Below are 112,570 nucleotides of genomic sequence, written 5' to 3' on the forward strand. Positions count from 1 at the left end.
TGTTTATCATTATAAAATTTGGTCAATGAAAAACACTTTTCAGTTAAAGAAAAATTTGGCTTTATTTACATGAAAGTGTTTTCCTGAAAAATTTGGGCGGAAAACACTTTTTAAAAGTTGTGAAAAATTTAGAAATGTCATATTATTTGCTGATTATATCAAATTTGGTCCTCAAACTTTTGATTGCTATATATATTTTGTTTTGAATATTTATTTTTCAATTTCATCTCTTAAAGTTTAATTTTTATATTAACTTTGGTCCTCATTTTTATAATTGTTATTTGCTTTTTTCTTATCATTTTTTTATTGAAATTTTTTATCTATCAAATTTGGTCCTCGTTCTTTTGATTGTTACTTATTTTATTTGAAATAATTTATGAAATGTTAATTATTATTATTTTAATTTCTTCATCTTTCATTTTTTTTATTTTTTAGATTTGATCTCTATTATTTTGATTATTATTTATTTTATTTGAGATAATTTATGAAATTATATTTTTTTTCAATTTCATTCTCATTCAACTTTTTAATTTGTAAGATTTATTTCTCATTATTTTAATAAACTTGAGAAAAATAAAATATTAATAAGTTATTTTTCAGCTCATTTTCCATGACATAACCCAACACCGGAAAGTGTTTTCCAACTTATTTTTCATTACACTACCAAACATCAGAAAAATAATTCACTTTCCAAAAGAAAACTACTTTACAGCAAACAAACGGAAAAGAAAGTGCTAACTATAGCTTGGTGAAAAGAACCATTGGCAAGAGTGGTCATAAAAGAGACTTTAGGTATTTTAGAGTGGGATAAAGATTGTTTTTTTAAATATTTTTTATTTATAGATATATTAAAATGTTTATTATTTATTTTTTAAATTTATTTTTAGTATTTATGCATTAAAATTTTTTTAAAAAAAATCAAAAAAATCAAAATTGACTGTAATTACAAACACACTGTGCATGTGAACACACCGTGTACGAGAGCCATTGTATCTATTTAAATTGTTTTGTGTCAAGTAGTGTTCTAATGTGAGTGTTGTGTTGTGTTGTATTATTTTATAAAAATAAATATATTAAATTGTTTAGTGATGAAATTATATGCCATGTTATGTTTTTTTTTATTACCTAGGTATCTTCGCACTCTTTTTAAAAAGTGAGACTAGTCTCGTTCGGGGTTCGTGGCTGCCCCTCCCAACAAGTGCGATTTTTGGAGATCGAACTTGTATTCTCACCCTTATAGGAATATAGTGATGTTTTAACCGTTAGACCAACATTTCGTTGGTATATGCCATGACATATCTAAAATAATTTAATTCCTTGATAATATATTATGATATTGTTCAAAATATATATTTTTTAATGACATAGCTTGGAGATTTTCATTGAATAAATAAATAAATTATTTGAAAATATATAGATACTTTCAAGTTCATTGTATTTTTGTGATTTAAAAAATCAAAACATCATAATTAATATAATATGGAAACTATATATTAAGGTCAAACATGCGGTGTTGATATTTTTGTGATTTAAAGCTCTTTAATGTTGTTTTTGTCTTTTAAACAAAACAAATAACTTTGTATTTCAAAAAACATCACTTCTCATGTTCTCTATAGTTAAAACTAGTATACTTTTAAACATGCTTTTATAAGTATCAATTTTTATTTCCAAAAGTTAAACAATTTGTTTTGCTTGAAAACATCACTACATGTCGTGGAAGATTTAAGATTCTTTATGTTGTTTCATTGTTTATGTTCATATAAACATCAAGCGTCACTCCCTCTCTTCTTCTTCTTTGTATTTTTTGTCATTTTATTTTTTTAATTCTGTCCTTCATTTTTGTTTTGTTTTGTTTTTAATTTTTTTTATGATCTAATTCCACAAGATAAAATTTTAAATTACAGTGTAAAGACAAGGTTAAAATAGAGAGAATCACAACATAGAAAATGAACAAAATTCATGGTCAAACTCAAGTTTTTGTGGTTTTGTTTATTTTATCACCCCATTGTTTATTTTGTTCATTTTATCGTCTTTGTGTATGAGAGATAATAGAGAAATTCATTGAGGAAAAACGAGGAAAACAATGTTATTTTTTAGCCATGTCATAGGCAAAAAAAAAATATCTATGTTGATGAGTTTTTTTTTCCCAAGAAAAGTTTAATGGAGATGTTTTCTCTCTCTAAACATAATAGAGAAATAAGATCAAGTTTTATTTGGTTTATTTTGACTCGATTTATTTTTTGTTTTTTAGAGTGATTTCTTGGGTGTCTTGGGATTGTTAAGTGTTTTATTGTGTTTACAAAATGTTTTTAGGTAAAAATAAACTATAAATTAGGTTTTTAGAGTAAAAAAATATTGACCCTAATCTCCCATTAACTACAAGAAATGGCATGTCGCTTGCCACGATGGCTAAACCATTGCCCGCATTAAAATAATATAAAAGCAGATGACATGTTGTTGATTCTTAGAGAAAGAAAAAAAAAACTGGAAATGAGTCTAAGCTTTTAAGCCCAAACACATATGAACTTTTTTCTAAAGGCCAGGGAGGACGGTGAAGTGGGCCCATTAGCACTCAAATTCTTTTTTTATTATATTATTTTTCTAAAAAACTCCACATAATAACCTTCATATTGTTATGGTTATTTTTTTCACTTTGCATTTATTTTTTATTTAAATTTCAATTGATACTCTCTTTTTAATCTTTAAACTTCTTGTGTTTATCCTGTTTTAGATAGTAGTTATTTTTAAATATTTCAAAGTGATTATTCTAATTTTCCTTTTTATTTTTTTATACTTGATATAAATATGATTTACTTGCATAATGTATTTATAAAAACGAGAATTTTTTTTTTTTGGAAAGAAAAAAACAACATAAAAGATAAAAAAATGCATAAATTAAAATGAGGATTTTAGGTTAAATATTTGTTTTTGCTTTTAGAATAAAGAGTGGCATTCCATTTAAGTATTTTATTATCATTAATAACTATTTTATAGTTTAGAGATTCATATATTTTTTAATTTATTTTATATAGTGTAAACAACATATTTGTGTTTCCTAGTTATAGAAAATCATGATACAATAAAACACATGTAATATTGACATATTATTATGCTACATTAAAAATTAACTTGAAATTTTACCCTATAATATAAACTAACATGTTTTAAAAAACAATACATATGCGCTTTTAAATTAAAAAAATCATGACATTTTAAAACACATAGATAATATTAACATATTTTTTTTATTATAATCAAAATTAATTTGAAATTATAGTCATTATGCAGAGGAGGTGATAAAACAAGTAATCATAAAAAAAACAATGAGATTTTACATGAGTGTTTGTTTTTGCATAATAATTTATTTTTTAAAATATTTTTCTAAAAAAATATTAAATTAATATTGATATATTAATATATTTTAAAATGCACAATTAATGCTAGTGCATCAACTTTCACTTTTATCACAACAAAATACATGGAATTCTATTTATTTATTTTTTTGTATCAAGCAACAGCCATTAATTAAAAAATATTTGTGTCGAGGCTAATTTGACAAGCTAGGAAGTAGGAACCCGTATCCACATTTTACCTCCATTTTTTTTTCAATGAATTATATATATATATATTAGTTACATGACCCGCGCGATGCCGCGGGTCTTTTTTTTACATAAAAAATATATAAAAAAACTAAGATTTAAAAGTGTTAGGTTTTTCTGCAAAGTTATGCCTAAGAGTCTCGGGTTTAGCTGCAACGCCTGATCTAAAAGTAATATTTATAATATTAATAATAACATTAAACTTGCATGAGCCAAGTTTAAGTGAGCCTGACTGCAACACCGGACCCAAGAATATTGGATGTAGGTCTGACTATAAGGTCATGTCATAAAAATGTGATAATTAAATAAAATAATTAAAAAGAAAAAAACCAACAGGAAGAAAAAAACTAATGAAGAAAAAGAAAAAAATCTGAATTAATTGGGTTAACCCTTCAAATCAAGTAAACCCGTAAAACCTGAGATTTGCGTCAAGAAAGTTTGAGAACTAGATAGAAAAAAAAATTGATGGGTTTACTCAGAATTAACTGGGTTAACCCATCAAACCAAGTTAACTCGTCAAGCCCAAGATACGTGTCATGAAAGTCTGATAATTAAATAGAAAGAAATTTAACATTAACAAACTAAATTAAACGAAAAAAATTAATTAAAAATAAAAAATATCGGTTAACTCGTCAAATCAGGTTAACCCATCAAACCCGGGATCCGTATCATGAAAATTTGATAACTAAATAAAAAAAATTTAACATTAACAAATTAAATCAAACAAAAAAATTCATTAAAAAAACAAAAAAAATTAAAAACGAAAAAAAAATTCTATAATATAATATAATAATTATAATAATATAATATATTAATAAGTGAAACCCGTGGGGAAGCTACAGTAATTTCCCCACGCCTTTTAAAGTATTACTTAATATAATATGAAACTACTTTTCTTATGCGTGTTATTCATACAAAAACGAAAACCAGAAGTCTTATTTTGCATGACGCCCGTTCTCCAAATCAACAGGAGGATTATGCCGATCGCATGGTAGCTTTATATTGCCTAATGAACCCGCTGGAACAAGCTTAAGATTCTCACAGTTGCACATCTCGATCATGTACCCATCTGGATCACAGAAAAAAAGCTGGTCAATCTTTGTTCCCTTTTTATCTTCGTCTATTGTCCTCTTCGTGTACTTCACGTTGAACTGCTTCAACCTCTGCTCCAGTGCTTCCATGTCTTCACACTGCAACATAAATGGTTTATTGACCGTAACACACACACACACACACACACAAAATAAATAAATAATAATTCATCTGCAAGTTCATCCAACATTCATTTGCTTCGGCACTCATTGATCAGCCTTGTGTTAAAACTAGCTAGCTCCCAGTTGTTTTCAGGGCCTGATGCCTCACCGGAATTAAATAGGAAAGAAAAAAGGCATCAGCAGTACTAAATGAGATCTTGAGGATTTTTAAGGAATTTTGTTCAGCAAATATCGACGAGCGTCTATCCATCTAAATATAGGAATTATTTACATCTTTCTTCCATTCCAAATATATATGTTTGCAGTAGCGGTGAGGGGGGAATTGCCCCTTTAATCTTTGTTTTTTTCTTTAATTTTTTTTTATATTAGAATATTAATAATATCTAGCAGATTTAATTTTTTTTTTTTGTTGGTTATCAATTAACCCAAGTTAGCTATTGTTAACTTTAGCGGTAAAAAAAACCCGAAAAACTGATTACACCGAGAAAATAAAAAAAAATCAAAAAAACCAAACCGTGAAAAAAAACTAATTAACTTAAGTTAATTTTTTCATTTTGAAAATATTCTTAAATTAATTTTGTTTGATATAAGTTAGTATATATATTTCAAATTAATTTCTCTATATAATGCATATCTATATAATATATAATATTAAATTTTTATTAATAATTTATTTTTTTATTTAAAAAATCCTGACTCCGCCATTATATATTTGCATTTAAAACTCACCATATAATGTCCATCCTTTTATTCCATTTAATGTTCACATCTCCTCTCGTATACCTATATATACCTTTAAAAAGTAACAAAATTTTAAGTCTTGATTCTCATTAAAAAAAAAAAGAATCAATTATATCCATCTATCTATCCTTGTATATTGAATGTATTCTCCTCCCTTTAAGAATTTTATACTCTCATTTATTTTTTATATATTTATATCTTCTTCCGTATACCTTTCTGCAAAAAAAATGAAATTTTCATGTTCCTAGATTTTTTTTTCTGATTTTTAAAAATTTGTCTACTTTCTTGATTTTTAAAATTTCGCTGACTTTCTTAGAATTAAATTTGTATTTTTTATATATTAAAAACAATTTTTTAAAGTAGTTCAAGGCATATTTTTATCTAAAATTGACAAAAGTACATATAGAAAAAATCTTGAATATACAAGAATATATGCGTGAAAGAATACATATGGTTATCTGATAGCCAGAGAATCGAATCAATTACCTGAAAAGAGATATGGTTATCCCTGGGATCCAAGACACGATCTGTTTTAGGCAAACTGTCTTCATCCTTGGCCTGGATCAAGTGAACCCCAACGCCATAATTGAACAGCCATGCTCCATCAAATTCAAAAGCTGGTGGCCTCTCAATCAAGACCAGCCCAAGAACCTTGGAGTAGAAATCAATGGACTCTTTCACGTCTCTACAGAGCCTCGAGACGTGATTCAACGCCATTTGAGGAACTCGGTCCTCCTCTTTCCCCTCATTGTTCCTCTCCTCCTTGTTATTATTAGTCTCTTCTTTCTTTTCCATTAATTAACAGTTTAACACCGGCCGGCCCTCTTCGTTTCTGTACTTTTCTGAGGTGCTAGCACTGCTAGTGTTGTGCATGGCGTTTGAAGGTGGGGGTTTCTTAAGGTTCCCACAAACTAGGGCAGTGGACACGTATGGGATACCGATGACGCGTGGTTGTTGAAGTGTGTGATTTTTTAACGCTGTAGCCTTGGATGGTGGACACATTTGTGCCGTGTGAAGCGGTGGCGGCTAATTCTTATATCTCTTTTGGCAATCTTAAATGCCGCAAAGTTGGCACAAAATTAGAAGGCTTAGCTCTGCGAGCCTGCCGCTACTGATTTCGCATCTCGTAGTTGCTTCTTGGATTTTCACGAGATTAGTCGCAATAAATAGAAAAATATTCATGAACACATGCTTTCGTTTGGTGTGAGAATTTTGGGTTTCAGAAAGAAATCATGGTGCATTTTGCTTTTATGTGGTCTTTGTCTTGGTCCATCCATTAATTGTTAATTCCACAATCATCTCAGATCTTAAGAACTTGGGTAAAACCCCAGCAATGAAAGAGCTGATTTTTTATAAAATTTTTCTGATTAAATTCATTTTGGCTTTTCCCCCCGATTTTAATCCCTCAATATTTTCTTGATTTTAAATTAATTTTCATCATAATTTTAAAACATGGTCTGACCTGACAGATTGACTCGGGACCCGGCCGAAACCAGGGGTCGGGTTTGAAAAAAAATAAGAGAAGACAAGAACTTGGGTGTCCCCATAAAAAAATTGAGTTAACCCAGTGACACAGTTGATCCGGTCAAAAACCTTGAAGCAACCCGTTGACTATTTAATTTTTTTTAACAAAACCAATGTCATTTTATAAAAAAATATTAGGGGTCAACCCGAGATGACCGGGTGACTCGGTCAAAACTCATGACTCGGGCTAGGTTTCAAAACTATGGTTTTCATAATTTGTTTTAATTTTTATTTTATAAGGTTATCATATATATTTTTGTTATCATATCATTACGTAAAAAATTGTTAAATTTGATGGAGTTCATGATTCGGACCATAAGGTTGACGGATTAAGCAGTGAAACTCGGGTCGATCTAATATGTCGTCATCTCAATTTAAAAATAATATGTCATCCTAATTTATTTTTAAAAGTTAAACCACACTTTTTAACGGTCATTCGGATTGCCTTTAGACATTTCAAATCGACTTGGGCACGTCAGGGCTACTCTCAAACGAGTTAATATTAAACTCATGCTAGACAAGAAGTCGGCTATAAAAGTTTCAACGTTAACTTGCTGGGTCAACCCCCCTTTCTTTCCTTTTCCTTTTTTTTTTCAAATTTCATCTTCCATTTATTTCATTTCAATTGAATCCTTTTTTGTTTATGTTTTTTTTTTAAAAATTTTATCATTTAACACTTGGTTGATTTTGAATTGATCTTTACAATTTATTCTTGTTAGCTTTCTCTAAAGTTGTCACAATCTCAAATAAACATCTCCGTATTTAATTGATGTTTAGTTTTAAGACTGTTTATTTTTAATATCATTACTAAGTAAAAAATAGTTTTAAAAAGTTGTTAAACCTAACGAAGCCCATAATTAGGGTCACAAATTTGATGAGTTAAGCCACGGGTTCAAGTCGATTTAATATATTACCGTCTTAAATTTTTTTAAAAAAGATGTTATCTTGAGTTTTTTTTTTTACATCAAACCACACATTTCACCTATTATCCGGGTTGCTTGTGAAATTACTAAGTTGACTAGGTCATGTAAAAGCAATTTTCATACGAATTAGTTTTTAAATCAGGTTAAAAAAAAGTCAAGTTAAGAAGTTTTAAGGTTGATTTATAAGTCAAAGTTTAATAAAATCAAATAGTTCATTATGATTTAGATTTTTTTTTTCAAGTTCAAAAAAATTACATTTTGACCACAACTTAGCATATACCGGTAAAATAGGATAAAAAAAACTTGTTGACTATAACAAGAAAAGTTAAAGAAAGATTAACAAAAAACTAGAGGAGGTGAGGGTTTTACTATACCCTTAATCGCGTAACATTATCCACTTGAATAAATATTTTTTTTAATTTTTTTTCTAATTTATATTTTTTTTTCAATATCAAATTCATTCTTCAACATTAAATTTTTTGTGGATTATGCTATTTTTTTTTCAATTTACTTTTTATGAGTTTAACTCAGATTTGTGACCCAAACCATATGGGTTAAATGAGTTAACTTGGTTGATTCAAGTTTTTCCTCCTTTTTTTATTTGACTTTTGTTTCTCCTAGATTTTTTTTTAACAATGGGTTAACAGGAAATTAGACTTCGTTGTGTTATTTTGGTCTACTTTTTATGAGGTTATCTCCATTTCATGACTCAGCTCACAAGTCTAATGGGTTAATTCTAGTGACTCAAGTTGTTTTTTTTTTGTCCTTTTTAATCAGTTTTTTTTTTTAATTTCACATTTCAATATATGGTTGACTGAGAATTGAGTTTTATAATTTAATTTGATTTGTTTTTTATTTGATTATTTTGATTTCATGATCCGATTCACGAGTTTGGTAAGTTAGCCCGAGTTGACTTGAGTTATTTTTTAGGTCTTTTTTTAATTGATTTTTTTTTTCAGTTTCATCTTTAATGTCGAGTTTATTGAAAATTGAGTTTCTTAATTTGTTTTGATTTTCTTTCTACGAGGTTATTGTGATCTTATGACTTGGTATGTATATTGAAATGTTAACTCAAGTTGACTCAAATTTATCCAATATGTTGTCATCTTGATGTTTATTAAAAAAAATCTTATCTTAAATATTTATTTTGAGTCAAATAATGTTTTTATCAGTTACTCAATTTGTCTTTGAACCTACCAAAATAATCGAGTAACGTCAGATCAATTCCTATATCAATTTTTTTTCTACTAAAAAAACATTAAAAATGTCAAGATAGTAGACCAATTATCTAGTTATATTATAAAGAAAACTAAATGGCGTGAAGATTTTACTGCAGCTCTAGACACAAATTACTGTAGATTACAACAGTGAAATTATATGGATATGTTGTGTAATTAAGAGGACAATGAGAGGCGTTTTAATATTTTCATGTTGTATTTTTTATTTTTAATCGAAAAGTTGTTGGTGTGTGTTTCATATGCCTTAGCGAGTGGACGGCATCCGCGCCGTTAAGGAGGCGTGTGGATGCTTCTTGGTGGTCAAATTAGGTCATCCGTCGTATAAATAGATGCACAATTGTGCCCTCTTCCATATGGTGCGATGCATGTAAATATATCATGATTGGATTGCCGTCGGTGATCAATTGTTTGTGTTTTTTCTCTCTTTTCTCCCTTGTAACAACTAAAGTGCACACTTATCCTCTTATTATTTGTTGTTTGCTTGGGTCTGATATAGTTGCCAGATCCAAGAGTCTTGGATCAAGCAGTCATGCCAGACCCAAACACCTTGGACTTAACATGACTAATCCAAAACATTTAAAATATTTTTGATAGTTTTTTTATATTTTTAAAAAAATAATATTAACTTGCTGGAATGCAAATCGGGAGCCAATATACTAGTTTTATATCAATAGAGAAAATTCTTGAAAATCGGTTAAAGGGGCCAACCCTGGGAGGTCATAAGTCATAAGACTCATAACCTTAACGTACTTTTATTTCGTAGTTTGAAAGTCCCTCGCAACCAAGAGGGTAAAAAAAGAAGTAGCGTTAGCCCACACGTCTCACAACCGAACCCCCCCAAAAGCCCAAACCACCAACTAGCCGCCGCCACCACCAACACCACCGCCAACTCAACACCAACACAACCATAATAATTGTTTGCTTCTCCTGGTCCAAACAGAAATAGCAAAGCGAAGAAGATGTACAGGGACGTGTCTAGCTGCAACACTTACAACTATGGAGACGCCTTGTACTGGGACGCGCGATACGTCCAGGAAGCTGAGAGCTTCGATTGGTACCAGCATTACTCTTCTCTTCGCCCCTTTGTTCGTCGTTATATCCCTACTTCCTCTCGTGTCCTCATGGTTGGCTGTGGCAATGCCCGTAATTATCCCCTCTCAAATCTCACTCCCTCCCTCTCCCTCATTATTATTATTATTATTATTATTATTACTACTATTATCATCATCATCATTACTACTACTACTACTAATTCCCACAGTCTTCGAATTGATTCCCGTTTTTGTTCTTTGTACTGAAATTATCGGACTTGGGCTCTGATTTCTTGTTTTGAATCAGCTCAATGTTTGTTTTTGAATTAGAACTTTTGGTGGGCTGAACTGGAATGCTATTCTGGTAGGTGATGGAAATGTGAGAAATAAAAGAAGTATTCGTTAAAGTTTGTATGTGCTGTTAAGCCAGTCCAACTAGTAAGGTCTGATATTGGATTTAATTAATCAGACTTTATTTTCAAATTTTGAGTGAAATTGTTGTAAATCATTGCAATGTAAATATGAGTCCCAAACAGCGAATTTTGGTGCAAAATTGTTTTTTACAGATTGTTTGGTAAACTGGATGTAACCCTAATCTTGATGATGACGTTCACCTGTAATGTTTCTGCCAACTGTAAAATTGGACAAACTTTATTGCATGGACATCTCTTATCAAATGAGCTCCTGAACTCTGCAGAGAAAACGGGGTGTTACTGTTCTTGTGCATCTAGAGACGCTCACGTGCATGTGTGTGTTTCTGTATGCATATTTATGTATTCGATTATTCATCTGATGCCATTGGTTTTGCATTGTAGGTATGTCAGAGGACATGGTTGAGGATGGATACGAAAACATAACGAACATTGATATTTCGTCAGTGGCCATTGACATTATGAGAAGAAAATACGAGCATGTCCATCAGCTCAATTGTATCCTTTTAAAAGAACTGCTTTAACTTCCGTTGTGTAATTAAACATTGCCATTTCTTAACTAGATACCTCTACTTCTGTGTGAGCTTCCTTTATGATTTATGTATGATAGACATGGAAATGGATGCTAGAGATATGAGCTTCTTCCCAGACAAATCTTTTGATGCTGTTGTGGACAAGGGTATATTCCTCTCTCTTCCTTTAGATCTTCTTTTTAATGTTGATGGGTTTTTTATTAACTTAGTGGTTTGTATGTTGACTTTGTTCTTGCTGTTCAAATTCATCCTCCTTTACTCATGGCCTACCAATCCTCAATCCAGGGACTCTCGATTCGTTGATGGTATGATGTGCATCCACATTCTCTTATAAATTCTTTTCTTAGTCCTGAGGCTTTTAGGACCATTCTTTCCTTATGTTGATTTTTTGTACAACTATCTGTGTAGTGTGGCAGTGATGCTCCTATTAGCAGTGTCAGAATGCTGGGGGAAGTAAGCAGGTTGTACTATGCATAAACTTTATAAGTTTTATTGCTCATTTTGTTTGGTGTTAACAATATATACTTTATTCTCCTTAGAAATATGATGCTGTTTTATGTTTACGTGTGTACTTGCACGTGATAATTGCAATAATCTCCACTAACTTTTGTTTTCCTTTTGTTCTTGTAGGCTTCTTAAATGTGTTGTGTGTTTTTGTGTGTATGTGCACTTTATAATTGCAATAATCTCCACTAACTTCTTTTCCCCTTATTTTCTTGTAGGCTTCTTAAACCTGGAGGAATTTATATGTTGGTAACCATATACCTTAATAGAAAGCTATATTCTTCTCATTTTTCACCTTATGCTTTTGGAAATTCTAAAAAATGATGTTTTTTTTTTTAAAAAAAAATTCTCATATACAGATAACCTATGGTGATCCCAAAGTAAGGATGCCTCATTTGACCCGGTCCATTTACAATTGGAAAATCATATTGTACATAATACGTAAGTGTTCTTGGCTTTTCACCTTGAGCTTTACAGAATATTTTCTCTGTCCTCATAGTTTTTGTATGTTGAATTCATTAACTTTGGGTCAGAAATTGTTATATTCAACTTGCTAATTCAGGCTTGATTTAAAGTTCACAGTTGTTATGATCCATGTACATGTTTCTACAATTTCTCTTTCCAAACTCAACACACATCATTTATTCATTATGCAATTCAAACTCTCCTTGTATGATTGTTATAATTAAAAGTATTGGTTAAAAACTATCCTTTTAAAGTGCTTAAGTGAAATACATAGCAGGTAAAACGATTCCGAGCATTAAGAAGTCGTTGCAGAAATAAACAATAAATAAGACAAAAATCGTTAAAGAAGTATAGAAAAAGGGATATAGGACAAGTCATATTCTAAGTAAGAGTCTTTGTTTTCAGTCTTCATTGTCATAACTACCAGTTAGATTGATTATTAGCTTTAAGGTTTGATACCTCATAGCTTTTGACTATATCAACTCAGCTGTTCACAGCAGTGGAGCTAGGCATTTTATATATCTAGCTGTCCTTGTGATTGGTTTGGAGTCATAAATTGCTATTTCAGTAGCTTATGTGAACAATATGGCTAAAGTCTGGGTACTCATTGTATTGATGTATACCGTATCTTGAGGAACTTCGAAAGGGGATCAGGCACTGCCGCCTTCTCATGCACACAGGATTCTGTTACATATAGAATGTGCCTGTTCTGTGAAATAAAGCATCAGTTTTTCTTGTCTCTGGGGAATAGATTGTTCCATGCTGCATGCAATACTTCAAATTGTTCTTAAATAGTATTAGATAATGGTTCTTAAAGAAATTTAAAGTTGACTTTCAATGGATATGATAAACTTTGTAATTGGGGAATTACAGATTGACTCCTCTATTTACTTTCCTGAAGGAACAATGGAAGTTTCATGCAAGGCATATGCAAGTGGTAGCATTCTTTCTGATGTTACCAATGATATTAGCTGCGTATGGAGCACTAAAACTGAGAGCAAGTCAGCTCAAGGCTCAATTGCAGCCAGCTATGCCTTGCGATCTCCTCCAAACTGATAATATAAATTTTTGGTTGGTCTAACCATTTGTGGTTTCTTAACCTGTATTATTCCTGTGATGCTAACAGGAAAATCAACCAGTATGCAAGTGTAGGTGCCTGTTCATTGCGTTCCATGGTGTAATGAACAAAGTAAATAGGAATTGTCTTTTGAAATGGAAGAAGCATTTTCCTTCTTGTTTGGGCTTTTTTCTATTTTAGAACTTAAAATGTTTAATCTTTTTGAAGCAATGCATCATAGTGTAAAATCCATACTGCAATGACACTTGTGATCCCCATTCAAGTGCCATATGTGCACAAGGAATGTGTTAGCATTTTCTATTTATGATCATGTTTTATCTATGATTGATGCATATCTCTTTTAGTCCTGTCATTTTTAGTATAGGATGCATTTGACTTCTGAATCCTGATTTTTCATTGAGTTTATGATACTATTGTGAGCTTCTCAATAGCAAGTTATCAACTTCAATATAAGGAGCTAGAATTTGTTCTTACCCTTTTCCCATACCTTTTCAGCCAGACCAGGTTTTGAAAAACCAGGCGGTAGCTCATCAAGCTCGCATTTGGAACCTGTTCCCATTTCTGACACGGGCGTACTTCCAGCAGATTTTGTTTTGGAAGATCCGGATTCTCACTTTATATATGTGTGTAAAAAGATGGATGAAACGACAGAAGTGAGTGATATATCCTCCTACCCATTGATTGCTGATGCTTTATAAGACTAATACATTGAAGCAGTAATGTTCTCGATGTATGATTGTTGTTGCTTGTGCCATAAGGACTAGTTATTGTTGCCCTTTCAGTTTTGTTACTAGATAGAGATTCTGTTGTTGCTTCCCTTGACGTTTAAAATTAGCCTCTGGTTGTGCTGGTTGTGCAAATGAATAATAGGATCGAACGATATCTGAACCCTTTGGAGAAAAGCCTGTGAAATAGGCGTTCCTGTATCATTTATAGGAGTGGATTCTGATTTCTAGTTCTTTTTTTTTTTACATGAATTTCACTGTAAAACTTGTTTCATTGGAGGAGCTGCATCCACTGTTTCCCCGATCATTCTATTCAGGTGTCTTCTTTGGATGAACCCGCTGCCAGCACCAACCATGTTTCTCTTACCATTCCCATAGGAAACCAAAATACTAGTGGCATCATGCAAAGCTTACCTCGTATTATTCTGTTTACCTTGACTGACTCCTGTTGGTGTCATCTGACCTGCTCTGAAGAGTAACCAAAATGCTGGCATTGTTGGGTAAGAACTTCTAATATAGGCTTGTAGATACGTTTACAGTTTAAGAATCCTGAGTTTATTGTTGAAGAGGATAGAAAGAAATTGCTTTCAAGTACTAGGCACCAAACTTTTGATGTAGATACGATCGTTCTTTTGCTGGGTCATTTCTAATTTCTTGATGGAAGAAATGGTCAGATAGTCATTTTTTCTCCATGAAGAAATCCAAACCACCAATGTTTTAGAGATTTCACAGACATGACGTGTTATGTTATCCCTAGCTTGAGAGGAGCTAAATCCTATCTGTTAGTATAGAGTAATTCCAATTGATGAAGGGGGAGATAGAGATCAATGACAACCCTACCCGTATATAGAGGGGGGAAAACCCTCCAAAGAATGTGTTATGAAAGTACCGCAAGCTCAAAATGTTTCTCCGTGCTAGCTTTCTTTTTAGTCCATCGTACTTTTTTTTCTTCTCGTTCTCTAAGTTTTTCCTAGTTTTTATAATTTTAATTTAAAATTTCATTTTATTTATTTTTAGTCAATGAATTTAAACGAGAAAAACGAGACTTGCTGATAAGTGATAAATGAGTAAGAAACTCATCAATTCATCACATTCTAATGATAAAAAAAACTGATTTTAATATTAAATAAGTTTTAATCGGTATTAAAATGTTTTTAGATATTAATCTTGTCTTACAAAAATGGTTTGGTTTGAGACCGATAAAGTTTTTTGAATTCAAGTTAATTTTTTATTTTTTAAAATGATTAGGTGCTAATTTAAAATCACAAACGAGTTTATTAAGGTTTTTATAATGTTTTTTTAGGTGTTTTTAGGCTAAAAAAAAATTAAAAATGAGCTTTTTAATCGACTTTCAATTGGTTGAAAATGAACGAAAAATGTTGTTGATGTTCGTTGTTTTTTTTTTTTAAAAAAGAGAAGAACAACCTTGTAGGCCTTGTGTCACATGCCCGTGTTGTTTAGCTCTATGTTGTTGGCCTTATGTCAGGCTCTATATTTTAATTATTATTTAATTTTTTTATGGTTTTGAAATAATATTATAGGTTTTTATAATAAAATTAATGTTTTTTTAATTATTATGTATTTGATATTAAAAAAATAACAAGAATATTAAATTAAATTAATATTTATTTATTTTTTATTTTTAAATAAATCTTTTGTATTATTTTATCACATTCATTATTTTTTCTATCTTCAATCATATATAAAATACTAAGACTTTATTTTAGTGTTTATTAATTTTACGCTTAATATCATGATAAGTTTGTATTTAGAAAACAGTAATACATGTTTTTCTTTAAGACAGTCATATATAAATTAATAAGAAAATCAAGTTTAGATCGGAGAAATACAATTTTTTCTTCTCATTTTAAATGACTGAAATTTTATTTTAGTATAGTATAAATTATTATTTTGGTTAAAAAATATATTAACATCTAATTAAATAAAAATAAATAAACATCTTGACACGGCATAATAAGATCATATAAACCATTTAGATGGTGACCCAGTAGTAAGAGTTTGGGACCAAGAGGTTTGCTCCTTTTGTGATCTCAGGTTCGAGCTCTGTGGTTGCTCATATGATGGCCACTGGAGGCTTACATGGTCGTTAACTTCAGGGCCCGTGGGATTAGTCGAGGTGCGCGCAATCTAGCCCGGACACCCACGTTAAACTAAAAAAAAATTATATTAATTTACTTATAACTATAGATTTATTTTATTAAAAATATGCAATGAATTTTGGTTTTACACTTCAAGTATTTCTGAAAAATAAAATTAACATGACCTGCATATTGTTTTTTACAAAACTCTTGATCCGACTGTAGAAACGGCTTCGTCTCCGAGATAGAGTCATGGGAAGAACTGATACAGCAGTTACACCTTTTGCTCTAAAGTAGCCAAGAACACTAAATCTGGAAATTAATTTAAATCCAACGAGGACCAGAAACCACATTTACAGCAAACATCAGTTACAATATTGATAGAACTCCCAAGTCGTCTTCTCCACTACAGCCAAAATGGCAGCCCGAAACACCGTGCCTTCACGAGTAGCCTTCACTATCTTTGGCAGTGCCTTTACTAAATCCAGCAAGAATAAATAAATCGCTGCATTAAGTGCAGTACAGCCACAAGAAGCATTAAACCCTGCAAACAGCGAAAGCAATTTACTATCCTCCCCTTAAATTTGGTAAACAATGAATATAAAAAGAAAGAGTACATAAATTGGCATAAAAGGGTTCTCTTCTGTTTATCTCTTTTTTCTTTTTTCTTTTTTTTGGCAAAGAGATGCAAAAAGGCTACACGACGATGCTATTTATGGTCTATTATCTGTAATAAATGGCGGTAATGAACTAGAGCACTAAATATAGAATAGCCTTGAACAGTGCAAACTCTATAGATTTGGAAGATGCGCTACTAGCTAGAAACAATATTTTATTGCTAAATAAAAGGATATTTTAGAATTCTAAAATTGTTTAGTAAAAGTTTTGGAAAAGTAATATATATTAAAAAATTAATATAGTTTGAATACAACTATTATTAAAAATAATAGTTAAACACAATCGCTATTCTTAATAGTGGTTGTTCCAAAAACCATGCTCTCCCAATTCAATTAACATGTATAAAAAATTAATTTAAATTTTAATAAATATTCAATGATTGAAAAATAATATTCAAAATTCAATGACTAATAAAAAATAAGACATTGGGGATACATCAAGGCTCCGTTTTCTACACACATGTACCGTTATAAAGATCTTGACCAGAAAATTCTAATCACACCTTAAAACACTACTAAACATGGTTGTAATTTGTTAAGAGTTTTATTCAAGGTTAATATTGACCTTCTTTGATGTTCTTTTAAAGTGTAGTTAGAATTGTTTCGTCGAGATAATTTTAACGATATCAGGTATGTCAAAAATAAAGTCTTAGTGTGTTTCCGGTAATCTATTCTTTCTTCCCCTCATGTTTCTCTCTACTCCCACGTCACCTTATCTTTTTTTTACTTATTGGCCATTAGATCTTCAATCCTATCTTTTGGCCATTGAATCTTCATAAAATATTTGATTGACTTTTGTTGGGGTTAATTAATTTGTAAAAGAAAAACACTTCGAAACATCCAGTAAAGAACCGCTATTTCAAGTAACGGTTGTGTTGAAAAATATATTCTGAGATGTGACTGTCATTTCAAATAACACCCGTGTATAATAATGATATTCTGAAACGCGATTTTATTTAATTTGTGCTATTTTTTAAATAACTTTTTAACCTGTTGTTTTTTTTTAACTTTTAGCAAACTATGCTATTTTTCAAAAATAAAAGCTTAAAATACACCATATAAAAAAAATTAGATCTCTATACAATGAATAAAATACATACAAAAGAAAAACAATTAGCAATACTAGTGCTAAAATTACTAAATTAGATCTCTATACAAGGAATTGCCCGAAGGACAAAACATGTGGGTCCTATAAAGTTGACGAGAGACCATTATAATAATAATAAATTATTTTTTTTTAATTTATTATTATAATATCAATCACTATCTAAATCGAAGAATTATATACCCAACCCATTTGCAAAAACAATAGCGTGAACAGTAAGATGCGTTAGTAACTAGAAACAAGATTTTAATAGCTAAATAAAAGCTTAAAATAGACCATAAAAAAAACTAGACCTCTATACAAGGAATAAAATACATACAAAAGAAAACAATTAGCAATACTACTGCTAAAATTACTAAATACAGCAAAAAAAAATAAAAAATAAAAATTGAAACCTCCCTAACGAGGAGGCTATACAAAGGAATTGCCCAGAGGACAAAACTTGTAGGTCCCACAAAGTCTATCAGCACCTAACCACTTCCAAATGTGGCAAAGGAATCATGCAGCAACACTCTCTCTAAATAGGAGGAGTACAGAGCCATGCAAACTCGCCGCTTGTAGTCCCCCCCCCCCCCCCCCCCCTCCCTCTCTCTCAGGCCATTTGTGTCAATAAAAACGCGCTATCTCTCTCTCTCTTGACCCTCTTTCTCTTCTCTTTTCTATATTTAGCAACCCAAAATAAAGCCCCTTTCTTTTTATCTAGAGAAATTAAGAAAGCAAAGTCCTTTGCTTTTCTTTTAAAACCTGACCATCGACATAGGTTCTTGATTTCAAAGACTCAGGTTTTTTGGTTTCTTTGGGGTTTTTGATCAATTGGGTCTTTGTGTTTTCAAGAGAAAATTATAATGGGGAGAGGAAAGATTGAAATTAAGAAGATTGAGAATACAAATAGCAGGCAAGTCACGTTTTCAAAAAGAAGAGCCGGGTTGCTTAAAAAGGCTCAAGAGCTTGCCATTCTCTGTGATGCTGAGGTTGCTGTAATTGTTTTCTCAAATACTGGCAAGCTTTTTGAGTTTTCCAGTTCTGGGTATGCATGTATAATCTCTGTTTTCTTCCCCCCAAAATATTGCTCATTGAGTAAAAATAAGTTCTTTTTGGTAAATTTTTGGTATTTATGAGTATTTTTAGGTGATTGCATGTGTTACCTGGTGATAGCATAACTTCGTTGATTTATGTTGTGATTTTGGAGTCCATTTTAGCTATTTTACTTTTTTTTGCAGGTTTTTTAATAAAAAAATAGGATATATATATATATATATATATATATATATATATATATATATATATATATATATATTTATTTTTTCGTATTGATGAGCTTTAAGTTTAGTTTTTATTTTGTGAACTTCATAAATTAACATGATTGCTTTTTAAATTACCGTCGCAATTTCTTTTAATTAAGTGGTTAAATAGTGGAATCATGTTTTTTTTTGAGGGGGGTTGTTAGGCATTTTTTTGCATGCGACTTTGGATCATATCTGCTGTCTGCTGGAATGGTTTTCTCTGAGGTTTTCTGAGAAAGATTTTTGCAGGGTTTTAGCTTGCATTGATTCACGTGCATTTGTTGTCGTAGGTTGATAGAGATACCTTTTCCTATAATTTTTTTTTCAGATTTAATTAAGTCGATTTACAAAATGGGGATTTTTTGCAATGTATGCAAAAGGATTTGAAGTTTTGGGTTTTTTCTTCACTTTAATGGATCCGTTTTTGGGTGCTCTGTTTTCTAAAGATGTTTTGATGAGCAGCACATTATTGTGCCCGTGAATTTATTATTTAGTACATCAGTAGATCCTAAAAAATTTCTCCCCGTGGTGTAATCCTGGAAAATAAAGTAACGAAGCAAGTTAAACTCTCGCCTGTATTATTTAACTTTGTGGAGTTGTGGCTTCTGCATGGAAATTCTTGATCTCTATGATTTTTGCTCTCGTACTTTCAGGAAATGAAGGACATTTAATCTATTGAATACTGACAGGTTTCAACCTTATATTCTGCTTCTTTAGTCATGGATGTTTCGAATGTTTCCTTCTACTTTCCTTTTCAACCTCTTCTCAAAATGTTTTATCACTCTGTTTTATTGTGTTTCATTTGTTTATTTGTCTAGGGAAAAATCTATGTTCCTTGAGTTCTTTCAAGTGTTTGTCAGTTTGCTTTTATCTAAAGCATTCTCAGCTAAAACAACGACAATACCTAAAACATGTAGGTGACGGAAAGTACTAAATTTCTCTTATTGGTCTTTTTTGGCAGCATGAAGAGAACACTTTCGAGATATAACAAGTTCTTAGATTCCCCAGAGCAGCCTAAAATAGAATACAAGGCTGAGGTAGTCTTCGATTCATGTTTTCACTAGTACCTTATGTTCTTCTGTGTTTGTGCATGCTGGTGGCATGCCTACTTAAAAAAAGGTGGTGTTATTTTTGTTTCCTCTTATTTTTCGTTCTTCTGATACCTTGTCTCTTCCTTTTCTATGCTAGTATGGGCTTATCAAATTCAATTTTTAGAGAATTTATTTTGGAGAAGAGAATTAGATGTGAATACAAGCAATTCCTTTCGTAGGCATTAAAATTTTTCTTGGTTAGTTTTGATAACAAGCTCCATGTTATGCAATGCCTTAAAGATTGAAAGATTCTTAGGCATCCCTACCAAATTTATGATGTTTGATGACTTTTTTCCTGAATAAGCTTTGTTGTGAAATTGTATGCAAACTATCTATGCCCGCCAGGTTAAAACGAACAGTATAAGAGAAACAAATACTAACTTGTTCCCTCTGTTTTGACTTCTACATTTTGGGATCCCCACAATGTTTGATAAATAGCCTCAGGCGGGATTGTTGATTCGGATATGAAGTAAAATTATCCATCGGCAGGATCATTGTCCCCCCCAACCCCCCACGCAAATAAAAGATGTACTATGGAAATTTAAGGAGAAATGCTTTCCAATAGTAGAGTTAAAACAAAACACTAAGACAAAAATAACTCAAATTGGAAACGCTGGAGAAAATTGATGAGACTTTGCACTTGCTTTCTCCCTTTTCACTCCTTAGCACTCGCAGAATATCATTCAATGTGCTTGTTTTGTGGTTTGCGCACGTATAGACTCTGCTTTTTGGATGAGATTCTTTATCAGGTGGAGCAGTTTGTTTTGATTAATTTTTTCTACTGTACATTCTTCTTCAGAAACCAGATTTGAAAGAGGTCGATGTTCTAAAAGAAGAAATTGCAAAGCTACAAGTGAAACAGTTGTATGTCTGCACTAAATTATTTGATTGTGTCAAATGTAGCTTTTGGAATTATGCAAGATCTTATTGTCTGTCTCTGATTCTGAACTTATAGGCGACTTTCGGGAATGGACCTGACTGGATTGAGCTTGAAAGAATTGCAACAACTAGAAAATCAGTTAAATGAAGGGTTGTTATTCGTGAAAGAGAAAAAGGTTCTGCTGTGTTTTTCTTCTTTTACTTATCCAAGTTTCGTTATGAAAGCAAAATTGGGAGATTTTTGGTTGTTGTGGTAAATTACCACATGTTTTACCTTTGCAGGAGCACTTACTGATGGAACAATTAGAGCAATCAAGAGTACAGGTAATTGGAGCTCTTGATGAAGCATGTTTTCCTTTGACCTAAATCCTTTTTTTCTTAGACAATGTACATTATGGTACTCTCCTGTCCTTCTGAATATTGCAATCATTTTCAGAAGGGAAAAAAAATACTTGCTGAAAATTAATTTTTGTTATATATTGTCATAGATTTTTTGGACTAAGGTTATGATCCATCCTGTTATGAAAACTGATACTCTTTTTCAGAGTACTTCATTTAGTTTTTGGTTTCCAGGAACAGCGGGCCATGCTGGAGAATGAAACTTTGCGCAGACAGGCAAGGATTGTTTTATTAGTTTCTTTCTTTTCTTTGAAAAGTCTGATATATATAATGGAATGTACTGTTTATTCTTTACATTTTGAAGATTGAGGAGCTTCGAGGTTTCTTTCCATCAACTGATCATCCAGTCCCAACTTATCTTGAATACTATGCTACAGAAAGGAAGAATCCTCCCATAGACAATGGCGCCACAAGCCCTCCAGTAGCCCACTATATTTGCTCCATTGAGAAAGTCGATTCAGACACAACTTTGCATTTAGGGTATGCTGTTTTTCTTGCATCATTCACCCTCTATCCTCTATCTGACTGGCTGCATGCGGCTGCCTATTGTTTCCTTTTCGTTTAGGTGATTTTGTATATAGATTTTTTTTTTTTGGTAGTGAACCCGCAGTTGCATTATCTGGTACTTCTGTGTTGCATTATCAAAACACCTGATCATTCAGTTCTTATGAATTGGCATACTGGTTTCTGTTGCTAGTCTTTTTTCCTTTGCTTCCTTGCACATTCAAACCCAAACCAACCAAACTCTAGCTGAGGTTTAAAGTCTTCATACAATGTTTTGATAATTCATTTGATAGATATGGACTTAACTTTCTTTTCATACCTTCTGGTAGCAGTGGATTCAATCTCTCTTTTATTTACACGGATTCAGTCTCATTCTCTCTTTCACAAATGATTTGAAAGGGTAGCCTGATCAAACTAATATTGTTGCGTATAGCTACTATGTTACTGGTTCTCATTCTCATATACGCTCTACGTTTCCCAGGCTGCCAACTGACACCAATCGCAAGAGGAAAGCACTAGAAGGAGAAAGCCATTCCAATGATTCAGATAGTCGACCGAGCCTGCTGTAAATTTATCCTTCTTGCCGTTCTCCTGTAATGTTAATATAGCCAACAAAACTGAAAAGAATATGCCGCAGTTGACTAAAGTTTCTCTTGAGACATCAGTTTGGTCAATCAAAAGAAAATCATGAAAATAGTGGGTTGCGGATATTGCTTTTACAGGAGAAAGACTGAACTTTCCAGTGAGGCAGAAAGAAAGAACTGTAGTTGGTTTGCCTAAATTTGAAATGGCATGTAGTGCTTAGTTTCTTGCAATGACTAAAATGATGAACTTAGCTTTTCCATATAGTAGATGAGACGAAGGTTTACACTTCCTCATCCAATCATTTGAACTTGTGAGATTAAAAAATGCATTGATATGTTATTGTTACCAAGCATTGCAGTGATGACTTGAGCCTGGGCGAGCCACCTGGGTGGGAACGCCTCTAACCTGCTACGCTACACCCCTCTCTTCGTTATTTTCCAGCCTGTTAATAGATGTAGAAACCTGCATCGCATCTGCTCTTACTGGAAAAATATCGACTGTGTGGATGAGATCATGGAGACAATTTTCACAAGTATTTAATAATTCAAAGTTCATAACAACGTAAAAAGGCGTTCTGCCACTTACAAATAATTCTATAGCTACAATCAGAAAATAATACAATCAAATAATACAACCTATATACAGAGGATCAACATAACTATTGTTTCGTATGTCGAATGCCATCAAGCAATTCATTTCTTCCAGCCAATATTTTGGAGAAGAGAGAGTTTACTTCCTTGTCCAAACCATCCAGCAGCTGCTCGAATGCTTTCAATCTTCTCTGCATCTCCTCAGCTCGATAACTTTCCTTTTCATTAGCTGTGGCCGCTGCAATACAATCCGCTGCTTCTTTCAGCTCTTTAACCTCCTTTAACACAACCCCTCTATCCATTACTGCTTCAGAAATACTCATGTCCAGTTTGATCACTGAAGAGTTAGAGAAGATCCCAGTAGTCGATTTTCTCATCTCCAAGTATGCCTTAGCATCACCGGACAGACCAGCCAACAGAACATAACATACCCAGAATCCTACACTCTTTAATTCAATCAAAGCTTGATCAATGATCCATTCCTCACCAGAGCAAGGTCTATCTTTCTCATCGTCAATGTTGTCTTGGCCTTTGAAATTCTTGATTGAACTGTTGAACTTGATTGCCTTGATATGCTCAATTGCCGAAGAAGGTGAACTCTTCACGAGGCTCAAAGAATGAGCCAAAGAAAGCCGACCTCTTTCTAAATGAGACAGAGAAGAGCTAATAGAGTTAAGAAGATCCAGCAAGCTCAAGCTATACTTGAGATATTCTTCAACAGACTGGGACTTCCATTTGCTCATATGGTAGTCTATATCCACAACCAGCTTTGCAAAAGCTTTATTGATGGAGGGTATAAGCTGAAAACATTGTAGAACCCATGAGAAGGACAGGGTTTCTGACCCGGGCTTCAAATCCAAGCACAATTGGTGTACGCAATTTGAAACATCGGATCTAAAAGCCTGTAAAGAAGCAGATAAGGCTTCTGGTTGCTGGTGCTGATGATGATTCTCCATCTTGGAGTATAGCTTGCTAATCCTTTCCGCCAAGAGTACCATTTGAAACTCAATATACAAAATAGGGGGCTTTTCTTTCTGGTAGGAACACTAAGGTATCTTTGAAAGTTTGGTTTTGGTCAATGTGTCTATAATGAATGCAATATTAAATGGCCTATAAGTAGTAGTTCGACAAGTTGATATCTGACCTGGCTTAAGCCGAAACAGCAGCACAAAAGGTGGGCAAAACCAGCAATTCATGCGACCCTTGGAATGTTAATAATAAACATGGAAAAAAGGTGGCGGTCAAATGTACTTATCTTATCGTATTGCATCTGCTTCTTCAGCTGCACTCAAACACGTTATGTTATGCAATTCTTGGAATAGTAAAGTCCCAACCACCAGTCAACAACTTCGGAGGCCCACTTGTGCCTGCCTTCAGTGACAAGCAAGACGAAGAAGGAAAACGAAGGAAAGAGGAGCTTCACCTCCCGCCGAATAACATCTGCCACAAATAGTTAATCAATATAAAAAGGTCGTGGATTGCTTGCAAAAAGTGTGCTTGAAGACACGCTGACTGGAATCAGATCAGATCATCCTAGCTTTATAATAGGGGCATGTTCTTATTTACTTATTTACACTCGGCCTTGTTAATGTGTTTATCAACGAGAATCCAAGTTCCATACAATATCAAATAATCCCCCCCCCCCCCCCCAAGTTCAAGTGATCGATATAATAAAACTAATGTTTACTGTTGGATATTAGAAGGATGATGAACTTCTCCCACCAAATTTATCAAATATTTCTCATCAAAGTGATGATGAAATGATCAATAGAAATATTGTCTGTTCCTATCACCCCAAAAAAAAGTAGGCTGCATTAAAGTACTATACATTTTCGTGTGGGTTTCTTCTTCGGATTGTTGAGCTGATAAGCTTAATTTTGACAGATGAAGCGATTCTATTGGCAAAGATACCTTTAATCTTGCAACTTGATGAAAGCTACACTCGCGTTGAATAGTGATAACGATGAGTTTTTATTTAAATATATATTGAAATAATATTATTTTATTTTAAAAAAATTATTTTTAATATTAATCTATCAAAATGATTTAAAAATATATAAAAAAGTAAATAAAAATTAATATTTTTTTAAAAATATTTTTAAAACCCAAATCATAATCTTCAACGACAATCAAGCACGTTCCTATTTCGAGTATACACACACATACTTGCATCAAAAGTTTTTGTAACACGGAGTAGACTAGAAACTCATCTAATATTCTAAAGCAAACCAAGTTTACAAGTAATTAGGACTTTAATTTCGCTACAGAATATTGTACTGTCTCACCAAAGATAGGAACCAGGATCCGATTCCTCCCTCCAACTGAAATGGAAGAACAATGAGTGATGAAGCTCAAGATAATTACACATCAATCTGGACTACTCATTTGATTTTCATTTAAATATTTGAGTTTTGTTCCCTTTTTTTTAACACAAGCTAGCAATAATTTTTTAAGCCTTGATATTTTTATAATTAATCACGTTATCTCTTTATTAATCATGTTTTTTTTCTATTAAAAAACAAATAATGTTTCCTTTTTGTGCAAGGGTGTTAATTACCATCTCCTTTTCTTCTCTTCAAGAACAGCCCATATCTCTCCCAGGGCCTGACCTGTTTCGAGAACTCAAAATATCCATCAGAGAAAGTCCAGCTCTGACTGGGCTATGGCGGCCAGACTCGACCACTCTGTTCCAAAAGCATACCAGCCCAGGCTATCACCTCAAATGGGAAGTGGGCTTGGGCTGATATGATATGGAAGGCCTCACAAACTCGAAAGACTGATGGGCCTCTAGGCGGTCTGTCCCCGAGTCTCTCGCCGCGATTTCCCGAGTGGTAATATTCCTCGAGCCAGACAGAGGAAAGAAGGTCGAACATTCCATTTTTCTCTTTCTTGGAAGTGCATGAACAGACGGAGAGTGGTGCTCGGAATCAAATTGGTAACCATTAAAGAATGAAAAGTGCTAAAAAACAAGAGTTGATGCCTTTGGAAAACTTCCAAAAAGATGACAGGCAACACTGACAATTATTGGGGGGGAAGGCTTCTTTGCAGAACTTGGTTGGATAATGTGGCTTCTTTGAGGACCAAAGGCGATATAGAAAGGCTATTTCAGGTTATTAGCACAAAAAGAATTAAATTTTTGTCACGGCTGCAAGGCATTTTAGAGTAATATTACAATTCATACTTGTCACAATTTCAAAACAGTTTATATAAAGAAATTATGGTTGAAAAAATATGATATTTAGTAAATATATATATATATATATATATATATTTTATGTTGGGGGAGAAGAATGGAGATTGGGGTTTAATTTTGTTGGATATCACGATAGCGACATCCATGAAAATCCATGTTTTTTGAATCACGACCGGCTAAGATTGGGCTATTTTGTTAGTGTTTTTTTAAATGGTAATTATTCATTAATATTTTATTTACTGCAAAATTAAAACAAAATGACAAATTAACACAACAATAAAAAGTGTTAAAGTGTTGGTGAAATAACATACTTTTGAACATCATGATTCTGAACCGCGATATCAATTAAATTCTGGATAAATTGGTCAATTAATACTGAAAAACAGAGGATAATCATTATGTAAACAATAACCTTTTGAGATTTTAATCGGAGTTTAATTTTTAGTTTATAAGTCGGACAAATGTGTATATTTAGACTTATAAAACATATTTGAAACAAAATTTTCATAAAAATATGTTTTTTTTATGGAATAGTCGATCGGTTCATACAACTGGATCAACTAGTTGATTGATTAAGTTAGAGAATTGACAGTGAGACTACATGTTAAGTTGACGCGCTTCAAAAGTACAACAACTATCTTGTTATATTTAGAAATAACAACTTTTAGTAAATACGCGTTTCAAAAGCACGACAAGACAAAAAGTGTGCTATTTCACTTAAATTTTTTTAAATAATATTATTCTATTAAAACTTTTAGTTTACCAATCTGATTTTTCTTTAAAAAATCCATTTATTTTATATGGTTTTCTATGAATTCTTTTAATCTCATCCCATGCCCCACTTTTGATTATTGGTTTGCAAAGGGCAAAAAAACATCTCAATTCTGAATCTAACAGTTAAATTACTGCAGCAAAATTTGGTGTGTTCTCGAACCAAAACCACATTCGAAACGCAACCGACGAGAATGGCCGCCCCGACGTCTTGTCATCGTCCTTTTAGCCAGCACCCCTCACTTCGGAGTTCTGACTACACAATCTGTTCTATTCTCTCTATGCCTTTGGTTAACTTTTCATGGTGGTCCTGTGCCTCATGGCTCCTAGCTAGTTGGGTTCGGGAGGGGACCCTTCTCGGACATCATCTGTCTTCCTGCTGCTTCTTTTGGAGGCTTCTACATCACTTTTCCAGGCAGTTGCAGCAAAACAGGGAATATTACGTTGACTTCAGTGGACCCCACATCATGCTCATATTTTTTTTCCAACAGATAAAATGATGGGCCTTTGCCTAATAATTGCACTGTTATCCATTGATGTAAAGGTAAAACCACTCCCTGCTACTTTCGGCTTCCCTCGCCTCCGGACCGTCAAGGGTAGTTCGATAATATATTATTCGCATATTGTAAGGATTTTTTTAAAAATAGCATATATTGGTAAAAAGTTATGAGATTAAAAGTATATGAAAGATATTACCGTTTAAAGACAACTGTATTTTAAAATAATATTTTTATATATAATTATTATTTTAAATAACGGTCATGTCTTAAAATATGTTTTCCTATGCAATCCTTAATTAATTGAAATAGTAATTGTTTAGTGAATGTTTCAAAATATTTTTTTATAAATTAATTAATTTCAATAAAATATTAATTATTTTTTTATATAAAGATTCAGTGATAAAAAATAAAATTCAAGATTTAATAAAAAAATGATGTGAAAAGAAAAAATAAAAAAATCACCGGAACAAACTAGTACTCTTCTTTCCATGCCCATTATTTTAGTAAATGGAGGTGAATATTTTATAGGGCGGGTATAATTGCTTTATTCTGTCTTGCAATGCACATGAACAGTTGTTTCAATTAAAAAAAGAAAAGTATAAGTCAACTATAACCAAGGGTCTCTTGTAAAATGATTTTAATTTCATATTTTTCTATTTTTATACAATTTTATTATTTATTATTTAATCATGTTTAGGATACAGGTAAAAAAAATTTTTAGGTATGGATATAAATTCTATGAATGTTTTTATTTATTTATTTAATATTAGTAGCAATTATAAAAAGTAAAAATATAATATAAATCATATCATTAAACATCTCTTAATATTTTATTTTGGTCACCTGTATTTAGTAATATAGTTAAGAACTCTTGAAAAAACCCCGAAGAATTAACAAAATTAGATATTGATTTTTTTTGTTGTTGTTAGTATTAGTAGCGACTTGAAGAAGAGATTACAAAAAAAAAAATGAATATTTTGTCTCAAAGAGTCAAAGATAATATAAGATGACAACCAATAAAAATATATTATAAGAAAAATTAATCCAATTTAATAATCTAATAAATTCTGATGTAATCTTATTATTATTATTTTAGATTTTAATTGGTGGCCTTGGGTGATTTAATAAACTTATTTTATATTATTTAAGGTTTTACGCGATGCATAAATGAATATAAAATAAAAAATAGGATTAAACACTTTTTTATAAATTATCTATTATTTTTCAGTTTTTTTTTTTTTAGTTTAACGTGGGTGTCCGGACCAGCTTGCGCGCACCTCGACTAATCCCATGGGCCCTGAAGTGAACGACCATGTAAGCCTCCAGTGGCCATCATATGAGCAACCATAGGGCTTGAACCTGAGACCACAGAGGAAGCAAACCTCTTGATCCCAAGCTCTTACCACTGGGCCACCACCTAAATGGTTTTTTTCAGTCTCTTTCTTAATTAAAGACTGGATGGATATAACTACTAATAATTAGTTTTTTTTTCTAGAAAAGGAAAAGTTAATTAAACTACGTACACTAACAATTAGCTTCATGTGAAAAAGAAATAAAAAAAGGTATTAAAATTCTTATTTTAGTTATAAAACTAATAAAATTGAATTCATTGGCAAAGAAAAACAAAGTTCGACTCGTTATAATTATGAAAAAAATTGATCATCAAATGTTACTGTAATCAGTTCTTCTCTGTTCTTCATTTTTTGTTGCAGTTAAAAGAGGCTCGGCGAGGAACTTTCGCAGGAAGGAGGTGGTGATGCTATTTGAGCTACAATCCGACTGATCTCACTGGCTGTTCCTTCTAATGATGAAAAAAAAAAAAAACGTTTCAAATTATAACAACATGACAAAGATAATAATAATATATATTGGTCCCTTGAACCGACGAGAAAGTAGCTACCAACCATAGCTATAATTAAATCTGGCATAATAAATTCATTCAAAAAGTTCATGATTATCCGAGTTATATTTTATTCTAAATCAAAAATAGATATCGGCCCAGTAAATTAATCTAGTCCAAACTTTTATCAAGTCAATATTAAAGAATTTGTTACAAAAAAATAGAATGATACAATGTCCTTTTAATAAAAAATATATTTTATTCAGATTAACTTAATCATCCAATACCAAAATATTTAATGATGCAGACAAAAGCTATCTATAAAATATAGAAGACTTGATTAGCAAAAAGGTTGCATATATAAATCTTTAATTCATAATTTTATTTTTTGAAAAACAAGTTCAACAGTAGTCTCCCTCCTTATAGGTTTACAAGACCTTTAGATCCTGTTTGTTTTTATATTTTAAAAATATTTTTGAAATAATTTGAATTTTTTCTATTTTTTTCTTTACTTCAAATTAATATTTTTTAGTGTTTTTAAATTATTTTGATGTGCTGATTTTAAAAATAATTTTTAAAAATAAAAAATATATTATTTTGATATATTTTTAAGTAAAAACACTTTGAAAAGCAATAGCAACCGCTACCACACTCTCAAACAGACTTTATCCAAAAGTACGAAGAAAATTAATACAAAATCTGAACAAGGACAATAAATCTAAAAAAAACTAGTAAAAATAACAAAAGTGTTCCAAACAATAATTTTTAGATCTATCTATTCAATAAGCAACGAAATACCTTATTACAAGAAAACTCCTTGTAAAATTATCAAAAAATCTGCCAAGTAATTCATATAATCTATATACGGGGGGAAAATCCCCATCCAGTTATGTCACATGCTCACTTGAACACTCAAAAGCTTCAATTCTACAATCATGGCTGCATCATTTAGCCCGTCTATGGAAATTGAAAAGGACTTCTTCTTTTTGTGCCAGTTGCCAAATAACACGAGATAGTATGAAGAACTTCATCGAATCTCGAAGAAGAGTTTTGTCAAGAATTAGTATAAAGACAACGAAAAGTCTTGTTCTTACATGCACAGTGATTGCTACAGGCTAGCAACCAAAGCATTTATTTTCCTCGGCAGTTTGACGGTACTGGTTTACATTAATATATAGTTACTAAGAAACTGATAATTATTACAGCTGATTCCTACAAGAAATGAAATGAGAGAAAAATCCACACTCGGATCCACCAACACTGTTTTCTAAACCTACCTCAGAATATTATTTTTACTTCTGATACATTTAAATATCAATTTCTCTCTTCTCCGTTTGTCTTGTTCCCCGTGATTATCGACAATGTTGTAAATAAAAGTATTCATAAGTTGAAAAACAACATTACAGGTGGAAATTAGCAAAGAAGAAATTCTTTCTTCAGCCTGTATATATTTTAACTAATTTTATAAATTTTAAAATTAATAATTATATAAACTTTTAATAATTATAAAATTTATAGACTGATATAAAAAATAAATTCTAGTTGTGATACTGTATCCAATCACTTATATCACATATTGGCAAGGAACACAAATGATAAATCACAGATACGCATGTTCACTAACTGGCCAAACAAGTGTAACTCACATGGCACGACATGATTGGTGTGACAAGGGGAAAAAAAGAAAAATATATCATAAATTAATCTCCCAGGCACCATGACTGGACCACTTCCCTTTAATTATTGTTAAAAAAAATGGTATAAATCTCATTTGCATTAAATTTGGGAAATTAATCGGGGGGGCAACTATTACATAATTGTATAGACTTCATATTCTGATCTGGGGGCATTTTTGACTTTGTGGCGAGCTCTTTGCAAGTATAAAACTCCCCCATCACTCTACAGCTACAGAGCAGGTGGATTAAGGCAATCTTCTTAATTTTTTTTAGTGCATGTTTTGGAAGTAACGAAAAGAAATACCATGGAAAGTAACCCATGCTTGCTTCTCGTTGTCCTTCTCGTTGTTTCTTGTTCTGTAGTTCAAAGCGAAGCGGCTGGCAAGAGGCAAAGCGAAGCACTTGGCCATCTCTACAAGGCCAAGTACTCGAAGGGAAATCTTAGCGTTGACAATAGTCTTTTTCAAGCAATTCAACATGTAGATACATCCAGGTTTCATGCTCAAGAGGGATTAAAAGAGAAGGATAGAATAGAGAGCTTGCCGGGGCAGCCAAAAGTAGAGTTCTCGCAGTATGGAGGCTATGTTACCGTTGATAAATCTACTGGACGAGCACTCTATTATTACTTTGCCGAGGCTCAACATTCTAATAAAGAGTCTTTGCCTCTTCTTCTCTGGCTCAATGGAGGTACACCCTCTTCTCTCATCCTTCGGCGTTTTCTTTCATGCTCTCTGTTTTTTTTTTTTGTTTTTTTTACTTCCGATATTTCAACATTATCACTTTGCCAAAACTAATGGAAAATGCTCCCTTCATGTTAAAGAGGATTAGATGGTATATTAAAATTAATTGATTGCTGAGTTCCTTTAATTAGCACCCTCATTTTCTGTTTGGATCTTGGATATATAGGATCTTCTACTTTTTGTGTGTTCTTTCTTAATTTTTCTTGTTCGTTCACTGTTAATTATCAGAGAAGCAGAATATATGGAAATATCCCATAAAGTTCTCAAGTCTCCGCTCTCAAATCTTTTCATCATTGTTTGCTACCTTTTCCTCCTTTTCTCTCTCACATGCCATGTGATTTTGCTTCTTGCTAATATCGCCACAGTCTTGCATGACAGTATAAATACAAAACCGCCGGGATAAATTAAATAATCCTGATCAGAAAGCTAGTTTATTTATTTGGTTGTCCAATACCTTGTTTTCTTAATTAGGTGTAACTAATAATCAGAAAGAGATTCTCTTTTAGCGCAGTGAGCCCTCACCGCAATGGGCCCTGGAACTTAGAAAAAAAAGAAGAAGAAAACATGAAATCAACAACCCCACATGGTCAGCTGGCACATGATGGCTTCTCAATCCCATAATTCACTCCCATGAGGATTTCTCGCCGTTCATTATGTAACCCTCTTAATGCTATAGACTAATGATTTACAAGTAATCATTCTCTCACACTAAATGCTCAGGATCGATATAATATGTTTGTCAAGTTGAAAATCCACCGAGCACCCACTCAAGAAGAACACTACTAATATGAAAAAGGGGATTGGATTTAGTGGCTGATGGCACATATCCCTCCTTGATCACATCATTTATAACTTGACTAACGTGTAATTTGTCCAAAAATATCATATAAAAAGACTAATTATTTGCACTCTCTACTCTACAGAAGACCTCAATGTGCTTAGTGACGGTATATATATTTGCTTGAATTTTTTTAATATAGAATGCTTCCCTCTTTCTCTTCTCGTCACTAGAGCAAATAACGCTTAAGTTCACTCGCATTAGCCACAAAATAATCATCTCGGCAATCTTGATGAAGAATTACTTCAATATTTATAAACCCTGTACCGTGAATCTTGCCACCTCATCTGCGAGGCCATTTGCCAGCTTTATAGCAAAAAACCAAAATTGACGCTTTGCATATTTATAATCTCTAACTAATTGCGTTTTGCGTGTTAATAATCGTTTATTAGGTAGGATATTGGATTTAATAATTCCCACCCCTATTTTTTAGTATGTATGAAAATTAAACCAAATGGGATTAAAACTTTAAAATGGAGAGAGTATCATATTTTTACATTTTTTAAAACAAAAAACAAAAACGTATATAAATATTCCTAGACAAATAAAAAGTATTTTGCATTTGATCAGTTCCCTAAAGCTTTGAACTCCATTGCCTCATCTCCCGTGGCCGCTGGAGAAAACCCAAAGAGAGAAGATGCTGACCCTTTCTGATGGGCACAAAACTAATACATGCTTTCTTGCTCTGTATGTGTGTTCATATACATGATGTATGCTTGTAAGTTAAAGAGAGAGAGTTTGATATCAAAAGGCTTATTTGCCTAACAGCATAGGTTTATTATTATTATGGTGGTGGTGGTGGTGTGTTCTAACACAAGATTGATTTCTTTATTGTAGGCCCTGGTTGTTCATCTTTGTCATATGGTGCAATGCAAGAACTTGGACCATTTCGAGTATATAGTGATGGCCAAGCACTTTATAAAAATAGACACTCATGGAATTATGGTATAAATCTTTAACTTTTATAAATGGTTGTTAATTTATTATTAACATCTAATGTTATGTGTACAAAGTGATAAAAAAATGGTTTTCTTTTTCAGCTGCAAATGTTTTGTTTCTTGAATCTCCTGCGGGAGTAGGGTTTTCATACTCAAACACGACATCAGATTACAAGAAAAGTGGAGATAAAATGACTGCTGAAGATAATTATGTGTTCTTAGTGAATTGGCTAGAGAGGTTTCCTGAATACAAAGATAGAGATTTCTACATATCAGGTGAAAGCTATGCCGGGCATTATGTGCCTCAGCTTGCACACACTATTCTTTACCATAACAACAAGGCTAAGAAGACCATTGTCAATCTCAAAGGAATTCTAGTACGTATATTCTCTCTCAATCCACCTGTAATCATATTTAAGGAATTAAATTTTAAATTTAGACTAAATCACCATTCAAAACCATCCTTTTTCCTCTGGCTAGATTTCCTCAGGAGGTCAGGTTTGGAAAATATTTGCCAACTTGCAAACAGCTTGCATTTCCTTTAAATAATTACAATACTTGACTTGCACATGAAAGCATCATTGCATTACTATAAATTCATTTAATATCAACGAAATTACTAATAGAATAATTTTATTGGTAATTTACGGTTATTATAATTACTGATAGAATCTTTTTTGTCTGTAATTCAGATGGTATATATTGATAGAATACTTCAATCAATATATACCATAAAATTAAAGATGAAATATTCGAAATATAAAAAAAGAAGAAAGAATATTTCAATTGGATTTACGCAAAACTTGGTAGATGTGGACCGGTCGGGGTGTCCTTCGGTCCCAAAGGGGGAAAAGCAGCCCACATTCCATTATTTGTGGTAGAAGTAGATTGTTCGCTAGAATCATTTATCATTATAATGTAAGAGATTGAAAAAAAGAGAGGAAAATCTCAAGTACTGACTTGAAAAAACAACTAACATGAGTCTTACTAGTGCAAATTATTGGCTTACATAACAGTAATGTTGCATTCTCTTGTGGAAATTGCAGATTGGGAATGCAGTGATCAATGACGAAACTGATAGTATAGGGATGTATAGCTATTTCGGAAACCATGCTCTAATCTCAGATGAGATGGTTCAGAAAATACTAAAATCTTGCGATTTCTCACCCAATGCGACATCCCAGTCTGATGAGTGCAATCAAGCAGCTGAAGCAGCAGGCAAGGATACTAGTTATATCAATATATACAACATCTATGGTCCATTGTGCCTTCGTGAGGGTACCACAGCAAAGCCTAAGAAACCTTCTGTAAGTAATTAAAACATTTGTTTTATAAAACTCATAAACTATACAAAATATCCCTCCAATTAAATATTTGCCTGACTATAAATCTTGTGCCGCAGCTGGTGGATTTTGATCCATGTTCTGATTATTATGTGTATGCTTATCTTAATCGACCTGATGTCCAAGAAGCCATGCACGCCAATGTCACCAAACTCACTCATGATTGGGAACCTTGTAGTGATATCATACCAAGTTGGTCAGATAGCCCTTCAACAATTATTCCGCTACTGCAAGAATTCATGGCAAACGGCCTTCGAGTGTGGCTATTTAGGTAAAGTAATAATGAGCTTAATTGGATATATATAATCATCATGATTATTCTCAATATTCTCTCATTATATCACATATGTTAGTGGGTTCTTAATTAATTTTTAGTATAATATTGTCTTGCACTTTGTTGAGTGGGGTCCTAATTAACTTGATAATAGCTAGCAAGCCTCATATGCTTCAGTGACACTTCGTACGTAAATGTTGTTAATTTACAAAAGGTAAATAAGATTAATTATCATAATTGTAGCCAATGCCACTTCCAACATCTCTAATTATGTTTGCTTCTTCTTCTTCTTCTTCTTCTTCTATGATCATAAAGAGATATGAAGTGATCGTATGATCTATTCTAATGATAAATCTTCATTAATTGCATGTAATTTCAGTGGTGATACAGACGGAAGGGTGCCATTTACTTCAACTCAATATTCTATAAATAAGATGAAACTTCAAGTTAAAACCGAATGGCATCCTTGGTACGTCAAAGGGGAGGTAAGTTTTTTTTTTCACCACTCAAATGTTTTCTTTATTTCTTCTCCCAATTTAGCATAGGAAAACAGAAATCCAAACCAGTCCTAAAAATAGGAATTTATATTATTAATGTTTGTAATTATAATCCCGAGATAAATGATACATCTTGTGATATTAATTAGTCGCAACTCACAAGAAAAAAAAATTCATAAAAAAATAAAACGTTCATCTTGTGCGAACAACAATAGAAATTTCATGCCACAAAAAAAGAAAAAGAAGGAATTCTATCCCCATTTATATTTCTAATCTCGAGCCAAATGGTCTATATATATATATCATCATGTGATAATCTTGCGTATCAAGATATATAATTAATTAATCAGCATTCAATAGTTCTACGAAATTGTAGAAAAAATATGAAATAATTTTGCTTTTTTTTTTTGTAGGTGGGAGGATACACACAAGTGTATAAAGGAGATTTAACATTCGCCACCGTGAGAGGGGCAGGGCATCAAGTGCCAAGCTATCAGCCATTGAGAGCACTTTCATTAGTCAAGCACTTCCTTGATGGCACGCCTCTTCCAGATACTACGAGATATTAAATCCATTTCTTTGTAATTTCATTCAAACAATCATTTCTTATATATATATATATATATATATATATATATATATATATATAAGAAATACTATTCCATAAGGCTAATTAGAAAAAAGGGAAGTTTATTTCTTTCTGTATCTATTAATTTTATTTTGAAAATACTTTCTTTCAATTTAAATAAAAATATAGTAAATTTTAAAGTCTTACTAAAACAAATTAACAAGTATCTCTAGCATTTTTGCTCTATGGATAATCTCCAAATAGGTCTCTAATAAAAATAATGTTACACAGCATGAATATGGAAGTGTATGTTTTTGAGGTTTGCTTTTGAAAATATTTTTTACAAAAAATATTAAATTAACTTATTAAAAATATTAAATTAACTTATTTTAGTAATGTGCATGATTCTTCGCAATGAAAAATGTCTAAAATATCTTACATCACAATATTAATCCTTACTATATACAAAAACTGAACTCTTAAAAAATATCTGATTGACTATTATATATTCTTAATATATGTGTATGTATGTATGTATCGTATTTCTATTATTAATATGTAATTAAATTCAACCCATCCCTAATTAAGAAAAACAAAACCAACATTGAAAGAAATTATTGAAACCTAAAAAATTGATTGAACTTGTTTTTATTTATATTTAAATTATTAACCATATAAAATCTCAAATAACATAGAATAAGTTTCTTAAATTACTCCTAATTTAGGAAGTACATTATTAACACTTTATTTTGCCAATGAAAACTCTAAAAATACTTGAAAAGAAGCTTTAAAAATATTCAATATATAATATTAGACGACCCCCCCTGTTTGCCTCAGCATACAACACGTCATCTGGTTTTTTTTTTTTAGATTCATAATTTGTTTTTTATAAAGTTATTATGGTTTCATGATCTAGATAATATATTTAACTGATTAATCCAGATCAATTTAATTTATCAGTGTTTTAATAATTAAAAAAGATCTCGTCTCATAATATACATGAGATTTTTTATTTATATTTTTTTGTGCTAGAAAACTTGTTTATAAGGTCTAGATTTTTTATTATATAAAAAAAACTAATTATATTCGCAACATAATACATACCAATGATCTCGTGAATACTATATATATTTGGTGTTGCCAGATTTCTTTTGAACTACGTAATTAGTCTTGGATTTGAGAAATTAAAAGGAAATGTTTTCTGCCACTGTATATTTAGAAAGTAATTATGATTTGTATTCGATGAATTAGGGGTGATCATTTTCGATTCGGTTCAGTTTTCATATGAAAAAATTAACCAAACCGAAATTATTATTTTTTAAAATTTAAAACCGAAACCAAACCGAAACCGATTCAAACCGACCGGTTTCGGTTTGGTTTTGTTGTTAAAAAGTCGGTAAAATCAAGAATCAAATCCCGTTTTTGGTGATTTCATGGTTCAAAATGACCGTGGATGAGGGATAAGCTGGTGCTGAACAAAAACCCCAAGACTCAGAGATTCAAATCCATATTTCGATGCAGAAGACAATCCATTATTGTCCAGAGATGTAGTGAGACAACTCCTCGTGGGAAGAGGAGCGGGAAGCACACTACAAATGAAACTCCTAGGAGTTTGAGTCAGAAATTTAGGCCAAAATCCTTTGATGAATTGGTGGGATAAAATGTAGTGGTAAGATCTCTTTTGGGTGCCGTTTCTAAATGAAGGATAACCTAAATTGCCTCTCACATGAGTACAAACCATATGGTGTCTGCCGAGAATGTGTTGCGTTCTTTTCTGGGAAGAGTTGGGATGTAAAAGAATGTGGCAGCTGCAAGTGTTGGAGTATTGTTTTAGGGTTTAGGTTAGTGACTATTTATACTATCTTTTTATAGTCTTTTTTTTTTAGAGTTATGTGGTTGAATCGGTTCGGTTCATTCCGGTTCAATCAGTTCTAGGCATTTAAAACTGAACCGAACTAGAAATTCTTTTGGGTTTTCTAATTAGTTAAGTTATTTTTTTTCTTGGTTCGGTTTTTTCGGTTAATTTTTTTTTCGATTTAATCGGTTTTTCGAGTTTTTTGCTCACCCCTATGATAGATAACTACGAAAAGATCTTGTTATTTGGTTTTGACAGTCACGTTTATAAATAGAGAATCTGGTTTACCTTTTAATTTGATATATATATATATATGTATATATATATATATATATATATATATATATATATATATAGATTTTCAAATTCCTGGTTGATTTTTTCTTTCTGGTAATTAAATAGGGGTCAAGGACATCTTAGACATTTGCCTTCAGACCTGAGTAAATTAAAGGATTTTATTGATTTTCTTCTCTCTTTTTTTATCGTTAGGGACCTTTTGGAGGCTACCACTATTTATAAGGAGATATTATTATTTTTCCCAGAAAAATAGAAAATGGAACCGCAAATGGCTGCGGGACCGGAAACAATACTTGATTGATTCGGTCTTATCAAGACAGGCACAAGCACCTGGAAACTCGCATCCTTTTAGTTCCAGGAACAATGGTCAAACACCTGAATTTCGAAGCTGAGACAAGCTAACGTTATCAGAAAAAAAGTACGAGGATGTCTTTCCCGCTAACATTCTATTAACCTGGTCAAAGGGATCTCAGAAATTAACTGTGGAATCGGACTCTGCTATTGTTATCGATCTTATCACAAAGAATAAATAAATATTAACAGAAATTACAGCCTCATCATGAAAGCTAGGGACCTGTTAGCAAGGGAGTGGGAGGTTTATAGGAAAGCGAATTTTATAGCGGACTGTGTAGCAAAATTTATGGGAAATTTTGTATTTTTGATGACCCACCTGCGGATATTCTTACCACTATAATCAAAATAATAATAATAAAAAAGTAAATTCTTAAAATACCTGTGAATTTTGTTTTTTTGGGTGATTTTTGGAGAAACTAGTATTTTAGAATTTTGTTTTTTATTAGTTTTTTTCATTGGAAACTAGGATTTTTTTTATGTGAGTGATCCTGATTTCCTATATTAGTCATAGCTGCATTATTTGATAAGCATAATAAATTCATATTCCATGATCGATCTTCTTAACCTTTTCTTCTCTTTTGATTATTTGGATCTCTTTCTAGAATAAGATTTGATTATATATCCATATCAAGCACCATTAACATCAAAACTAGAATTTATTTATAGGATGCCACTAATCACCCTAAAATCTCTTGCACTCCATACATTGTTGCTATTTATTAGAATGATAATGGCTAATATTTATAGAAAACAAATTATATAAATTAAGGGATGGATATTTGTTTCCAGAAAGAAATTAAGGTTTCATAAATAGGATCAGGAATTTAATGAAACGGTCAGTGAATATCATCTCTCAGCCGTGGGTTCTCCTTGTAGTCTCATGCTAGGTTATTCCAGTTACAATATCATATAAAAATTTAAAAAATTTGTCCAAAAACCAAGCCCCCTAAACCTTTTCTTGCTTTCCATTTTCTTTTTTCTCGGTTTTTTATGTTTTGAGGAGAGGGAGAAAGAAAAACACGATGGGAAAGATACCTTGTTTGCTTCTTGTTTTCATTGTAACTCTTTCACGTTCTGTAGCTCAAAGTCATGGCATCAAGAACCAAGGCGAAGCACTTGACAATCTCTACAAAGCCAAGTTTAGTAGAGATTCCAGAATTGATACAGGTCCTTTCGAGGTACTTGATACGAGCCAATTTGAGGTGATGAATATGCTTTTAGATGAATCAGAAGTTCATCCTCGTCAAAAGGGATCAAAGGAGAAAGATAGAATCAAAATGTTGCCCGGACAACCCCGTGTCAACTTTTCACAATACGGTGGTTATGTTACTGTTAATGAATCTGCAGGTTCAGCACTGTATTATTATTTTGTTGAAGCTGATCAACATTCAAAGGAGTCGGCATTGCCTCTTCTTCTTTGGCTAAATGGAGGTAATTTGTTGCTCTTTACCCTATTTGCAATTGTCATTGCCATCATCTTCAAAAGACTTCGAGTTCTTTATTTGTTGCTTCATTTGGAAACAGATTGAGTGCCTACGAAATATTGATGCTGTATGTATAAATAAGTTTTTCATACAAAATTCGCATATAATTTTTCATCCACGCCTTACTATCTATCAATTATAAGTTTAACATAAAAATTCTATTTGCAAATCATTAAAAAAAATTTCAACTTGACCGTTCATGTTATTTCTTAATTAGCACCTTAATTTTGTTATTCCTTTCTTTTCTTTTTCTTTTTCATATTTGAGACCAGACAAAATATGACATGTCATGACTCTTATATGCGTGAAAGTATATTTAGTAATATATATATAGCATGGTTCATGTAAAACATGATTTATGTTAGCTTAATGATTGTGTTGTGGTGATTATTTTTTAAATTAATTTTTATTTAATTTAAATATGGTATTTATTTTTTTCTATTAGGTAATGTTTGTTTTGTTGTCAAATTATGTTTTTTTTTTTAAAAAAAATATTATTTTTATATTTTTAAATCGTGTTGATATGCTAATGTTAAAAATAAATTTAAAAAAATAAAAAAATTATTTTAATGTATTTTTAAATGAGAAAACACTTTAAAAAATAACATTTATTATAATATCATACACTATCTTTAAAAAAAAAATACGACATTCATGAGCTTGCTTCATTTAAAAAAATAAATGAAAACTTAGGTAGAGTTGATTTTTGACGAGGCAGCTTAATATGAACGCAGGCCCAGGTTGTTCATCACTGGGATATGGGGCAATGGAAGAGCTTGGACCATTTCGTGTACACAGCAATGGGAAAACTCTTTACAGAAACAAGTATTCATGGAATAAGGGTATGTTTTATCTTTTTTTCTTTCAATTGAATGATTTTCGAAACGAGGTTAGTCTTCCTCGGGAATTTTTCATAAACTAACTTAAGCCTCTCCTTTTAAGTTGCAAATGTTTTGTTCTTGGAGTCCCCTGCTGGAGTAGGGTTTTCATACTCTAATGCAACATCGGACTACACTTACACTAGTGGAGATAGAGAAACAGCTGCACAAAATTATATGTTCCTTGTAAATTGGTTGGAAAGATTTCCCGAATACAAAGACAGAGATTTTTACATAGCCGGAGAGAGCTACGCGGGACACTACGTGCCTCAACTTGCAGATACTATTCTTCATTATAATAAGAAGGCTAAGAGGAGTGTCGTCAACCTCAAAGGAATCATGGTGTGTGTCTCCCCTCCTCTAATTTCTTCTTTTTTAACACATAAACCTATTTCTTCCCTTCCCTTTCACGTATCAGCTTATTTTCTTCTTAACTGAGAAATTATTTGATACCTGTCAAGACCTGATTTATGTCTTTGACCTTCGTTTAACAACTTGATTTTAATTTTAAAGCAGAGTAGTTTTTTGATATTAAACAGCTTGCACATAATTCATAGAACTCTCATCCATCGCAGAAGCTTAAGTTATTAGATAAATAAATCTTTCGACACCTGAAAATATTTTTTTTTCCAGCATTGCAGTCAATTTGTTAGTAATATTTTATTCCATCTCTTTGGTGCAGATTGGAAATTCTGTGATCAATGATCATACCGATATGCAAGGGATGTACGACTTCTTTGGAACACATGCTATAACTTCAAATGAGAACTTCCGTAAAATTCAACACTACTGTAATTTCTCAAGTGCCGGTAGTTTATATAAAGAGTGCCAAGAAGCCATGGGCAAAGCAGATACAGATGTTAGTGTCATTGACATTTACAACATCTATGGCCCCTCATGCTTCAACAGTAATCTCACGTCCAAGCCAAAGAAGACATCAGTAAGTGAATGAACGTTCTTAAAAATATATATATACTTCGTTCAAGTTTTCACTTATTTTTGGGTCAATTATTTCACAATTCTTCAACTCTAATTTTCATGAAAAAATACCTTAAAAAAGTAGGATTTGAATGTAAAGTGACTAAAATAAACTTACTCATAATTTAAAATATTTTGGAGTTTTAAGTAATTCTGGATATGTGACTTGACTTGAATGATTTTTGGTGCAGCCGATGAACTTCGATCCCTGCAGCGATTCTTATGTATTGGCTTATCTTAATAGACCGGATGTCCAAGAAGCCATGCATGCCAATGTGACCAAACTTGCTTACGATTGGCAACCATGCGGCGGTTTTAACTGGGTTGATAGTGCCTCTACTGTTCTTCCCTTGCTAAAGGAGTTCATGGCAAATGGACTTCGAGTATGGGTATTCAGGTTAGTTTCACAACCACCATAATCGTATAGTTGTTGGTGAAATGCCCTTGCACTTGCTGATGGGGACCAAACTTTGCAAAAGTCTCCCAACTTTTCACTAAGATCAAATGGATTTTTTTTTTTTTTTAGATCAGTTTATTACAACTGGACACGTTTTTTTTTAGTTCAGACCATTTTGACTGAATATATGCTTACTGATCTTTTGTTTCAATGGTGTACAGCGGTGATACAGACGGAAGGGTACCAGTTACTTCTTCCCAGTATTCAATAAACGAGATGAACCTTCCTATTAAAACTCAATGGCATCCTTGGTTCTCCGATCAAGAGGTAATTTACCCACTTCAGCATTCACTAAATCATAATATCTGAAGTAAGCAAGTATCATAACAATGGAAGATGCTTATTAAGAATGTAATGATCTCAATATTGAACTGCATTTTTTCATACTATTCCAGGTTGGTGGGTATGTACAAGTATACAAAGGGGACTTGACATTCGCAACTGTACGAGGGGCTGGGCATATGGTACCAAGCATCCAGCCTGTGAGAGCACTTTCATTGATCAGTCACTTCCTTTCTGGCACACCTCTCCCATAGCCAAAGTCAAAACATAGTGCCTAATTTCTTTTGTTACGTATGCTTGCAATTCTTTGTTTCACTTCTGGAAACGATAGTCTGATATATAGCTTGTTTTCGCTTTCCTTTTGTTCGTTAACAAGCCAGAATTCGCTGTGATAATCAGTTACCTAAACAACTTGACAGAATGAAATGAAAATTATTGTCCCTTACAGTTAAAGTTATCCACGATTCACAGCAAGTCAGAAACAGAACATCGTTGTTTCAATAATTCAAAATATTATTGATTACAGAAAGAATACATTTTATAGTGTATATGAAAGAGACACTGTAACAAGCAACCCCATAAATCTTTACATGTCAAAGCCATCAATTATCTCCACACAAGGGATGTGGGATATCAATGGCCAGTACACTCTATTCTCCTTGGAGCAGCGCTGTGTCAGTAACAGACAATCCCTGATGCTGAATCTTCCTAGTGCACGACGTAGGCATTTCCTAGGCAAGGACTAATTAAATTTAGGACAATCAACAATTTCTAGCTCTTCTAGAGATGCAAGACTTTGGAGCTGCATGGATAGAGATTCCAAATTTGGAAGTCTTCCAATCCAGACGGAAGTAAGAGTTGTATGAAGCAGACACTCCTCATCTGGAAAGGTTACAGTGTCAACATCCACCAGCTATGCTAAAATCTCTAAGAAAGGCTAGACTTTGCAAGTTCCACTTTGACAGGTGCCCATCTAGATTGTCGCAATCCCAGATCTCAAGTGATATCAGGTTTGGAGGTAGATCGCCATTTGGAAAGGATTCAAGAGCTATGCAGCTACAAATTGTCAGTTCCAGCAGAGATGTGAGTTTTCGCATCTCATTGGACAGAGACTTGAGCTTTTTGCAGTTGTATACATTCATCATTCTAAGTTTAGGGAGGAAGGGACCAACTCCTGGAAAGCACTTGATATCAGAACAATGGCTTAAATTTAATTCAGTAAGATGCTTGAAGCTGCTAGGACACTCAGGAAAGCTTGTCAGAAATGTATTGAAGGGACATATCATCATGCAGTATGCTTTCTGAAAGTGCTTCAATTGGAAAAAATCCCAAACTCTTAGCGTCTTGATTTGACTTGGTAATTTCCAAGCTGGAAAATTAAGATGTGATAGATGGACAAACAATAATCTCCAAGTTCTCAAAATGATACAAGGTGCCAGGGAGAGATTTTCATTGTGCATAGTCCCCTCAAGTAGAGACCATAATTATGTACAGTATCGAATCTTCAACCCTTTTAACGTCAGATGTAATATCCCTCCTGGAAAGCATTCGAGCAAATTAAGGACACTCTTCTATCTCCAAGAGGAAACTTGTTCATACCATCAGGGAGAGATTTAAGAGCTTTACAACCCCAAAGTACTAGATGTCTGAGTGACGATAAAAGTCCAGCCTAAGCGATGGACACAAACTTCGAGCATGATTACGTACTTACTCAATTACCCGAATCATTAAAATTTATTAGTTTTAACCATTTAGATGGTGGTATAATGTGGTGGTATAGTGGTAAGAACTTGAAATTAAGAGGTTTGTTTTTTTCTGTGGTTTTAGGTTCGAGTCCTTGGTTGCTCATATGATGGCCACTGGAGGCTTATATGATCGGTAACTTCAGGGCCCGTGTAATTAGTCGTGGTGCGCGCAAGCTGGCCCGAACACCCACGTTAATCTAAAAAAAATATATATATATTTAATCTTGTTTTCGGGGACTTATTGTAATTTTATAATGCTTTTTTATTATTGTTGTTTAGTTCTAGAAATATTTTTGTTATTTTTTAATTAATGATGATTAATCTATTACACTTGTAATTTAAATTTTTTAGTTTTAATTTCAGGGGTTTGGTTGTGATTTCGTAATATTTTTTTGTTTGTATTGTTTAGCACTAGAGGTATTTTTGCTTTCGTACAAATAAAAAAAAAAAGAGAAGAAAATCTTGATGCGTGCCTTGCACGTGTTAACCGTCTTCGAGCAGCGCGTGCGACTAGCTTCGATGATTTGAATCATGATTTCGCTCATCATTAGATTCATCTTGACATCCCTTTTTTTTTTCTAGGTGGCACATGTATTGTAGTTGGGTCTGATTTGGTGCCAATTTGCCTTTTTTTTCTTTTTTTTTCTCTCAGATTGCTTGTTGGCCATGCAAAAAATTATACCAGCTCTTCAATTTTTTTTTTTGTTTTGATTCAGACATTCTTCTTTTAATTACTATTGTTTTATTTACAATAATTATTTCTAATTCAATTTTATTTTTTATTTCAACCCTTGTGTTTTGATCTTGTTAATTTTTTTTATCAAATTTGGTACTCATTCTTTTAATTGTTATTTTTTTGTTTTGAATCATTTTCTTGATTGATTTGTTTTTCAATTTCATCCCCAAGCATTTATTTTCATTTAATTTTCATGTCAAATTTGGTCCTAATTCTTTTAATTAATTACTATTTTTTTAATCATTTTCTTAATTGGTTTGTTTTTTCAATTTTTTTTCTAAACATTTAATTTTATTTACTTTTATGTTGAATTTAGTCATAATTCTTTTAATTGCTATTTGTTTTGTTTTACATTGTTTTTTGGATTGATTTTTTTTTCAATTTCATCTTTCAATATTTATTTGATTATGAATCTTGATTTTTGGTTTTTCCGGGTTTGTCTCTAATGAGGTCACTCCGGTCTCATGACCCGGGTTAAAAATTTAAAAGATAAGACCGAGTCAACTTTAGTGTTTTTTTCAAATATTTTTTTCGCAGTATTTTTTTCGGTTTTCTATTTATGGGGTCATCTCAATTTGATGTCCTTGATCATGTTTTTGATTTGTTGACATGGGTTGGCTACTAGGTTCGCTTGAGACTTTTTTTAAATCTTTTTTTATATCTTTCCATCATATCAGCAGGTGTACATTCCTTACATTTTGTTGACGTGTTCAACTTTGCATAATATTTTTTTATGTTGTGGGTTTATTCATTTAGTTTTATTTGTATTTATCGTTTATGTCATAGGTTTCTTAGGTTTGATTTATCTTTTATTTATTTAAATAACTAAGTTTAGTAAATACAATCAGATAAAAAGTCTTATTTTTATAATTTGTTTCTTGGTTACTGTTAATGACATTTTTTTTTACATAAATGGTTATCAATATATTTAATTAGATGATTGGATACCTAGTATTTAGTTAGAAAATTGAAAAAATAGTCTGAGGAGTCCACTTGCCCAGGCCTTATTTTTTTAATTTTTTTAAAAGGTATCTCCTTAATGCTTTGAAAACAAATAACAGACAACCAGTTACTTGCAAAACTAAGATTCCAGCGACTAGAAAATCATGCTGGTCTATTTCAGATCAAGAGAAACTTATTTTCAACCATATTTTGATCTGAAAAAACTAAAAAACACCCTAAACACCTTTAAAAACATATTCATAGCCTTTAACAATTCAGAAATTAGCTCAAAAACCCATAATCAACCTGAAATAAAAATTATTTTCGAGTTCAAATCTACCATTTCAAACAAGTTTAAAGGGAAAAAAACACTTTGTATAAACTTTCTCCATCAAAAGAAACTTATTGACACAAAAACCACTTATTTTTTGTGGCCGGAATCCGTCTCAACCAAGACTTTTTTTCTCTGCCACTGGAATCCCAATACTTTATCTCTCATCTATCAAATTAGGGACCAAAAACCCATAATCAACATGAAATAAAAATTATTTTCGAGTTCAAATCTACCATTTCAAACAAGTTTAAAGGGAAAAAAACACTTTGTATAAACTTTCTCCATCAAAAGAAACTTATTAACACAAAAACCACTTATTTTTTGTGGCCGGAATCCGTCTCAACCAAGACTTTTTTTCTCTGCCACTGGAATCCCGATACTTTTTCTCTCATCTATCAAATTAGGGACCAAAAAACAAAATAAATGAGATTTGAGACTAAAATTGAATTTTATAAATTGTTAAGAATTTAAAGTTAATTTATAATTTGAAAAATTAGAGGATCAAAGTTTACATGTATTCCCAAGTTTAGAAAAACACCTCTTTTTAGTGCTTTTTCATTGTAGTTCTCTTTCTTTAAACTTTGCTCTTTCTTAATAAATATGCTTTAATTGACTCTGGGGAGTGCATGATAATAAGAAAGGGGGACTAAAAAAAGACAAGTCACCGGGAAATCCACGATAATTTGTTCCTTGTTTAACATTGAAATGGAGAACATTACATTTTCCCATGATTTTTAGAGTATTTCTTAATTCTTAATTAATGACCAGGCTTCGTTGCAACAGTTAAAATAACCATAAAACAAGAAGCAGCAAGAACAAAGGAACACCAAAATGCACTAGGCAAGTCTCGTGACAATAGACTGCAAAACTTGCTTCTGCAAGTGTTTCTTCGTCCAGCAAAACTCATTGCTCCAGTCACTAACCATCCTATTGCTGCCACAAAACTGAAGAATCTGTTGCCAAATTCTTCCAGTAACCACATAAGTAAAGAACATGGACCAGTTGTTCATTGCTCCAGTCACTAATTAACCATCCTTCATCCAGTTGTTCTAAAAGAATTTGGCTTATAAAAAAAATACCAGTCCATGTTCTCAGTACTATGCGTGCATGATCACCAACAGGAGGAAACTGATCTTATTGGAAACATATACATGGAACTAATTTCTGAGACATATATACTCTAAACAATAACCCTAAATTTAGGTAGTGCAGATATGCTCTATGAACAGCCAAGACTATGCCTGTGTTCACAGAAATGATATATCCATCTATATAGGTAGACTAATATATCTTATCACAAACCTGAACCTATATAGCTACAACCCCTACCACAAATCAAACCTGAATAATACCACCAGGGAGACTACATTTCTTTCTGCTTATAGAAGTAGTCAAAATACTTGTGAGGCCCTATTTATGTGCCCAGTGTGATGAATGGATGAACGACAAATAGAAAACTTTGCAAGACTTTCTATGTATAGAAAACCTACCTAACACATCATCATCAATGTTTGGGATAAAACTTCATCTTGCCACTCAAAATTTAGCAAGACCTCCGAGGAGGCTGGTTAGAACTTAAAACCCACAATTGTTGATGTACAGGGAGAACTTGATACCTGAAAGAATCATGCATGACTTGATAAAAAACATCGATTGGTGATAGTAAAAAACCCTAGGCCTATATCCACAACATAACTAACTCATCCTTGTCAAATTTTCAGTCCTTTTGAGAGGTGGAACAATTGCAGAAGTGATCTCCTCAAAATGGGAAAGAAGATGATCCGATCCCAAAAGCACGCATGGTTTCTTTCTGCCCTAGGATACATGAAGTGAGTTGTCCAAAGAGGTAAAGACTGCTCAAATCATGAGGTGGGTTGCTTTTCACCTCACCATCAATTAGGTGCAAACTAATAGAAATAACAATATATTAGCAGTAAAGCAGTAACAATAAATTAGAAGCTAGGATATTCCACCATTAATTTATTTCTGAGCGCAGATTATCATACAAGTAAAAGGCTACTAGGAGTAGAAATGAACAAACTGTGCCTGTAAAACAAAATAGGAAAGTGCAAGCACGGAAATTAACAAAATCTATTTCTGGTATGTGCATACTGGCTCCTTAAATTTGCATAAGGTCCTCCTTCAATTGTTAATGATGCCTGTGCTGGTTAATCAAGAGCCCCAGATTTGTTTAAAGAAATACTGCTTAATTATGCTATTACAAATAATCACCTACCTTTTACCGATCTTAATTACCATTGTTTACCACTCGTCCTCGTATACCTCACAATTTCATTTATATCTTCTCCCATTCGGTATAGTGAGTAGAAAGCAGCCTGCCCCCAAAATGTTTTGCAGCCCGTGGTAAGCCTTTACATTTTCTGGCTATTTTTTCCATAATTGCTTGAAGCTTTGGGTCTGTGTCAAAATTTGATTTTGCCTTCGCATGGTCTACAAGCATTGACAGACAATCGACATCTGATAACACCTCTAGTTGGTGAGTGGAGATCATGGCAGCCATGATTGGTGGGACGCTGTTGTTTCGCGTGGTCACAACTATTTTAACTTCAGAGCCGGCAAAGGGTTGGCATAGAAGATCCCATCGTTCAGAGTCCAGATCGCAAACATGATCTAGCACAATTAAACAGCTCTTTCCAGAAAGTTTCTCTCTTAGCTTCACCTGAAGCAAATCCAAATTATTACTCTCTCTTAGCTTCACCTGAAGCAAATCCAAATTATCACTAAAATTGCAAGCGTCAGTAACGCTCAGCAGGATTGTTCTTGTTATGCTCACAACATCAAAGTCTTTTGAATTATCAAAAACCCAAGCTCTCAAATCGAAAGCGGTGACCACTGTGTCATCATTGTACACAAGCTGAGCTAGAGTGGTCTTGCCAACCCCTTCCTTGCCACCTATAGCTACCACAAAAACCCTACCATTGATAGCTGCTTCTCCCTTCAGTAACCATCCAAGAACGACCTCTATGTCCTTCTCTCTGCCATAAACATTAGATCCATCAAGTATAGAAGTTGTAGGGGTTATTTTCCCTCCTGATCTATGATACCTGATCTCTCCACAAGTACTGTTTCTCAAATCTCTTGATCTTGTACTAATTTCCTCATTCTTGGTATCCATATCAGAACTTGGCGGTTTCAACAAACAGCAACAGATCGATTTCCCTTGACGGTGTGTGGTCATGTTTTGTTTTGAAGCTTTGATCAACTGAGAGTTGTTTCTCTTGAACATCTTAATTTTTTGTGTCTAAAGGCAACTTTTCTGGGACTAGAAAATGAAGGGAAGCTGAGAGGATTTTTGGTTTGTTAAAAGCAAGAAGATATGAACTTGATAGGGTTGGAAAAGTCCGCTGAAAGAGGATTAACTAATCAAATGGGTCCTGCTGGTATGTGACGGGCAACAAGCAGTGTGGTCGTGTTCCCTGTCTACGTATATATGCTGTGGGTCATATACATTTGCGAGAGAGAGAGAGAGGGCACGTAGCTTCGATCTTGCTACGAAACCCTTGTGTTATATCACTCAAAACGCGTTTTGGTCGCTCATAAAAATGTAAATGAAATGATGAAGAATCAATAATGCCAAGAAATCTTTGCTGAATTTGTAGAAAAATTACCGTAATTCAGTTCCAACTTTAATTTGAAAAGTCTTGACCACTGATTAATGCGGTAGGGTAACTATAATTGCGGTCTGGGTTAAGTGGGTTTAAGTGGCGCGTGTGATCCAATTAGGGTTTCTGATTTGGTACTTGTAGCATGCCATCAAAACCTATCTTTCTCATGTGGCAGGTGTTTCAAAGTCTCTTCTCCACCGACACCATTTTTTTCATTATTAATAATACTAAACATTATATATATATATATATATATATATATATATATATATATATATATATATATATATATATAAAATAAAGAAACAGTTACCTAGTAGAAACAAGCTAGAGAAAGAAATTAACGATCGATATCGATGTTAAATATATATGAAATAGCAGGATCTTTAGCAATTGTTATTCTTACGAGCTTTAATAATTGGTAAATATATTTGAGCATATTACCAATCACTAGATATACTGAAAGATTATTTATATGTGGGTAGTTTTAATTTAGTGTGGTTGAAATTTATTTATATGTTTTAAAAAATGCAAGAGACTAATTTAATTATAGTTTTATTAAGTTCTATGAAATATTAAAATCTAAGTATAAAAAATTATGATTCAGTAAATATATTAACCTGCCTCTTAGAAATAAATTACAAAAAGTGTTAAATAGTGGTAGAATCCGATATCGTACTTGTGGGATCATCTCCATTTATGTTTTTTTTTTTTTCAAGTAAACCTTGGGATCTGATTAAGATGTAATAAATGTGATTTTTTAAAGTAGTTTTTTTAATAGAAATTGATTAAAATAATATTTTTTTAGTTTTTAAAATTTATTTTTGACATAAACATGATATATTAAAATGATACAAAAATATTAAAAAATTAATTTAAAGTATAAAAAATTTAAAATTTGATAAAAAAATCAGTTCAATCACAGCCCAAATAGAGCCTAAATCCAGACTAGCCGCCATATATTTATGAAAAATGACAAACTTAAATAAGATTTTGTGATATAAAACCTCTTTTCTATAGGGATTTTACCACCCCACACACTAGAGTTTGTCATGTTAAAATCAGATTTTGTGCGTGCGCGCGCAATATAATTGGTAAGAATTAATATGGTTGTATAAAGAGTGAAATATATGTGTATACATGGAATCAGCTAATTAAAAAGGCACATTAATGATTGTCTTTATATTCGACACTTATTATAATTAATGATATAAACAAATCTTCAATCAGCTATTGCAGCTAAATAATATATAACAACGAGTGATTCGCCAAAGTGGAAGCGGTCTTTACCTCGGAAAGGGTGAGAACACACACAAATTCAATCATATTAATATTTTCGTTAACATCCATGTCTAACAAACAAACAAACTATATATATATATATATATATATTCCTAATTTACATTACATTATGATCGATGGGGGCCTTGAGAATTGTCGTTAGTTCAAAGTCCACACGAGGCCAACTGGCTGCACAAAGATAAGAGAGATTGCAACGAAGCAGCACATAAAAAATGGTGATCGAAACATGATTTCTGACTCCGTCAAAGAACACACACGATTGGCAGCCAGCGAAATGGGGATTTATGGATTTGTTAAAGTTGAACGGTAGGCAAAGCTGCTTTAAGTCAATGTCAAGCCTGTCGATTGGCATGGACCTCGAGAAGTGAGACCTCGTACATCAACTTCAAACCATTGAGTGGTGTCGAGCTAGAACGTAAGGAACGGTTCAGCCACCCTGTATTTCTCTCGGGCTAATTGGTAAAATGACCCAGAATTATTGGTCAAGTTCTTCTTGATCCATAACTTTTTAATTTTCTTATTTTGATTCCTTAAACTATCATATTCATGCCAAATCAATGTGCGGGTTTCGTCGGGCTTTCTCACAAAAAAATAACAAACAGGGGCACGAGAAAGCATATTATTTGCGAAGAAATTTTTTTTTTTTCAAATCATTTTATTTACCAACTAGCCTTATTCTTGGTTGATGACTTTTAAGTTGGCCTCGGCCTTTTTTTTGACAAAGTGAAACTAGTAGCAGATAAAAGTTGACATTACTGTTTGGAGCGGTAGAAAATGGGCTCAAATCTTTCAATATGGGTGACCAGGAAGCTCACCCTCTAGTCTATGATAACTTCTCTTTTTTGTGAGTTCTGGGCTCTCTACTCCCCTCAATAGCATGACGACAATCTCCTCTTATAGATTAGCTGTGCTTCTATGAGCTTGCTTTCGATGTACTGTTCAAATATGTTTGACAAAGCAAGGGTAAAAGTTTTTTCACATTCACGAACTCCAAAGGTTTAGAATTCAATGCTAAAACATGAAAGGGAAAAAAAAGAGCAGAAAAACATGAGAGAGAGTGCCAGGAACAGAAATGCCTCCACTTCTTCTACAATTAAAGGAATGATCGAAGGTGAATCATGCATGCAGGTATCCCTGCGCAGTAAGCCAAGTGCTCAAGGACCATGTCATTTAATATAAATAACGCAGAAAAATTTTAGCATCAAACAATCAATTGAATATCATTGCTATGACAACAAAAGTTGCGAATGAAAACATCAAGAGTGAGAGTAAAACAGTAGCACCAGTTATGGCCCCATACCATGAGCATTGGCATGAACAGCTAAATGTTCCTCGAGTGAAAGTCAAATCACCAAGACAAAAGGTTCTCATCTGTCTTATCATGAAAAATAAAAAGGAATGATAAGGAATTGCCTTGAGCCTTTATGCCTTGAGCCTGCACTCTTAATAAAGATTTTCCGGGTATTCGCCATTTAAGCCATTGTCCACAGCTTTGGCTTAGTTCCAATATTGTCCTAGCTGTAAAAAAAGTTCACCTTCTACCTTCCTTCTTAGGGTAATTAGGAACGTGAAGCCCTCTCCTTCAATTCCTGATGCAGAATATTGAAGAGAGCCTTTTTATTCCAGAAAGTCGACTGGGACACTAACTCGAAATTGCATAAGAGAGGAATGTGTAGAAAGAGGTTCAGAAGTACCAGGAGACAGGTATTAGCTTATTGTAGATAAGGTAGGTACAGGTGATCAAATTATCATAGATAAAGCTAGTCCACTCCTATTATGGAAAAAGTATATGGTACAGTTATACATGTCCGAGAGAAAACAATACACTTGCATGCAAATGTTGAAGAGAAAACAATATACTGACTAGCTTCTTGATGAATATTTGTTGGGAGATAAATTAACAATCTGTATGGAGATACAGAATAAATGTTATTTTAAACTGTTTGTTTAGCTTGATTCACTTGATGAATAGCTTGGATTTGTAGTTAGTTCTTCAAACACTACGGAGTGCAAGAAGCTTATAAAAAATGAAGTCTAGTGTTTGAGCGTATAAGAGGTTGATTTTGAAGTAAGAGAATGAAGAATGGTACCTGATTCTCTAGTTTACTTTCAATTAGATTTTCGCACCATGAAATTGCCAAGGACTTCAGATTGATGGGCAACATCCCTCTTGGAATGGACTTGAGAAATGGACACCAACTAATTGGCAACTCTTCAAGAAGGCACTGACTGCTCTTACAGCCATTCATCACTGTCATCATCCCATCAGGAATTGACTCGAGTTGTGGGAACGCTGGGTTTTATCCTGCTTTGATTATCTTTGATGGTTTTATTCAAACAATCTATTATCGCGACCGTAACCGAGGAAAAAAAACTGTTATCAGGACAATGCCATGACAATCCTGGTCAGACACATCAAATTAAACAATGAAATGTGTTAATCAACATGCTGATTGAAAAAGATTCATTTGTCAAAGATTAAGAATGTCCAAGTTCATCACATGATCTAAACACGAGATCACAAATAAAGTACTATTTGTCAAATAAGAGCCACCAACCATGGGGTATCCAGTTAAAAAAGACAGGAGCGAGAGAGTGGCAGTTAAGGTTTGATGTCCTTTGGCAGTCCAAGCAACCACAACAATATCGCAAATAGAACCAACGCATACTCCTGTGAGGAAGCAAATTGAGCTGGGTTATGTCTGAGTCAACAATGGGTTCCATCCCTTGTCTTTCAAAGAGTTGTCTGGCGTCATGTGATGCCTGCCCAAATCCTTTTCCATGTGCAGCTATCTGCAATGATGGTTGCAATGATCAATCAGTCTAAGTTGACCATATGCCATTGATTATTCGAGTCTAAAGACAATGTGAAACGGACTTACATAACCAGTGAAGATGATTAATTGACATTTAATACAAAAGGCAGGTAACTCAGCTACCGGGAAATATTACCATGAGTGTTTATAAATGAGCAATAACTTGGCAAAACTGATTTGCTATGCAATGCCAGATTATAAGTGTGTTTTACTTCAAGTGGAGCCCCTTAAATTGAACAGTTGGTGCTGCTTCTACGTTTAGTATTTCTTACATGAAACACAGCAAAAGGTAAGTAAATTTCTGGGGGTCAGTTTTAAAGAGATTACCAGTACAAAGGCCCAATCATTGCCATGTCTGAAAGTAGACTCCATAATTCCAAGACAGCAATGAGCACAAGCAAACATGAACTCATCCTCTCCCTCAAGCAAAATCAAACCCCGAGTGATGATTATCAATTCTTCAATAGCAGGCACAAATAGAACCTAAACAAGCACTTCCAAGATTCCAGTTAAAGCTCTTAAACAAAATTCAGTACTAGATTGCATTACTCAAAGATAATCCAGAGCAATTACCTCACTGACTGTCAAATTAATGACATGCCTCATAACTTCTGCAGTCCAAGCCAATCTTAACACCGATGCAATAATGTTCAAAGGAGGAAAGTAGAAATCAAAGCTCCAATCACAACTAAAATCCACAAAGACATCCACAATAATCCAACTCTGAGCATATGATAAGTGGGTTGGGTCAAATCACAGAACTACAAAGCAGGTTCAAGCGATTTAGTCATAGTTTTGCAGCAACATCCAATCTTTTTGGTAACCCACGAGGCATATAAGCCATTGCCACTTGAAAAAGCGGTAAGACAAACTTCAGCACCATCAGTGCTGGGCCTTGGGAAGCAAATTAAGAGATAATATGAAAGGAGCATGAATCTGGGTCATTATCATTATCTAACTGCCTTTTTCCAGTGCTATACAAATGACAGTAATGCATAGTAGCAATGCTATTTCAACTTATGGTTGGTAAAACTTTAACATCCTCCTCTCTTTTTCTCTATCACTGTCAGAAGCTTCGATGATTCCTTGAATTCCATTGAATATAAGAAAAAATACTGGCCCAACAGCAACAATCATGATCAGGACAAACAGAAACAGAGATATTTTTTGTTGGTGTACCTTCTAGATTCAATGATGTTACTGACAACTGGTCTCAAAATGGGGAACCCAAAAATTTTTCAGATTGATAACTTGGAAATCAGAAAGAGTAACGTTGGAGGAAGCAATACAAGAAAGACAGCAAGCACATGAACACAAAATTATGCCAAATAGAGATCACGAAAACACTAATTCAATATTTTATTGCTAGATATTTTCTCTTCAAGTAGTTTACCTCTCTAGGAGGGTTACAACTCTTTTAATCAACCCAAAAACTAACCTAAACAAACTAGCTAACCTGAAAATAAAAGAAAAGTAATAAAAGTCATAAACAAACTAGGAAAATTGTCCTAAATAAAGCTGGAAAAATAATAATAAAATGCTAAACTAAATAGTAAAAAGAATCATAAACCAACTAGGAAAATATAACAAATCCCAAACAGTAACTTATGGGCATTATCGAAAGACCTTCCCATTATCAGATTACTGTGAAATTTGAACCATATAGGATACAGAGTTTCTAGAATCTTCAATACCTGGTCAAATCGGATCGAGAATTATGCTCAATAATATAAAGCTACGCATAAGGAAAAAAATCTCATGCATCAAAAAGCTTACAGGTTTGAGAGGGAGGGCGAGAATATTACTACTTTCTTTTTAAATTTACATGGCTGACTTGAAAAACAATCAAGAATTTATGACACCTTTCTACAACCTGTGAATACACAAATAAAGTTCAAATTAATGGCTTTTCTAAAACAGTTTGAACAGAGACCAAAACTTGGACAATGTCTTGCCAAAATTTTAAAAACTTCTTCATTATCAACTAAGTTTAATCACTGCTAAATTCAAAAGGCAAAGACCTTAAAATCAACTAGAAATCAAAAGAAAAGGAGAGAGAAAAGAAGGGGAGCTGAAGCTATCATGTACGCAAGTAATTTTTTAAAACAATGAACTTACTTGTGGGGTTGGTGTAAAGGAGGCTGAGGAGGAGAAGAAATAGCCATTCTGGAAGAACCATTGATGACAATCCTCAAGGGGCTTGTTAAGTTCAACCTTCGCATCGTTGACATGTGAGAATCTCCCGACTGGCTATTGTTATTATTGACAACAATATTAATGTGAATATCTACCATCATTGTTGATACTGGATTTAAGCAAAAACTACATGTAACTACAGCCAATCAGAATAGTGGATTATTCTAGTTAAGAAATGAAAAGTTAAAGAACCAGTAGGTAGTAAATTACACCAGTTAGAAAGCACATTCTGTAGATCACCAGTCAAATGCATCTATGACCACCTTGAAGTCTTCAATGTTCACAGGGAGGTGGTATATTTCATCACAACAACGCATTCTAAAAAATATATCACAAATAAAACCACAACAAAAGCTCAGAACAAAATGAATACTCATGAGGAAGAAAACCTGTATCTTTTATTCTAAAAAGTCGTTCCAATCTATGCATGAAACCATATCTACAGTAGAACAAACTATGAATCACTAAACAAATTATGAAATCATTATTCAACGTCTATCTTATCAAAGTTATATAAGACCAAAGAAAAAGAGCCCCAAAAAACCAAAAAAAAAAAGTTACTTCCCCTACACTAAATCAATAAACAAAAGAAAAAACTTCTTATTCCCAAACAGTCATCAGCGAACTAATCACCCATCGACCGCAACTCATTCAATTGTGCTCTAATCTGATCCTGCACCAACTCCAGCCGCTTGGAATAAACCTCCAACTCCAATATATGTTGCTTCCTCCACTTCTCATCCATCATCATCGCATCCCCTGCTCCAAAACTCAATGGCATCGCATTCATCGCCAGCCTGCCAACTCCCCTCCCAACACCACCCATTCCTGCTCCCGCCATATTACTCGACAACTCCTTAAATAAAGGCGACAAGCAACTCCTCATCGTCTCCTCAATCACACTCGACACATTCCCATTCCCATCCCCACCCCCCACCCCCGGTAACATTAGTCTCATTCCCTACAAACCCATCATTCAACACACGATTCTCCTCCATCTTCACACCAACAGATCGCGATCTTGACCTCTTTCTTGATCTAGGAGTAGACTTATGATCCTCAATTTTAACAACAACATCACCATCCATCATCACAGTATGGTTATTATAGTTAGGGTTTCCACCATCATCATCATCCAAATTATTCCCATCTTCATTACTAAAACCCGCAATTTTTCCTGTAGAACTCCAGATCTTCCTCGAAATCTCAAAAGTAGCCTGATCATGCGAGGATTTGAAGCAAAAGTCTTTTCCAGAGTTAATCTTGCTCAGAACATTACGATACTTCTTCTTTAAACGACGTAGTTTCTCAACAAGCTGATTCTTGTTAAAATCGAGTTGGAGTTTCGATTTGATTTGATCATAGAATAAAGCGGTGTCGTTATGGTGATGATTAGCAGTACCTTTCGTGGTGTATTCTAAAAACCCTTGAAGGAGTTCAATTTCATCTTCGTCAGTCCACAATCGTTGAAATAACCGCCTGGTATCATCAAATTGCGGTTTTTTGGAGTCTTGGGAGAGGACTGTCGTTTCAGGGGAAACGCGTTGCCGTTTTGATGCATCAAGTGTAGAATCAGTGGCCACCATGGTGGTGGTGATGGTGGTGGTTGTGACGGCGGGGATGGAGGCGGTGGTGACAGCGGAGATGGAGGCGGTGGTGACAGCGGCAGAGGTGGAGGTATCATCGTCTTCGAGTAATTCTTCGGATAAGACGTCATCATTTTCGGGCAAGGTGTCATCGTTTTCGATTTCCAGATCGTCTTCAAGATCGTCGTTTTGAGATTGAGAAGATTGATCATCGTCATCTTCGTCGTCAACTTCTAGGTCCTGGTCAAAAACGGTGTCATCTTGCTCTGCTGCCATTAGAGCGCGAGAGAGAAAAGGGGGTCTTAGGGTTGAATTTTTGCGCGTTGTACGTTTGTAGATAGGAGGGGAGGGGGAGGGCAGTATACCAGTCTGTAAAAAGTGTTCTTTTCACCCGGGTAAACCTCAATTTTGATACTATTGATTCATCTAATTTTCGATTTGACCCCGTTAGTTTAACTTTTCCCAAATTAATCTTTATAATTTATAAAAAGTTATAATATAACCCCCAGTCATTAAATAATCTCTTGTTAATTTGCTTTTTTTAGTCTATTATTATTATTTAAGCATTGTGAAGATATATTATAGCATATTCGGGGTTTGAGAGGAAAAATAGAAGAAAAGTAAGAAAAAAAAAACTTAAAAAAGTAAGGCTTTGTTAGTTAATAATAAGGTGAGACTAAGTGTTTTTTTTCTTAAAACTTTTTTCTGAATACTTGCAAATATTTAGCATGTATCTAATTAATTTTTTAATTGATATAATTCATTTATATTTAAATACTTGATTTTATTTCTTTTTAATAAGATTGGACGATAAAAAGAATCTAATAAATGCACTGAGATGGTTTCTAAAGAGCTCTCGTTAGTTTTTCTCTTGGTAATAAAGGGTAAATTGAGACTGCGATCTGTATAAAAGTAATATTGTGAAATTATAAACTATGAGGGTAGAAATGTAACATTGATGGATCTGAAATGGTCAAGAATATTGTTTACCCTTTTCGTGGAGAGTATCAAAATTGGGTCTGGACTCTAGAGTGCGCTCACTGGACAGGAAGTGCAATTTCAAAAAACGTTGTTCTGGCCCAGCCCTACACAAACCAGAAAGGTAAATTTGTTTAAAAAAAAATCGAAGCTTTTCTTCTACTAGTATTTTTAGACTAGATCGGTGTATCGTATTCCGCGGCTGGCTGGTTTGATTTTTTTGTAATTTAAAAAGATAATATTGAAGCCTTGTTAGCATGTTTTAAAGCAAAATAAATTTATTAGGACTAATAAAATAATTTAATTTAATTATATGATAAAAAACAATAAAAATAAATGTACTAAAAGGTGATAGTGATAACATGTAGAAAAATAACACCTGCTAGAAAAAAATCATATAGTTGAATTATAAGATAACTCAATTTTAAATGATGAAATTAAATAAAATTAACAAAAAAAATTTCACGTCAATCAGAATTAGTATGGCAAATTCATAACCTGAGTCGTGAAGCCAAAACTTTATCGTAAAAGGCAAATAAAAAAAAATTAACCTCTAATAAATTTAATGTTAAAGACTAAAATCAAAAAATAAAATCAGTGTAAAAAAATTAAATAAAAAAACGATGTCAATCCAAAGTAACATTTCATATATGTGATCTAAGTCATGAGGCAAAAATCACCATGTTGGAAAAAAAAAATACAAAGCTCACTTCTCAATAATTCAATATTAAATGATAAATTTTTTAAAAAATCAATTTTTAAAATGATTCAACGTAAAAAAAAAACTATTAAAATAATAAAGATTATGTTTGACATAAAAATAAAATAAAATACAATAACATAAAAGCCCCAATTAAATTTGAGTAAGGATGGCAAATCTACGGTCTAATTCACAAGGTCTAATTATCATTGTAGAAAGAAATAAAAAAAATATATAAAGAAGTTTTGTCTTCAACAAACATAGTGTTGAAGGATAAAGTATATAAAAAATATATGTAAAACAAAAAACATATTGAATGAAATTTGAACTAGCACTCCATAATCGTGACATAAGTTATGAAACCAAGATCATCACACCAAAAAAAATCATGAAATCAATTATCATCCAATAAATGTTGAAGGGTAAAATTAAAAAGATAAAAATAATTAAAAAAAAACAAAGCAAAGAAAATAACAAAGACCTGACATGATATTAAAATAAAATAAAATGATGATCAATGAAATTGAAAGCAAAATTAATTAAAAAAACAATATAAAAAAAGAAACAATCAATGTAAAATTTTGAAATATATAATTTTTAGAGCAGGTGAATTTGTTTTTTATGCTATCATTTTTTTTTTTCAAATCTAAGAACACACTAAAAGAAAGAATTTTCTTGCAAATACTACAGTTTAGATGTAATTACAGTGACACAGTTCATATCCAAATTCAATCTTTATACATTATATATAGTAATCTCAGTATTAGTAGTCTGTTTAAGACCTTATTAGAAAATAATTTAATTCAATGTACAAATATTAGTCAGATAGCATGACACAATGATATTTAAAGCAGAAAAATATCTCTTCAATAACGCATCTTAAGGACATAATCATACGTCTCAATATATCTCAATTCTCAAAACTTTTTCAAATAATATCCTTTCTTGACTATTTAAAATACTTTTGTTTTATAATTTAATTTAATTATATTATTTAATTTGAATTAAATTAATTAATTAATTAAATTTACATTGAATTCAATTTATTTTTCTGCATTACTCTCCTCATCTTTTCTTTAACATTAGTCTTTTAATTTTATATTATTTTTTAAAACTTAAATATTTTTTAAAATCTAATTATTGAAACTGAAAATGTTTATGATATTTTATTAAAACCTCTACAAATCTAATATAAGAGATTTACAAACACGCTGACGGAGTTTCTGCCATTAAAACTACAGGTCGTTTGAAATAGGATCTCCTCGTGTTTTCTTCTGAAAGACTGTCGTTAGAATTAGTTAGTGGTGACTTGTATATCTCTCTCCACCTCTCCTGGTGCTAAGCTAGAGTTGCTACCGCCAGAAGAGGATGGGCCCGCCACCAGGAAGCAAACGGTCTCCGCCGAAGAAGAGGAGCTCGACAACTCCGACATCAATAAGGTCGCTGGAACATGACGCACTCTGTATCATATTCTCCTACCTCGGTCTCTTCGATGTCGTTCGCTCCTCTGCCGTTTGCAAATTCTGGTATTATTTACAACTTACATGCGCCTCTCACTCTCTATTTCATATAATTGCAAATACGAAACTCTCTGCTTCTCAACCGAAGTCATTCCGTGTGTTTGTGTGTGTAATTGAAGGAATGAGATCATAAAAAGATCGAAGTTACTGCAATTACTCTATTTGAAGCAACAAAGAAGAAGTAGCAGAAGTGATTTTTCAGAGGAATCATTGAATGTGTATTTGGAAGAGTTAGCAATAGAGCACCAAAGGCAATCTTTAGTACAAGGTTCTCTTCACATTGATCAATGGAAAGGGCATTCTCTTGGGTACACTACATATCCCTTTTTTATTTTCTTCTTTAATCATGTCTTTTTACTGGGATGAAAACATGAAATATTTTATTAGATCTTGAAAGCTGTAAAGAAAAATTCTTTTTATGAATGGATATTTGAGTGATTGTGTGTGTGGTGTTTTCTAACTTTGGTTTTTATCAGGGTTGACCAGTGCCGTATGAAGAGGGGCTTGGTTCTTACCGGTGTTGGTGATAAGGTCTGGTCTCTCTCTGCCAACATATAGGATGATGTTCGACTAGATGACACATCTATTTGGGCTTTATCTTTTCTTTTGATTTTATTTCCATGTAGGGCTAGCTGTAATGATCTTGAAAGTAATGATAACAATATGGTGAAGTACCTTAATCTTCAAAGAGCAGCATGCAAAGTTCAATATTTCATTTTTCATGTCTTAAATGATTGACTGGATGTACATTTCTAAAAATTTTATTTTGTTGTCATCATTCATGTGGTGCCCATTCCTTGTTTCCCTGAATAGGGGATGCTGCTGCACTAGTCAATTTTGCTAACATTTTGCATAGCAATGATACCAGGTTATGCGTCTCTGGTCACTAGAAAGCTACAAATGCATAGAAGAATATTCTATTCCAGATGGAGTCCCTCTGGTTGACTTTGATTTTGATGAGAGCAAGGTAACTTGTAGAAGCATGTCATTCCTTCAAGTATCTTATGTTTATGGAACCTGATTTGCCCAACCTGTTTTTATTCAAGTGCATGACACTGAATAAAAAGGCAGTCGTTCCTTATATTGACATAGTTCACCGGATAGTAGTGATGGATACCATCTGTTAATACACCTTTGTTTTGCATATTTATAAATGATACTGATTACAAAAAAAAAATCATGATTCAACATTCACAACTGGATAAACATCTTCTGAACATCTTCAATTATATTTTAGATTGTTGGTTTGGTTGGTACACGAATATGCATATGGAGGCGCAATGGGCAGAGAAGTATATTCCCCTCACGTGAAGGCCAATTCATGAAGGGTTCATGCATGCGGTATGTAGGCCAACTAATACCGATTTCTCTGTTTCATTTCAAATTCTCTTTTAGTTACTGGGTATGACTTAACAAGTTTACCTTAGGTGAGAAGTGCACTGTTCGTATAACAGCTATCCTCTTTTATAGAAAGCGAGAGTGCATTGGATGTTGTCTTTTCTGTTCTTTGTTGACATCCTTGTTGCTCATAGTAATTCCAATCCCAATCATAGACAAGTGTAATAGCACAATATTGTACTAATTTGATCACAAATTTCCATTTAATTAATGAATAAATCATTTATTATTTCTCCTTAAATGTTCTTTTATTTCATCTTTGCGATTCCATTTAGGTGATGGCAAGCTGGTTTGCTTGAATGTTTTAGAATGAAAGCTTTCTTTCTTTTTTATTTGTGTGGGTGGAAAAAGTAATTTGGTCCCTTCTCTCCTTAAAGTTACTTTGATCCAGAGGCTGTGGTTGGATGTGAAGACGGGACAGCTCGTGTGTTTGACATGTACAGTAAGAAATGTTCTCGAATCGTTAGGTATGTGCAGGGAATTAATTTTTTTTCCTGTTTTCTTCTTTCGTTTCCATTACCCCTTGAAATTCCAGTGGGTAGGCTTAGGTCATTCTTGAGCAGTTAGCCATGACCGTGCCCATTTTTCTGTGGTTTGTATTTTTAGAACAATGATCTCTTGCATTTTCTTATATTTTAATCTCCTCTTTGCAGGATGCACACTGAACCTGTGACTTGTTTATCTTTAAGTGAAGATCAATTAATTATTAGTGGTTCCTCTCTTGGAAGAATCGCAATATCTGGTCTTTCATCTGACCAGAGGGTGGCTACTCTGAGACCCACTGATTCCACAGGTTTGTAATGTATGGGCTCCGTTGTTCTGAGTAAATTTGGATTCTGGTCATGCATTTTATATTCTTAACAATTTTTCTTTTATTGTAATGTTGCACTAATGGTAGCATACAGTTTTAGAGTGTTAGTGCATTTTGTGTTTTCTGCCAGGGTGAGAAACAGTAGATTGGCCTCTGGCCATCCCATTGACATTGTGTTATTCTGATTCAACTTCTTCTGACAGGCATAAAGAGTTTGTGTTTCAACCCTGTTTCTCATCAAGTGTTTGCTGGAACTACTGCTGGATATGCTTCTTGTTGGGATCTTAGGTAAACAAATCACACTCATTCCCTGGTGTTGCCCTAATATGTTCTGATGGTATTTTATATTAGCAACGTTAACTTGTACTACTATGCCCAAAAAAGCACAAATGTTGTGTGAGAAGACAATTGATCAATGATGCTAGCAAAAGATGGGGAACACCAAGCATTTGTATCCTTGATACCCCTCCTACTTGCTCAGCCCTTGCAAAGGGACATAGTGGCCAGAGTTAAGATAGTTTTCTAACTATTTAGCATCTCAGCTTAATAAACCATACTGAACTTCTGGTGGCTGTGTGACGGATCAATACTCTTCTCTCTGTATGTATATATGAACGTATATGTATTCTAACCCTCCTTATCTGTTGCATGGTATGTTGGTTTTGGCATGTTGTTTAATTTATTCGCTAAATTGAGTTGGCTTTAATTAAAAGCCACCATATGGATGCGTTGGAATTCTCTACCAGTATATGTGAGAATTTATTAGAAGTAATGTAACATGACCTTATTCTTTCTCCTTGTTTCCAGTCCTCTTGTCATCATGTCCTAAGGGCCCTGCGGTTTTTGTTTAGTTTTATGTGTCCTTCCATCACTTACAACTGATGAGCCTTTTCTTTTTCCTTTTTTTTTTTGGTTATCTTATAGGACTATGAGACAACTTTGGAAAACACGGGTGAGTCCAAATGTTGTATATTCTTTGCAACACATGCGTAGCGACACTTCAACACTGGTAGTTGGTGGAATTGATGGCGTGCTGCGTGTTTTAGATCAGAACACTGGAGAAGTCCTTTCAAGCTATGTCATGGACCATGGCACCTCGACAAGTTCTGGGTATACTCATGGAGTAATAGAAAGGAAGATAGGAAAGAGGCTTCCTTATGACTACAACATTGACAGAATCCCTAAAACTGTTCGACCTCCTATCACATGCTTGGCTGTTGGGATGCAGAAGGTCATCACGACACACAACATCAAGAACATCAGAATGTGGAAATTCAACAATTTGAGGGAACTAAACTAGCAGTATTGTCAGACAAATGATAATGACAAAGAATGATTCTACAGTGCCTTCACATGAATGTTAAACAAACAGTGACAAAAGAAGAAGAAGAAGGGTGTTGATGCTGTGAATGGAAATGGTCAAGGCAATCCGGGGTCTCTGATCCATCATTATTCTCTCGTTTTGTCCAGCAGCTTCATATCAAAGGAACGAAATGCTTGCTTATGTGGAGGTTGACTGTCCTGGAAAGTTGAGTGATGCAAATGAATTACTTTGCCAACTCTTGAGCAATTTTCTTGTATGTCCAAGTAATTTCTTGCCGGTAAATCCCAAAGTGATGGGGATGCCTCCCGGCCAACAGTTTCAAAACTTCAATGTTTTCGAGGATGATTTGTGTTGTAATTATTTTTATCTGTAAATGAAAGTAATTCAGCGCATGCCTTTGACTAGTTAGAGTGTTTGTAACATCATTTAATAAAAATTTGAATTTTTTTCTTGTTAAAAATTATTGTTTTTAGTATTTTTAAACTATTTTGATATATTGATGTTAAATATAAATAAATAAAATTAAAAAATATTTTTTTAATATATATATTTAAAAAAAAAAAACAATAATGATGATGGTATGTAACTCCAAGGAAAAGCCTGCACTTTCTTATTTATTTATTTATTTACTGAGATTTTATTTCAAATAGCAGGTAAATCATATGTTTTTCCACTCCTCTAGTAAAGTTAACCATCTAGGTGATGGTCCAATGATAAGAGTTTGGGATCAAGAGGTTTGCTCTCTCTGTGGTCTCAGGTTCGAACCCTGTAGTTACTCATACAATGGTCACTGGAGGCTTACATGGTCGTTAACTTCAAGGCCCGTGGGATTAGTCAAAGTACGCGCAAGTTGGCTCGGACACCCACATTAAACTAAAAAAATAAAAATAAAAGTCAATCCCAATTTAATATGATCCCAAACTAAAAATTCCAAATCTAATTTATTAATCAATTGACCTTTTAAGCTTCCCTTGCACTAGTTTTTTTTTTCATTTCCTACAGACAAGGCAAAAACCTAAACCCTAACGACGTCTGAATCTCCTCCAGCATGGTGTGCATAAGGAAGGCGACCATAGACGACTTGTTGGCGATGCAAGCATGCAACTTGCTATGCTTGCCCGAAAATTACCAGATGAAATATTACTTTTACCACATCCTCTCTTGGCCGCATCTCCTCTATGTCGCTGAAGATTACAACGGCCGAATTGTCGGTTACGTTTTGGCCAAAATGGAAGAAGAATCGAACGAGTGTCATGGTCATATCACTTCTCTCGCTGTCCTTCGTACTCACCGTAAGCTTGGCCTCGCTACCAAGCTCATGAACGCCGCCCAAACCGCCATGGAACAGGTCTAAGGATTCAGCCTTTTCTTTCTTGAATTTCGACATCTTTTTGTTTTTTGCACTTGCAATTTCAGGGATTTGAGTGATTAGGTTGTATTTCCTTTTGAATTGCCGAATGAAAAGCATCAATTTTGAGAATAAGGGTTTTTTTGGTTCTTGGAATGTGTGGTGATTTTTTTGTCTGTTTTATGTAGATTCTTGAAGTATTGTGGAATCTAATTGAATGGGTGGATACATTGATAGATATTTTTTATATATATGTTTTATCTGGTTATTAAAATGGCTGTAATTTTTTGGAATCTAATGGAACTATATCGATTTTAAGAGGACATTTTATTATATTTGATTTTTATTTTAGATATAAGGCAATCTTTAGTGATTAGATTTATATGAATCTAGTCATAAATTTGCGTTTTACATTTTGGCCACGTTTCTTATTGATTGAGTTTGTGGAACAGGTATTTGGAGCAGAGTATGTGTCTCTGCATGTGAGGAAGAGTAATCGCGCAGCTTTCAATCTGTATACAGAAACATTAGGCTATAAGATTCATGATGTGGAAGCAAAGTATTATGCAGATGGGGAGGATGCATATGATATGAGGAAGCAGCTGAAGGGAAAGCAGAGTCATCATCATGGTCACCACCACCACCACCACCACCATCACCATGGTGGTGGGTGTTGTTCAGGTGGTGCCAGGCCCATGGAAGCTCGACCAGAATTGAAATCAGAGGCAAAAGCTGGCACCAAGGCAGAATCAAAAACGGGTTGACGGTGAATGGTTGACTAGTTGGAGAAGTGAGTGTTATACTTTTTAGTTATGTTAGAATACTGTTTGTTTGTATCGAGTATTGTAGTTTATTTGTTTAGCTGTGATAATAATGCACTAGAAGACTGGGAGTTGCATTGCTATTTCTATTTACTGCTTCTTTGATATATACCGGGATGACCATGGCCGAGTAATGGTATTTGCACCTTCTTCTCTAGATTTTTTTGTGCCAATTTTGAAATTCTACTGACGCTACCATTCACTATCAATTGTACAACTGCTATAAGTATACAGTATTTACACTTCCCATCCCATTTGTTTGATATCGCAAAAATTGCAAACTGACTGATAGTTTGGTTTCTGTTTATTACAATTCATTTCGTCCAAGTTACTCGAGATGAAATTATAGTTGGACACTTGTGATGCTTTTTAGATTTTGTCAAGACCTCTATGTCTCTCTCACTAGTATGCTTGTGCATTCACCCACTGTGTACGACTATGATATGATGGTAACCTGAGCTTAATGATATTTTGAAGCATGGTAAAGTTGCTTCTCTTTCTGCAGATACTCAGACGAATAAGACTAGTGTTTTTCTGTGTACCATGCCTCTAGATTTGTTTCTCTTTAAGGGTTTTTTTTTTGCTTCAAAGGTATCGTAGATGCCGATTCCGTAGAGGATTGATTGCTGCAGAAAGCTTGCATTTGGATATGGCTTCTGTTATTTGAGGAGCTGCAATAAGGTAGCTGTGCTAGGTGGAAGCTCCACCTCAACTCAAGGCCGCCAAATGCCAGAGAAAACAAAGTTAAATGGTTTTTTTCTTTTTTCTTTTTTCTTTTTCTAAGGTAAATGAAGTTAAATGTCATTGTGTAGCAAGAAATGGATTCAACTAAAGACAAAGGCTCCTGTGACTCGTGAGGGTATGGATGCTCTTCTAGAGTTTGAAACGCGTCTCAATGTGGTAGCGTTGAGTGATAGGGTTGCTGTGACACTAAAGTAATGTGGTTATTAGTAGAAGTTAATGTGCAGCTTCTGCTGTTCAAAGGTGGCTACTGTACCAGTGTAGTTGAGCTAGGTTGAAACTTGAGATTAAACTCCAAATACAAGAACACGAAGTGAAAGATGCCCTACTATTTCTGATAGCAAGAACTGGACTCGAAAGTTATGGTTGGTGTGATCCTCAGGCCTCTTAACTCGCGCATAATCATAAGGCTTAGAGGGCTTGGAACGTCTCTGCGCAGAGTTACCAACGAGGGCTTATCAGCAGAATTTTCCCTCTCATTTATTATTACAGGGAGTTGTTGCCTACTTTAGCAGCGAAAGCGAGCATGGGTGGTTGATTTTCAAAATCTACTCTGGAAAAATTCATGTTCAAGTTGATGGTGAAAACTCTGAAAGCTTGCTACCGTCTTTCATGGCGTGACAAAAACTTCCTCCTCTTTAAGGACACCGGGACAAGAAAAGGATGAGCATTATATGCATCGCACCTGTAGGTTGTTAATGAAACTTGGGAGAGTGCGAATTGGCAATTCAATTACAGTAGTCCTCAGAATTCCTTTGACTACCACCTGCAAAGGGCAGAAACCGTGGACATCTTTCGTCACAAAGTGGCTAGTTATGCACGCCAAAATAAAGAATTCTCATGCGGAATAATGAACTCAAAAAATTAAAAAAAAAAGTTTAAAGAGAAAAAAGTTCAGAATTAAAAGCAAGGAGAAAAAAGAGAAAAAAAAAAGAATGGGGGTTGAAAAAATATAAAAGTCTGCAATTTTTATTCTATTCATAAAAAACTATCTAACATTTAGAAAAGATATAAATATTAAAATTCTAACTAGAACAAATGATTGGATTTATAATATATTAAATAAAATATCTAATAATAATTAAATTAAACCTAACAAATAAAGTCTGATTAATGAACCTTATCTAATGATGTAGGTTACTAGGTTACTCTCTGTATAAAAAATATCTCGGATCCGGTGTCTCTATCAAATTCTCAAAGCTCATAAAATAATGATTCATAAAATAATGAATAAGAGAGGGCAAGAATGGCTCGCTGAGTTGACCAGGCTCTCTTCTGGAAACTCTTCCAGGTTAAGTTGCTAGGATCAGGCAACAAATTGAAAATAAAATCTTATCCATAGCATTATTATTTTCATAAATAACGTGATCAACTGACCGAATAAAGAGTCCCAGAAAGAAACTCTACCTAATCCACTCACAATGCTAATATATTTTAAAGAAAAAAACTGTCCAATTTCTTTTTATCTAATTATATGAAGGAAAAGAAATGTTTTTGCAGGGCCGGTGGAAGTCAAGGGATGGTGCTGGAGGCTTGTTGACAAAAATAGAAGGAAAAAAAAGAAGCATTATCAAGGCCACGCGAGAGAAAGGGAAGCCAGAATCCTAGTCTCTAATCTACTCTACAACTCTCTTGTCATTGTATGAACAGGAATGGTCAATAATTGAGAACAGTGGCCTGCCCCTCCTCCTGTTTGATGGCTGTCATTTTCTGTACTGGGTTTCTTGATAATGGATTGCATCAGCCGTCGCTTATGAGCATCGTGTAAAGCTACAAAGACTAGAGATGTATTTCTATACGAAGTTTATAGAATACACGTTACGCTTGCTCATGGAAGAGAGAGAGAGAGAGAGAGAGAGAGAGAGGAGTCGTCGCGTCTACTGAGAAGTCATCAATGGGGTTTCCTGGTTTTGAAAAGAAAAGCGACAGCAGATTTATCCATTTCAGATTTGCTAAAACAAGCAAAGGCTTGTTAACCAAGAAATTCCTTGGCTGTCTCTTTTTTTCTCTCTTATCTTATAACTTGCAAACAGTGTGGCTTCAACACCGATTAATGTTTTTGGACTTCAAAGTTGATTACTTAATTGTCAAATCTTGAACTATTGTTGTAGAATATTTGATCTGTAAAATATTAAAAAACTAATTATCCATGTGTTGAATTATTTTTATCTGATTTGTTGGGTTTGATATTTTTTTTTTACAGGAAATTGAGAGGCCATGTTTTTTTTTAAAAAAATAAATAAATAGGTCTAGAGACACAAAAACATGCGATTTTATTATGCTAAGAAAAAAACGACTAAATAAATAGGTCTAGATCTTATTTATTTAATAAAATAAATAAGCTGTTTTTATTTCTTAAGTGCAGAATAAAACGACTAAAATAACATTAAAAGCAAAAATTAAAACTGATGTTAATAGGAGTTTTTATATTTTCGCAATGGTTTTTTTATTATTATTATAATATCAGCCAAGAAAAAAATAAAAAGATAGGTGTGTGTACAGTACCAAGAGGCACTCGCGCACTTTAAGCGGCATGTGCAAGGCCTCCCGGCATCTAGAAAATGCTATTTTGTCGTGTTGTTGGTAGCATCACCGTGTCTTCTTCGTGTGGAGTGGTTCGTGTTGGTGTTAGAGGTCCAGTTGATCGTCGGTGAACCTTCTTTTCTTTTCTTTTTTTCTCTCCTCCCCCGAAAATCATAGCTTTAGCCTCTTTTTGTTATTGACTTTTTTGTAGACGTTTTATTTATTTTTAATTTCATCCTTTAATCATGATTTATTAAATATTATATTTTCAATTTAGTCCTTTTGCTTTTGAATTCTATTTTTTTTTCCTTGTTCATTTTGTAAAAGTCTCATTAGTTTTTAATTTCATCATTTAATCTAAATTGATGATATTGTGTTTTTCAATTTGATCCTCGTTATTTTGATTTTTAATTTTTTTTTCTGATCATCTTGTAAAATTTATTATTCCTTTTAATTTCATCATTTAATAATTTTTATATTTATTTTTATGCCAATTTTAATCATCCTTATTTTAATATTTTTTTTTATGATCATCTTGTAAAAGTTATTTTTTGATTTATATGTACAGATTAATTTAAACACTCATATTAATAATAATAAAAAAACTCAAACCCGTAACAATGTAGCCATTAGTAACACCATCAAGATCAAGAAAGAAGATCAAGAAAGCAGGCTTTTTTCTTTTTTTTTTCTTTTTTCCTGGCATGGGTTTTCTTTTCCCACACCGTTCTCGAGATTTTTATTTTTATTTGTACAATGGTTTCAAGCTATTGCATTTCTCTCTCTTATCAATTCAAGAGTTGCACTCTTAAAATAGGAAAAAAGAAGAACAGGACATATTCAATGGATTGTTTGGTCTGAAAACCAGGCTCTCCTTCACAACATGTAAGAAACATCGTCATCAAAATAGTATCCCAAGTTGTTCTGCACTGTCTCCGCCATCACTACCACCTCATAATTAAGATTTTATTTTCATAGAATTGAAACCCTAAATGCTTCTCTTTCAGGTGAAACCCTAAAGATGAAGGAGGAGCCCATCTCTGGTTCACGACTACTAGCACCATTTCCTACTTCGTTAACAAAACTTAACAAAGCATATCACCTCCTGTGGCTTGGCATGGCTTGGTTTGTAAACAGATTTACTTTCTAAGCTGGGTTCCGATTGAAATTGCATGATCAAATTTCTTTCTTCAGTAAATAAACTCAATTAAAACAAATATTTATACTATTATTATATTATAGAATACAATAGAAGAGGTGAGTGTTTTACTGTATACTCGTCTCCGGCTCGCGCTGAGATAAAGGAATTGTGGATTATACTGTGCTTTCACAAGTCTTTACTAGTGTTCATGAGGCATGAAAAGTTAACATGATTTTTTTAAAAAAAAATTATTATTTTTTTTATTTTTTTATCGGGTTATTACGATTTCATGATTTGAATTTTAGATTTAATAAGATATCTTGGGTTGACTCGATCTTTATTACTGAGATTACAAGTTATGATCCTAACCTGGTTTAACCAGGATCAATTTTTTTATGTTATTTTTTTATCCCATTTCATTTTTCCATCTTGACTGGCCTGTGAATTGAGATATATAGTTTGTTTAATTTAATTAATTTTTTCAAGTTATTCTAATTACCTTTCTTTTTAAATTTGATTAATCTACTATCGTTTTCTATTTTTTTTTCTATTTAGTTGAAATAGAGTAAGCTTATTTAACTCAATCGGATCCATAATCCGAGTCATATATATTTTTTAAAACATTCTTGTAATAGCTAAACATTATTTTTTGCACAAAAATAATAGTCTAGCCTTGCGGTAATATGCGGACACCAAGTGTAGTCTACTATGTAGTTCATTATAATAAATTGAGAAGGTCTAAAGAGTGTTTGTAAATTGTAATAATAGTGGATGTTTTTTTTTAAAGTGTTTTTTGTTTGAAAACATATTAAAATATTTATTTTGTTTTTTTAAATTTGTTTTTGATATTAGTATAATAAAACAACTTAAAAATATAAAAAATTAAAAAAATTCATGTGGAAGACAAGTTTTTGTAATATTTTAAACAACTTAAAACAACTGAAATAATGTTTCAAAAACCTATCAAGTTGGCCAGCTCTTCGTACCTCTTTTTTCTCCTTTTGACAAGTTTTTGTAATATTTTAAGGAAGACAAACCAAACACGTTGCCCGTTGGAAGCATTATTTTAGTTAAGCCAACACCATATTTTAATCCTGACACGGTGGTGTGTGTGGAGGAGCGCTTTTAAAAGTCTTCGATTTTTAATAGATTTAAATTATTTTTTTATATTTTAATCTGTTTTGATGCTTCACTGTTAAAATTAAATTTTTAAAAATTAAAAAAATATTATTTTAATATATTTTTAAATAAAAACCAGTGTGAAAAACAATTTCTATGACAGTTGTATCACTTTCAAAAGAAGTTGTCAATCATTCCTCAAGGAGGTTTCTTACAAGTTACAAGTTTATATTGAAAGATTAATAAATATTTAATACCACATCTAAATTAAGCAGTAATGGGTTGTTTTAGCATATAGAGAGAGAGAGAGAAGTAATTAGTGATTAAATAATGGTGAAGCTTTTATCAATTATTACTTCCATGGAATATCCTAAAAGTATATGCAAAGGACAAGACCAAGAAGACAATTTTCATTGGTAGCCTTGTTGATTTGGAATCCCAGTGGGCTCTCCACAATTCAGGAACACCCAATAAAAGAGTATTTGAGCTTTCATATTCACCAGCACCAGCACCAGCACCAGCAACTCAGCCATTCAAGTCGACAGATCACCTCAAGTTTAACTGGCTCGAGCCAAGTCCTTGGACCCCCAACCCCTAAAAGTGACCAAGGGAATGGTACATTTCTGAAAGTATGCGATCAGGCTGCGACCACAAAATTCCTTAACTTCTTGGGGAAGATATCATGCCTCAGCTGCTGAAAATCTACGGGGCACTCGAGGCGTGGCCGCGGCAACACCGCGATCGGCCATCATCCTTTGATGATCCTGGATGGTTTTATCAAACAATATGTTGCTAGGATTTTCTGCGTAGCAAACATAGTAACAGCTCACACAGGCATGCGGCACTGCCATGGCAATCCTGGTCTGACATATCAAATTAAACAATGAATTATGTTAATCAACTTCTTGGTTGAAAAAAGATTCTTCAGTATAGATTATAGAATGTCCAAGTTGATCACATGATCTGAGCACAAGGTCGAGTAAATAAAGTATAGAATTTGTCAAATAAGAGCTACCAACCATGAGGTATCCAATGAAAAAGGACAGGAGCGAGAGAGTAGCAGTGAAGGTTTGATGCACTCTGGCAGTCCAAGCAGCCACAACAATAACGCAAATGGATCCACTGCATACACCTGTGAGGAAGCAAATCGAGCTGGTTATGTCCGAGTCGACAATGGATTCCATTCCTTGTCTTACAAATAGTTGCCAGGTGTCTTGTGACGCCTGCACAAATCCTTTTCCATATGTGGCTACCTGGGACAAAGGTTTAGAGGATCAATCGATCTGAGATGGCCATACTAAGAATGGAGTTTTATAGATGATGTGAATCGGACCACAATAAACAGTGGAGATGATAACTCAGGCAAAAGACAGGTAACTCGGCTATCAGAAAAAGGCAACAAAAAAATGTTCGTGAACTAAGCAATAACTTTTCAAAACTGATTTGCCTGCAATGCCAGATTATATACATGTGCTTCAACTCGAGCAGAGCGCCCATTTTAGGATTTCTTACAAGAAACCAAGCAAACGGTAAGTAAATTTGTTGGGGTGAAGTTTTAAAAGAGATATTACCTGTACAAAGGCCCAGCTGTTGCCATATCTGAAGATAGACTGCATAACATTAAGACAGCAATGAGCACAAGAAAACATGAATTCATCCTCTCCCTCTAGCAAATTCAAACCCCGAACAACAACTCTCAGTGCTTCAATAGTAGGCACAAAAAGAGACCCCAAACAAGCACTTCCAAGGTTCTGAGTAAAAGCTCTTTGGAAACAATTCTGAGGGATAGATTGCATTCCTCGAAGATAATATAGAGCGATCACCCTACTAACAGTCAAATTAACGATGTTCCTCATAACTTCTGCAGTCCAAGCCAAGCTTAAAACCAATACAGTAATTACCAAAGGAGTAAAGTAGAAATTCATGGCTCCAATTACAGCTAAAATCCACAAAGACATCCACAAGAATCCAACTCCAAGCATCCAATAAGTGGGTTGGTTCAAATCACCGAATTTTGGAACCGGTTCAAGCGATTTAATCAAAATCTCGGTGCAAAATCCAATTCTCTGGGTAACCCAACAAGCATATAAGCCATTGCCAATTGCGAAAGCAATAAGACAAACTCCAACACCATCGGTAGAAGCCCTTTGGAAGCAAATTAAAAGAATTCCGGCTGATAACGACAAGATAAAAGAGCTCCACAATATGAAGGGAACCATGATCCTGGGCCATTGTCTAACCGCCTTTTGCCATACAAACGCAAGAGTAATGCTTAATAGAGATGCTGTTTCAACTTGTGGGAGGTAAAACTTCAATATCCTCCTCTCTTTCCTTTTAAAACTCTCTGAAGCTTCTATTAGTCCTTGAATTCCCTTGAATATAAGGAAAGATACTAGCCCAACAGCGGCAACCATGTGAAAGACAAACAGAAACAGAGATATTTTGTTGGTGTATCTTCTTGAATTCAATGTTGTTTGTGATGGCTGGTCACAAAGCGGGAAACCCAGAAATATTTCAGATCAGTAACTTCAAAAATCAGCAAAAGTTCTATTTTTTGCTAGAGAGAGGGGGGGGGAACAGGGAGGGAGCATATAACTACTTTCTTGTTAAATTTATATAACTGATTTGAAAAACAATAAAGAATTTATGAAGCCCTTTCTATATCCTATAAACATACTAATAAAGTTCAAATTAATTGCTTTAAAAAAAAAACAGTTTGAATAACACAGACCAAAACTTAGAAAAATATCTGGTAAAAAATGTTCAAGATTTCTTCATAATCACCCGAATTTAGTAATCACTGCTAAATTCAGAAAGCAAAAACCTTCAAAAAACTAAAAATCAAAACTTTAAAACAAAAAAGAAAGAAAGAAAAAGGAGCTGAAGCTATCTTGTACAAGAGTAGTAACTGTGAAAAGCAAGAAATTAACTTACTTGAGGGATTGGTGCAGAACGAGGCAGAGAAGTCTGAGAAGGAGAAGGAAAAATGTTCAAGATTTCTTCATAATCAACCGAGTTTAGTAATCACTGCTAAATTCAGAAAGCAAAAACCTTCAAAAAACTAAAAATCAAAACTTTAAAACAAAAAAAGAAAGAAAGAAAAAGGAGCTGAAGCTATCTTGTACATGAGTAGTAACTGTAAAGAGCAAGAAATTAACTTACTTGTCGGATTGGTGCAGAACGAGGCAGAGAAGTCTGAGAAGGAGAAGGAGTGGGCATTCTGGAAGAACCACCGATGACAATCCTCAAAGGGTTTGTTGGGTTCAACCTTTGCATCATTGCCACATGAGAACCTCCAAACTGGTTATTTACATCAAAGTTACTGCTGTCTATCACCTTTTCTTGGACACCCAACACTTCTCCTTTGTCCACATCTCCCCCCTCTTCTTTCCTCTCATTTCCCTCCTCCTCCTCCTCTCTCCTCTCACTCTCTCTCTCTACCACCTAAGAAGAATAAAAATCCTGAAACCGTGAGCAACTCAAACAAGACACCAACCAAGTAAAAATTTAAAAATAAAAAATAAAAAATAAAACGTGAAGTTATAGAAAGTAATTGCGGTATCCTGTCTTACAGGTTCTGCAGCGCCCATAATGGTGGTGGTAGTGACGTCAGCTTCCCGGTGGCGGCTGCTATGGTGTGGTGATGTATGTATGTATAAAATATGTTGATGGATATATTGTTGGGATCATGGCTGTCTTTTTGGGTAGGTGATATATGGTGGCGATGCTGCTATGTCTTTTTTATTTTCCTTTTTTTTCCCCTGTAATTTTGAGGACATACTTTTATTATATTACCGCATAATCTCAGAATATTGACGACCGAGCACACGTAAATCAACTGACACGAGGCTGCTGTAGTTTGATAAGAGAGCTTTGTCATCTTTATAGCTCTGCTCAGCTCGAATCTATATTATTCGAAGCTACTTCTGTATAATTACCGGGTACCAGAGGGTCAAACAGTCTCGGAATATTGCAGAAACAACACGTGCCTTTTATATAGTGTAATACACGCACCAATGAGAGGGGAACTGCTTAATAGTTAGGTACTTAGGTGTGTCATGAATCGATAGGGCACGTGTACTGAGGTTTTTACTGAGTATATACATCGTAGGTTATGGATGCGGGGTTTGATAATGTGATCAACGGCTTAGATTTCTTTGTGATGGCTGTGTTGATGATGAGAGCGAAGAACCGTGGATGTTGACTTCCGAGAAGGAGAAGGAGAGGCATCATCCAAGCAGATACTGTTATGTACCTTGTCGTGTTGTGTAATAATAATACACTAATAAGTTAGCTTCCTCTCTCTCTCTCTCTCTCTCTCTCTCTCTAAATTAATTGTGCTGTTTGGTACTATTATTTTTTTGGCTGACGTGAGCTTCACTTGTAGCTAATAAAGTAAAAAAAAAAAAAAAACTTAAGGAAGGGTACAATATTTAGATATCGTTTGGATATTATTTCGGATAAAGTGGACGATGGAAACATTAAAGATAAGGTAGAAAAGAAAATATAGATAAAATTATATTTGATTGTGATGAATAAGATAGAGTGATTGTTGATATATATTATGTTTGGTTACGATTGATAAGATATAATTAATAATGTTTAAAAATATAAAAAGTTTATTTCATTCTTAATATATATTGTTATCAAATTTTTATATTTTAAAAATAATTAGATATTATTTTTACTTTAATTTATATTAAGTATTGAAATTAACAATACTATAATAACTCTAGTTGCAAAATTAGGATTGGTCTGACGGGTTGACCCGTTTCGAGTCAATCTAGGGTCTGATTTGATTCGAGGTAAAAAAAAAGCAGATGAAGGATTTTATGTTCTATGATTAAGGCAACGATAACGCCCAGGGTAGTGAATTAAGTGTTACACTAATATTAACAAATAATACAATTTAACTAAGTTAAACACAATAACCAATGCCATAATTAAATTGCTTAAAACAAATAGGTCGGGGAAAGAATTTGCTAGCTTGCTTTTTAGCGTGGTTCGACAAGCCTATATTCACATCTCAAGTACCAAACCGGTATTGAATATTGTATTCCCTTGTTAGTCCAAGTCCAAGAGTAAAATTGCCACTTGATAAATTCACACCAATATTTTTATGCCACTTGAAGATATTTTCCCCTGAAGATCTTTCTCTCACATGAAGACATGCTTTCTTAAAAAAAAAAAATCTTGGTGAAAATACCTCACCAATGTCAATATTTTTTTACCTAACTCTTAAAGGTTTACAAAAGTGATTTTGTTATTACAATTAACTTTATTTATAGAGTATAATACAATTCAAAGTTTTAATATTTTTGTATTTCACAAGATAACACTTAAAGGATTTGAAGGTGTTTGAGTGTATTGAGTACGGGATTAAATTCTCTTATGCTGAAATATGAAATATGAAGCTTTTAATTACATCAATTAGAGTATAATAAAAAATTGATGATTATTATGTGTTTTTGCTCTTGAATTAGCTTGTATATCATATGGGTTCGGATCATCTTCTTGATTTTACAATAAGACAAGCTATTTATGTGTTTCTAGCATAAACTAAACGTTTATAGCCGTTACAGTTTCACTGGCGATTGGAACGGTCAACTGGTGTCGACTAGTTCTTGCAGAACTCTCAAGTGCTCATCACGGGTAACAAACGGTTGACCGGTTGATGCAGAATTCCAAATCTATCAGTTTCAACCTAGGTGAATTTTTAGAACTATCTGTGTCTTTTTATCGATTATTATAAATGTATTCATGGTGAAGGGAGTGGATTAATTTTAATTTTGTGCTATTATGATAAGTTATAAGATTTACATAAAGCACTAAAATAAATATTTATTTCCTTAGTCTTCAACATGCTTTTTTCTTGGACTTCTTTCTGATTTTTTCTCATGAAATCTTATATGTTGATTGATATGATGTTTGTATAAATATATTTAAAATTTATTCTCAACCAAGCATATTATCAGTCAAATTTTCTTATTATTGTCATCGTCAAAATATATATAAAAATAAATATGTGACCTAAAGGTTAATGATATTGAATCGACTTAACCCAGTCAAAAATCCAGGTCAACCCGGGATAAAATACGGGTCAAAATCCCATTGTTTTTTTTTTTAAAAAAAGAATATGGTCGAAAGAAGGTTTTTTTTTTCTTTTCTTTTTAATATCAGGTTAACCGGATTGACCTTTCCAACCCATAATCTTAATCAAGTTTTGGGTTAATTCCTAAGTCGGGTTTTAAAATTATAATAAATATTATCTATTAAGACTATTTTTTTTTTTTTTTTTTGTAATTGTACAAAGATTCCATCCCTATCTCGCTAACCATTAGACTTGAATGAGAAAAAAAGGATCTTTTAACAAAAGCTGTTTTTTTAGTTGTATAAAAAAAGTACTCCATGGAAAGGAAGCTTGTTTATGGTATCGTGGTAATATTTTTTTTTAAATGTTTTTTTATTAAAAAAATATATTTTTAAATAATTTGTTGTGGACATCAATATATATAAAATAAATAAATAAATAAAAATAAAATTCCAAGAATTTTAAAAAACACCGTCAAAATTATTTCGTTGCGCCATCACATAGAGCCCAAATCCCCGACGTAGGTGCGTGACGGGTCAAGGAAGACTTGGGTTGGGGTCATGTTTTCTTCCATTTAGACAACCTTGGCCACCATGTGGATTGTGGCCATTCAAAACGAGTCACGTGCCAGAAAGCTAATACTTGTAAAAGGGTAACCAATACCTTTTTGCCACTTTTTGAAGCCAGTCAATTAATCAGACAAACTTGTGGGCGATCTGGGTGGTTAATGTCTGTGGGTCTGATTGAATAAGATTGAGAATCGAGATAGCATGCGGATGACTAGGATCCACCTCAATTCTGTCTCGTCTCACTCAAAACAGTTGCAGTGGAAAATGATGGGACAGCAACAATTGGCAAGCCCAGCCGCCCTACAGGGTGTTCAACATTACAGCTAGAACACTGTTTGTTCAAAATTAATATATACTGGGAAAAACTCGATTACACAAGAAGGTATTAGTCTCCCTCGGCTCCCCTCGCCTTGAAGATTGACGACCGTTGATTCTTTGAATGGAAATTCGTTACCTCTCTCATTTGGAATGGAAAAATAGCCATCTCAAGTTTCAACCAAAAGTTAAAGAGGATAAAAACTTGATTACTATTTCTATTATCAATACAGCATACTAAATCAATACTTCATAGCCATAGCAGCAGTCTCCTATGTCCGCACCAGATTACCAAAACTTGTATAGATAGGGGCTAAAAGGAAATAAGGTTTACATTCAACTAATCAACCATTTATATCCAAGTCGGGCAAAACTCTCATATCCAATCTAATATACTGTCAAAACTGATTGAGAGACCTCCTCCCAACTAAACATGAAAAAGGCACAAAGCAAAGCATACATTTTGCAGCATCAAGTTTCTTTCTTTGCAGCTCTTGCTGGTTCTGGTGGTGGTTTGACAATGCTTAGTTGACCACCTTCCTTGTTTGCAGCAGTAGCTGCTTTGATCTCGTTACAGTTGTTGATGAACTTGCTTAGCTCCTGGCCCACATCAAAGATAACATAGATCAGCAATCACTGAACCACACAAAGATTCAAGAGGTCACCATGCACACAATAGACCACACATACAGTTACAAAATACGATGACAGCAATAGTTGTGATGCCAGTCACCAGAAAATAGGCAGATATAGGCTAACTTCAGCTTACTAACCATGCTACAAGAACTTTTGGGTGATCTTATACGATCCAAGCTCATGTGAGAATTAACTGACGTTGAGTGATCTGCTATCTCACCTTGGAGACCAGAAGGGTAACGTATAACTACAATCTTGATCTTTCAGAGTATAATTCTACCCCCGGATCCATGAAAAATCCCTTGATTGAATAATTTGAATTCCTTTTGTTGTATTAAGAAAGATTTACTCATAAAAACAGTCAATTTAACAGTATAGACAATCAAAATCTAGGCATCACCCTTTCCCCAACTGATAAAACAGAATGGAAGGACTCTCTAGATGAACAAAGATAATCCGAACAAAGCACCGAGAAAGATCACAGATTGGGTTTTGAAAAAACAATACCCAAAAAGCAAACTACAGCAATAGATATGGTAGTATTTTTACAACTTCGATTCTTCATGAAAGTCTTCAGCAATTCTTGCACATCCTCATTAAAAAAAAAACAGATAAAAGGAATAAAAGATGAAGAAGGAGCAGAGGACTGGCTTGGATTCTACAAGAGCAGTTGCACAGTATAATCTCCACATATGGGAAAATAACCATCTCTTACATCTCCACAATAATCAAATTCTGCAGCTGGAAAAAACTATATATAAAAAAAGCAGAAGACAAAAACACAAGAGAATTTCTCCAGAACTGCATAAAGTGACTAGCTGAACCAGCCACCAAATCTAACAAAACTGGAACAGTTATAGCGTCAGCTCATACTCAGCGCCCACTGTAATAAGAACGCTGGTAATCAGTAGTAGACGCATAATTATAACCCAAAGAACAAGTTTATCTGGGTTTTAAACTCTTCAATAAATCAAAGTGCATCTTAAAGAAGCTGTGAATACAAAACAAATCTGTAGTACATGCTTCACTCTTACAAGGTACACTAGTTTTCAAATCAATAGATATAGTAATCTATCAGTAAGGAAATACAAAATTTCCAATGCAAGTCAGAGCATCCGCTAATTGACTTTTAGCAATATCACCAAGCAGTAACAGTTTACAAAATTGAGCAATCATACCCTATCAGCATCCATCTCCTTCGTAAAATTTGTTGGCTTCACAAATCTCTTCCCTGCAATAAAAATTTAGAGATTTATTTATTTAATCTTCTTGAAACTAATAAATAAAATACACAGTTTTAGAGATTGCAAGGAAGCAAACAATCTGACCTTTGCGGATGTGAGTGATTTTCCCATGGCGATTAGGTGGGACTGTTTTCTTCTTCTGTTGGCCTTTGAATAGATTGTTTTTTTGTGTCATCGCAGATGTTAGGGTTTTTCACTTTCTGCTGCTGCTGCTTCTTCTTCTTCTATGACTTTTTAGGGTTTGAGTCCACGGCCACATTTCGTTGACCGCTTGATCGATAAAATAATTTGTTACAAAACCGACATGCCATTGTTTCTAACGACGCGTAGTTTAGTCGCTGAATTTATTTTTTTGGGGGGGGGAGGGGGGGTATAAAGTATAAACAGAATTTTTTTTAAATTTTGATTTAGCAAAAAATTCAATGTTTTCAGGATGGAGGTGGTGTTTGAAATTACTGTCGAGTTATGTTTTCTAAAAAATTTAAACTTATTTCTAGTTTTAAATTTATTTTTTTAATATTTTTTTATTGTTTTGATGTGATGATATTAAAAATATATTTTTAAAAAATAAAAAATATATTATTTTAATATATTTTTAAATAAAAAAAACTTTAAAATCAATATTTATAATACTCCCAAATATTTATTATAAATACTCACGTTTATAATATAAAAAATAAATAAATACAGTAAAAATAGAAATAATGAAGAGAGGAGTTTTTTTATTTATTTTTTTCTTTTCTGTCTATCTCTTTCTATTTATAATATAAATATTAATAGTTTAATATGGGGGTTGAAAAATTCTATGTTTTCAAGTTATGCGGTGTTTGGAATCGTACTTGAGCCGTATTTAAAAAAGAATTAGTTTTAAATTAAATTTTTTATTATTTTAATGTTAAGAATAAATTTTAAAAGAGAAGAATTTTTTTTTCCAATTCTTCCTGTTTTATTTTTCTTTTCTGTTTATCTCTTTTCTATTTATAATATAAATATTAATAGTTGAGCTTATAAAATTTTCTTGTAACGAAGGGTTCTTCTCTTTAATTGAGTTAGCTTGATTCGAACCTGTTTTGATGGATTTTATAATAAGGTTACTCAAGCATCTACCAAGTAATATGACAATTTCTTACATTCCATCATATATATATATATATATATATATATATATATATTAAAAGATACTCTTAGCGTCTGTATTATATTAAGATTAGAACTTAAATCTAAAATAATTTCATGAAAGGAGATAATGAAACATGTTTATATTAAAAGGTTGATGATGAAAGAGGTCATGGATTGAACAACCTGCTCTTTAACCACGACGTAAGCTAAGCCATGGAGGATGATTTCCTTCTTCTTTTCCCTCGTGTTCCAGATATAATCAATAATTGCAACGAAGGCTCTCTCTCTCTCTTCTTCTCTTCTCTCTGCAGCTGAGGCTTAGTCCTCACTCTGTCTCCCCCTTTGCGGTGTTCGTCTGAGGCTCTAGCCCTCTCTTTTTGCTCAGCTCTTCTTCCTCTCTTATTAATGGTCCTCCTTTTTCTTTCCATTTATCCTATGGGGAGTGGCTCCCCCCTCCCCTCTTCCAATTTCATTAAGAGTTGGGGAGGTCTGGCTTTTATTAGTTTTCATTTGGTGCTGTGGTTGTAACTATGCTTGTTACAGCCATAATTTATAGTCATTTGGTTAAATATTTGAATGCAGATTTTAGAAATACATCCCACTAAAAATTGAGGTTATACCACCAGTTTTGCTAAAGAAAAAATTTGATGCTTTTCATTGACTTTTTCATTGCTAAATGTGCAGATTGAATTAATTCACTTGAATCAATCACTTTGAAGTTGCTTTTCATAATATAAAAAAAAAATCAAAATTTGTTAAAACTCAAGACAACTGCTCAGATTTTATTTTGGCATTTGTTAGATTACCTTTGTTTTTCTGTAGCATCTAAATTGACAAATTGCTATTGTGACTATGTTTAGACATGCTGTTTGTGATTGATTTCCCTTATCAATGAATATTAAAATATTATTTTTCTTATAAGAACAAATACAGTATGTTTTTTTTTATATCATATCATAGAGTAAGTTCAGAATTGATTCGACACGGCAAGTGAGCGATCAACACTAGAAAAAATGAGGAGCTCGAGAATCCATCTTACTTGCTTAGTAAAGCCATTTATGGGCCTGAACAGCTTTTACCCGAGGCTATCAATTGTCTAGCAAAACCAAATTTTACAGCAAGAAATTGGTTAGAGATGTCGATCGCATTAAAAATGGAGCCTTTCAACACGGCTAGGCTACAAGTGTACGGCATCATGCATTCTTATCATACCGATCAATCTCATGCAAGCTCATAACGACTAGTCACCAGGTCAGAAATAGGATTCGGCTAAGAAACCTTCATCATCCAACTCAACACAAAAACAAGAGATTTATCTTTAATGCGAGGTGAAAAACGCCAAATTAAACCAGAACCACCTGAATATTCTACTCAAAATTCAAATGACAGGTCTACCTTCAAGTTAAATTTCTTATCTCATCAAAAGTTACACGTCCAACTTCAAGCAAAATAAGGTGAAAATAGACGCCTGATCTGAAAATAAAATTCAAATAACAAAACTCTAGGCAGCTCCCTTGCCCTTCTTCCTTTGTATTTTCTTCATGTAAAACTCCAGTTCTTTGCCCTCCAAGATATATCTGCAACCATAGGAAAGCAATGAAACTCACAAACATTCTTTGGCAATGCCTTCAATCTAGACCACAACTAAGAACATGCATAAACAGGGGGAGAAGTAACATACCCATCAGCTCGCCCACACTGACCAGGACGTGATGAAATAGAAGCTAGCAAACGACCACTGCCAAATTGCTCTTCAATATGAGGGTCAAGCTTGCGAATCTGTTGTCTCTTCTCCAGCTTCCTCTGGACATGATTGCTCTGCTTCACCTCCTCAGTAGCAGCAGCTTCACCTTCCTATAAATCAATATACAAGTTTATGGACAATTTCAAAGTGAAATTACCAACAAAACATACCAGTGAGATAAACCATGCTGAATGTAGCATATTGCTGAATGTAGCATAATTATGACCCCACATTTACATATGGATATGGTAAGTACTAAAAAAATCTAGCTGTGACACATTCTCATGAAATTAAGCAAAAACTTGGTAAGTTGCAAAGCCAATAAAAATCTCACACGAACTAGCAAATAGAAGCAGAAAATTAGGTTGTATTTTTCTGACAGAAAGAAGATTAAATAAGTCAAAAAAAACACATCAGCATGGAAAAACTAATAATGGGTTAAAATCTATTAAAAACCATATTCTAGTTTTTCCACTTGCATAAATAAATCAATGGTAAAAAAATCAATTACCTAGGCCCACATCAGTAGCAATACAAGCATCACTTTCACACAATGAAAAAAAAAATTGAAACAAATGCTATATGTAAAGATCCTACCTCTCCTTCCTTCTTGGCAGCTGCTGTGGTTTTCTTCTTGCGACCAATGTCCACACCATAGTGCTGGAGATACCACTGCTTGAAAGGTGCAGCATCAACCTGAACGATGGCACTCTTCACCAAAGTCTGAGTACGAACCAACTCATTGTTGGATGCATTGTACACCACATCAAGAATCCTGGTCTTTCGGGTCACAGCCTCACTACCCCATGAGTAGTTTCCAGTATCAAGTCTTAAAGCACGCCACTTCACATTTCCTCCTCGAACCCTAATCCTCCTCACTGTCTTGTTGCTGGACAGCTTAGTGCTTGCAGGTTGCCTTCCGAGCTCATACCTTCAAGGGGGAAAACACACGAACATAATTAGGTACACAAGAAAACATAAAGTAACCAGTCACAGTCCAAATTCAGATATTAAATCGAAAACAGGAATGCTTTGGACACACCAAAAGGATACAATCGCAGGAAGTTTAAAGGAAACCATCAATTAGAGCACAGAATAAAATCCATATTGATTGATCTCCAAAGAAACGACAGCTTTTTATTGAAGGAGAAGAAGAAAGTAGTTCCTTTATAAAGAGTAATAGCAAGAGAGGATCCAGCAATTCTCTCTTAGGTTGTCGACCTTCCTTAAATGATTTTGACCAGATTGAAGGAAAAAAGTCCTTCATATATGAAATCAGGCAAACAAGGGAGCAATAGAAACAAGGAATAATCACCAATAAGTGACTAGTTAAGCTAAATCAAGTACTAGAGCTTAAAAACAGTGGCTGGTCTGAACCCAGACAAAGTGATGAAACCAGGACCTCAAGGAGAAAATTTTCAAACTATCTGTGCCCAGATTCAAGTTAACCAAATCTTTTCCACAGATCAGAAAGGAAAACACGTAGAGAAGTGCGGTTTTTTCTGATAAAAGAACTAAAAAATAATGTTAAAGAACGTCTTACTTTCTCTTCTTTCTCCAAGCTTTCTTCTTGCCTCCGGTGGCCCTCCTCTTGTGCATAGAATCACGAGAAATCCCTAATCAAAACATACAAAATTTTAAATTATTAGCATCGCCAAAACTGACGACAGAGAGAGAGAGATCAAGACAGTAGAAATATTTAACAAAGATTGTTTACCCATTTTTGCAGAGGCAAGATGCTAAGGTTTCTCTGCTGAGAGCTGCTAGGGTTTGAGACAACTGGGAGGGGATTGATGCTTTGCGCCTAAATTTATAGTATAAAACCCTAGATCATTGAAATTACTACCTTGCCCTCCGAGTTCTCGAGCACAATCGTTTTAAGTTTGAACGTTGAGTAAACGGCGACGTTCCTTGTTGTTTAGGTGTTAATCGCATTTTAATATAAAAAATGATGTACTTTTAAGTTCCTTCTCATGTTTCAGTAAAAGAAAATCAATTAAATTAAAATATACCATGATGTTTTACACAAGTAAAATTATTTTATTGTAAATTACAAATTAAAGCAATAGATGCATAACAATCGAAACATATAACTTTGAAATAATTTATTTTTAGTAATCACAAAAGAAAATTTCATTAAATTAAATTAAAATTCACATTATAATCAACAATCAACTTTCTCTATTTATTTAATTGTGGCGTGGCTTAGATTTCTTTTGGGAACGCGATGCATACCGTATTCTTTAAAAATTTAATTTTTTTTCATTAAAAATTAAAAATTTTTTGTATGTTTTAGATCGTTTTGATGCGCTGATCTCAAAAATAATTTTTTAAAAATAAAAAAACATCATTTTGATACATTTCGGTATGGAAAGTACTTTGAAAAATAACCGTAACCACACTTCCAACCAAGCTTTCGTTTATGAGCGGCGCTTTGTATTTGGTATTGCGGTAGCTATTGTGGTTGTAGTTTGAAAGGTTGTTTTTATTAAAATTACTTTTAGTTGAGGTTGGTTTGAAAAAATAGGTGTTTGGTTAAAACTGTGGTTGAAATTGAGGTTGAAAAAAAAGTAATTTAATGTGATTGGTTAAGAATGCTTTTGAAATTAAGGTTATAAAATAATTTTAAAATATATATATTAATATTGATAGTTTTAAATTTAAATATTATAGAATTAATTACTCCTATTACATCATGAAATAAATAATACTTTATATAAAATATTTTTTATTATTCCATTAAACTATTTATAATTCCATTACGTACAAAATTCATCCGATAAGAACTACAATTTTCATAATTTTTTGAGCGTGTAATAAAATTAGATAAAATATTATCATATATGAAATTGATATTACAGTGCGAGTGAATTTAATTCACTCTATACTAGTTTTTCGGGAAAAAAAATATTGTTCACATCACAGTGTGGGTGAATTTAATTCATTCTAAACTAGTTTTTTTTTTTTAAAAAAAAAACTGTTAATAAAATTAACACACTGAAAAGAAAAAAAGAAAAGAAAAACTAAAATTGGTCACGTGAATAGTGCAAGTGAATTGCACTGTTCATTGTTTTTTAAGTGAACAGTGTATCAATGTACACTGTTCATGCTAATTGCACTGTTTAGTGAAAAGTGCAATTAGCATGTACAGAGCGTGAAAAGCAGGAATTCCTTGCTTTTCATTACCCGCGTTTCGGACGCAAAAATCATATGAGACCCATGAACAGTAAATCACTTTTTTTTCATTACCAAATGGTTGCAAACTGGGTTTTAATTAAAACACAGCCGCATTCACGTAAACAAACAGCATTAGTCTGTTTAGACTACTGTTAGTGATTTTTTTATATTATATTATTAGATTTGTTTTGTGAAGATTGTTTTAAGTGTATTATAGATATCTTCATTTGAGTTTTAGTTTGTTATAGATGTTTTAATTTTTTTTTTATCTTTCTTTTATCCGTTTGCATGCTAAATATATATCTAAATTTTTAATTAATACTAATTCAAAATCCTAGTATGCATATGTGTGTGTGTGTATATATATATATATTAAAATAAAAAATGATAGTTCCTTGTTAAAATACTTTTAAATAATAATTTTTTTTTATTATCATTAAAAATTAATTATTTATCTTTAAAACTTTATTACTTTTTACTTGTGCAAGTAGAATGTTTGTAATATACTTACTAAAATTTCAATATCACCACCTTGGTTTACAAACACTTCTAAACAAGGAGGTTTTCGAATCAAATATTATGTAACTTTAATATTTCTTAACAAGATGAATATAAATTTTAGAATTGAGAAGAAAATCAAAGCATAAAAAGAAATGAAAACACTAAAAATAAGGTGAAAAATAATATGGAAAATCTGAAAAATATAAGTATCGAACTCTTCCTTCATCTTTTTTTTATAATGAATTTTGTAAGTTAATTGATTAAAAAAATAATAAGAACTAATTTTTATTATTTTCGAATATTATATTGATTAGTTACCATAAATCAATAATTAAATTTTAAAAAATTAAGAGTTATTTAGATGTAAAAACCAAAAGGTTTTTTGAGATTAATTTATTATTCAACAATAATTTTAAATAAATTTACAACAATTCCCTCACAAGTACAAGCACAAATTTAGAGCAATCATTGATAGAATTAAAATTTTATTGATAGGAAGGTCTAGCTCAACTGGTCATAAGTTTGTTTTCTAGAGGTCACCGGTTCAAGTTTTACAAGCCTCAGGGCTACTGAAGGTTTATATGGTCGTTAACTTCAGAGTCCATGGAATTAGTTGAGATGTGTGTAAGCTGAACAGACATCCTCGTTAAAAAAAAAAAAAAAATTCCACTGATAGGAGATGTTAAACGAGAGACGTGAAAATAACATAAGCTGCTGACAGCCTTGCAACACCGGCCATCCTTCCAGCTCCTTGGAAAAGTTTTCTCTGCTCCTTTCCAGCTCCGCAGCAGTCTGAACAGCAAGCAAAATTGAGAAAGATTATCCATGAGCAACACATACCTCACTGTCTGCAGAACACCTAACAATACTTAACAAATAGAGCTTCAAAGTCAATTTGGAACATGAACTGAGCTCACAACAGCTCGAAACATGAAATTATTAAGCAAAAGAGTCTAAGGCGTCATAAAATTAATGTCAATACTGAGATTGGCCCCCATATACCAGTGAAGCTAAAATATTAGCCTGGAAATCTCATTACAGAAAAAAATTTGCATTACAGTATCAGCACAATAATCTCTAGAATCTAGAATGACGATCCCTCCAGATAAATTGTGTGCTATCAGTGTATATATTAGCTGCACACAAAATCAAGCCACCGTCTTAGTTCTAACTTCAGAAATTCAATCACGTCATAACATACCAGGCTGATTCAAAACACCAGCAGAAAGAAGGTTTATACAAGACTCGTATGTTCATACCGTTCACTTAATGTATCTCCTCATCAGATTCCCACAGCTTATCAAAAACAACAAAGTTTTAAAAAACCATTCCCCACAAATCCAGCAGACATAATGTATATTGAAACAGAACAGGAAGATTGTGAGATAATCTAACATCTAGTTGAAAACATGGCACATAAATAAAATGATCTTAGAATCATGACAAATCATCAGATGATCAGACATTTTTAAAAATAAAAAAAGATAACCCCATTCTAGTAGTTGACTTGTAGTTACACAAGCAACAACCAATCTAATTGATCTCACCAGGCATTCAGAATTCAGTGAACCCCTCATGAGAAACTTCCATTCATTCTTGCCAGTTATAAATAATTGAAGAAAAGGAATATATGTAATTGTAGTGGTTCATGATGAAATCTTGAGAGATTTAGCCATGGTAAAGATCCCAACACCACACTCTATGGCAACCTTAGTCAGCAAGCAGCCTTTCTTTAAACCCTCCAAATTGAAGCAACCGCCTAAATACTGGTGACTAGCAATGGAACCTAGCACCCTCCCTGCCTCAATTGCCGCTGCCAAATCCTTCGGCAAGCTCTCTAACGATCTCCCCGCCTAATAATGATCACCAACTGCAAATCGTCAAACTCAAAACACCAAACCAAATCATAGCAATCTTTATATATATATATATGTGTGTGTGTGTGTGTACCTCTGCCAATGCAAGAATGGCCTCGTTCCGCTTGCGGGAACCAGCATCACCAGCAGCATCATTCCCATTTCCTCCACCACCAGTACTCCCTCCTCCACCAACTACGCCAGCACCTTCACCAGAGGAAAAAACGATGGTTGTTGGAAATTTTTTAAACGAGAAGCAGTGGTGGTCCAAACGAGAGAGGGAGTAGTAGTTGTAGAGAGTTTAGAAGTTGGGATGGCAATACAGCGAGTGGTTGTAGCAAAGTTGTTGCAGTGATATTGGTGGTGGTTGGTGACTGAAGAGCGTAGACGCGTGTGGTGTGGAGAAGGTGGCAATGGCCATTTCGAGAGAGTTTTTTTTGTTTTATTTTTCTATGAGAGTAGACTTCAGACAGTGTTCAGAGTTTAGTGGAGAGGGTAGTATTAGTTATTTTTTAAAATAATTATTATTTAAAAATATATTAAAATAATTTTTTTTATTTTATAAAATTTATTTTTAATATTAATATATCAAAATAATCTATAATAATTTCATAAATCATCCTAATAATTGTTAAATTTTAGTCATGATAATTACTTACTAGGAGTAGCAAAAGTTTCCATTGATAGGATGTAGAATATTTGAATCATTGTTTTTTTAAGAATAAAAGATTTGAATAATCTTTCAATGTTTCGAATTTTATATTTATTTTGAATTTAGTAATTTAGATTAGATTAAAAAAAATATAAGAGTAATTATTTTTTTTTCATTTTCAACATGTACTAAAATTATAACAAGCAACTTATTGATTTTTTTGGTTTAATTAAATCCTTACTTTAATTCTTGATTTATATTAATATAGAACTAAACTGTACAATTCTAGATTATAATATCAGTTCTAACTCTTTTTAAATAAATAAACAAACTAAACCAATTTCAATTTCTTATCAATAATAAACTCACTTTTCAAACGTAATTATAACTTTTAATCTTTTCTTGAAACTCCTTTTATTTTTATTTTTTTTATCATAACTTTTTTTTCTTCAAAATGGTTTCAGAAAATAAGTAATAAAATACCAAAACACACACACACACACACACCACAGGCTTGATATTTATTAAATGCATTATGATGAATTATAGAAAAATAATAAACTTTCCAAAAAAAATAATTAAGTCAGAATCATTTCGTGTTACTCAAAAAAGAAAAAAGAAAAAAGAAAAAAGAAAAAAAAAAGGGTCTACTATACCCTAAAAACCTCTTATCGTTTTTTTTTTTTTTTAAATTTTTTTATGGATAGACAGCTAAGCAGATAAGCGAACAGAGCTTCACTCCCTAAAGAGAGGAAGGCACAGAGAGCTTAAACAAAATCAACAATGGCAACGACAACAACATGTACTTCTACAACATCTTCCTTCATGCTAACGTACGCCACCTCCACAGTACACCCACAAGACCTAACCCCATCTCTTCTTTCTTTTAAGCCCCAAATTTTCTCTGTCTGCCCATTGATCTCAGACAGGAAATCAAGCAATAGGATCAACTTTTATAGCCAAACAGAGGCAAAGTCTAGACCTTGCAGAGTGGTTGTGGCTGCTGCTTTGGCTGCAGAGGCGGAGGTGGGTGAGGAGGTGGAAGAGACAGAGGGAGAAGGAGGTGGTGTGGCAACTGCTACAGTTACTCCTACTAAGCCTAAGAAAGGGAAGGCTGCGTTGCCTTTAAAGAGAGACAGAGTATGTGTGTTCTTGTTTGCATGTTTTGTCAATGAGTTTTGGCTCTTTAGGGTGATTTTATTTGTGGGTTTGGAGGGTTTGCGCTTTGGTTTAAGAATTTAGCAGGTTATGTGCTTAAAAGTTATTGCTTTGGAAGAGAGACTGAGAATTTTGATTTTTGATTTATTGATTTAAGTTTTAGTTACTATTTTGAATATTTTTTTAGCAGTAGAAGTGATTCACTATGAAGAAAGTGAGACTACTGGTTCTTACTGGATTTAGCTTCTACTGAACTTTAGTCTAACAAATTGTTGAATAGATTATAGGTTGGCATAGTCCGACTATTCACTTGGTTTGAGTTTGAATTGCACACTTTTTGTCATTTTTCAAGATTAGTATGTTGCTAGAATTCAGCTTTCTGTCCTTTTATTGGAAATGCCAGACAAGGTCTAAGAGATTCTTGGAAATTCAAAAATTGAGGGAAACAAAAAAGGAGTACGACCTGGGGACAGCAATATCTATGCTAAAGAAAACAGCAAACACAAAGTTTGTTGAAAGTGTTGAAGCTCATTTTCGTCTTAACATCGATCCCAAATATAACGACCAACAGCTGAGAGCAACAGTGAGTTATAACTTTCATGGATTATAAAAAGTTATACACATGGCTTAATCAAGTGTTTGCATAATCAACCGTTTTGCACAGGTAAATTTGCCCAAGGGAACAGGACAAACTGTTAAAGTTGCAGTGCTCACCCAAGGTAATTGCTCTATTCAATTTTCAGACTTGACCAAATATGAGTTTGTGTATTTAGAAAGCAAGCTGTTATTGTTAATCAGTTTCAGTTCTTTATCTTCTAATTTGTGGAAAACATGAACATTGAGGAGACACTATGTGCAACAAAAAAAAAAAAAAATCAGTTTGTGGATTGGTTGTATCTTACAGAAGACAATCTGGATCAATAACTCTAGGGATGATAGACACAGACAGAAATAAATGAGGGTCAACCTTGCAACAACATTTTTGTTGTATTATTTTATTATCCCATTTGAGTTCATTATAGGCTGAAAGTTGTTCCAATTATTTATTGGTCATTGGTTGAAAGAGCCATAACAATTTTAATGCATGCCTGGACTAAAGAGTTTAAATACAAAGCCTGTGGATTGTGATGCACTACTGGACTGTTGTTATATGAAAATTGGTAGCTGTATCTATAGGATTCAAATATATGCCAGTGTTCGAAGAAAGTATGCTGTCCCTAAACATGTTTGATATTTGAGTTTTAGTTATTCCTCCCAGGTGCAAACTTGAAGGTAAGCATGGGTGTTAGGTCTGATTAGGAAAATGATTGAATGGTTGTGCTGGGTTCCTGTTCTGTTTTCTTTCTTTCTTCTTTTCAAGGTAATTGGGTGATGGATGTGGTTGTGCTGCTATAGTGCCAATTTATGTGAAATATCGAAGTCAAGTGCAATTTTATGTGAAATATTAAGTCAATTATCTTTTGGGAAGTTTTTCTTGTTGTGTAATCTTCCGTATAAAAATTTGGGAAACTTTGGGTTTAGGTGTTTATTGACATGAGCATATAGTTGTTGGGAAAAGGTGTTTTCTGGAGGTTCCAGTGGAGCTTTTGCTTCACTGGGAATTTTGTTGAATGGTTTGTGCGGTAGTTGGTGTTTGGAGAGGTTGTTCCCTTTTCTAGAATTTTTTCTTTCATACTTGATGGTTTCATGATCTGAAGAAGGAAGAAACGCTCATCTGGCAAGAAGTCTTCCCCAGGGACGCGTGATAATAAATGTTTCTTCACTTATTTGGTGGTTTTGTTTGGTATTGATTGTAGACTTTCCTACTCTAAGTTGCGGTGGTTCTTAACTAGTAAATGTGCCACATGCTATTAAAACTTGAATCCTGCCTATTCAGTAGATTTCCATAGCAGGCAAGATTGTTTCTCTCAGGTCTATTTAACTTAGATTTTTCAAACTCCTGTCGAAGAGGATGTTTTTACTTTTGTTACTTGAGTCCATGGAAGAAAGAGATTTGAGGGGTGACTGCTGGGGGTGTGGTCTTTGAAGAGAGGAGAGAAAGTTTGAGCTTTTACAATATCTTCTATGCAGTGAAAGTTTTGAGCATCCTGAATTTCTGGAAATTGTAATATGGAGTTTCAGATGTCCAACTATTGTGCTGACTGTTAATTATTCCAGGGTTCTGCTTTTAGTTGATTGTTATACCATCTGTCCCTTGAACATGCCATGTCTCTCTCTCTCTCCTGGAAAACAAGAGTTAATTTTGTTCTTTCACATCACACCAAAAACTAGCTCTTTTTTCTGTCTTGTATGTTCATCCGGAGTAAGTCCAGATGATTATCAATTTTATATTGTTCTTTACTGTGAAATTAATATTTTTAGATCTTTTGTACCAGTCATAACCCCCCTCCCCCACCCCTTGAAATCATCATAATGTGAGGCAGAGATTTGCAGGTGAAAAGTTCGATGAAGCAAAAAATGCAGGAGCAGATTTGGTTGGTGGTGAGGACCTGATACAACAAATAAAGGGAGGATTTATGCAGTTTGATAAATTAATTGCATCTCCGGATATGATGCCTAAGGTGTTGCTTTGCTATCTTTTCATTGTTTAATATTTTAATGGCATCCATGCATGTGCACTGAATTCCTAATATCTGTAAGATACAATTCCTCAATCCTGTGTAAATATGTTTGAGGGACCGGTAAATTTGAAACTTTAACCATTTTATTTTCTTCCTATATTCAAATCTTTGTTTTGAGATGCCTTCCTAACTATAGTACTTTTAATATTACTATTTGATGTACAATCCACAACATGCAAGCGTTTTCTTGCCCCCCCCCCCCCCAATGACAAAAAAATAGAAAGGGAAGTATTTGTTTGTCACTTGGGTCGTCAAATGATATTAAGTTATATTATGCAGCCTTTTAATGTATGGTTTTGGGGTACAATGTGTTGTTTAATGAAGGATGCAACAATTTTCTCTCTACAAAATTTTTGGATGCACTTATAGCATCACTAACAACCTGCTAGCAAGTGGAAGTCATGCCGGTCAGTTGTCATTGACAGCTTTGAATTTACAGTTGGATTTGATTTTATTATCATACCTGTTTATCAACAATTGATTCTGCTATATTCAAGAAACATGTCTTTTTTGGTTGTATGGCTTACAGTTAGATTGGATATTTTACTTAGTTTGGGGATTTAAGCTTAGAAAATGCATCGTGGTTGTTGCTCCTAAGTTATGTAAAAGGCACTCCCACTTGGAACTGTTTCAATTTATGATGTGATTATGGTTTTGTGCTGTACACTTTGACTGATCAGACAAATAGTATTGTCTTATGCATCTGTTTTGAGAATGTGGAATGAAAATTTATCATTTTGGATAGTTTTTTTCTTTCATTGAGATTTACTTGTATCTCTTTGTTCCTTGCATCAGGTTGCCAGCTTAGGTAAGATTCTAGGACCACGAGGACTCATGCCAAATCCAAAAGCTGGTACTGTTACAACTGACATACCTCAGGTAATGGCCTCGTCCCCAACCCCCTACCCCACCCTCTGAGTTGGATTTATCATTTTCTCAACCTTCAAGTTGGAAACAAAGCAGAAATGATACAGTGGAGTTTACTCAATCATTCTACATTTAGCCTGTAATTGGACATATACAAGCTTGCCAAATACTGCAAAAATATAAAAAGTAGTTGCACTCTTATCACCATTGTGAGTGTTAAGCATGTACCACCAGACAAGAGTAGAACTTAATGCATTGAGTGAATCTATTTCATTATACAGATTCCTAGTAGCACTTATGATGTGGCCGCTACTGATTATTATCTTGCTTAATGAAATGGATTGATCAAATGCATTTCAGGCAATAGCTGAATTCAAAAGGGGGAAAGTTGAGTACAGAGCAGATAAAACTGGGATTGTTCACATACCTTTCGGGAAAGCTGATTTCTCAGAGGAAGACCTCCTTGTAAACTTGCTAGCTGCGGTAGTATGTTCCAAAATTGACCCTCCTTTCACCTTATATATGTGCATTTCCTTATTTTTTTGGGCTACGCGGATGCCAAGATGGTTTTCATAGCAATAATCACATGCCATCTTAATGTGCAGAAATCAGCAGAAGCAAACAAGCCATCAGGTGCGAAGGGAGTGTACTGGAAAAGCGCACATATATGCTCATCAATGGGGCCTTCCATTCGGTTAAATACAAGGGAGATGCTCGAATACAAGCTTCCGTCGAATGTTTGAATGTAACTAACTCCTGTAAATGATGTCAAGTATCTCTTTCCGAGCTTGCCAGTGTCCAGTAAAGATGTTAGGTGAGGTATGATGAAGAGGTGACCTTGATTGTTGCTTATGGATGAAATTGACATACACGTTGCATGGTCTTCCTCTGCAGACTCGGGAAATCTTTTATGACAATGATGGTCAATATCTTTATATTTAATTATCATCAGCTTTTGGCTCTCGCTAGGCATTTCAAATTGCTAGTTCTTATCGAGGCACAATGATTAAGCATTTATGCCACTGTTTTCCTGTTTTCTGTGGCAGGATTTCTTGAATGCTGTAGCTGTACCGATGAGAATGCTAATTTGCAATCGCTTTTTATTTCAATCTTGAGCGTTTAATTTGTTTCTTTGTATGTTCGATTAGCAACTGCATATCGGCTGTAGAAGGGAAGATCAGGGATTATATTCATTTCAGTCGAATTTTAATTGATCCCAAGAACGAAATATATCAACAGTAACATTTGAACATTGATTTTATCTCGGACAACATAGAATGCAAAGATATTAAAATGCACAGGAACCCACTTTCCTTAATTTAATATATTAACAAATCTGGGGAAGAAGTTTCTGATCAATATAGTGGAAGAAGTTTCTGATCAATATACTTTCATGAGAATCATACACGAACTTTTCATGTTGAAATTATTAAAATGATATTTTTTTATTTTTTAAAAATTATTTTTAACATTAGCGTATCAAAATGATTTGAAAACATTAAAAACATATTAATTACAAGTAAATAAAAAAATAAAAAAATTTAAATTTTTTTAAAAACACTTTTAGAACGTAAAAATAAATAGGTTATAAACCATTTTTTAAATAATAATAAATATTTTTAAAGTGATTACAAATATTTTAGAGTTGTAAAACCTGATGCAAGAAAACAAGATCAAGAGAGCCAATGTTAATTTTCTTTTAAAAAAAAATTAAAATAATATCATTTTAATAATTTTTTTTATAAAAAACTAATATTTTAATAATTTTTTTTTTATAAAAAAACTCACTAATTCAGTCAAGTTTTAACCAAAATAATAACTAGATTAATAGCTCAACTCGAGTTTTTGAATGAGATAACTAGATTTTTTTTTTTTATCTTTTCAATTCAAACTAGTTCAGTTCTCAAATAGGCAGGGTTCAAGATTGTCTTGCTGGACCAGTATGAATTTTACAAATATACTATATTATTGATAACTAATAAGTAATAATACTAATGCATGTTATATATGAGTGGAGATGGTGGATTCTTTAATAATAAATATCTCTAAATAAAATATATATTTTATTAAAATATTAAATCAGAATCCGTGACAATGTAAACTTAAGTGATATTATATTATTGATCATTGGAAATAATCACGAAAACAACTGACTGTATCAAAATTTTAATTTAATGCAGCTTGAAACTTTTCATATTAATAAAAAATCCAAAATGACTTTGGAAAGCTGTAACAGATCCGTTGCAACTAGTTTACCGTAGAAAACATGAGAAAAATCTTCAAATTTTCAAAAGAAAAGAAAAGGAGTGAAGTATATTGTCTTTTATAAGAAGACAAGCAATGGTTGAAAGATATCAAGAAACAAATATCTACGAGAAGTTGTCAGCCCCCACATTCTTGGTTTAGAACCCTCTATCTTCCACTCCTACTTTAAGTTATCAAGAAACAAATGATTTGTCACACGCACACACCCCCTTTTTTTCCATGGCTATCATCACCACCATATGCTCATCATCCACAACCATTTTCTCAGCTATCCCATCTCTCAAACATCCTCTCTCTCATCAATCACCACCACCAACCTCTTCTCCTCCCTCCTTTAAGCTTGGTGTATCTTCAATCTCCAATGAAGCAGCACTCGACATTGGAAATGCAACCGAGGCTGTGGCATTGAGTTCTTGGACTGGAGGGGAGGTTTTGTTTGATGGAGAAAGCGATAATGGTGGTCTAAAAGCGAGGAGGAAGAGGAGGAGGAAAAGAAGAAAAGGGCTTGCTCAGTCTTTGGTTGTAGATGATGGGGAGAGGGATGTTGGTCATGAATACAAGAGAGTGATTCTTGAGTCTGTGAAGAGAGGGTACTTGAGCCCAAAAGAGGAAGCAGAGTTTTCTATGTGTCTCAAGGTATGTTTAAAGTGATTTCTTTGTTCTTTGTATTTGGACAATTGAATGCTCGTTTCAGTGGGTTTTATTGTTTAGCTGTATTCCTTAGAATTATATGTCAACAATGAAGGCCAAAAGCAATCGCGAAGTATTCAAAAGGTAATTTGGCAGAGTATGAATGGCTACTCTCTTCAGTTCATGGTTAAGTTCAACCTGCTATAGGGACTTGAACCATCCATTCAAGTATTGAATTAAAATCTGATTATTATCACATTATCAAAGAGAAATTTTCTGCTGTAGTTGAGCAGCCAAAGAAATGCCATCGAACTCTCCGTACTCGTCCAATTTCATCAAATTATGAACCCTGTCTATCTGATTCTACCATATGCTACCGATGGGCCTCGGAGCCTGATGGCCGGTTTGTTTATTTGGTATTGAAATTATGATGGAGACCACGTGAGACTGCTGATAACAAATTAGCAAGTGTACTGTTGTCACTATGAACCATGGAAACTATGAAGCAATGGACTAAAAACATCAGGCTATTTTAATATGTTTATGCTCTTTCATCGAATCAATTCACCTTAAAACTAGTCTTGACTGCCAAATTCTACTGCATAATCTTCTTGGTTAATGGCTGCCTGCTTCTACTTTACCTGAATATGTGTATACCATAGTTCATTTGGCCGGCTCTTCTTCCAAGTAATATCAAGGACCTTCCATAGTTTATCGGTTTGATTGAAATTTTAGATACCTAAAGCAGAGATGTCTAATGCTGAAAATTTTATTCTCAGTGCTCCGTTTGTTATCAGCTTTTCTTGCTCATTTCAAATTTATCATCTCAAATATCCAATTTCTTGAAATTAACAGCATGAAGCAAGAATAGAAGCAGCAAGAAGAAGAATTGGAGAAGTTCAAGAGCTTGATCCAACCTCAAAGCAGTTGGCCAAGGCCCTACGGATGGAAAAGAATAGTGTAGATAACGTATTGTGTAAGGGAAGAGAATCACGAGAAAAGATAATTCGCAGCTACCGCAGGCTTGTTGTCTCCATTGCCACAAGTTATCAAGACAAAGGATTGAGCCTACAAGACCTTATTCAGGTTCTTAATACCAGTAGGTCCACTTTAATTTCCTTCCAATGGTGTGCTAATAAACAAGATTTCTATGTTGCAGGAAGGGAGCATTGGCCTTCTTCGAGGGGCAGAGAGATTTGATCCACAGAGAGGATATAAGCTATCAACATATGTTTACTGGTGGATTAAAGAAGCCATCCTTACAGCGATATCAAACAACACTAGAATGGTTAGATTACCGGTGAGGACCAACATTAGTAAATTTCTTGCTCCTTCACCAGTGATTCCTCATTTGTATTCAAGGAAATCTCCAAGCACTCCATTCAGTTGGAGATGATCTAAATTCTAACCATCGAGAAGTTTTCTTTGAGAGTCTCTAGAGACAGATTAGGATATTGTACTCTTGAAGTGGCATGAACCTGCCACTTGCAAGGTTAATATGCCCGCATAAATATATGGATATAAAAATAGATGAATGAAGAAGAGGGTGGAATTTCTTTCCAGTCTCATAAATCTGATTTCACAGTGTAATACTGCCATTTAAAAGCAACTGTTTCATTTTTGCTATGATTTTAGAGAAGAGTTGGATCTAGAATATCTAGTCTCACTTCCTGCCTGAATTGCACTCTAATAGGACATCCTTTTTTTCTTTCTGTTTTTCTAATTAGTAATGTAAATTGGTGCTTCAAGTCTTCATGGTTTAAGATCTTACAAGCATGATGATCCATTGTCCTTGCAACTTCAGGTGTATTATAATGTGACACCTTTTCCCCTTGCTCATCCTTTCTTACAGGCTTACGAGTATTTGTCCAGTAGGTTAGAAGATTGGCTGTGACATACATGTTCATTGTTCATGCAGATTGATATGGCATCTTGCTCAGAGTGTTCTAATTAGTTTGAGATCCTATGATGAACTTTCATCTTTCAAAAATATCAATTTGTTTCCTATTGGTTTACTGTAGAGTAGAATGATTTTCAGGAGATAAGCTGGTAATTAGTATGTATGATTAGCTTGATATGTGTAGAGAAGATGGTGGATGCTGGTGGCAAAAATTGCAGGAGCTAACAATGATTTGAGTAACAAATTAAGGCGGTCACCATCCTATGATGAGATTGCCAAAGTGCTCAACATGAAAGTTTCCACGGTGAGGCTTGGTTTTGAGAGGGGTAGATCCCCAATTTCATTGGATCAAGCTGTATTGGGTCAAAATAGCTTGACACTCCAGGTATGAATACTCTTTGGTTTTTAAATTTCAATATCAATGAAAACTTGACACTGGCTTCTTAAATTTGTAAATTGAAGTTCTCTTTAGTGGTCGATTGATCAAGGGTGATCATGTTAGTTGAAGTGTGGTCATTAATCTTCTGATGCAAGTCAGAATCATGGGTTGTTTTAGCTCCAAGGCCAAAATTCACGAGTCTGTCCAAATCACAACTTTTACGAGTTTTCTTGAATTAATAGGCAGATAAGCAGTTGGATTTTGTACTGAAATCGGAGGGAACACCTCCCCATTTGAAGGCTACCTGCAAAAATGAAAAGGGACATGACAGATTTTATGAGGCTCTTGAATTTACGAGACCGATCCTTTTGTGAAGTCAGGGCAAGTGTTGGCTTCAAACAAATCTTGAACATGGCTCAACCCATAAATGATATTACTACTGAAAAAGGTCAAATGCATTCCATTTAGAGCATGCTTGATTTGAGATGATTCCTTATTCTAGGAAACATGCCAAGAATCCTGATAGGTTTGCTAAAAACTCACCTCAGTCTGGGATCTGCAGTCACAGGATCTTGAGACAATAAGAATCTGTTGTATACAATAAACTAATCTCAAATTCAATTGACTTATGTGGCAGGAGATCATACCAGGGCCGGATGAAACAATACCAGAAAACATGGTTAAAAGAGAGTTGTTGAAGCAAGAGCTGGAGAAACTATTCCAGACAGTACTTACAGAAAGAGAAGCACATATATTGAGATTACACTTCGGGCTAAATGGACAGACGCCGCAGTCCTGTGAGGAAATAGGAAGACTAGTGAAGCTGTCCAGGGAGAGGGTTCGACAGATTATTGGCACTGCACTATCAAAATTAAGACATAAAGAAATAGTGGAACCTTTGAAGGCATACGCTGTATAGAAGACTCCATTTTTCAAAAGTACAACCTGTGAAGATAAATTTGAAAGAGCAAAGGCAGAAAGATTTGTGCATTTTTTTCCATTTAATAAATATTTAAGCAAATATCTGCTAGGAACGAGACATATGACTGTTCATATTCTTTCAATAATATGATCATTTACCATTAGAGATGAAATGTAACTGTGTATCATGTCGACTGTCTCATATATGGGAGATTAAGCTGGATTTCCTCCTTTCCACTCTTTTTTTGGATGGTCAAAAAGTTTGTTGTGCTGCAACCATTAGCAACTATACAGTAGCTCAATTATTTGAGAGCAGCCTGATTGAAGACGCAAGCTAGACAGATTTGTCGGTAGAGCCAGCTTCCAAGCACGTCTACCAGCCCCTGCTCCAGCATTTCATGATTCGCATTACAGGGACCGCTTGTGATTTGCTACATGTCGGTCCTCTATATGCTGTGGGCAGGGAGGTTTGTTGCGTTAGATTAATAATATTATTCCTCAGCAAGCAACAAGCGTTTGTAGTCCAACGGTTAGGATAATTGCCTTCCAAGCAATAGACCCGGGTTCGACTCCCGGCAGACGCAATGCCCATCCTTTTTTTTTTTTTTTGGCAAATAACCAATCATCTTACCTCCTGTCCTGAAACAATTTCCCATTTCAAAATGTTGAAAAAGCTAGCAGCAACTGAACTAAATTTTGGCCCTGGAATAGCTGCACACAATTGCAATCAGCCTATGGAAGTGTAAGCTGAGGGATAAAACCGACGGGATGGTTAGAAAAGCACATAAAATCAAGCCAACAGGGTTAATTCCAGGGCCCATTTGGACTTTGTAAGGTAAAAGGGATTCCTCTTTTTCTGAGAGGGCAGGGAAATAAGGATTTGAAAGAGGAAAAGAAAGAAGAAGAAATTGGAAAGGTTTCCTTTCAAGAACACGAATCCAAGTGAGGTGACAATATTTTGGGGTAGATTGATATGAGTCATAACTAGCAGTCTAGCACATAGTATTGTAGAGAAAATACATACATACATATGATCTTATTATTATTATTAATAATTTTTTATTTTAGAAAGGCCCGTTGAGCTGCAATATTCGTCATCTTTCCCTTGAGAATTTATACTACTTGAACAAAAATGTTTAAACGCAATTTTTCTTCTTTCTTTTGTTGCCCCGTATTTTGGTTTAAAATTAAAAACTGAAAGTAAAAAAGGCAACCTGTCTGTGTAGACTCGTTCCTGTCTTCTGTAATAGAAATTTGGAAAAGTCCAATGTGATCTGAACGGATGTGCTGAGCTGAGCATTATAGTCCACTCCAGTCCAGTGTCCTACACTGTTTGCATGTAATTACAAATCTACATACTTCACAGTTGTAAAAAAAAAATCCAACACCCACTTGACTACTCCCTTACAAAAAAATCTAAGCTTCCAACGAGCACTTGCACTGCTGAGGATCAGTAAACTCTCTCTCTCTCTGTGGCTTTCTTCAATAAAATGGCTCTTTTTGCTTCCATCTCCACGTCTCTGCTCTCTATATCAACTACCCAAATCCCCCGCCCTTTAAACTTTAAGAGGCGACTTTTCTGTCCCTTGGCTACTTTAAGACCTCCTTCCCCTGAATCACCACCACCAGTTTCCTCTAAGAACCACCACCCATCAAAGCCTTTGGTTGAGTCATCTAGAGCTCCTCCTGATTCAGGCTTCAACTACGCCCTTGCTAATCCATCTGCCAACCGAGTTGTTCAGTTCATTCGTTCCACTGAGTCAAACATTGAGAGGGTAAAAATAACAAAATCCAATCTTTTTTTTTGCTTGTCTTGCTGGAATTTGTATTCTTTCGCTGTATAATTTATCTTTTTTCATTTGTTCTTAGACATGGAAAGTTCAATTTTTTTAAAGATATTACTTGAATGCCTTTTTCTGTGATTTATGCAGTTGTTGGGCCAAATTGATTCAAAAGAAATAAGTAATGAAGGGATTTCTGCTTGTATGCTATGTAATTATAGGCAAATTTAACATTCTAATTCTGCTCAAAGCACTTGGAATTGTAATTCTGGTCTTGATGGTCTTCATTAGCTCCTCATTTCTTCAATATCTCAAGATTTTTTTTCCTCTTTCTTTAGACATAATCAAGTCTAACAGTGCTCTTCTTTTCATGTTCATTATTATTAAACAGGCAATTTTTGACTTTCGCTTCTTGGCGCTTCTGGCTGTAGTAGGCTCACTTGCTGGTTCCCTCTTGTGCTTTCTAAATGTAATTTCTATTACCCTTCATCCATTGAAATGTTGTGAAATCTTAAAGCATAAGAGTTGTATTATTTGGAAGAATGTGTAGTGGAGGTTTGCTATCTTAATCAGAGGAGTTTAGAGTGTTTTATAATGGATTATGAGCGAAGTATAGTTCTTCACGATAGCCTAAAACTACACCCAAATACTCACTACTTATAATCTTTTCAGGGCTGTGTTTACATTATTGATGCTTACAGAATTTATTGGACAAGCTGTGTCAAAGGAATTCATACAGGAAAGATGGTTCTACGATTAGTTGAAGCTATTGGTGAGATGTTCTGATTTTTTGGAAACTTTTACATGAATTATCCCTTAATGTCACTCCTCACACGAGACCTATATTTTTATCCACCACGAAAAAGTCATTGTGCTACTTGCGATGAAACTGTGAATAAAGGAATTTTTAGTCTATAACATTTCGATGACAGTTATGAGAAGCAGAAGTGAACTTCACTACTTCTATGCATCTCAATTCTGTCTCATTCAGCAGAATGTCACCGTATCGCCGTAGTTTTCATTTTACAATGTTACATCCAACTTCCCGTTTCCACTGTTTTAACTTAATTATTAGTTATCACAGGAGTTCAGAAATTATGTCTGCTGAACTCAATTACATATAACACTAAGAGCAATAACAACTGCAATGGTAAGATAGTACAAAACACTCTGCGGATTTGTATGCTGTGGCCCTGCAGTCAACGTTACCCCCATTTCAATGTCTTGGGTGTTTGAACTTCCTTATTTTTCTTCTTGTTCATTCAATTGGAATTTCATAATTCATAATCAAGAGCTCAAACGCCGCTATCGCTGTGCATGCTTTCTTAATGTACATGTCATCACACATGATATTATGCTGTTTCGTACTTGAGCACTTGTTTGGCATCTCCAAATAATTCATTTGCCTTGGAATTTCTGTTGTAGTTAAACTTGTATCCTAATGTAATGCGTTCTGTGTAGATGTTTATCTTGCTGGGACTGTGATGCTTATATTTGGCATGGGCTTGTATGGATTATTCATCTGCAATATTCCTCCTGATGCTCCTGCTAGTGATGATCGTGCCCTGAAAGGCTCATCCTTGTTTGGAATGTTTGCCTTGAAGGTTGACATATAAACTTGCAAAAACATTCTCTTATTCTCTTGCTGATATATTAGCACCTGGGTGTATCATTTCTGCAGGAGAATCCATCGAGCTCCACAATTCATTAATCTTTTTCTTTGCTCTTCTAATTTTTGAAGTTATATAAAAAAAATTGCATGCTTTTTCTTGGTTTATAGGAAAGGCCAAAATGGATGAAAATCAGCTCACTCGATGAACTGAAGACAAAAGTGGGACATGTTATTGTCATGATTCTTTTAGTAAAGATGTTTGAGAGGAGCAAGATGGTGACGATAGCCACTGGTGTAGATCTACTAAGCTATTCTGTTTGTATTTTCTTGTCATCTGCTTCTTTGTACATCCTTTCAAACCTGCACAAGTCAGAATAGAAATTCCTGACCTATGATGCATATAATGTAATTAAAAACATCTTCAGAGTATATTTCACAAAAAGAAACAAAAACATCTTCCTGAGAATGAATTCTATTTATCGTTCAGAGTTCGTTGACAATCTCAAATCGCCATAGATGTGAGGAATGCTACAACCTGCTGCAATTATCGCGACTGTGATTCTGGACAGTGTGTGGTGTACACATTAGACTAACGGCCTCTCATGTAATAAAAGCAACCATGTAGATTCAACACCTGCATAAACAATATAAAGGTTGCTGTTGTACATGGACCCCTCCATTGTCCATGTAGGAAAGCTAAACAAGAGGGAAATGCGAAGTTTGGGAGACACGAGAAGAACAATAAAATCCAAGAGGGAAAGTAATTAGGGAACCAAAAGAAAGGTGCTTTATGAATTAAACGAATCACTTACTTCTCAACTATATCGCGATTTTTCATCTGATAAATTACAAGAAGTTTCTTTGGGAGAGCTTAGCCGTGCTTTGCAAAAGTTTAATGTCATTGAACAGGTTCTTCAGGATTTATTTACTTGCACACAAGAGTGACAACAATTTCTGCATTTTTTACACGAAAGTAAGAGAAAGAGAGGCTCTCAAATACCTGGTTATTTTAAGCTTGTTATTCTTGGGTTTGAAACTAGAGCGTTTCCAGTTACGAGCACACATTCTTGTTCTCTTCTTGGATCCCCAAAGCCTCAGTTCAATCCTGGCACTGCAGGAGTCGGCCAAGTTTTGATTTGGGAATTGAAGGTGAAGATTGAAACAGTGCAGCAGCATAAGGTTTTAAAAAAAATGGCCGCAGCAGGTGAAAAGGCAAGTAGAAGTTTGAAGAAAGCAGTAGTGAAAGCACCCAACCTATGCTTCTTGGGGAAGTGTTGTTAATGCCCAAGTCAAAGCCAAGCTGACACCATCTTCTAAGTTGATAGGAGAGTTTTTAGAGTTTGAATTTTATTATTTTTATTTATTTTATAAAAATCAAGTATAATGTAATGTGAATTTGTATAAGTTTTAAGTTCAAAGAACTTTTACTTGAGGGGATGTGTTAGAAAATAATATAAATCATATCTTGAAATCTCACCTAACAGCTTAAGCTATTGAGTTGAGATGGTTCTTTGACACCTATGATGTTCTAAAAAATCCAAATAACTTAGGAGTAAGGCTTATGTGTTGAATAATTGATTAATCTTTTGGTTCTAGCAATTTAATCCATTCTTTCTAGTCAAATTACCTAGTAGATCAAGGTGATAGATGATTGGTACCTGCAATTTTTTTTTTTTGTAAATTTGAGGACTCTTAAATGCGCTTAAGTATTTTTTTATAGCGAGAAAGTGCAATAAAATTTTAGAGAAATAGACTCTGAAAATATATATGCTAAAAATATTGAGAATGAATAGATTGTGAACCTGGAGCGTGAATGATTCATAAGGTATTTATAAACCAATAGAGGTTATGTCCAAGGGAAAAAGGGTCATTTTCTTGGCCGTGTTTAAGAGAGAATGATCATTCTCTTGACCATGTTCAAGAGAGATGACGTCATTCACTACCAGAGTTAATAGTTTTACCGACGAAATTCTCTATCGGTATTTACACTAATAATCTGTTGGCAAAAAAATTATTGATAGATTTACAGATGAAATCTGTTCGTCAGTAATGTCAAATCTGTCGACATTTCTGTCGGTAAAAAAAACACCAATGTTTTTACAGACGAAATATGCGCGCTAAAAAAAATTTACCCACTTTAATACTTCCGTCGGTGATTTGCAATGGCATTTATTGTAATTTTATTCAAATCCCCTATAAATCACCGAAGAAATTATTTCTTCGGTGATGTAACAGTGTTGTAGTGGCATATGAAATAAATTGTTCCTCTCGTCTCTGGAATATACTAACAAAAAAAAATGCTAATACTAGTTATAAAAAATCAAGTAAGGAGATTGAATATTACACCCTTAAAGGTGTCCATACATAAAAGTTGCCTATTTTATCTTAATTCATGGGAAAATCATCTAGTTTATTCTTGTGAATTATGACCTTTCATATAATTTTAAAAAAACATAAGTGGATTTCTAGAGATATATATGTTATAAAAAAATGGATTCATGTTAAAATTTATTCCATTTTTACAATTTTTTTAAATTAAACTTCTTCAAATTATGAACAATAATTAAATCAAATTCAGAGAATAAGAAAAGATAGACAAATAAATATACATACATAAAAGGAAAAAAACAATTATGATTTTTTTTTCATGTGTAAGTATAAACCTTTCCTAAAAATCAATCTTTTTACATTTGTGCTTAAATCAATTATATTTACATGTCCTTAAGTGAGTTGATCCATCTATAATATAAATTAAGTAAGTGTATTTAATTAATTCTATCTTGACCAAATTAACCAATTAAGTGAGAAAAGTTCAATCAAAATACAATTAAAAACAAAATCCATGTTACAAAATTAATCCATGTTAAATTTAATATCATGTTAATTATTTAAACCTCTTACTCTCTAAAAAAATTAGAAAGCCTATATCTAAATTATATATATTAAAAAGAAAACAACTTCTAACATTAAAGTTCATGACTTTTTAATTTAATCCATATCTAAATAAAATCTCATCCGAAATCGCTTTTTTAGATAGCAATTAGATATCATACAAACTTGAAATTAACAAGAATTGGAATAAAACTTTTAATTTTATACCAATTATCAAATTACAAGAAGGCTTTGATTGTAACAATTAAAATTTGGTTATAAATTTGTAATTATAGCATGGATTGCATGAAGGGAGATTACAGCAGTCTTACCTTACAACGGTCTTACCTGAGAGTGTGCAAAACGTCCGATTGGCTACTTGCTTGCATGAGAGCTAGTCAAAGGTTGAATTGGGACGGTTCAAATGGTAAAGAACAAAAAAGGAGTGGACGAAGCAGATGATCTGGTGCATGTTTAATTTGTGCTAATGAACGCCTTTTTTCTTTTTTCTTCAATTGAGAGGGAAACCTATTTATAATGTTAACACTCAAGTTTTTAAGCTTGCTCATAAAATCGAGGAATATCGATCTTCCTCTTTAATTTCTTTTTCTTTTCCCCTCACTCATATGATCTTTTCCCTATCACAGTAGATTGATGGGCCCTTTCTTATATTGTCTAATAATTGGATTTGTGCTACTACCACACACTCTATATTTTCCCCTCATCAATTCTTGATTTTCAAGATTCCTGCTCACGGATGAAGTGATTCGTTCAACTTTAATGGTAACAGAGAACTTTAATTTCATATGGGCAGATTATAGGACTCGTCATCATTTACGGAAGTTTCTGATCACAAGAAAATCAAGTATTTAAGAGCATGAGGTCTCCCTGTTGATAAGTCCTTCATTTGCTTCATATTGACCCATACATTTTATGTACGGAAGTTTCTGATCACAAGAAAATGAAGTTTTTAAGAGCATGAAGTCTACCCTTTGACAAGTACTTCATTTGCTTCATTACGCATGCAATTATGGAATAAAGCTAGGCTTTCCAAGTCCTGGACCACAAATATAGAATCCCAGTTATTATCCCATAATTTTTCTTGCATCCAGTACCTTATGCTTTTATATGCTAACTGTACATTATTGGCATATGATGTCCTTGTTTCTTCAGCTTCTTCAGCTCCAAATCCACGTGAAGACAACGATACTCGAAATCCACGTGAAAACAATAGTTTTCTTTCTCTGAGAGTTTATGTTTGAAGGATATGGTGGTTAATTAGCTATCTATCAAGCTTGCATGAGGGCTCTCATCAATACGTATGTATATATGATCATGCCTGACATCAGCATCAACACCTGGAGTTTGTAGTTGAACATTGACGCGAAGTCAATAAGATGATCACGAGAATGTAGCTCTGCGTGTTATTCTAAACTTCATCATGTTATCTCCACTTTCCTGTTCAAAGCCTATGACTATATTAGACATTAATTATACATGAATTATTCTCTCAATTAACCTGTGATCTTTGAAATTTGAAATTGAAGAATTTGTTTCTATATATATATGCTCCTCATGTAGCAGGTCTAACCATCAATGTATTTGAAATCTTGATCATTCTCAAGGAAAAAAAATTCTCAAAGGCCAGAAACCAGAGGAGAAGAGAGGTTTTAGATATTTGAGTGCTAGAAATCATGTCAGCATCAATAGAGGCTTTAGCTATGGCAGGTGTGGATTATCTTATACACAATTTGGACATTGAAGAATGGGAGCAAGAGGAGTTGGAGTTGCCTCCACCACATTTACTAGCTGAGGAGGAGGAGGAAGTTGAAAGAAAAAGCAAGGACAACTTTCCTATATGTCGATGTTGTCCTGCGTCTGGAAAAAAAGATGGTGCTCGTAGTGATTATGTGATCACTGAGCAACCCCTGAATATCATCCAATAAAGTAGGTCAAGGGAGAATCTCATGTAAGAGGATATGACCAAATGATGCTGAGACTCGTATGGTGGCAATAATGGATATTTGCAGTTCTTGTCTGTTAGTTTTATAAAATGTTGTCTGTTAGTTTTGATTTCTCTCTCTTTTTTAGAGCTAGCTTCATATGATTCTTTGATTTGGAGATTCCGAATCAGATTTTAACATGGTTAGCTCCTGCATAGTCTTTTCTTTTTCCTTTTATCAATGGATTCTTTAGTTCATCCTAAAAAATTATTTGAATAGAATTTATACATCTCAAAATTTGCAACCAAATAAAGCTAGCCGGTCTATTGGTTTGTAAATTCAGTATATCATATGATATTATTTTCCTTTGTCCTTTTGACACAACATAAATTGAAAATATCATGAACTTCAATTGATGTATAATATATAACCATACCGAGGTGGCGCTGCAGTTGTCAAATAATCATCTTAACCCAATAACTTAAGCCGTTAGGTAAGGTTTCAGGATATGATTTATATTATTATCTAACACACCCTCTAAAATGAAAGTTCTTTGGATTTGAAACTTGCACAAATTCATTTTACCTTGTGTTTAATTTTTATTAAATAAATGAGGATGATAAGATTCAAATTTGTGATTACTTGATCATCAAGACTCTGATACCATGTCGAAGAACCATCTTAACCTAATAGCTTAAACTGTTAGATAAGATTCCAAAATATGATTTATATTATTATCTAATAGCAGTCACAAGTTGAAACGAAAAATGTATAATATATTTTGTGATATTGCTGACAAAGAAAGAAAGCAAAACCTCTTTAAATTTTTGTTTTTTTGACTTTAAAGGATGATGTGCCTAGCTAAATGGAGCCAAAAGCATATTTTAATTACATGTTCTCTAACATGTTCATTTTCAACTCTAGGGATATTATTAGCAGTGACTTCTATGAAACCGAAGCTTGGAAAGGCTCATGCAAAGTGTACTCGGAAGGGTTTTGAGCAAGAAAATTGCAAAGGGAACAATGGAAGAAGCAACCCGGTTCGCCAAGGTATTTCTGAGTTTGTAAATTGCAGGGCTGACTTTCTCTTTGATTTGGATTGGGATAAATATTTTTTTAAAAAATATATTAAAATAATATTTTTTAAAATTAAATTACTTTTTATATTAGCACATCAAAATAAATTAAAAATATTTAAAAAATTAATTTAAAATAAAAAAATTCAAGATTTTTTCAGAAACACACTCCTAATCACATATTTTATCAGGTGGGCTGGACCGAAATTTAGATGGTATATATATGCAGCACGTATGCTGGCTCTTGCCTGTAATCTTTTTTTTTGTTTTTGGGAAATTAACTAGTTTTCTATTTCCTATTCAGGCAAAAAAGGAAAAAAAAGAAAGAAAGAAAGAAAGAAAGCCTTTTTCCTATTACAAGCAGGCGAAGAACAGTATTCCCTGTTTAGCACAGATATTCGTAAATTATATAAACTGCTTTCCCTTTATCTTAAACTTCAATATTCACCTATATATACTTTTCTGAAGTACCAACAAGAGAGAAGTATATATTTATAACTTATTCAGCGCTGAAAGTATTTTACAAATATTCACTGGTTAAGTAGTTTGAACTCGAGTTTTGACCCAAAAATTATCGATTCACTCATTAATTATGCATGCAATTCGATAGTTCTCAGATTTTTATACTTAATTCATCCGTACTGACGTGTTTTTTTGAACTATATTGCTAAAGCCTCCAGTTATGAAGAAGATTGTGTTGAGCATCGATAAGTGCTGTAATTGCGAAGGATGCAGGAAGAAAGTGGACAGAATTTTGTCCGAGACCAAAGGTGAAATTATGGAGTCTGTGTAGTTAATGTAATATACGGTTTATATTTCAGTATTAATGGACCTGATTGATGGGGGTCCTTGTGTTTATAGGGATGGAGGGCAATGCTACACGATCCTGGAATGCGGATAACCTGCTCACCATCACCATGACTGGTACCATAGACATTCAAGCCTTGACGGATAGATTCTGGAAAAGGATGCATAAGAAGAAGGTGGATGTGAAGATCTTGCCTTGGAAGGATGAAGGCGAGAAGAAAGTTGGCTCTAAAAGTTCTTCAAAAGAGAAGCCAATTGAGAAATCCGACCCTGCAAGTTCAGAGAAAGATGACAGTACTAAAAGCTCCTCGGAAGAGAAGACCAGTAAGAAGGCTGACCCTTCAAAAGATCAGACGCCCAATACGAAAGTTGACACTACAAATTCTTCGAAAGATAAGAAGGCAATAAGGAAGCTGACACTGCATGTTCTTCAAAAGATAAGAAATCTAATGAGGAAGCTCACACTGCATTTTCTTCGGAAAGAACCCCGATGAGGAGATATTTCTCAATTTATTTTATTAAGTGTAAATATTATATTTTTTATTTCTCAGTTAAAAAAGAAAATCATGATGCTGAAAAACACATGTCAAGGTTTGGCTGATATAAAACCGATCTAGATAATAAACTTTTCATATAATTTTCACACAGTAAACAGGAAGAAAATAAAAATTGTAAAGGGGAAAAAAAAAATAGAAACAAACTAAGCAAATGGACCGTTGCCGCTGGTCCGCTAACGAATCATATTTTTATATTTTACTATTTTTAATTAAAATTTAAATAAACTAAAATTAAATTTAAAAAATATTGATTATGCTTTAAGAAAAAGCAAAACACATATATCGGCTAAGTTAAATTAAAAATAAAATAGAAGAGAGCACATAATTTTTTATAACACCCTTTAAATTTAAATGGATTAATTGTTGTAAAACATCAAATATATGTATGCTCAATAATAGCTTAAATAATTTTATTTTATCTATTTTACTTATATTTTCAATATTTATAGGGAGTTAACTAACCTTTTGAATTATGAATATCAATTGAAAAAATTATTGATTCAGATAACTATGTATTTCTTAAATTATAAGAGTTCAACGTTATAAACTATAACCTAATAAGACTTGATCATTTACACTTAATATTAATT

General features: G+C 33.5%; 15 protein-coding genes, 1 long non-coding RNA gene, 1 other non-coding gene and 1 pseudogene across 24 annotated transcripts; 10 read left to right on the forward strand and 8 right to left on the reverse strand.

Annotated features, from left to right (window-relative positions):
* Positions 1-4,488: 4,488 nt before the first annotated feature.
* On the reverse strand, positions 4,489-6,679 carry LOC7482312 (glyoxylase I 4). The gene is made up of 2 exons (XM_002313290.4): positions 6,041-6,679; positions 4,489-4,789 (listed from the first exon to the last, which is right to left on the reverse strand). Exons 1-2 carry the CDS (start codon positions 6,347-6,349, stop codon positions 4,535-4,537), a joined length of 564 nt encoding a protein of 187 aa, XP_002313326.1. The 5' UTR covers positions 6,350-6,679; the 3' UTR covers positions 4,489-4,534.
* A 3,283-nt stretch (positions 6,680-9,962) lies between these two features.
* Positions 9,963-14,280, forward strand: LOC7482311 (uncharacterized). 4 transcript variants are annotated; one of them, XR_002983678.2, is made up of 9 exons: positions 9,963-10,382; positions 11,086-11,199; positions 11,312-11,380; positions 11,520-11,539; positions 11,643-11,695; positions 11,957-11,987; positions 12,098-12,179; positions 13,105-13,351; positions 13,777-14,010. XR_002983678.2 is itself a non-coding variant. In XM_024608401.2 (9 exons), exons 1-8 carry the CDS (start codon positions 10,199-10,201, stop codon positions 13,257-13,259), a joined length of 708 nt encoding a protein of 235 aa, XP_024464169.1. In that variant the 5' UTR covers positions 9,963-10,198; the 3' UTR covers positions 13,260-13,274; positions 13,777-13,905. The 4 variants fall into 4 exon arrangements, 3 of the variants coding, with proteins under 3 accessions (XP_024464169.1, XP_024464170.2, XP_024464168.2); XM_024608401.2 differs by having other exon boundaries at positions 13,105-13,274; positions 13,777-13,905; XM_024608402.2 differs by lacking the exon at positions 13,105-13,351 and having other exon boundaries at positions 9,966-10,293; positions 13,777-14,280.
* Positions 14,281-18,460: 4,180 nt separating this feature from the next.
* On the forward strand, positions 18,461-22,883 carry LOC7467354 (agamous-like MADS-box protein AGL15). 2 transcript variants are annotated; one of them, XM_024608011.2, is made up of 8 exons: positions 18,461-18,914; positions 20,132-20,207; positions 21,061-21,125; positions 21,217-21,316; positions 21,423-21,464; positions 21,720-21,755; positions 21,844-22,019; positions 22,525-22,883. In XM_024608011.2, the coding sequence occupies exons 1-8, from the start codon at positions 18,733-18,735 to the stop codon at positions 22,610-22,612; spliced, it is 765 nt and encodes a 254-aa protein (XP_024463779.1). In that variant the 5' UTR covers positions 18,461-18,732; the 3' UTR covers positions 22,613-22,883. The 2 variants fall into 2 exon arrangements, with proteins under 2 accessions (XP_024463779.1, XP_024463778.1); XM_024608010.2 differs by having other exon boundaries at positions 18,464-18,914; positions 21,714-21,755.
* Positions 22,884-31,370: 8,487 nt separating this feature from the next.
* LOC7482309 (serine carboxypeptidase-like 40) lies at positions 31,371-36,619 on the forward strand. Its single transcript, XM_002314025.4, has 7 exons — positions 31,371-31,885; positions 33,614-33,721; positions 33,817-34,091; positions 34,761-35,021; positions 35,117-35,328; positions 35,711-35,816; positions 36,242-36,619. The coding sequence occupies exons 1-7, from the start codon at positions 31,504-31,506 to the stop codon at positions 36,395-36,397; spliced, it is 1,500 nt and encodes a 499-aa protein (XP_002314061.1). The 5' UTR covers positions 31,371-31,503; the 3' UTR covers positions 36,398-36,619.
* Positions 36,620-39,449: 2,830 nt separating this feature from the next.
* Positions 39,450-43,434, forward strand: LOC7467353 (serine carboxypeptidase-like 40). Of its 2 annotated transcripts, none has more exons than XM_024608576.2 (7): positions 39,450-40,333; positions 41,121-41,228; positions 41,329-41,606; positions 41,947-42,204; positions 42,434-42,639; positions 42,861-42,966; positions 43,090-43,434. In XM_024608576.2, exons 1-7 carry the CDS (start codon positions 39,925-39,927, stop codon positions 43,129-43,131), a joined length of 1,407 nt encoding a protein of 468 aa, XP_024464344.1. In that variant the 5' UTR covers positions 39,450-39,924; the 3' UTR covers positions 43,132-43,434. The 2 variants fall into 2 exon arrangements, with proteins under 2 accessions (XP_024464344.1, XP_002314060.2); XM_002314024.4 differs by having other exon boundaries at positions 39,455-40,333; positions 43,095-43,434.
* Positions 43,435-48,686: 5,252 nt separating this feature from the next.
* On the reverse strand, positions 48,687-50,222 carry LOC7467352 (putative disease resistance RPP13-like protein 1). Its single transcript, XM_024608417.1, has 2 exons — positions 49,458-50,222; positions 48,687-49,418 (listed from the first exon to the last, which is right to left on the reverse strand). Exons 1-2 carry the CDS (start codon positions 49,983-49,985, stop codon positions 49,035-49,037), a joined length of 912 nt encoding a protein of 303 aa, XP_024464185.1. The 5' UTR covers positions 49,986-50,222; the 3' UTR covers positions 48,687-49,034.
* A 1,949-nt stretch (positions 50,223-52,171) lies between these two features.
* On the reverse strand, positions 52,172-56,923 carry LOC18102036 (uncharacterized). Its single transcript, XM_024608066.2, has 4 exons — positions 55,056-56,923; positions 54,810-54,965; positions 54,225-54,459; positions 52,172-54,068 (listed from the first exon to the last, which is right to left on the reverse strand). Exons 1-4 carry the CDS (start codon positions 55,086-55,088, stop codon positions 53,932-53,934), a joined length of 561 nt encoding a protein of 186 aa, XP_024463834.2. The 5' UTR covers positions 55,089-56,923; the 3' UTR covers positions 52,172-53,931.
* A 131-nt stretch (positions 56,924-57,054) lies between these two features.
* On the reverse strand, positions 57,055-58,627 carry LOC7482308 (probable transcription factor At3g04930; annotated as a pseudogene).
* Positions 58,628-61,178: 2,551 nt separating this feature from the next.
* On the forward strand, positions 61,179-65,455 carry LOC7482307 (F-box/WD-40 repeat-containing protein At3g52030). The gene is made up of 9 exons (XM_024608064.2): positions 61,179-61,468; positions 61,582-61,770; positions 61,939-61,993; positions 62,331-62,429; positions 62,700-62,803; positions 63,238-63,327; positions 63,514-63,653; positions 63,875-63,959; positions 64,596-65,455. Exons 1-9 carry the CDS (start codon positions 61,311-61,313, stop codon positions 64,969-64,971), a joined length of 1,296 nt encoding a protein of 431 aa, XP_024463832.2. The 5' UTR covers positions 61,179-61,310; the 3' UTR covers positions 64,972-65,455.
* Positions 65,456-65,955: 500 nt separating this feature from the next.
* On the forward strand, positions 65,956-68,245 carry LOC7467350 (N-terminal acetyltransferase A complex catalytic subunit NAA10). Of its 2 annotated transcripts, XM_024607931.2 has the most exons (3): positions 65,956-66,343; positions 66,796-67,133; positions 67,756-68,245. In XM_024607931.2, exons 1-2 carry the CDS (start codon positions 66,044-66,046, stop codon positions 67,105-67,107), a joined length of 612 nt encoding a protein of 203 aa, XP_024463699.2. In that variant the 5' UTR covers positions 65,956-66,043; the 3' UTR covers positions 67,108-67,133; positions 67,756-68,245. The 2 variants fall into 2 exon arrangements, with proteins under 2 accessions (XP_024463699.2, XP_002314058.3); XM_002314022.4 differs by lacking the exon at positions 67,756-68,245 and having other exon boundaries at positions 66,796-67,321.
* Positions 68,246-73,004: 4,759 nt separating this feature from the next.
* LOC7467349 (protein PNS1) lies at positions 73,005-76,545 on the reverse strand. 2 transcript variants are annotated; one of them, XM_024609078.2, is made up of 6 exons: positions 76,261-76,544; positions 75,851-76,132; positions 75,623-75,655; positions 74,260-75,171; positions 73,708-73,941; positions 73,005-73,551 (listed from the first exon to the last, which is right to left on the reverse strand). In XM_024609078.2, exons 1-6 carry the CDS (start codon positions 76,276-76,278, stop codon positions 73,369-73,371), a joined length of 1,662 nt encoding a protein of 553 aa, XP_024464846.2. In that variant the 5' UTR covers positions 76,279-76,544; the 3' UTR covers positions 73,005-73,368. The 2 variants fall into 2 exon arrangements, with proteins under 2 accessions (XP_024464846.2, XP_024464847.2); XM_024609079.2 differs by lacking the exon at positions 75,623-75,655 and having other exon boundaries at positions 76,261-76,545.
* A 3,306-nt stretch (positions 76,546-79,851) lies between these two features.
* On the reverse strand, positions 79,852-81,825 carry LOC7467348 (uncharacterized). Its single transcript, XM_002313285.4, has 3 exons — positions 81,628-81,825; positions 81,478-81,530; positions 79,852-80,263 (listed from the first exon to the last, which is right to left on the reverse strand). The coding sequence occupies exons 1-3, from the start codon at positions 81,716-81,718 to the stop codon at positions 80,135-80,137; spliced, it is 273 nt and encodes a 90-aa protein (XP_002313321.3). The 5' UTR covers positions 81,719-81,825; the 3' UTR covers positions 79,852-80,134.
* A 2,180-nt stretch (positions 81,826-84,005) lies between these two features.
* LOC7467347 (40S ribosomal protein S8) lies at positions 84,006-86,245 on the reverse strand. The gene is made up of 5 exons (XM_002313284.4): positions 86,124-86,245; positions 85,950-86,022; positions 85,004-85,337; positions 84,344-84,516; positions 84,006-84,239 (listed from the first exon to the last, which is right to left on the reverse strand). The coding sequence occupies exons 1-5, from the start codon at positions 86,125-86,127 to the stop codon at positions 84,164-84,166; spliced, it is 660 nt and encodes a 219-aa protein (XP_002313320.1). The 5' UTR covers positions 86,128-86,245; the 3' UTR covers positions 84,006-84,163.
* A 2,850-nt stretch (positions 86,246-89,095) lies between these two features.
* Positions 89,096-90,380, reverse strand: LOC127905780 (uncharacterized). The gene is made up of 2 exons (XR_008060111.1): positions 90,035-90,380; positions 89,096-89,937 (listed from the first exon to the last, which is right to left on the reverse strand). It is a non-coding gene; the product is annotated as an uncharacterized LOC127905780 (long non-coding RNA).
* An 899-nt stretch (positions 90,381-91,279) lies between these two features.
* LOC7482305 (50S ribosomal protein L1, chloroplastic) lies at positions 91,280-96,347 on the forward strand. Its single transcript, XM_006379016.3, has 7 exons — positions 91,280-91,732; positions 92,154-92,333; positions 92,415-92,469; positions 94,184-94,311; positions 95,167-95,250; positions 95,599-95,724; positions 95,844-96,347. The coding sequence occupies exons 1-7, from the start codon at positions 91,376-91,378 to the stop codon at positions 95,979-95,981; spliced, it is 1,068 nt and encodes a 355-aa protein (XP_006379078.1). The 5' UTR covers positions 91,280-91,375; the 3' UTR covers positions 95,982-96,347.
* Positions 96,348-97,619: 1,272 nt separating this feature from the next.
* On the forward strand, positions 97,620-101,564 carry LOC18102037 (RNA polymerase sigma factor sigD, chloroplastic). Its single transcript, XM_006379022.3, has 5 exons — positions 97,620-98,139; positions 98,989-99,219; positions 99,293-99,433; positions 100,218-100,418; positions 101,050-101,564. The coding sequence occupies exons 1-5, from the start codon at positions 97,723-97,725 to the stop codon at positions 101,329-101,331; spliced, it is 1,272 nt and encodes a 423-aa protein (XP_006379084.2). The 5' UTR covers positions 97,620-97,722; the 3' UTR covers positions 101,332-101,564.
* Positions 101,565-101,845: 281 nt separating this feature from the next.
* TRNAG-UCC (transfer RNA glycine (anticodon UCC)) lies at positions 101,846-101,917 on the forward strand. The gene has a single exon. It is a non-coding gene; the product is annotated as a tRNA-Gly (tRNA).
* Positions 101,918-102,683: 766 nt separating this feature from the next.
* Positions 102,684-105,192, forward strand: LOC7482303 (uncharacterized). The gene is made up of 5 exons (XM_002314020.4): positions 102,684-103,108; positions 103,506-103,583; positions 103,787-103,886; positions 104,576-104,718; positions 104,895-105,192. Exons 1-5 carry the CDS (start codon positions 102,824-102,826, stop codon positions 105,102-105,104), a joined length of 816 nt encoding a protein of 271 aa, XP_002314056.2. The 5' UTR covers positions 102,684-102,823; the 3' UTR covers positions 105,105-105,192.
* The last annotated feature ends 7,378 nt before the right edge of the window (positions 105,193-112,570 follow it).

This window comes from Populus trichocarpa, chromosome 9 (genome assembly GCF_000002775.5).
Source record: "Populus trichocarpa isolate Nisqually-1 chromosome 9, P.trichocarpa_v4.1, whole genome shotgun sequence".
In the NCBI taxonomy this organism is placed as follows: domain Eukaryota; kingdom Viridiplantae; phylum Streptophyta; class Magnoliopsida; order Malpighiales; family Salicaceae; genus Populus; species Populus trichocarpa.

Coding starts and splice junctions, on each gene's coding strand:
- LOC7482312 (XM_002313290.4), bottom strand. CDS start 6,349: ATGGAAAAGAAAGAAGAGACTAATAATAACAAGGAGGAGAGGAACAAT. Junction 4,790..6,040: donor ATAACCATATCTCTTTTCAG/GTAATTGATTCG, acceptor TTTATGTTGCAG/TGTGAAGACATGGAAGCACT.
- LOC7482311 (XM_024608400.2), top strand. CDS start 10,199: ATGTACAGGGACGTGTCTAGCTGCAACACTTACAACTATGGAGACGCC. Junction 11,540..11,642: donor GGACTCTCGATTCGTTGATG/GTATGATGTGCA, acceptor CTATCTGTGTAG/TGTGGCAGTGATGCTCCTAT. Junction 11,696..11,956: donor ATGCTGGGGGAAGTAAGCAG/GTTGTACTATGC, acceptor ATTTTCTTGTAG/GCTTCTTAAACCTGGAGGAA.
- LOC7467354 (XM_024608010.2), top strand. CDS start 18,733: ATGGGGAGAGGAAAGATTGAAATTAAGAAGATTGAGAATACAAATAGC. Junction 21,126..21,216: donor AAGCTACAAGTGAAACAGTT/GTATGTCTGCAC, acceptor CTGAACTTATAG/GCGACTTTCGGGAATGGACC. Junction 22,020..22,524: donor GACACAACTTTGCATTTAGG/GTATGCTGTTTT, acceptor TACGTTTCCCAG/GCTGCCAACTGACACCAATC.
- LOC7482309 (XM_002314025.4), top strand. CDS start 31,504: ATGGAAAGTAACCCATGCTTGCTTCTCGTTGTCCTTCTCGTTGTTTCT. Junction 31,886..33,613: donor TCTTCTCTGGCTCAATGGAG/GTACACCCTCTT, acceptor TCTTTATTGTAG/GCCCTGGTTGTTCATCTTTG. Junction 34,092..34,760: donor TCAATCTCAAAGGAATTCTA/GTACGTATATTC, acceptor TGGAAATTGCAG/ATTGGGAATGCAGTGATCAA.
- LOC7467353 (XM_002314024.4), top strand. CDS start 39,925: ATGGGAAAGATACCTTGTTTGCTTCTTGTTTTCATTGTAACTCTTTCA. Junction 42,205..42,433: donor CCAAGCCAAAGAAGACATCA/GTAAGTGAATGA, acceptor TTTTTGGTGCAG/CCGATGAACTTCGATCCCTG. Junction 42,640..42,860: donor CTTCGAGTATGGGTATTCAG/GTTAGTTTCACA, acceptor AATGGTGTACAG/CGGTGATACAGACGGAAGGG.
- LOC7467352 (XM_024608417.1), bottom strand. CDS start 49,985: ATGTTCAAGAGAAACAACTCTCAGTTGATCAAAGCTTCAAAACAAAAC. Junction 49,419..49,457: donor ATAATTTGGATTTGCTTCAG/GTGAAGCTAAGA, acceptor GATTTGCTTCAG/GTGAAGCTAAGAGAGAAACT.
- LOC18102036 (XM_024608066.2), bottom strand. CDS start 55,088: ATGAGGCATGTCATTAATTTGACAGTCAGTGAG. Junction 54,966..55,055: donor TTAATTTGACAGTCAGTGAG/GTAATTGCTCTG, acceptor GTGCTTGTTTAG/GTTCTATTTGTGCCTGCTAT. Junction 54,460..54,809: donor ATGATTGGGCCTTTGTACTG/GTAATCTCTTTA, acceptor CCATCATTGCAG/ATAGCTGCACATGGAAAAGG.
- LOC7482307 (XM_024608064.2), top strand. CDS start 61,311: ATGGGCCCGCCACCAGGAAGCAAACGGTCTCCGCCGAAGAAGAGGAGC. Junction 61,771..61,938: donor TGGAAAGGGCATTCTCTTGG/GTACACTACATA, acceptor GGTTTTTATCAG/GGTTGACCAGTGCCGTATGA. Junction 63,654..63,874: donor GAGACCCACTGATTCCACAG/GTTTGTAATGTA, acceptor TTCTTCTGACAG/GCATAAAGAGTTTGTGTTTC.
- LOC7467350 (XM_024607931.2), top strand. CDS start 66,044: ATGGTGTGCATAAGGAAGGCGACCATAGACGACTTGTTGGCGATGCAA. Junction 66,344..66,795: donor CCCAAACCGCCATGGAACAG/GTCTAAGGATTC, acceptor TTTGTGGAACAG/GTATTTGGAGCAGAGTATGT.
- LOC7467349 (XM_024609078.2), bottom strand. Junction 75,656..75,850: donor GTTCTGCACCAATCCGACAA/GTAAGTTAATTT, acceptor TCTCCTTCTCAG/ACTTCTCTGCCTCGTTCTGC. Junction 75,172..75,622: donor GTTCTGCACCAATCCCTCAA/GTAAGTTAATTT, acceptor CTTTGTGACCAG/CCATCACAAACAACATTGAA.
- LOC7467348 (XM_002313285.4), bottom strand. CDS start 81,718: ATGACACAAAAAAACAATCTATTCAAAGGCCAACAGAAGAAGAAAACA. Junction 81,531..81,627: donor AATCACTCACATCCGCAAAG/GTCAGATTGTTT, acceptor TTTTTATTGCAG/GGAAGAGATTTGTGAAGCCA. Junction 80,264..81,477: donor AGGAGATGGATGCTGATAGG/GTATGATTGCTC, acceptor GATGTGGGCCAG/GAGCTAAGCAAGTTCATCAA.
- LOC7467347 (XM_002313284.4), bottom strand. Junction 85,338..85,949: donor GCTTGGAGAAAGAAGAGAAA/GTAAGACGTTCT, acceptor TCCCCCTTGAAG/GTATGAGCTCGGAAGGCAAC. Junction 84,517..85,003: donor CTGCCAAGAAGGAAGGAGAG/GTAGGATCTTTA, acceptor ATTGATTTATAG/GAAGGTGAAGCTGCTGCTAC.
- LOC7482305 (XM_006379016.3), top strand. CDS start 91,376: ATGGCAACGACAACAACATGTACTTCTACAACATCTTCCTTCATGCTA. Junction 92,470..94,183: donor AGTTGCAGTGCTCACCCAAG/GTAATTGCTCTA, acceptor AGAGATTTGCAG/GTGAAAAGTTCGATGAAGCA. Junction 94,312..95,166: donor CTCCGGATATGATGCCTAAG/GTGTTGCTTTGC, acceptor TCCTTGCATCAG/GTTGCCAGCTTAGGTAAGAT.
- LOC18102037 (XM_006379022.3), top strand. CDS start 97,723: ATGGCTATCATCACCACCATATGCTCATCATCCACAACCATTTTCTCA. Junction 98,140..98,988: donor AGTTTTCTATGTGTCTCAAG/GTATGTTTAAAG, acceptor TGAAATTAACAG/CATGAAGCAAGAATAGAAGC. Junction 99,434..100,217: donor CTAGAATGGTTAGATTACCG/GTGAGGACCAAC, acceptor TGATATGTGTAG/AGAAGATGGTGGATGCTGGT.
- LOC7482303 (XM_002314020.4), top strand. CDS start 102,824: ATGGCTCTTTTTGCTTCCATCTCCACGTCTCTGCTCTCTATATCAACT. Junction 103,887..104,575: donor ACGATTAGTTGAAGCTATTG/GTGAGATGTTCT, acceptor CGTTCTGTGTAG/ATGTTTATCTTGCTGGGACT. Junction 104,719..104,894: donor TTGGAATGTTTGCCTTGAAG/GTTGACATATAA, acceptor CTTGGTTTATAG/GAAAGGCCAAAATGGATGAA.